The sequence below is a fragment of the Pogona vitticeps genome, chromosome 3, assembly GCF_051106095.1.
Source record: "Pogona vitticeps strain Pit_001003342236 chromosome 3, PviZW2.1, whole genome shotgun sequence".
Classification (NCBI taxonomy): Eukaryota; Metazoa; Chordata; class Lepidosauria; order Squamata; family Agamidae; genus Pogona; species Pogona vitticeps.
The window spans coordinates 94,501,001-94,645,179 of NC_135785.1; the positions used below are offsets into that span (position 1 = coordinate 94,501,001).

The window sequence follows — 144,179 nt, forward strand, 5'->3', positions numbered from 1 at the left end:
CAATTCCATCAACTGAAACACTACATAAAAGGAAACAGAAACTGGTGTCCAGATCCAGCATGGCAAATCCATGTTGTCAAATTACTTATCTTTCTTAACTCTTACCAGCTGGCCATAGGGGTGTGTAAAATAGGTGGCTGCCCAGAGTGCATAAGTGTCGGTATGTGTGCCACACTTGGCTGAGGGAGGTAAAAATCAATGTGACGGAGCCTTATTTTGAGGGTATATAACCAATCACTTAAAGCACTTCAAATACTTGGAATACTATGATATAAATAGTAAGAAAATAAAGCTGTAACGCGTTACAGGTCATGCAGCTGTGCATAAACAAATGTTCGCAAACTTCTGTGAACTGAAGCAACATTGTAAAGAAGAGTGGGCCAAAATTCCTCCACAACATTATGAGAGACTGATAAAGTCATAAAAAAACTATTACTTCAAGTTATGGCTGCTAAAGGTGGTTCTACAAGCTATTTAATCACAAGGTATACATAGTTTTTCATACATGGCTTCTCCATTTTGGCTATATTTTTGTTAATTAAATCATGACATGGTGTAGTATGTCCTCTGTTGTTGTTCATCTGAGATTGTTTTTAACCTAATTTTCAAACCTCCTAAGGATCAGATGATTTTCATTGTGTCCTGATATGTAAAATTACAGACTCCAAAGAGGGTGTGCTTTCTTTTTCAAATGGCTGCATGTCACTCTGCTTGATCCCAAGGCAAAGAAAAGATGCAGGCAAGATTTTTCACATGGAATCAATACATGCAATAAGTTTTGCCTGTGACTCTTGGCTTTGTGCACATATGCATGGGTCCTTGTCGGGGGCAACAGTAAAGCCCCAAGCATCACACCCAACTCAGGTCCCATACACTCTCTGACCACAGTGCAGGACAAATCAAAAATGTCCTTTTTGAACAGGGTGTGGTTTATTCTCAGGCCATCACATCCCTTTCTTTCAAATGCCTCCTCAAAACCAGCTTTTCCTAAATGACTTTTGGCATATCCTCTCAGAATCAGCCCTACTACTAGGAAAAGAGAACCTAGTGTGTGGATGTGTGACTGAAGAGCAGTGGTGTGTTGAAAAAAAAAAAAAGAGCCGTGTTTGCCATGAGGCCTGTTCTGTTTCCCCTACATTAGCCTGCTACCCCAAGCGCAGTGACAGATGCTGTCTTGCTGTCAGTGCTGAAAGAAGATTCAATTGCCAGTTCAGTTTTTGAAGTGGTAACCATGTTAGTCTGTGTAAGCATATCAACAAAACAAACCAAGAAGAAAAGGAAGAGGAAGACGTAGTAGTAGTAGTTATAGCACATTAAAGACTACTGTATTTTTCTGTGTAAAGTATAAGACCCCACAATCTATAAAACGACCCCCAATTTTGATTCTGGTGATCTGGTGATGTAGGCAGCAGTCAATGGGCAGCTGTGAGAGGCGGCCGAGCGTGGCTGCTCCTTCACCTCTGCCTCCTTCCATGTATAAGATCCTCAATTTTTCCTCTAATGATTTTAGGAAAAAGTGTTGTTTGGAAAAATATGGTAAGTGCTGTATTTTAATGTGAGCTTTCATAGAACAAGTCCACTTCAGACATAAGAGTTAGAATATAGTCACCACATGGCAATATATATGTTTGGTAGAGATAAGCTGCAAATTGTGTGAGTCATAGTGGCATTTCAACCTACCATGTTTCCCCAAAAATAAGACAAGGTCTTATATTAATTTTTGCTCCAAAAATTGCATTACAGCTTATTTTCAGGGGATGTTTTATTCTTTTCATGTACAACAATCTACATTTATTCAAATACAATCATGTCATCTTCTTCTGGTTGCTGCACAATGGTGAAGCCCGGGGTTTCACTTAAGTGGGGCTTATTTTTGGGGTAGGGTTTATATTACAAGCTTCCTGAAAAATCATACTAGGGCTTATTTTCAGGTTAGGTCTTTATTTCGGGAAAACAGGGTAGTGCTGACTTGACCTGTTTGATAATCAGTTGTTTTCTTTTGAAGCTTTGTTCTGTAAACATCAACAATGGTTAGCACCTAAAGGAACCATAGGCTATAGATAACAGAAACAACATGGCAGTATGTCAAGAATTACTAACTTTACCTTTGAAGCCTGTTCAGTAAAAGTTGGGAAAGAACCTAGGCTATGGAAAATAACAGCAGATAAACCCATATTTATTGCAGTATTTCACTTTCGATAATGGCTTAAGAACCCTTGGCTAATATTTAATCCATGCATGAGTGTTAAACATATGTACATATATAATCTCACCTGCCTCCTCTGGATTCTTGTCCTCTAATTTTTCTTCTCCAGAATAGCAACTTTCAAATCCTGTAAGGATGTCTGGGTAGACTGAAATAATTTGAAACATGTTTTTGTGTATTGCCTTCCTCATGTCTCATTTATATCTATTAATTCTTTTGAATAGAGATTGCCCTGTTTGTCCTATGTAGGGTGCAGAGAAGCATTATTGGTAAAATATGGTATAGATCACATTAGCAGAGGAACAAGTAAAACTGCCCTTGATGTATGTGATATTGATGTTCTATGTGATATTGTTGGAATGTCCTGTAATCATGTTGCCATAGTGAATATGCCAGCAGAGTTGGCATCTGGGTTTGTAGCAGGATACTGTATAGTCCTAGTCACTGTATCTGTGTTATATAAGTCAATGTGTGTCAAGAGATGCTTGAGATTATCTGTAAGCAAGTATACGCCTGCCATCAAGAGCTTGGAGAGTGCTGTATACTTGTCAAGGATGGTTGGAGATAATGTGAGATGTGAGTTTGTAGGCTGAAATTGACAGTAAGCAGTATTCAATTATTTTCTCTTCTGCATTTATCTTGCAGTAGATTGCTTCTGGATATTTGTTTTGACTGGTTAATTTGTTCATTAACCATTTTGGATGGGTATTGTTGTCTGAGAAATGCATTTTGTAGATCCTTGAGTTTGTAGTATCTATCTTGTGGGTTCAAGCAGATACAATTGTACCAGAGGGCTTGGATGTAAACAATAGATGTAGTGGTATGTTGAGCACAGAGGCTGGAGGCATGCAGGTAGGTATATCAATTAGTGGGTTTTTGATACGTGGCAGTTCAGTTGATTTTCAACATGGAAATGAGGAATGACATCAGTGTGATGTAATGGATGAACTGTCAGACTAGGACTAGGAGATCCAGGTTCAAATCCAGTTTCAAATCCTTGCTCATCCATAGAACTCACTGAGTGTAGTGGCCATGGTAAACCATTCCTTGAGTATCTCACATGCCTTGAAAATGTATTAAGCTAGTCATAAGACCGAAGGAACTTGATAGCCCATAACATACACACCTTGCTTTCACTTCAGACAGCAAAGTGTGCTTACTCTTAACCATTGCCATTTTTTTCCTGCTTTTACTTTTTTTTCTATTATTTCTTCACTATTTTAGAATGCAACTTCCCTGATGTAACATTTTAGTGCACAATAACACTGATATGATTATGGTGATTTGGAGATGGAAATGTGGAAGCACACAAATTATCTTATTGTTTTTGGAGGAATGTATGCAGATGTATGCTTCTGAAGGTGTACTAAGATGTGAGGCACCTAACGCAGTCCACATCCCATATATAGGTTTGATAAGGGTGCCTCAATTTGCTCACCTTTTAAGACCAAACTATTCTGATCTCAAGCTGTTTCAATGAATAACTGTGAAGAAAATTTAAAGAAGCATCAGGAGTAACTATATGTGTCTTATCTTCTTCCTTGGGCTACTAGGCTTGCGTGAAACATACGTTTATGAAATACAAATAGCTAACCTGGCTGGTCATTGCTGTCTTTTTCCAGCTAAAAAACATGTTAAAACATGTTTACTATTACCAACTGTAATAGCATTTGGAAGGCAGGAAATTTATTATTTTACACATTCTGTTTTCATGGCAGTTACTGAGAAACACTTTCAGGTGAGTTTTCGGATCATGCCATTGTCTTTCCTCATTGACATAGGAGGGCAGTCATCTTCAATTTCCCAGCATTTTATGTTTTTCTGTTGTTACTCTAGGTAGGGCTATAAACAAGTTAAAAAGATCAGTACTGCAATCCTTAGTGGCATACCCTGCAAGGGAACTTTTGGACACGCTTTTAAAAAATAAAGCCCAGAAAACAGATTATCAGAAATGATCAGACATAAATCACAGGTATTGGGCAATTTCATTTCCTTAAAAGCACAACTTAGCACTATCTCCACAAAAACACAACTCTGCACTAGAATAAATGTGTTGGTCTTTAAACTGCCACAGGTCTTTTTCCTGCATTGGATGCAACAAGAAAATAGGATTATGCCTTTGGAAACTAATACAATCTTGTTGCTTTTTAAAGTGAAAAATTTTAGGCTTTCTAAGGCTTGCTGTTAGGCCAAGCACTGCATATTAGCTGAAGAAACAAGCCCTGAATTTAGCTACTGAATTTTTATTACAAACCGTAAGTGCTCTGTAGCTATACCACCGCTGTATTTCTTTCCATGCCAGCTGCATGCCATGCTCCCTCTAGTGATTCTGAGCACATACTACAAACCATAAAATCTACTGAAATCTACTGAAGGAGAATTTTGAAAAACAAGGCCTTTATAGCTCTTTTCTCAAGTTTGGTGCAGACTGATCAAACACAGGTGGGAAGGAGCATTTTGCAAAGGAAGCTTCTGCATCTGGCCTGCATGCCATTAGTTTCCTATCGGTACTGGCCTTACTGTTCTGCTCCCAGGCAAGCTGGTCCCAAAGGCAGCTCTATGATCAGTGTGTTAAATCATGGATTGCTCGTATAAAGAGATAAGTTATTATGATATCTTTGTTTACTCCATTTATGTATCACATTTCTGTAAATACGGTCAACATGATTTATGATTAAACTACTAGAAACACAATTAAAGTAATCGGTACAAAGCAGAAAACAATAAGCATAAGAAAACAGTAGCAGCATTAAAAATGGCCTGAATAGATGAAAATCTAAAGTCTTCATGGATTAAAAGCAAGCAAGTAGGATGGTTAGGTCTTGATACAGATGAATTCCCATAATATGGGGATGACCACAGAAAAGGCCCTGATCTGGGCAGAGATCAGTTGTAGCCTCCTCTACCAAAGGTGGTACCTGAAACAGCTTCTTACTCTCATAGTGATGTAGTGCTCAGTAGAATTGCATAGATTTAGATACTGATATATTTTGGCTGTTTAATTATGCTGGCACTGTTTTCTTGTGTTTATTGTTTTAAGCTTTGTTATGTGGAATTCTACTATTTTCCCCATTTAAAATTCCTCCAGACTTTAAACTTAATGGATTGTTTTTGTGGAAATACTGAATGGGGCAGAAACTTCTATTGAATTTAATGTTCTACATAGATTTTGTGCCTGTCTTACTTCTAGTCTTAACTTTTATTAATTTATAGTCAAGGTTATTTTCCTCTGAAAAAGTATGCTGCAAAAATATTTAAATAGCTCATGAAAGAGAGACTATTTATCAGCCTTGGGGTAGCATTTACCCTTTGAGAGGGAATGAAAACAATCAGTGGACCTGGTGTTTTGCAGGCAATTTTTTTGTTTCAAAAGTTCCTGCTTTACCTTGACCCACTTTCCCTTGGATGATGATGACTACACCACCTATTACATCACCGCCATTGCCACCAACACGGGAAACTGGTTAAACTGGAAGCTATGGTATCAGTCTATAAAGTTAAGGAAGACTAAACTTTTGAGCCTTTTAATTAGTTCCATGAGACAATTAATAAGCACCATGGGACTGAGGCAGTTCTGGTTGCCCTGCTTGATGAACTGTTAAGGGAGGCTGATGAGGGGAGTGTAATCCTGTTGGTCCTCCCAGATCTCTCAGCAGCTTTTGATACTGTTGACCACAGTATCCTTCTGGATTGGCTAGCAAGGTTGGGGATTGGGGGGGCTAGCACTATGCTGGCTTCAGTCTTTCCTCAAGGGCTAACTTCGGATAGTACAGAGCGGGGAAGCTGTTTCATTCCTACAGGCACTACAGTGTGGAGTCCCACAGGAGTCGATCACCTCCCCAATGCTGTTTAACATCTATATGAGGCTGCTGTGGGAGGCCTCTCTCTCTTTTTCTTCTTCAGTAGGGGAAGCTGTGCAGACCCTGGAGCGCTACTTGGCTTCTGTTATGGATTGAATAAGGATGCATAGGCTGAGGTTGAATCCTGACGAGAAATCTTGTTGTTAGGAGGGGACCCTAATTGTCTGGGGGCTGTTTGGCCTGCTCTAGATGGGGTTACACTCCACCTGAAAGATCAGGTTCATAATTTGGATGTGCTTCTGGACCCAGCCCTCTTGATGGAGAAACAGATCTTGACTGTGGCCAGGTCTGATTTTTTTTCCACCTTAGGCAGATTGCACACCTGCAGCCCTACCTAGACAGGAAGTCCCTTATAACACTAGTTCACACATGGGTAGTCTCAAGGATTGCCAGCATGCTTCTGTGATAAATACAAGTACTGGTGTTGTCTTATGAAGCCCTGAATGGTTTGAAACCTTGCTGCCTAACCAAAAGCCTCTCTCTAAGATCAACTTCCCATGTTATTTGCACCACCTAGGCTTTGATGCTGCAAGTGGCCACCCCAAGGGAGGCTAAGAGGTCAATGACTAGGAACTGGGTCTATTCTGTGGTAGCCACCTCTTTGTGGAATGTTCTACCTGTAGAGGTGCACCAGGCTCCATCCCTCCTAATATTCAGAAATCATATACTGTAAAAGCATTGCTTTTCAGGGAGGCAATTGCCTGTGGCTTTGTCTTATTTATGGTTATTATATTTTGCAGTTTGCAGTTTGTCCATTGTTGCCATCTTGAGTTCTTAAGAGTGTTGTCCTCCTTTTATATTATTATATTTTATGGGTTGTGTGGGGGATAGTTGTCTTTTTATGTTTATTTTCACTCCTGGAAACCTCCCAGAGTAGTGGCTTCCCATTGGATGGTGCAGTACAGAAGTAAGTAAGTAAGTAAGTAAGTAAGTAAGTAAGTAAGTAAGTAAGTAAGTAAGTAAGTAAGTAAGTAAGTAAGTAAGTAAGTAAGTAAGTAAGTAAGTAAGTAAGTAAGTAAGTAAGTAAATGCCTCAGATATCAGCTGACTCATTGCAACAGAACAAAGTAGAGTAGGTTACAGCAGAGGTCCCCAACCTCCAGTCTGCGGCCCCGTGCCGGTCCGTTGCCTGAGCCAGACCGCGAAGACAGAAATCCCACCCCACTCCTCACATGCACTCACCCCCGCAAAGGCTGTTTGCGCCTGTGCTCTCTCTTGTGCACGTGTGCAAATGGCAGTATGGTGCTTGTGCGGGCACGCTTGTGCTCTTGTGTATGCGCAAACGGCGGTGCTGTCATTTGCACATGCACGCAACCATACACAAAAGCGCTGAGACCCCATTCACACATGCGCATGAGCGCAGGGGGTGCTCCGCCTTCCCCGGCTGATCCGCGGCGTGAAAAAGGTTGGGTTACAGTACCTAAAATACAGTCTGATATGATAAACCATGTGTTAATACATTTTAGTTTAGTTAGTATATTAGTTACCTAGAGAAAGAGACCATACACAGTTTCGGCCTTCCATTTATTTATTTTTTGGCCTAGAAAAGAAGAGCATTAAAATAAACCAGGGTCACAGAATTATTTTAAAAATGAGTTATTTGATAAGCCTCTAATAAAGATATTAGAAATATTAAGTAAAAACAGAATGACAATCTTATGTAACACCTGCATACAAATTTAACTGCCAGTTCCAATTACATAATATTGTTGTAAAATACAAACAAGTTGTAGTATTAATATTTTTAATTCCACTTTTGTTATTTATGAAAGATATTCTGGAAAAAGATCCAAAGGAACTCAGGGAAAATATTAAAACAGATTATATATGAGAAGGAAATTCTGAAGCCTCCATTTAGCTTTGAGAGAAATAACAGATGAACAAATTTATATAACCATTTCTGAGTACTTTATACCTTAAAACCCTGGAAAGGGTCAGCATAAGTTGGAATCAATCTGATAGCATGCAATTAATTCTTAGGTTAAGCCACATCACTATTCCATATCCACTATGCCTTCTTTCCTGGATTTGACTACTTGGGAATCAGTCCTAAATGTTTAGCATGAATTTTAACATTTTCCTTACCAAAAAAAAAAAAAGAATGTTAATGAAGACAGCTTTTATGTAACATGTGCAAAATATATAAAATGTAAGTACAAAGAAAGCTGTTGATTTTGTTATCCTAATCTAAAGGTGCAGCATATTCATTTTAACTCTTTTCACTGTGGTTTTTTTTCATTTTATGGGGAAAATGTTTCATTTTGTTTGTCAGCTATGCATAGGGACAGATTGCATGCATGTGTATCTTTTGTGTGGTAAATGGTTCCGCTGTTTTCTCACATAAAGGGACCAGGTGGTGATAACTGAAGTCTTTTGTTCAGATTGCGCCTTACAGATCTATTAGGAGGGGCCTAGAGGGGAAAAATATTGTGTGAAGAACACTGTAGAAGTTTCCCATAGTATTTATAAATTGAGATGGTTGTAGATGTCACAAGCATGTCTCCAACCTATACTATATTGTAGCAGATTTCAGCCTTTACAGCATCTGAACCCACCATTCGCTTTAATTTGCAACTTCAATCCTAGTTTTAATTTTGTAGAATATACACCTATCCTTGTCCATTATCTCACTCATTTTTAAACGAACGGTGAATGAAAAACTGGCCCTATCATTAGGCAAGAAGAGGTAGATGTAGGGCAACATGAAAGGGCCACAGATTGTTAAATGAATTGATTTTGTTACATATTTACCAGCAGGAATTGAGATTTTTTTTGGGGGAGGGTTAGTTCTCATAATAACTTCACTTTGGTTAGTAGGTAGGAGAATCATTCATTACTCTTACCAGTACAAAATTTCCATTTAGGTCCTAACTGGTAGAAATCTTTGTACAAAGCACACAGTGTACTGAGGGACCTCATTAAAGAATGGGGGAAATGTTCAGGCTGCTTCTGGCTGTATATGGGGAGGCAGGTGCTGGTGATTTGGTATTTTTTAATCACTGAGATTCTGGCACAAAAGGGTTCTTTCCCTACCTACGATGATAGTGAAGGCAGAACAATGTGCTTATACCTATGTGATTTTTCAGTTGATGAAACAGGAATTGTAGCATAGTGGAGCTCCTCCACCCAGCACTTGACCCAGTTTTCCTGCAAAGAGAGCCAAAATAAACCTGCACATTTTGTTAAATATTGTTAAATCAAATAAGCATGAGTGACTTCCTAGCTTCCTTAGATTTCAAATCTTAATCATTTATTTATATGCTTCTACTATCATTCCAAAACCATATTACCATTATTTATTAATGGTAACTTTGAGGATGGTAAGTTTGAGGATACTCAAACTTCACTGCCCCCAAAAGAGAGTAAAGTGCTCAAGGTGCTTAAAATGGTCTGCTAGCATTTTCACGAGATCTGCCATGGGCACAACCTGGGCTTTCTGCTCTCAATTGTTGCCCATTCTGCTGAAGAGCTCCAACAACTTATGAGCCGTTTTAGTAAGGCCTGCCAAGACTTTGGACTAACAATCAGCCTGAGGAAAACACAAATCATGGGCCAGGGTGTGGACTCACCTCCCTCTATTACCATCTCCACACAAGAATTGGAGGTTGTTAATGACTTTGTGTACCTTGGCTCAACCATCTCTGACACTCTCTCCCTAGATGTCAAGCTGGATAAGCGCATTGGCAAACCAGCTACCATGTTCTCAAGACTCACAAAGAGAGTATGGCTCAATAAGAAGCTGACAGCATACACCAAGATCCAGGTCTATTGAGCCTGTGTCCTGAGCACATTCCTGTACTGCAGTGAGTCCTGGACTCTGTGCACGGCAGAAAAGGAAGCTGAACATGTTCCATATGCATTGCCTATGACACATTTTTGGTATCACCTGGCAGGACAAAGTTCCAAACAGAGTACTCCTAGATTGAGCTGGAATTTTTGCATGTACTGTATACATTACTGAAACAGTGACATTTACGTTGGCTTGGGCATGTTGTGAGAATGGCTGATGGTTGGATTCCAAAAGGTCTCCTGTATGGAGAATTAAGTGCAAGGAAATCGCCCCAGAGGGAGACCACAGCTGCAATACAAGGATATCTGCAAGCGGGATTTGAAGGCCTTGGGAATGGACCTCAACAGATGGGAAACCCTGACATCGGAGCGTTCAGCCTGGAGGCAGGTGGTGCATCATGGCCTCTCCCAATTTGAAGAGAGCCTTGTCCAGCAGGCCGAGGCAAAGAGGCAGTCCCAAAAGCAGCAAAATCAGGGAGCTGGATGGGGTACAGTTTGTATTTGTCTTCAGTGTGGAATGGATTGTCACTCTCAAATTGGCCTTCTCAGCCACACTAGACGCTGTTTCAAGTCCTCCATACAGAGCATGTTACTATAGTCTCTCGAGACTGAAGGATGCCTAATCAAAATATAAGACATGGAACTCTTTTCAGCCTACTGTGTAATAAAGAATTATTCCTGCTCTGCATGGACCTTTGCACAGCAGACAGCGTTGTGGGTATACTCTTATATGAAACAAGAGGTTGGATTTGTCTGTGTAAGAGGGTTTCTCCGCTCTCTCTGAAAATGCTACAAAATGACACAGGAAAGGGAAAAAACTCTGGAAATTCTGTGGCTGCACTTTCTGTGGCCCTTCTGTTCAAAGAAGGCAGATCTTCAATCCAACCTGCATTATCACACTTTTGGGAAGAAACACAAATTTGCTACTCAGTGGAAACTCAGGAAAATGGAAGTACTAGCAAGGAAGGCCATTAAAACTTTCATCAGAAATATGTGAGCTGTAATCAAGGTTTTGAGCTGTAGCCCAGATTTCTGTTATGAAAACAAGAAAATACTATTGTCAGTGCAACAAATCAAAATCTCACTCACCCTCTGGCCCCCTTTTTCCTTCTCCCTTTCCTTCCCTCTTGTTTTTAACTGTATATTATGAAAAGACATAAAGAGAAAGACATTTTTTTAAATGAGGGTTGATATGAAATAATGCTGATGACAGCATCTAACCCATTTCAGATGCTGAAGTTTTAAGTAGGTGATAGATTTTTAAAAGGTGTGTCAAGTCTTTCTATAAATAGCTCTTCTTCATACATCCCCACACAATTTCTACGGTCAGCTGAGGCTGGCCACTTGATAGTGCCCTCCATATGTCACACAGAAATGCAGAAGTTATTTAGAAAGTTTCTCCTGCTGGCCACACCCTGGCTTAGGAACTTCCCTTGGAAATCTGCCAAATTTGTTTCTCTGATGCATTTTTATCTGGATATGTATTTAGGACATATAAATGAGATCAAATAAATTTCTTTGTATACAGACTATGAATATATATTTTAAGCGTCTACAATATACCATACGATACATTCCCATATTAGGGTGAAGATAGACATATATTCTGAACATCTAATGACATTCCAGAATCATCTCCTAACATTGATTTGAGTACAATGGAACATGTGGGGGTGGGGTTGTACTTGATGACCTCACACTCAGCCTTCTGGCTATTAAAGGTACTTTCTGAACGAAAGCTACATGGGCTTCTATGCAAGAAGGCACTAATGATCCCCTGTATGATTAATATGGTACTGTGGAAATTTGCCAGTCTTATATCACACATCTAGAAGCCCATATGTATGCTAGAGTGCAGAGACTGTACAGATAGCACCTTTGGACCTGTGAAGATTAGGAACAGGAGTGACACATGAGGTCCCCATCACCATTCTCATTTTCATGTTGATTTATTCAGAAATGTAAGTGAAGAAGACGCAAGGTAATTCTTTTTAGGAGAACAGCCTACCCATCAGGCAGAGTAAGGCAACTGCCTCAGGGAGCATATTGATGGGACCGGAATCATAAAAAGTAGGAAATTATTATTTATTTCTTATTATTGTATTTTTGCTGTCAAGCAGGGGAAGAAGTGTTTGTGTAATTTTCAGGGAAAGATAGAACTTGTGGGGTTCCCTGCCTCAGGTGCCAAAAATGACTTGGCTAGCTTTATGTACTATGTATCTTGGCTTAAAGAAGAGAGGGTGTTGAGTGCTCCACCTCAAGCAGTAAAATGTCTTATACTAATCCTTATTTTTAGGCTGACAATATATGAGTACTCAAATTTGCCCATCTGTCTTTATTTTATCCGTGATCATAGAATAAAATCCAAACATCTTTAAAAATTAGAAAACAACTCTGTTGTACATTGCATTGAATATAAATGATTTGTTTGCTAATTAAATAAGCTATCGCCACCTTCTGTGACAGAAATAGCATTCCTTTAATGGATGATAAATCCTATTTCTATATTCATTCCTGGGCAGTGCTGATGAATAAAGCTGTGAACATCGATACTGTAGCTGGTGTTCTTGATACTACAAACTTATTGGAAAAGCGAACAAGTCTATGACAAGTTGATACTCATTATGTAACTATTTAGAGGATCCTGAGTTCCACAAGCTTCGCAGAGAAGCCAAGTGTGCTTATAATGGATAGAAATCTTACAAGAAAAGGGAACCCAGTCTTGTGATTCAGTAGCAATAATGGGGTGGTTTATTTATACTTAATAATTTTAATGAATTGTTTATATTTCAGTAGTCTTATCCATAATATATTGGCTAAAATCCTGGTTGTCTTAATATAATGTATGCCTGCACAAAAGCGCTGGGTGTTATGTCCAGGGATTGAGGATTGCACAGTATAATTGTGCAATCGATCACACAGCTCCCATCACAACCATTGTGCGGCACACATTAAGAAGTGCTTCATGAATACCACTTCTGACATGCCATGATTTTTGAAACCAGCTGTGCACCTTCAGACATTGTACATGATTTTTATTTACCGTATTTTCTTAAAGGTGTACGATTATGGATATTACAGAATTATTATCTATTTGAGGAAGCTACTTGGATGAGTAGTGAAAAGTTTCAACCTAAAAAGAAAGAAGTCCAATTGCCATGACTCAACTTCCAGATACAGCATTATCTATTTACTTAATTATATGAAAGTCCTATTGACTTCAGTGTTTACTTTCAAACAAATATGTACAGAACTGCAATAACATATACTTTCTAGTGCAAGGGTCCCCACCCCCCGTCAGGTGCCAGTCCGTGGCCTTGGCAGGACCGGTCCACAGAAACAGATCTCCCACCCATCCCTGCATACATTCCCGCCACACGGACTCCCCCACACACGCATGGGTTGCCCACCAACACGAGCCCACCCCACTCACCCACAAGTGTGCCCCACATACCTGTGAATGTGGGGGTGCCCTGCCGCCCCCCACACAGACTCCCCCAACCAGTCCGCAGATTGGAAAAGGTTGGGGACCACTACTCTAGTGGATTGTGGATCAATTTGTGGAGAAAGAGGGTTCTTAAGCAGCAAAGAGCAACAAATATTTTGCTCTTTGCTGCTTAAGTCCTAACTGCAAGCCAGGTCTATACCTACATATCAACAGAGTTATTAAGAGAAAAGCCTCATGCTAACAGACAAGTTATCAGACACTAACAGATCAACTCTCATCCCATCACTTTTTCTTATATCTAACTGTTAACCCTTTAATTACCTATTGGCTGACATTAGACAAGAATCTGAGTAGCTACACATGTGCTGTTATAGAAATACAATTCATTCACTCCTATATTCACATATATGCATATTGGGTTGCATAATTATATATTCCAACACATACTATACAATTCCATCCCATTCTCTGAGTGAGACCTGAGGAGTATTTCCATATTCAGATGACTACAGTTTGTCAGTTCGTTGAACTGTTGGTAATTTAGACTATGGTTTGTCCAAATAAGCAGTTTTTAAATGGTGGCTTTGATCTTGATTTGTTTGGAAAACCTAGTTAAAACTGACCATAGTTCTCAGTCCAGCTGACATTATAACCATAGCCCATTTAAAACAATACAAAATGTTTCCAATCTGCTCCCTGAAACTGATTTGAAGGAGAGGGGCTGAACCTATCCTTGGCTTAGCATTTGTATATCAAATAGGCCAATGACTTCACTCTCTGCCCTTGCAACACAGGGGAACTGTGTTGGAATCCTCAACATGATGAGCAATATGTGAAAAGAACCACTAAATAAAATTCCTTTTTTTTTTTTGATCTGTAGACAGAATGACAATCTGCTTTTATAGTTCATAATTTCCCCAACATCTTCCTATTCTGTAGAGTTTGTGTTTGAGCACTTTAAACTGTCTCAAGGGGCCTCCAATATTATTACTGTATATATCTGAGTATAAAACCACATGTGGTTTTTGTATTGTTTTGTTTCTTTGCATTTTGCCTGATTTTTTTTGGTGTATGCACAAGTCATCATCAATGTTGACTATATAACAGGAAAGGAGGATTAAGACATTGCTTGACTAATGAGCTGCCTTGGTTTAGAGAATTTAAAAAAAAGTACAAAAAGGGAACAATATTTCATTATTTTGGTCCTGATTATGGCTCTACTACTGCATTCTCACAGAGACAGAGAGAGATCAAGTTTTTTTTTTAAATATCCAGATCAGCTTCATCAACAATTTCTTATGCTCATATGGTCAAAAAGCCTTGTGAAAGATCATAAAGGTTTTCCTTGAATATAGTTTCAAAATTATTCTTGTGGCTGGGGGATTCTTGGAGCTGTAGTTAAAAAAAATAGCGGGGGCTCTGCAAACAGGTTTTCTGGGAAATTACATAACAGAAATTACCTTGGGAAGCTTCTGAACAGAATCACACAGATCTAAAGCACTAAGATAGCCCCATCTCTCCCCCCCCCGTCACATGTATTTGGAAACACTGCTGTATAGGGATTAGATCCCCATTGTCTGTATTTAATTTGCTCATCCTCATTTCCCTAATAGTGGTCTTTGACTGGTATTTAAATATATTTATATGTTACCTGAAGCTCTGTGTAGGCAGGCATCTTTCTGAATACTGTACTGTTTATGTGAGCCTTTGTATGTCTACTGTGAAGTACCACTGGGTTCAGTTACCTTAGTCCCTGATGTGAGTATAGAACTGCAGCCTGAAGGAGAAGTAACAGAACACACTACTGTATTTAGTTAATGGAGGTTTCCACTCATTATTAAAAAGAAAAACCTCTTTTAATATTTTAATTCCTTACTATAACACCAGAACCACAGTAATCTAAGCACTCTAAAAAGCACATCCTTAACTCTCACTCCACCTATTACAGAATTAAAACTTTAGTCCATTAACTATGGAAATTAAGACTGGGGGAGCTCCGGCCTTCCAGATGTTTTAGACTTCGCTTCCCAGCAGCCCAAGACATCATGCCAAATGGTAAATAATTATGAGAGTTGTTGTCAAAACATCTTGTGAGCTAACGATTTACTAGTCCTGACTTGAATCGAATTAAGGCTTCTCCAATTTTTTAAACAAAGCCCTCTCCTTCTATACTATTTCACATTTATTCTAATGTTCCTACCCACCAAATACACAACACTGCTAGCAACTATTATCATACTCAAAGTATACACCACTTTCTTTTTGACAGAATTGCTTCATTCTCACTGCCCACCCCATTTGTTCTTTGGCAGTAAAACCAACCCTTCCCTATGTTTTCTTATGTAGTATCCTCCATAGCGCCATGCCAGAAAACATTGGTACAATGAATTATGTTTAAACAATCCATTGTGGAAATTTGAATAGAAGCCAGCCCAGCTCACCGTCCAGTGGTGTGACCTGCTTGCTTGTGAGAGTATCGCAGGTTTTTCCTCTCCGGTGCCTCTTTGCTCTCTTCACTGTGGGCTGCCTGCCTCCCTGCGTGCAGTCTTAACAAAGTAGTAAGAAGGCTAATTTTAGGGTACTTCATCATAGTGCCCTGGAAAGATATGGTGTCATTTCAAAATCAGTAGCATGTGGCATTTCTTTGAACTGCTGTTTTTCTGAGTGGAGGAAAAGAGTTGTGGTTACACTTTGATCTACTGAGCAAAATCTGGTGCTTCATGGGAATGCATTACATGGTAACATTCATTCATCCTGGAGAAAAACAGCCAAGAAATAGTTAGAGGAAGAAAAATATTTCGAACAAATGCCCCTAGGGCTTATCCAGTTCCTACAGTGGTTCAGTTTCAGAACTGCATCCATCATAAGCTCCTTGCCTTTGTAACTTATTATGGTAACTTACCCCCAATATCTCTTGTGTCCTTTTATCAAAATACTGTACATGTCTGCCTCTGAAATTTATTCCTCAGGTTTCAACATCAGGGCTTATTTGACCATGAGGTACAGCGGACAGCATGAAGATCTTAGAGGTATTTTGTGTCGTATTTAGTAAAGCCCCGAGTTTGTTTACCTCTTTTCTCCCACTTCTTTTCTCTGCCACATTTTGTAATTTATAAGACTGGAGGTAGAGTCTGTATTGTTTTAATTTTGTATGCAGTGCTATGCTTAAATTTTAGATACTTCGGCTAACAACACTTGGAAAAGATTTCTAGGTAGCTATGTTGGTCTGTTACAGCAAAAATAGCAGAGGGCCAAGCAGCATCTTAAAGACAAAGGCATTTTATTTGCCATAAGCTTTTGTGGATTGCAGTCCATTCCATTAGATTTCTTTCCAACATTGGCACCAACAATTGCTATTTATATGTGAGCCAATACTTATGTTGCGGTACAGATAATTCCACAATTATAATAATCATAATAATAGTTTATTTACGGTCCTTAGACCAGTCACATAAGTATAAAACCTTATAAAACCTTAAAATTTCTAACTTTCAATATTCCATTAGAACATGTTGGCATACATACAACTGGGAACTGCGATCTAATTGGTATTTAACTTCCGCAATTGAAGTATTGCTACACAGAACCTCGCAACCCGACAGGTGATCTGCACATCAACATCTGAGAGAAGGGACTCAAGCCTATTTCCCTCAGAATGTCCTGGGAATCTATTTATTAAGGGGGTTATAGTCTCTTTTCACACTGCTTCATACAATGGGCAGGTGAAGAACGTATGCTGTATGGTCTCGATCTCCCTCAGGTGGCAGGAGCATAACCTTTCAGCAAAATGAGTACAGTGGTGCCTCACAAGACGATTTAAATTCGTTCTGCAAAAATCATCATCTTGTGAAAAAAATTATCTTGCGAAGCATGGTCATAGAAAAAACCATCTTGTGAAGCACCATAGGGATCGCGAAAACCAATTGTCTTGCGGGTTTTTCGCCCCGTGAGGCAATCGTCTTGCGAGGCACCACTGTATTTTTATACTTCCCTTCTAGTACAGCAGAGGGGGGGGCCAAACACCTTGTCAAAGTAAAGGCTCTTCTAGTTCCTTTAATTTCCAAAGACGTTAAGTATTTGGCTGGGTCCATACAGTTTTTGATGTAAGTCCTTGCTGCCATGTTTTGAATGCTAGAGAGGTCTGTTTGATATTCATTGCCCTCTATTCTTTGTTTAACTATTTCTTTTGCCTGCTCTATTCCAGAAGATATGCCTGAGGTGAGAGGTCAATTTTCCCCAAGTAGCCCTGGACCGATTTAACCCACTTGGATTGATAGTTATCATGAAATATCAAGGAAAATAGGCCTTTTGGGTTTAACTGTCTTTTTAGCAACATATATATAGATTGGATCCTAATCCAAGCTTCTAATTCCACAATTGTGTTTGTACTGGTAACGGGTGACTAACCAATTGCTCTGTCCATCCAAGTCTGAAAAGGCTAGCCCTTACAGACTTGCAAGATGTTTTAGCGTACCTATAACTATATCGTTTTAACATTTGGGTATCAGGTTTATCTCATCTGACATTTTCATGTAAGCCTGACATTAATTCTGCTATAATTTTTGTAGTGTAAGATAACTGATGAGTATAGTTTCCTCTGCTTGCAATCAAATACACGTTGCTAACAATATTAAAATAATACATTTAAATTTAGTTAGGATTTTTTGTTGAAATGTGCACCTACTAATTGTATTTCATATCGTATATGTCCAGGGTGACCACATATGAATGGTCAAGGAAGGAAGGAATCTTCAGAAAATAAAGATCACACAAATGTGCATAAAATGTGCATATATTAGTTCATACAGATATATGAAAATTTAGAAATGATTTTTATAATCTAAACAGAAATACAGTACAAATGTCCTTTAACTGCAAAGACTCCTAGGAAAAGAGTTGATTAAGCTCAATTTGTCAGGTAAGAAGTCTGAAGCTTTTCTTCAGAAGCAATTGTAAAAACAAGGACATGAACAGTAATAAAAAAGTATTAACATAGTGTGTAATTTGCTGTGACAACTGCATGATTAAAACTGGCTGTTCTTATAATACAGTATCATACTTGTTGCTGTCCGTACTTTTTGCATATAATTTCCCTCCAACTACACAGTCTACACAAGCATACCCTCAACTAGACTGTAGCATTCTCCATTTATTAGATCTATGATTCTTGTTGTATTATGTAATGGTTTATGAATATTCATATTGCTGTGAGGTGGAGCCGAGAGAGATGCTATAAGAGGCGGAGTCAGAGAGTCAAGAGCAGTTTAAGTCAGAGAGAGACAGTTAGAGAAATGTAAGAGTCAGTGTGCAGAATGAAAGAGAGACAAAGTAATAGAGTGTGTAGTTTGGGAAATTTAGATGTGATTAGCTACTGAATATATTCATGAATCTCTGTAATCAATAAACCAAAGTTTTATTTAAAAGAACTTGAAGTGTGGACCTGAATCTTTCTGAAATAATGGTGATTTAGAGATCACCTGGTGGCAGCAAGTGTAAAAGAAGAGAGTGTTTGCCTTTGTGTGCTCTGAGGCTTGAAGGTCAAGCAAAGGGGCACGAAGGTGGACGTCACATAGACATATTGCAATTTACTTAAAATTCCAGATAACTCTTCTGCATCTGATGAAGTGAGCTACGGTCCACATAGGCTCATGTTTATATTTATTTATTTATTTATTTATTTATTCATTCATTCATTCATTCATTCATTCATTCATTTATTTACTGAATGTATACCCCACCCATTTAGTCGACTGACTACTCTGGGCGGCTAACAACATATAGTATAAACAATTTAAAATGTAGAAACAAAGTTATACATGTTATAATAACATGATTAATATTTAAGAAACCATTACATGGTTTATTGCTTTTGAGTAGATTTCACACTTCAGGACTATTCACCACAATCATTTTTTCCTTGGATGCCGGTACACAGGTTAGATTTCCTGAATTCCTAAATTGTTGCAGCTGACAGGGTTAACGTCTAACAGAGAGAATGTTGGTTGTGGCGAACATAGGCTTATGATTGTTCTGAGAGGTCTCGAACAGTATAGGGTCTCAGAGACAATGTTCAGACCTTCTGATCTGACACTGGGAAACTAGTTTGGATGTAATACAATTTCACTATTCATAGCTTCCACAGCTAAAGCCACAATAGCTGAGATTACAACCAATCTTTGGTGGGAGAGGAACAATGCAAATATGAAATAAATGTTTGACTATATATTACTAAATATATTGGCTGAAATCCTGTTTGTGTACATTCCATTTAAGACTAATGGTGATGTTGTAGGCTATGGCAATTTTTTGGAAATTAAAGATTTATTCCTCCTGTCACCAGCCTTCATGGATTCTTGATGATGAAAGGGATTATTTGTGATGTGTGGAGGCAAGGGGATAAAAAGAGAAATGTTTCATTTCCAAAACATTGCCACAGAACGTTCATGAACAGGATTTCAGTTCCTGACTGTTCAGGATCCTAGAGCAGTGGTTCTTAACGTGGGCGATAATGCCCCCCAGGGGGCGATTTCATTTTTCAGGGGGGCGGTAGAACGAAAAGGGGCGGTGTGGGGGCGCTGGAGCAGAAGGGGGGCGGTAGGGGGGCGCTGGAGCAAGCCAAACCTGTAAAGATGGCTGCAGCCTTTTTACAATGTGCATGAATATATATTTTCCTCCAATCTTAATTTAGTTTCAGAGTTTTCGTCTTGAAATTTTTAGTTTCTGCATTGCGGTTTGTTTTTATGCCCTTTTTATATTTCTTTTTGCGTCTTAAAATTTGCTTGCAACTAAATCATTAAATGTTACTTTTGGGGGGCATTTCATTTTCTTGGAATTGAATTTTGTTTTCAGGGGTCATTGGATTTAAGTGTCTTAAATAAATAAATAAATAAATAAATAAATAAATAAATAAATAAATAAATAAATAAATAAATAAATAAATAAGATATCATCACCATGGGGAGGGGGGGGCGATGATAACTTCCTCAATGGCTCAAGGGGGCGTTTCTTTCAAAAAGGTTAAGAACCACTGTCCTAGAGGCATTCATAACCATTTGGAATCAATACCGTATTTGCCATGTATAAGACGAACCAATGTATAAGACGACCCCACTTTTTCAAACCCAAATAAGAAAATTTGGGCTGTGGAAGTGGAGGGGGAAAGCATCGATCAAAGGGCCGCAGGATCAAATGGCTGCAATTCTGCAGCACTTTGATCCCTTTCCCCCTTACTTCCATGTATAAGACAACCCTCAATTTTTAGTCTAAAGATTTTAGATGAAAGTATCACACAGAAAACTACGGTACTCCTTTTTGCCATTATACCATTTGCTGTTAAAACACTGGCTGAAATCCTGCTGCACAACTTTGCATTACATAAAGACAACATTATTAGTGATGGCCATTCTGTGGCTATTTCGGGACAGTAAAAAGCTTATTTAAAAAACTCACTCCCTCCACAGGTTTCATGGATGCCTGGGGATTGCCTTCATCCTAGGGCAGACTTCACAAACTGCAGAATGGGAAGCAGAACTATTTAAAGCTGGAAAATTGCAACCACTTTTCATAGGATCTAGGCTCCATCTTTACAGAAGACATGCAGTTTAGAATGCATAAAATGGATCTTTAGTCTTCAAAGACAGAGAACATGGTATTGCATAAAATACTTTAGTGGAGGTACTTTCCCTCTTTGAAGAAAAAATATGTTGTCACTTTTCTACTGTAAAATATCTGTACTAAAAATGTGTACCTGGAAGTTACCATGGTAATTTTTATTATCTGCTTCAGGTTACTTAAAAGTGACGTAGTCCACCTATGGTCTATGACTCCCACAAAGTACAGTACATCACTACCTCTTCTTATACAACAACGTATATATTTTTCTCCTTTTGGATCAGAAAAAGTGGGGAAAGTCCAAACAGTACCAGAACATATAGCTCTCTCTCTCTCTCTCTCTCTCTCTCTGTGTGTCCTCAATAACAAGTAAAGAGTTAGTAAACAAAACTTTGATTGTGTAGATTTCAACCAAGCTGATATAGTACAGTATTCTTTTATACTGACAAGATCAGTGTTGGATAGATATGTTAAAAATTGCACTGGAACAAAGGTAATTTAAATTATTAAGATCTTTTAAAATTACTAGGGGGGCACCTTGTATTTCAATGTTTGTCAGATTTTATTGTTATGATACTAATTAAGGAGCAGGGCAGTGGCCCTCTTATACCCTTTGGGCAATGTCTGTTTCTCATTCTCCTAACATGAAATGGAAAATCTTCTTACTCTACAAAATGTTGTTTGTCATAGCCAATTACACAACTGTAAGCCTGAAAAACACTTAGGAACACAAGCTGGATTTTTGTTTTTTTTGGTTCCAAGTGAGACATGGAGCAAAGTGGCTGCTGGTATGCTTCAGAGCCAAGTTGAAGATATTTTGACATGCAAAACCATGAGTGGTTTGCGACCTCCCTACCAAGCAGATCGCCTCTCCCTCAGATCTACGACCCATCCTGTTCACACCTCCCAATCCCTGATATTGTAAGTAGCCACCCTGAGGGTGGCCGAAAGTCAACCTCTAGGAACTGGGCCTTCTCCATGGTGGCTAACCTATCATTGAACTAATTACCAGTAGAGGTGTGTCAGCCCCCACACCTTGTGTTTAGAAGGCAAATAAAGATAATGTTCCTTAGTCAGGCTTTCTAGAATCTTACCCCTATTTATTATTTGATTTTTAAAAATCTTTTATTGGTTAATTTGATGTTACTGTTGTTGTCTTGGGATCTCTGTTTGTCTGTTTGTGATGAAGGTGAGATATAATGATGGAGGTCCCCCCATTTTTTTTGATGGTTATATACACATAAACACATTCTGTTGTACGCTGCCCAGAGCAGTGGCTTGCCACTAGGTGGGCGGAATAAACATTTAACAAATAAATAAATAACCCCACATGCATTAGTCAGCTAATTGACCTACATGTTTTTGACATACAGTACATCCAATACTTTAGCTTTATAATTAACAAGCTTTCGTATCAATATTTCTTTCTTCAAAGTTTTCTTTTGGACTTTGATACTCAAAATCCTAAATATTTCAGAGAATTGTAGAATGTTCTGCTATTTCGGTCCTTTATATTTTGGTGCAATTCTGTAAATTTCTAATCTCTAATTTTCAGTGCTGGCAAGCATTATACAGCTTTTCAACGAGTTGATCAACTGATTCAGACCTTTTTGATTGCTTAAAAATATGTGCCTTCACATTAAAAAGAGAATATTTAGTTAGTTATTTTTAATACTGCTTTAAAAACAACTGTAGGTGTTAAAACAGGTATTTCTTTTTCTTCCTTACCTCAGGAAGCACTGCCTTTGAAAGCTGATGCCTTTTGTGACATTCTACCTGGGCCAGCTTGACGAAGCAGCCACCTGAGGCAGCAAATTTGGGATACATCATGAAAGACAGAAAACTTTTAACAATTTATTATGATTGTCATTCTGCTTCCAGGAAGTGAAGAAAGACTGTGAGATTTTTGTCTCGTGTCAAAATACCTTCACAAGTACTAGACATACCTTGACTTTGGAAAGGGAACCCTTTTTGCTGCTTGGGTTCATTGGCAAAATGCCCTGGGCTTGCTCTGCATGACAGATGTGCATTCCCTCAAAACAAACACAGAAAATGAGCGCCGTTCCTCAGAAACTAGCTTCCGTTTATATATAAATCTATCCAATAGTTAATTCACTGATGTTCCAAGAGGTGAATGAACTGGAGGACAGCCTGGTATAAAACCACTACCTAGACTGGGCACTTCTGAAAAAAAAATTGAAACCAAACCACATTTCCTTATAATCTGAAACGCCTCTGCCCAACCCAAGCGTGCTTACTCTGAAACAAGGCTGGGAATTATGTTCCGGCGTGTGTTAATTTGGGACTTCTCCAGGACATGTTTTTAATATTTATTTATTTATTTGATTTGTATCCCGCCCATCTGATCCAATATGCACCAGGGCGGCGGAAACAGCAGGAAGGAGGAATTCCTAATGTCCCCCCCCTCCCGCCCCTTCCCCCTGAACAACACAGAGACGTTTGGTCCGAATTGCCTAACCACGTGGCAGTGAATCCCTAGACGCCGACCTGCCCCCCTGCCCCCCCCCATTCGCCCGCTGCCAAAGAACTCGGGGCAGCTCCTCGCGCCCCCTTCCCGTCATCGGCTCGAGAGAGGCCCGGGCGCAAAAGGGTGAGGCGCTTGCGCGGTGCGAGGAGGAAGCCGGCGCTTCTGGGCCTGGTTCTCGGTGGCTCGCCCACTTAGGGCTGTCTCACGCCTGGGCCCTGCCTGGGAGGGGAGGCGGCGGCGGCGGCGGCGGCAGTTGCAGGCTCGCCAGCTTTCTCTTTCTCGGAGGAAGCGCCAGTGAACCATTCCACCTTCCTTGTGGTTTTCCCGAAGGGACGCGCTTCGGAGAGAGGAAAGGAGGAGGAGGAGGAGGACGACAGCGGTGGCTTTGGGTGGGTAGAGGGGCGGTCGGGCGGTCGGTGGGGAGATGCGGACTCAGCATGGGAGTCGAGGCCTGGCAGGGCGCGAAGAGGCGGTTTGCTGCCGGAGGAAGGGAGCTGGGGCTCAGGAGGGCCGCAGGCAGGTGGCTGGCTTCGCCCGAGGTGTCTCTCCCCCCCCCCCCCGTCCTCTTGCTTCGCCAGGCGAGAGCCCGCTGCTGGCCTTCTGGAAGCCCCTGGGAGTGTGTGGAGGGGTGAGGGTGGGAGTGGGGGGAGTGGACGGGAAGCACTTGCGGAGCCAGCCCCGTTGGGCGAGGTGGGACTTTTTTTTTTTCTGACAGCCCGTCATGGCCCTATGGAGGAAGCGAGCTCCTCGCCCAGGATGGCTGAGTTCTTGAGACCCATCGAAAAAGAAAATGCCAAGCTTATAGGGCCTTTAGGCAGAAGAGTGATGAGAGGGCCAAAGGAAGTGCAAGTAATTGGGTGTGTGTGTGTAGGGGGGGAAGAGGACAGTAAGATGCCGATTACAGACTTGAGCCAGTGTTTTAAAATGTTATCTTATTAAGAAATAATGATGGGAGTTTGCTACCACAGAGCGTGATGCCATAGCCACAGACTTAGTCAGCTTTAAAAAGGGACATGGCTAATTTGTGGAAGGTAAGGATGGTTTTGCCCAAGATACTGTACTTTGCTGCCTGAAGCGTTCTCTTAAGTTAAGCCTAATGGTGTCTTATGCCAGCCAAGTTGTTTTGGCAGAAGGAGCAGAAAAACGTTCAGATTCCTCTCCCTAGCAGTAAAAAAGAAACCACAATTTATTTATTTATTTATTTGATTGATTGATTGATTGATTGATTGATTGATTGATTGATTTTCCCCCGCCCCTCTAGACAACGTCTACTCGGGGCGGCTTACATAGGTTAAAACACATTAAAATAAACACATATAATACAATTATTACAATTAATTCTAACCAGCACGTTTCCAAGATGGCAAGACTCAAAAAGAAGAAAAAAAGAAAAGAAAAAAAATCACTTAATTGACTGGGGGGAAGGCCTGTTTAAATAACCACATTTTTAATTGGCTTTTGAAAATATCCAGTGAGGGTGCCAGCCGAATTTCAGTAGGGAGGGAGTTCCACAGCCGAGGGGCGACCGCCGAGAAGGCCCGGTTTCTAGTTTTTTCCTTCCGGGCCTCCCTCGGCGTCAGTCCCCTCAGCCGTTCCCGCTGGCTATGTTGGGTGACTTGGGTAGATCTGAGCAGGAGAAGGCCATCTGCCAAATATTGAGGTCCCAAACCGTTTAGGGCTTTATATGTAATCATTAACACTTTGAAGTCGATGCGGAAACAAATAGGCAACCACTGCAGTGCAGCCAGAGTGGGGGAGATGTGCTGCTATGTTCTCACCCCACTGAGAAGCCTGGCTGCTGCATTCTGGACCATCTGAAGTTTCCGCATCAACCTCAAAGGCAGCCCCATGTAGAGTGAAATAACTCAGATAAAAAAAAATTGCTGCCCTGTTTTGTAACACTCAACATCTGTTGCTTGAAATGGTCACCTTTCCTTAATAAAGATGTCAATGGCTGGGGAACAGCAACAGGAGAGAGATGTTGTCCTATGGTCTGGTTGTGGGCTTCCCACAGGGATTTAGTTAGAATATTTGGAAATTGGATGCTGTAGTAGATACACCTTGATCTGCATTGTAATTGTTATGCCATGGTATCCAGTTATCCTTTCACTTGTTGGCCCGATCACTGGAAGGCAGGAGGAAGTTTATTTCTTATGAAAATAGAGTAGAATACAAGCTGCTTGTTCTAATGCATCCAGCATTAGGAACGGAGGTTGACTTGTCTTTTTTTTTTTAATGGAAACTGGTAACTGAGAGAAGGAGCATAAAGCATAAATAAGAGTGCCAATAGTTAGTGCCCTGTTCAGATAGCTCAGCGGTTTAGGTTTCTAACTGCAGAGCCAGAGGTTGGAAGATCAATTCTCCACTGTGATTCTTGTGAGATAGAGCCAACCTGTGTGGCCTCGGGCAAGCTGCACAGTCCCAGGGTAACTCCAGAAGAACCAGAATAGTACACCACTTCTGAGTATTCTCTACCTGGAAAGCAACAAGAGTTGCCACAAGTCAGAATTGCTTTGACGACACATGGTTATTATTAGAGATGGGAGTATTTGTATATGAATACGTATGTCCCCCCCACAGGTGGAAATAACGAGGGTCTGTCCCCGTAGCTGTCCACTCACCATTTCATCACTGACGCGAGCTCGATGGAGCCTTCCTATTGCGCTGTTGTCCGCAATGGATTAGCCACTCTATGACCTGGCAGAAAGGCTTGTCATCCTGCCTCCTGCCAGGAGTGGCTAATCTGTTGCAGACAATGATGCGATAGGAAGGCTCCGTTGAGCTCATGTCAGCGGCGAAATGGTGAGTGGACAGTCATGGGGCCGGACCCTCATTATTTCCTACTGTGAAGGATTATTCGTATACGAATACCCCCATCTCTATTATTATTATTATTATTATTATTATTATTATTGTTGTTGTTGTTGTTGTTGTTGTTGTTATCTGAAGGCTGCAGGATTCTTAGTTTCACAATATTTAGAAGTACATTATGTGGGACATACTTGCAAATAAATTGCTACTGTGCACTACAGTGTTCTGCATCTTTCTTGATTGCATCCCATCAATCTGATGACAGGGAGGAGAACAGGTTACTGCAAGGTGCTGGGATCTTGACTTCAACATTGCTCTGTTTACTCGTCATTGCACTGTATTTCCATTGGAATGCTTCTTCTGAAAATGGCTTTTAGCCAAAATGTAAAAAGTTGTGCTGTGAACCAGGTAGTCCAACTGGTTACTCACTAAGCTCCATTGTGTTCAGCAGGTCTCACTCACATCACGTAGGGGTGCATCAGATTGCAAGAGTGCTTGTTCCCTAATCTGGTGCTCTTCTTTCCATAAGAGTTCCTGTTAATACATAATAAACCAGAACTGTAGAGATATCAGGTCAAAACATTTATTCTCTTTCCTCTTTTCAGCCAATAATAGATGTAATATATAAATTGGCTCTCAGGTATATTTTTGTAGAGCATATTGTGCCACAGCAAAATTAAAAACTTGTTGAAGGATTAATTTGTTGTATTGTTTTTTCTGAGCTCTGTTGTATTTTGAGAAATGATACTTTGAGTGTTTTACAGAATAGCATGTTAATGCTAACTGTCCTTAATATTACTATTAAATTTGTTTAATCCCAGGAGCATATGTTACATTGTAGCTGATGTAGAAGTAACATAGTGCTTGCTCATTGAGCTCGCAGTCTAAGCAGCATCTCTTTTTATGCTGTTAACAATACTAAAATATTGCTGCATTTAAAGCAGTGTAAAGTTTAGAATAAGTGCGTGATGTTACAGTGGCCATATATATATGGATGATGAGAACATATATGATTGATATGCACACTAGCTTTTTGATCCTGTGCCATTTAAACCAAAGGGCACTGTTACTGATGAGCAGATGGGTTTTCTAATATGGAGTGACAACATAATGAATAATGTCATCTGATCCTTTTTTACATGGCTGAGAGAAAGGGAGTGTGGATTGCCCAAGAGGAAGCTTGTTTGTTCAGCACATGATGATGTGGTGGTTTAGAGATGTTAAAATGTTGTTGGATTAATGAAGGTAGTAATAAATGAGGTATGTTCTGGAATGAGGAGCAGTGCATGTAAAATAAAGGACATAATCATAAAAAAAAGTGTTTGATTTTGTTGTTTTCATCCCTGAGTGGACAATCATTAATAGGCAATGGCAGTAGTTTATGTAGGTTTATTCCCTATGTCACTTTTAGTCATAAATGTAACTTAAACATAAGGCTTGCAGTTGTATTCAGTATTAGTGTACATTTAAAAAAAGAAGAAACTCAGTTTAATTGTTGTTTGACAACTGTTGGTATGGGTACATCTTTGGATATCGGTTTTTAGGCAAATGGAGATTCAGAATTTGTTAATATTTATCCTGAGTTAGTATATTGCTCTGCTATGTTTAAGTGACATAGCAAAAGTGACTCATGCCATCTGTGCTTCTGGAAAGCTCCAGGTTTATACAGTAGATCTTTTCAGTGTGACCAAAAGCAAAAACATATGTCTGAATGAAACAAACCCATCATCAGCCATAATTTCTTCCAACATTTATATTTATAAAAATAATTTTGTAAAACAAACCAGGTTATATGTTTTATAATTAATTAATTTATCTTATTTTATTTATTTATTTGATTTATATCAATAATGTGCATAATGCAATAATGTGCATAAATAATAGAAATTTGTCCAGGATTTTTTTTCAGTGAGGCTTATTCTTGAAGAAGAGTGTAAAAGATTGTAACTTTATAATGCAGTCCTGTGTCTCTGCTTGGAATTAAGTCTCATTGTGTTCAGTGGGCCTTACTTCCAGTTAAATGGGCAGTCACCAATAATTTTATTGTAGGACTTTGGTAGAAAACACAACATCTTCTGTCATAAGTTGCCAAACTGTAAATCTTGATGTTGAATTTTTTAAAGTTATCTTTCAGGTACCTAGAAAATTACTGATGACATATTCCTGTTGCTATAAGTATGTGATAGCTTACAGTGTGTTTATGTAGGTTCTTGTCATCACATTTTAGCCAAAACCTCTTTCTAGGTGCCCTCTTTTAAAAATGGAAAGGAAAAGTGTCCCCTTTTTACACTTCCCTTGCTTTGTTCTTGTTTGTCCTGTGTTGCTCGCTAAGTGAACTTTGTGCCTTGCCTAGTCACTATGTTGAAAAAGTGCAGTGGCATTGAGAATGATCACTAAGAAAAAGTCGAAAGCAAAAAGGTGTGTGATGTCTTAGGGGAAAAAATGACTGAGTCTGCAGAGTTCTGTATGGCTCTTCCATTGCATTGCAGATAGGACTGAATGGTTCATTTCTTTAGTTAAGGTATTTTTCTGAAGATCACTAATAGTGATTATGATATTAAAGTAACTATGCTATTTCAGTTAGATTGTATTTTTAAAATTGCTAATTTAGATGATGTTCTAATAGAAATGTTAATGGATTATTTGCTGGGGATTGGAAGAACTTGATTTTCATAACTTTTATTTATTTATGTTCTTATATAACAGGTTTGAATTTCCAGCCATTGGCATGAATACATGAAGACGACTACACAACAAGTATGTTCCAACTCAAGGGAGGCCCTTCTTGAGTATTTCCTAGATGTGATCTGATATAGCCACTGTTTCCTTTTGCATTCTGAGGCTACAATTCCGTGAATACTTAGCTAGAAGTAAGTCTTTCTGAATTCAGTGAAACTTATTAAGTAAACATGCTGAGTATTGTGCTGAAAACTACATGGAGATACAGCGATAGGGATGTGTAAAAAGTACTATCTATGTTGTTCCCTAAATCTGAGAAAATTTACTTGTTATGTTGGTAGTATCTTCTGTTAGAAGAAATGAAATGTGTAGTTAACCTGCTGCATTTCATTAGATAGATGTTTTTAAACTAGGGATACTGTTTACTTTTGAAGACAGGAGGGCCTGGCTTGCTCTGGGCCATGGGGTCACAAAGAGTCAGACATGACTTAATGATCCACCTGGAGTAGGAATTGGCAATGCCACTCCAGTATCTTTGCCAAGAAAACCCCATGATCAGAAACAAAAGGCTAAAAGATATGACACTGGAGGATGGGCCCCTCAGGTTGGAAGGTGTCCAACATGCTACTGAGGAAGAGCGGAGGACAAAGGCAAGTAACTCCAGAGCTAATGAAGTGGTTGGGCCAAAGCCGAAAGGACGCGCCTGGAAGTGAAAGGAAAGTCCAATGCTGCAAAGAAAAATACTGCATAGGAATCTGGAATGTAAGATCTATGAACCTTGGGAAGCTGGAGGTGGTCAAACAGGAGATGGCAAGAATAAACATTGACATCCTGGGCGTCAGTGAACTAAAATGGACAGGAATGGGTGAATTTAATTCAGATGATTATCATATCTACTATTGGCAAGAATCCCATAGAAGGAATGGAGTAGCCCTCATAGTAACAAAAAGTGGGAAAAGCTATAATGGAATATAATCTCAAAACTGATAGAATTATGTCAATATGAATCAAAGGTAGACCTTTCAACATCACAGTAATCAAAGTTTATGCACCAACCACCAATGCTGAGGAGAACAATTTTATGAAGATTTACAAAACCTTCTAGAACTGACACCAAAGAAAGGTGTTCTTCTCATTATAGCGGATTGGAATGCTAAAGTAGGGAGTCAAGAGATAAAAGGAACAACAGGTAAGTTTGGTCTTGGATTTTAAAACGAAGCAGGGCAACGGCTAATACAGTTTTGTCAAGAGAACAAGCTGGTCGTTACAAACACTCTTTTCCAACAACACAAGAGGCGACTCTACACATGAAAATCACCAGATGGGCAATACCAAAATCAGATTGATTATATTCAGATGGAGAAGCTCTATACAGTCAGCAAAAACAAGACCTGGAGCTGATTGTGGCTCTGATCATCAGCTTCTCATAGCAAAATTCAAGGTTAAATTGAAGAGAGTAGAAAAAACCACTGGGCTAGTCAGGTATAATCTAAACCAGATCCCTTATGAATCCACAGTGGAAGTGAAGAACAGATTTAAGGAACTAGATTTGGTGGACAAGAGTGCCTGAAGAACTCTGGATGGAGGCTCGTAACATTGTAACTGTACTGGAGGCAGCAATAAAAACCATCCCAAAGAAAAGGAAATGCAAGAAAGTAAAGTGGCTGTCCAACGAGGCCTTAGAAATAGCAGAGAAGAGAAGGGAAACAAAATGCAAGGGAGATAAGGAAAGTCACAGAAAATTGAATGCGGACTTCCAAAGCATAGCAAGGAGAGACAAGAGGGCCTTCGTAAATGAACAGTGCAAAGATATGGGGGAAAATAATAGAAAGGGAAAAACCAGAGATATGTTCCAAGAAAATAGGAGCTATTAAAGGAACCTTTTGTCCAAAGATGGATATGATAAAGGGAAAAAAATCGGAGGGACCTCACAGAAGCAGAAGACATCAAGAAGAGGTGGCAAGAATACACAAAGGACTTATACCAGAAAGATTTGGCTATCCTGGACAACCCAGGTAATGAGGCTGCTGACCTGGAGCCAGACATCCTGGAGAGTAAAGTCAAGTGGGCCTTAGAAAGCTTGGCTAACAACAAGGCCAGTGGAGGTGATGGCATTCCAGTGGAACTATATAAAATCTTAAAAGATGACACTGTTAAGGTGCTACATTCAATATGCCAGAAAGTTTGGAAAACGCAGCAGTGGCCACAGGACTGGAAAATACCTGTCTACATCCCAATCCTAAAGAAGGGCAGTGCCAAGGAATGCTTCAGCTACCGTACAATTGCACTCATTTCACATGCTAGCAAGGTTATGCTCAAAATCCTCCGAGGTAGGCTTCAGCAGTATGTGGATTGAGAACTCCCAGAAGTACAAGCTGGATTCCGAAGGGACAGAGGAACTAGAGACCAAATTGCTAAAATGCGCTGGATTATGGAGAAAGCCAGAGAGTTCCAGAAAAACATCTACTTCTGATTCATTGACTATGCAAAAGCCTTTGACTGTGTGGACCACAACAAACTATGGCAAGTCCTTTAAAAAATGGGAGTGTCTGATCACCTTATCTGTCTCCTGAGAAACCTACACGTGGGACAGGAAGCAACAGTTAGAATTGGATATGGAACAACTGATTTGTTCAAAATTGGGAAAGGAATACAACAAGACTGTATATTGTCTCTCTGCTTATTCAACTTATATGCAGAATACATCATGCGAAAGGCTGCACTGGAGGAATTTAGATTGCCAGAAGAAATATCAACAACCTCCGATATGCAGATGATACCACTCTGATGGCAGAAAGTGAGGAGGAATTAAGAAACCTTGTACTGAGGTTGAAAGAGGAGAGTGCAAAAAAAAAAAACAAAAACACAACACAACGGTTTGATGGTCAACATCAGAAAAACTAAGATCATGGCCACTGGTCCCATCACCTCCTGGGAAATTGAAGGGGAAGATATGGAGGTAGTGACAGATTTTACTTTCTTGGACTCCATGATCAATGCAGATGGTGACTGCAGCCACGAAATGAAAAGATGCCTGCTTCTTGGGAGGATAGCGATGACAAACCTTGATAGCATCTAAAAAAGCAGAGACATCACCTTGCCAACAAAGGTCCGCATAGTCAAAGCTATGGTTTTTCCTGTCGTCATGTATGGAAGTGAGAGCTGGACCATAAAGAAGGCTGACCACTGAAGAATTGATGCTTTTGAATTGTGGTGTTGGAGGGGGCTCCTGAGAGTCCCCTGGACTGCAAGGAAAACAACCAATCAATTCTAAAAGAAATCAACCCTGAGTGCTCACTGGAAGGACAGATCCAGTACTTTGGCCATCTCATGAGAAGAGAAGACTCCTTGGAAAAGAGCCTGATGTTGGGAAAGTGTGAAGGCAAGAGGAGAAGGGGATGACAGAGGATGAGATGGCTGGACAGTGTCATCGAAGCACCAATATGAATTTGACACAACTCCGGGAGGCAGTGGAAGATAGGAGGGCCTGGCGTGCTCTGGTCCATGGAGTCACAAAGAGTCGGACACAACTAAACGACTAAACAACAACAACAACAACAACAACAACAACAACAACAACATGCATAAATAGCACCTCATGTCTTTCTAGTATATGACAAAGTAATTTCCTGCCTTCCTAGAATGTTATCTTAAATGTTGTGGGAGCATGAAATGTGTTCTGGAATTAGGATGAATATGTGTACTGAAATACTGGAAAGTCTTTGAAGCCATTGTTTTGATTCTGCCTGGTTTAAAAAAATTGTAATGGTTCTCCTATGTGCATAGCTGTTTAAAAATTGTGTGTGTCTGTGTGTGTGCGCGCGTACATACACATACAAACATGCAGTGTTTGAGTTCTTTAACATTTTATAAATGCAATTAGAAGCCATAGATATTTGTTCAGGAAGGTATTGTTGAGTGGATTTGACCTAGGTTGAATAAAAATCAATGATTTAAAAAATCATTGAAATCACAATTTAAATCACAATTTAAATTTTTAAAAATCGAATTTTTAATAATTAAATTGTGATTTCAATCAATTTGATTTAAAAGAAATCCATCCTGATTTAACATGATTTAGGACATAAAATATGTTTTCCTATAATGTCTTGTAAGTGCAAATTGAATTTAATAATACAGTAGTTTATAAAACTGATGATTGTTTGAATTTTCAAAGAAATCCAGTCAGCTCTTATTTTTTTATTAAGAACAGTTAACTCATTTCATATTTCAATAATTTTAATAAAAGTGAAAGTAACATTAAATAAAAGTGATGCTCTTTTCATTAATGTGGGTTGTTAAAGGGCAGATTGGAATTGTTACATATGGATGACAGTCAATTATGACTGGCCCATGATGGCTGATTCCTGCCTTCTACCTTGTGTACAAAAGATTGTATTTTAGTTATACTTATGTGTAAAGCTATCCCATAGATTTTAATACTAATTGCTTTTAATTAGGCACTGCTTCCCATAATCCTAATTTTTTCTGTGTATCACTTTGTATCTGTTTTGCAAGGTGTAATGATCTTTGCCATATGAATATGAGGTTAAGTGTATATGACTTAGTAGGTGTGTTTATCACACACACATATGGGATTCATCCTTTTGGAATCCAAGTCAATGGGTGACACACCCGGTTTCCCTAGTTCCTATTGAGAAACAGGGCACAAACAGCAGGACAGATAATCAAGTAGTTCCTCTCTAGTGGGCCTGTGTTGGGGATGTGTCTGTGTCTGAATTTCTTTGCTTTGGGGTGGCATAGGTTTAGCATACCTCTTGTTTTAAACCAAAAGTTTTTCTTTTTTGGGAGTTCCCCTGCTTTCTGAAACTTTGGAACATAACTGTTTGGAAAAGAATGTCTGTCTTTATTGAACAACATACAATAAGAATTTTTTCTAAGACACTGTATACATTACAGTAAATAAAAGCCAGTCAAGAATAACAAGACCGCTGACTCATTGTACAAAACAGTAACACATCCCGTCTGGATTTCTAAAGAAGCCATACCCAGTCACAGAGGAGGATAACTTGTTAAGCCCATCTCTGCAAGACACAGGTCTTGCATACTACAAGATTTCATTGATCAAAATCCCCTTCCCCACATGTTGGTGTGCTGTTCACTGTGTTCTACCAGGAAACAAATTCTGTGATGTGATGTGCCTATGGATAATCCTAAATGTAATCCTAATTAGAGATGGGAGTATTCATATACGAATACCCCCACACAGCTGGATGTAACAAGGGTCTAGCACCGACTCACACGTGCGCTGCTGCCGCTGCCATCACCAGCTCTGCTCCCATTCCAATCAGTTCAGAGCTCATGGTTGGCTGTCCGCTCATCAGCCTGGCAAGGAGACTCATCTTCCCTCCTTCTGCCAGGAGTGGATAGTGGACTGCGAGCTCCAGAGCAATTGGAAGGGAGAGTGGAGCTGACGGCAGCACCAGATGCATGAGTGGACCCTCATTATGTGCACCTGTGCAGGGGGATTCATATCCATATATGAATACCCCCACCTCTAATCCTAACCATACCTTTCACCTCATAATTGCTACCATACATCGTTGGCTTGGTTAAAGATATCAGTAGAGACCTGAAGCTCTCTCTCTATACAGTGGTGCCTCGCATAACGATTTTAATTGGTTAAAAAAACAACAACGTTATGTGAAACATCGTTATGCGAAACACCATTTTCCATAGGAATGCATTGGAAACCGGTTAATCCGTTCCAATAGGCACGGATTGCCGTTCTTAAGCGAAAAAACCTATAGGAAACATCATTAAACGATACAATGTTTCCTCCATTGGAATGTATTGAAGCTGACTCAATACATTTCAATGGCTTTGCGAAGTCAATTTTTGCAAAATTAAGTGTGTCATAAAAGGGTCAAAAATGGTTTTAAATGCTTGGATTAGCTTCTGCACCCTCTAAAACGGATGCAAAAGTTAATTTGGCTTTGATCTGACTTTTCGTTAATTTATGGTGAATTTTTTCCCCCAACTTTGACAGCTGTCAAAATCTGACAGCTCCATTATTTCCTATGGGGGAAGAAAAAATTCACAAAAAATTAACGAAGACTCAGCAACTGTTCTAAATGCTTGGGTTCGTTAGAGGACCCCCTAAGTCATGTGCAAACCTGATTTGGCTTTGATCTGAACTTTCGTTAATTTATGGTGAATTGTTTTCTCCCCCATAGGAAAGCATGGAGCTGTCAGATTTTGACAGGTCCACTGGTTGCTATGGGCCGAAAACATAAATTCACCATAAATTAACGAAAAGTCAGATCAAAGCCAAATCAGGTTTGCACATGACTTAGGGGGTACTCTAACGAATCCAAGCATTTAGAACCGTTTTTGACCCTTCTAAGACACTTTTTAAATTGAAAAAAGAAACATCGTTAAGTGAAGCAGGGGACTTAAAATCACATTCGTTATGCGAAGCATGCTCCCAAACTTCGCTAAGCGAAAATCGCCCATAGGAAACATCGTTATACGGTGCATATTATTTTCTAAAAAAACCACATCGTTATGCGAATTCATTGCTAAATGAGGCAATCGTTAAGCGAGGCACCACTGTATATGGTCTTTATTGCACACTGTATGTCTGCAATCTAAGGAGTAACTGCAAACACAGTTATGGTATGAAATGTGTTTTTAGTTGGTGGATGTGCTGACACATACAGAATCACATATTTCTGAGATATTCAAGGTATATTTGAATCAATCATAACAACAAGCTGAAAGTTGCATTTTCTAGTATAATTATTGAATCTTTTTTTTAAATAACTGAATCTCATCCCTCTGACAGTGATATTGGAAGAATACCTTTGAATACTGAAGCTGACAAATCATTGAGAGTGCTGGCACCATGTTATGTTGGGGAAATGCCTCTTTTGGACAGCTTGGTTTGGGAGGCATTGATGAAGAAGTTGTTCTGGAACCCAGAAGATGCAACTTTTTCCTAAACAAAAAAATTCGGGATGTGGGCTGCGGACTAAGGCACACTGTATTTGTTCTGGATGATGGGACTGTATATACGTGTGGGTGCAACGACTTAGGACAGTTAGGACATGAAAAATCCAGGAAAAGACCAGGTAAGATTAAAAAACAGTGCCTAGTAGATACAGTACTGTATCATTCTCTGCGTGGATAACAGCTTTGCATGCTTGAATGCATATAGCCCATCAGATACATCAGAGTAATTTATTTATTTATTTATTTTATTATTTATTTATTTTTTTTATTTATATCCCGCCTATCTGGTCAGTTAATTCAAAATAGCTTTATTTTATTTATATATATATTTTTCTGAAACTTTCTTTTGAAAAAAAGTATGCTTAGGATTTCAGTGTTTACAAAATAGTGTATTTGCAAATTCTTATCTGGGGTCTGTCTGTTCTGAAACTTTAATAATTTCACATGAATCTTTTGTTAAGTAGGCCATGTTCTGGACATTTTTCTGAAAATTGATTTGAATCATAAGTTGTGAGCTGTGTTATCAACACATTTAATACATATGAAACTCCGATACAAAGGATTCCTAATTTTTTAAAAACTGATGCTTTCTCTTCAAAACACACATGTATAGTAGTCTATCAGCTGCAGTGAGTTTAAGGGGGAAATTGATATATATTAATGCATATTGACACTTGTAACTGAATTGATAGTATGGTCATTTTCTGTTGTCTTAACGATTCATAAGTACAAAATGCATGTTATTTTCAGACATGCTGGAATATGCAAAATGACAGAAGCAGAGTAAGAAAAAAAATCTGTTATAGGGCTACTCTGTAAAAAAACATGGTAACATGAATTTATTGATCGTATTTCCTTAAATAAGAATGGTTCATATCAGTTTATTAGAATACCAAAGTGTTTTTAAAACTAGTGGACATTCAAGAAGATAAGCAGCCCTGTTTCCTTCCGGCATCTATTAGTTCAGTTTGTGAATGAAACCCTCTTAGATAAAATTAGTCTAGAGTTGCAAATAAGCTGCTCTATTTTATAATAGCTTGGAATTATTATTTTATAATATCTCAGATCATGGCTTTCTTTTTAAAACTATTTGCTTCCTGGATAATATTGTATATACTGTCCAGAACATAAATATAGGTTTGTTTTTGGTATCTGTGAGACCATATGTTAATGAGAATGATTTTATTTTACTTGCTCTCATCAGAAATCTACCCATGTCACTTGTGCGAGCCAAGAGGTGAGGCTGAGGAGCCTAACACCGAGGGAGGCCCAGAAGGAAAAGACAAGAATTTGGGCCTTCTCGGCGGTGGCTCCTCGCCTCTGGAACAACATACCTCCTGAGATTTGCATGGCTCCCTCGCTGGGTATTTTTAAGAATCAATTAAAAACCTGGATGTTTTGGCAGGCCTTCCCATCAGATAATTCCTGACGCCCTTTTCTTCCCTCTCCTATTGCTTCTTCCATCTTGTTCAGTGCTCTAGTTATGTAAAAATTGTTTTTATATATGTTTATTGTATTATTTTGTGTTGTTAGCCGCCTAGAGTGGTCCTGATCCGACCAGATAGGTGGGATAATAAATAAATAGATAGATAGATAGATAGATAGATAGATAGATAGATAGATAGATAGATAGATAGATAGATAGATAGATAGATAGATAGATAGATAGATAGATAGATAGATAGATAGATAGATAGAAATAGCAGGCTTTCAGTACACATATATGCTTGAGCCCAAGTATTTTCTGTTTAAGCTCGGGCAGATGTAGCAGTTATATTGCAGTGAAGATATCAGAAATAATATAAAGAGAGGTATCTAGAAGTAGGTTTATTGCCAACACCTTGGCTGCCAGCTAAATGTCATAGGATACAAATAGGTATGAATCAGGAGATTTGTGGTTAGGAACTCCCATTCTTGTTTTAACTAATGGCAGCTGTGGGAGTCCTCATATCTAATTGGGAATATTGTACTGGGGATCAAGTTAATTCATGCCCTGTGGCTGTTTCACACAAGAATGAAAATGTACAGCTATTTTAAATTTGATCCGTAGTTAGAGGGACAAATAAACAGTCTCTGTTAGATACAGATCAGTAACAAACTGGTTCCTTGGATTCTAACTTGCAGTATTTGTCTCTGATTTAACACAAAGGAGACTTGACATGCTGGTGAGTACAGTACATTGTTTCTGCTGTGTATGGTGTTTTGAAAATGTTTTAGCAGATGAAGTATCAAATACTACTACTTTTTTCATTTGATTACAGAACAGGTGGGTGCCCTGGATGCTCAAAATATTGTAGCCGTTTCATGCGGAGAAGCCCACACGTTAGCATTAAATGACAAGGGTCAAGTCTATGCATGGGGGTTTGCTGCAGATGGACAGCTTGGCTTACCTGGAACTGAAGAATATACCAGAGTGCCCAGGTATAACTAAATTTAAAAATCTCATCTTTTAAAAAATATTCATTTAAAATGTGTCACCTGAGCTGCACACATTTGAAATGTCAGGTCTGATTCCTACAAAATACTATACACTTACATATCCTTGTAACTTGCTGTAATCTATTATAGCGACTAGGGTTGAGCTCAGACATCCTCATTCAGCCTTCACTTATCACTCAAGACAATTCTCTATCTCTGTCTTAGCCCTAAACTACGGGGAATGTATCTTATAGAACTGATGTAACAGTTACATAGTTAAAGTATATTATATATTGTGAATATTTGTGAAGTACAGTGGTACCTTGGTTTAGGAACGCGTCAGTTAACGTGATTTTCGGTTTACGAATGAAAATCCATTGAAAATAGTGCCTCAGTTTATGATTTTATTTGCAATATGAATCAAGTTTCCCCAGTTTGCCATGTTTTAAAAGTTGATGTGTGATGTTTTAAAAGTTGAAGTTGGATGTTTGAAAGGTTATTGCTTGATTAATTATGTTCCTGTACAGTATTTATGCCTTTAAAGTGCACTTTATAAAGAGATTTGAACAGATAAAAGACTTTTTAAAAACTTTTTTCTGACCTCCAGAATGGATTAATTGGTTTTCATTGCGTTCCTGTGGGAAACCGCATTTGGGTTTATGAATTTTTTGCAATACAAAACATCCCAAAGAACACATTAAATCCATAAACCGAGGTACCACTGTACTGCAAATTGTATTTGAAATTATATCAATACTAATAACTGGATAACTCAGTGAGATGAAGCATCTGGCTGTGGATCTGGGTCAGTAGTTTAATTCCCAACTATTCTTTGAAGGGAAAAAAGCCATCTTGTATGGCCTCTGAATGCTCTTTGTCTAGAAAAACCTGAAAAGTCTTGTCATAGGTCAGAATTGACTTAACTTACTTTACTTTTATTAGATTTTTACCCCACCCCCCTAGACAAAGTCTACTTGTGTAATTATTAATTAAATATTACATATTATTGTTGTTTAAAAATAATGTTCTTATAGCCTGAAAATTGCAGTGCTGTTTCAAAATTTCAGTGTAATATTGATGGAAACTTCTTGAATTCATGCACATTTTAACAGCTCTAAGAGAGAAAGTGGTTACATTTGCAATATGATCTGTTCTTGTAAATTTTGGTTGTATAAGTAACGTGTTTTTCATCATGCAACCTTGATACTCATAGTTTTCATTGCAGTACCTGAGTCACTGTAGCTCTTGTTTTTAGCTTAAATATTGTGTTTTAATAAAGTAAGCTGCTTTAGGTCCATTCTTAGGAGAAAGGTGGGATAAACAATTTTTAAAAAATAAAATAAAAATGATGATAATGGCTAGAATCATTGGGATGATTCAGATGTATATAAATTAAATTGCACAATTCACTGTTCATGAACTTTGGTTAGCTAACAAGGTTCAGGTCGCATTACTTGGTGTGTGCCTGCCTGTTGAGCAGTCAAGGGTATCCTTGAAGGTGGTTCGGTGCTTCATTAATTAGTGGCAGTTCACAGACCTGAGGTACACAATTTAACATCTGTATGCGTAAATCACCATCAGTATTCTGGTCAATGTGTTTGAATTTATGGGCAGCAGGCTTTTTCCTCAGCAATTCTGTCTGCTTCTATTGTTCAGAGTAATTTAAAAAGTGGATTGAGGATTTAATAATGTGATCTGGTTTACTAAATCCCAGTATCCAGATCAAAAGTGTGCAAATTTCTATATTATAGTCAGTGCCTGCTTTAGTGAGACTTTTCATCACTTTAAACTTGGAGCAACTTCAAAGTGAATTTACAATACAGCACAGAATTGGAGCAGAAGACTCCTGTTTGGGTAATTTATAGATGGAAATCTTATTATTTGTAACAAGTAACTCTTTAAGGATCACATTTTTTCCCTATTTGGACAAAACATCTTTGATTAGATGTTGTAGAGTAGCTTTTACATTTAAATCAGTCAAAGTATGAACAGTTTCTTTAATCTTCTTGTACTGTAACCACAGTGGACAGTCAAGAAAAATATGGCTTCTTCCTATTTGTACAGCTTGGGAGCGTCACACATTCTGTAAGAGAAGAATTGAGTGTCCTTTTGAGAAGAAAGGTGGGGTAAAATATTTTAAATAAATAATAAATAAAATAAGCATCCAATGACCAGCATATCTTATTGACACACTAATTGCTATACTGTTACACAAGTAACATACATACATACATATTGGAGAACTGTAGTTTCTTATTTTGACTGAACTAGCTATTGTCTTTATGCATGTAAGATACATTTCTGAATTTTTCCTTCAGAAGAACTTTTTGTATGCTTTGTAGTATTTTGTGCAGAAATCTTATGAAATATCTTATTTTTCCCACAGAAACATCAAAAGCTTGTCTGACATCCAAATAGTCCAGGTTGCCTGTGGTTACTACCATTCACTTGCACTTTCCAAAGGTATTCCATCTCTATTGGCCATTGGTGTTTTCTGTTTAAAATCTGTGTAATTTTAAAATGTTTCTTTGTTAAAGAAACAAACTACAAGGCTACATCCTGTAAAACATAGTATCTGAAAGACTAGCTTGTACTAAGGGAATGAAAGTTGTACATTAAGAGTATTTGTTTTTTGTTTTCTTTTTCTCTTTCATTGTGTTTTTAATCTTTACTTTTGTATTTTTGTTGACACTTTTTTACTACTTCTACATTACTTCAATCACTTTGCTGTTACCTACATGATGGATACTCTAGATCACATGTGTCAAACTCAAGGCCTGTGGGCCAAATCCGGCCCGCCAGGCCTTTTATGTGGCTCTTGCAATGTTGCCTGCTACTGTGCACTATACTGTCCACCCATAATGCTCTGCAAGGATGCTGGGAATCTGCCCAGCAGGACTTCTAATCCCAGCATTCCAAGCAGCAAAGAGTCAGAAACTGCAGCCACTTGGGTGGTGTACAGCACCTTGGAAAATGTTGTCCTCGCTGTTGCCCAATCCTGTTCTTACAGCTCCCAACGAGGACTGTTTGATGGTGTTGCCATCTTAACTCAGCCTGCTTTCCAAGTGTTTAGGAAATGAAGCAGTCAGGAAAGTGACAAAAATAGTCTTAAATCCCAGTCTCTACTCAACGACAGGAGAATAATAAAAAGATTATAGGTAATTTTTCCTTATGAATTATAGAGGAGGGCTTAGATTCCACAGTGACACAGGGAGCCACCTTGCAGCCCTCTCACTCTTGGCAAGCCCCCTCTTGTTCTGCTGAGATCACTCTGTGACCCTGGGAGGGAAGCGCACAGGTGAGGGGAATGGGGATGTGTCCCCCTACCAAATTCCCCTAAATTTCTGCTCCCCCCTCCACCAGCATGTGGCACCTAGAAAGACGGGTGGGGGAGCAGCCAGGATAAATTGCCTTCTGCTTTGAAGATAAGCGCAGACAATAGTGGATTTCAGACCTCACTTGGCTTTCGCAGTATAAAGTGTTTTGCCGCTCGGCTTTTGGTAGGGAGAAGAATCACACATGGCCGCACATGTGCACACACATAACTCGGCAAAGCAAGGAGGGGGCTGAAATCTGCAGCTGGCCTCTGGCAGAAGCTGGACCCTGTAGGTGGGTGGCAACATTAAACACGGAGGCCCTTTCTCCTTCCCACGGCTGCTGGCCCTTCTTTGAGGGTGTTCAGTGCAGAGAAACAAGAAAAACCTTTCTCTCCCTCCATGGAGAACCAGTAATAATCGAATGAGGAGGATTATATTTAATATGATAAAGAGCAGGTACATTTATATAGTCTTACAGATACAACCGCAAGAGCAACCATAATGCCGATGAGGCCCAAGATGAAATTGAGTTTGACACCTCTGCTCTAGATTGTAGCCTAATATACTTCTTCTCTCAATGGAACTGGGAGGGGGCAATCCCTTCTCCCTACTGTATTCCCCTTACGTACTCCAAGAAATGTTGTGGAGGACTAGGAAACCTTCCAAAACTTGTTTCTGAAGAATAGGGCTAAAATGGGAAAAGGAAGAAAATTCTTCCTCCACTGAGTAGTGTGGGCAGCATATAAATTGAATAAATGAATAAATAAATAAATAAAATAAAATGTGACATTGGAGATAAGCCTTAAAATGTAAATTCATGTTCTGAAAAATATTCCAAATAGTACAGTGGTGCCTGGCTTAACAGGTGCCCCATTTAACGACGAAATCGCATAGTGATGAAGATTTTGCGATCGCATTGCGATGTTCCCTATAGGGAAAATTCGCTTTGCGATGATCGGTACCCTGTTTCGCTTACCGATCATCGCAAAGCGATGATTTTTAAACAGCTGATTGGTGGTTCAAAAATGGCTGCCGGGTAAAAAAAATGGCCGCCCGCTGTTTTCTGGGACGGATTCCTCGCTTACCGGGCAGCGAAAATGGCCGCCGTATGGAGGATTTTCGCTTAAAGGTGAGTTTGAAGCCCATAGGAACACATTGAAGGGGGTTCAATGCATTCCTATGGGCTTTTTAATATCGCATAGTGATGAAATCGCTTTGCAGCGATTTTTGCTGCATGGATTATCGTCGCTATGCGAGGCACCACTGTAATTGTGATTAGCTGAGTGATAAGGTTGATGTGAAACTCTTGATATGCATGTACGCCTGTGCAGGAATTATGAGGAAGAAAGGGAAATGATGACTTGCTTGTAGGACTACAAGTTACTTATTTTATTATGGCATTAAATTAATACAGCAGCGTACAGTGTTTTTGTGTTGAATTTTTACAATACTTCATGCCGAAATTTGGTTACCCCATTTGAATTTTGTGGCCCAACCAAATAGACTCATTTGGTTATTAGAATGTAAATATTCTTAAAATTGCTGTTCATCTTAAATGTATACCTTTTGTTTTTCTTTTACAGGAAGTGAAATTTTTTCCTGGGGGCAGAACAAACATGGTCAACTAGGTCTAGGTTATGAATTTAAAAAGCAGACATCTCCACAGTTGATCAAGTCTTTATTAGGGATACCCTTTGGACAGGTTGCAGCAGGCAGAGCACATAGCTTTGTATTGACTCTTTCTGGAGCTGTTTTTGGCTGGGGGCGTAACAAATTTGGTCAACTTGGCCTTAATGATGAAAATGGTAAGCTTTCAGAATTTAACTTTGACAATTTTCCTCTTTAATTTTTATGATAAAAACACTTTGGTTGGGTTTTTTTTAAAACCCCAAACCAAAAATTTTAAATCTCTTTGCTCAATGATGTCCAGATCGTTTATAACCTGAATCACAGAAAATTGCTAAATTAAGCCATTGGTCTAATTTTAGTCAGCTTCATGACTTTGAAATACTATGTACGCTTTCATTGGGTGCAGTAGTGAAGCTTTTATAATAATGAATGACCTGTCATATTTGTTATACTGCATATTTGTTCTGTCCATCTGAAATTGTAAGCGTTGAGGTGGAACAAGATTTGCACATAAAACTAGTTTTTAAGAAAGGAGATTTCAGTGAAACTTTAGGAAGAACTTCCTAATAATGAGAGATCTTTGATGGTGGAATCAACTGCCTTGAAGGGTGGTGGACACTGTCACTGAAGATTTTTAAGCAGAGGTTGGATTGTCACTGGTGCTTTAACTATGGATTTCTTGCACTAGCAATGGGCTAGAGTCATTGACCCTTGGCATCCATTCCAACTCTACAGTTCTGTGATTTTATGAATTTGTGATTTTAATTCTTTATGTAATTTGTTACAAATATATCTACTAAATTATATTTTTCAGATAGATATGTTCCCAATCTTCTAAAGTCACTAAGATCCCAGAAAATTGTTTACATCTGCTGCGGAGAAGATCATACAGCAGCTCTTACAAAGGTACAACACAAGGAAAACTGTGTTTTGCACTCTGATTAGCTTATTGTTGAAACAGACTATGGTTTGTGTTGAAATACCCTGTTTCCCTGAAAATAAGACCTAACCTGAAAATAAACTCTAGTATGATTTTTCAGGATGCTCATAATATAAGCCCTACCCAAAGAATAAGCCCCAGTGAAGTGAAACCCCACCCTCCACCATTGTGCAGTAACCAGAAGATGACATGACTACGTCTGAATAAATGTAGATTGTTGTACAAGAAAAAAATAAAACATCCCCTGAAAATAAGCCCTAATGCGTTTTTTGGAGCAAAAATTAATATAAGACCCTGTCTAATTTGGGGGGAAACACGGTAGGCTATTTTTTAATGCTTTTGGTTTTAGGGTTTGATTGTAGCAGATGGAATAGACTATTGATTATTGCAAGCTTTGTACATTTAGCTTGCTTGCTTTGGTACTTCAGGGTTTAGCCGCCTGTAATATTAGCCCTCCTTCATGGATTGCTGCCTTGTTGTGGCAAAGGGGCTTGAATAATTCAGAGAAGCTATGGGCTATGCCGTGCAGGGACACCTAAGACGGACAGGCTGTAGTGAAGAGTTCTGACTAAAAACGATCCACCTGGAGCAGGAACTGGCAAGCCACTCCAGTATCTTTGCCAAGAAAACCCCATGATCAGAAACAAAAGGCTAAAAGATATGACGCTGGAAGTTGAGCCCCTGAGGTCGGAAAGCATCCAACATGGTACTGAGGAAGAGTGGAGGACAAGTACAAGTACCACCAGTACTAATGAAGAGGTTGGGCCAAAGCTGAAAGGATGCTCAGTTGCGGATGTGCCTGGAAGTAAAAGGAAAGTCCAATGCTGCAAAGAAAAATACTGCATAGGAACCTAGAATGTAAGATCTATGAACCTTGGTAAGTTGGATGTGGTCAAATAGGTGATGGCAAGAATAAACATTGACATCCTGGGTGTCAGTGAGCTAAAATGGATGGGAATGGGCGAATTCAATTCAGACGATTATCATATCTACTATTGTGGGCAAGAATCATTTAGAAGAAATGGAGTAGCCCTCATAGTCAACAAAAGAGTGGGAAAAGCTGTACTGGGATACAATCTCAAAAATGATAGAATGATGTCAATACAAATCCAAGGCAGACCTTTCAACATCACAGTAATCCAAGTTTATGCACCAGCTACCAATGCTGAAGACGCTGAAATTTACCAATTCTATGAAGACTTACAACACCTTCTAGAACTGACACCAAAGAAAGATGTTCTTGTCATTATAGGGGATTGGAATGCTAAAGTAGGGAGTCAAGAGATAAAAGGAACAACAGGTAAGTTTGGCCTTGGAGTTCAAAATGAACCAGGGCAAAGGTTAATAGAGTGTTGTCAAGAGAACAAGCTGGTTGTCACAAACACTCTTTTCCAACAACACAAGAGGCGACTACTCTACACATGGACATCACCAGATGGGCAATACCGAAACCAGATTGGTTATATTCTCTGCAGCCAAAGATGGAGAAGCTCTGTACAGTCTGGAAAAACAAGACCTGGAGCTGATTGTGGCTCTGATCATCAGCTTCTTATAGCAAAACTCAAGCTTAAACTGAAGAAAGTAGGAAAAACCACTGGGCTAGTCAGGTATAATCTAAACCAGATCCCTTATGAATCCACAGTGGAAGTGAAGAACAGATTTAAGGAACTAGATTTGGTGGGTAGAGTGCCTGAAGAACAGGCTGGAGACTCGTAACATTGTACAGGAGGCAGCAACAAAACAATTCCATAGAAAAGGAAATTCCAGAAAGCAAAGTGGCTGTCCAACGAGGCCTTACAAATAGCAGAGAAGAGAAGTGAAAGAAATGCAAGGAAGATAGGGAAAGTTACAGAAAATTGAATACAGACTTCCAAAAAAATAGCAAGGAGAGACAAGAGGGCCTTCTTAAATGAACAGTGCAAAGATATGGGGGAAAATAATAGAAAGGGAAAAATCAGATCTGTTCCAAGAAAATAGGAGCTATTAAAGGAATCTTTTGTGCAAAGATGGATATGATAAAGGACAAAAACGGTAGGGACCTCACAGAAGCAGAAGACATCAAGAAGAGGTGGCAAGAATACACAGAGGAATTCTACCAAAAAGATCTGGATGTCCCGGACAACCCAGATAGTGTGGTTGTTGACCTTGAGCCAGTGGGCCTTAGAAAGCATGGCAAACAAGGTCAGTGGAGGCAACAGCATTCCAGTTGAACTATTTAAAATCTTAAAAGATGACACTGTTAAGGTGCTACATTCAATATGCCAGCAAGTTTGGAAAACGCAGCAGTGGCCACAGGACTGGAAAAGATCAGTCTACATCCCAATCCCAAAGAAGGGCAGTGCCAAGGAATGCTTCAGCTACTGTACAATTGCACTCATTTCACACGCTAGCAAGGTTATGCTCAAAATCCTACAAGGTCTGAAGCTCAACATAAAAAATACTAAGGAAAAAATACTAAGCCACTCGTCCCATCACCTCCTGGCAAATAGAAACGGAGGATATGGAGGTAGTGACAGTTTTTATTTTTTTGGGCTCCATGATCACTGCAGATGGTGACAGCATCCACAAAATTAAAAGAAAGACGCCTGCTTCTTGGGAGGAAAGTTATGACAAACCTAGACAGCATCATAAAAAGTAGAGACATCACCTTGCCAACAAAGGTCCGCATACTCAAAGCTATGTTTTACCAGTAGCGATGTATGGGAGTGAGAGCTGGACCATAAAGAAGGCTGACCGCCGAAGTATTGACACTTTTGAATTGTGGTGCTGGACGAGACTCTTGAGAGTCTCCTGGACTGCAAGGAGATCAAACTTATCAATTCTGAAGGAAATCAACCCTGAGTGTTCACTGGAAGCACAGATCCTGAAGCTGAGGCTCCAATACTTTGGCCATCTCATGAGAAGAGAAGACTCCTTGGAAAAGAGCCTGATGTTGAGAAAGTGTGAAGGCAAGAGGAGAAGGGGACGACAGAGGATGAGATGGTTGGACATTGTCACCGAAGCCACCAACATGAATTTGACCCAACTCTGGGAGACAGTGGAAGACAGGAGGGCCTGGCGTTCTCTGGTCCATGGGGTCACGAAGAGTCGGACACGACTTAATGACTAAACAACAACAACAACATTAGGGCTGCTGCTGAAAGAAAGCCAACTCTCGAGTCATAATGCTGAAAGCAACTATCTTTATGTCATCCAGGTTAGCTCTTCAGGGATATACTTCATTTCTGCTGTCATTGTTCCTCAGTTTCTTGCTCTCTCTAATCCACCTATAGGATATATTTTTAGGCATGTTAACATCAGGGTCATGGCTTCAGGCCTTATGTTGTGCAGCTACCTGATTTGACCAGTTTTTAACCGTTTTGGCTGTTCCATTTCTTCCCCTGTTGGTGAAGCAGCAGGTGAAATTCCACCTGAGGCACATAACTCAGGGAGTGGTCTTCATGCTATATATACATCACTTATTAGCTGGGTTTATTTTATCCTTCACTTCTCCATATACCTATAAATATGAGTTAGGTTTTTTTTAAAAAATACCATTTAGTTCCTTTTTTTGCATATGCTGTAATTTTGCGATTTTGAAGTTAGAGTCGGTTACTTGAACAGTTTCTGATTACAAATTCTTGAAGTCATTGTTGCAATTTTTAAAAATGGATATAGTAATCTTACTTTAGATCAGGGCAGAGCAACTCAGCATCTCTTGCTATTTAGCTTGGTTTTACTGGTAACTTAAAGTAGTTTTTGGTTTTGGTGTTGCTACTTACTTGCTTTATGTTTTGAATAAATATCCAGTTCTCTTAAGACTACTTGATGACTGCAAAGTTTTCTTGATTGTTGAAACTCTTTTTAATATATCTGCACAAAAGATATATTTTTGGTTTTATTTTCACATAGTGGAGATACTTTGTTCTCCCTTCGTGATAAATATTTCTAAAGATTAATATCATCCTTTAAACATTTGATTTTGTTTTGTTATACATGTAGGCCATATATTTAGTAATGCAGTCTTCAGTTGTAAATGACTATTTGCATACCTACAAAGTATTAGAGTAATTTAAAAGTTGCATTCTAATTTCAAATATTTTTTAGGAAGGTGGGGTGTTTACTTTTGGAGCTGGAGGCTATGGGCAATTAGGTCATAACTCTACTGCTCATGAAATAAACCCGAGAAAAGTTTTTGAACTCATGGGGAACATTGTCACACAAATTGCCTGTGGAAGGTAAGACTGAGCTTAGAATGGAACTGGAAAATGAAATTATTTCATTGAGTTTTTGACAACTTTGATCTAACTTTATTTTGAGGCTGTTATGAAATCATTTTTGGAGAATATGGCCAAACTGCTCTGAGTGTGTACATGATCGTTGGCTTGTTTGTATGACCTTTCTCAAGGCTGGGAAGTAGCACAAAAGTGCTGTGTGCTTTCTCCCCAGTGTTGGTTGCTGTATGTATCATGTGCATTTAAGGTGGGAAGGCTGCATTAAAACTCCCCGGTAAGCAGTTGGTGGTTTCAGATTTGACCGGTATATGGGATATCTGAATTAAATCTGGACTTTAGAAAATGAAAATCCCATGTGGTCAAAGCATGGATGTAGAGTGGACAAGTTCCTATAGTGGTCAATAAATCAAATCTTCTGTCCTCCAAAGGGGGGAATTTTCCTTACAGTGTATTCTCGAAGGCTTTCACGGCCGGGATCTGATAGTTGTTGTGGGTTTCTCGGGCTCTTTGGCCATGTTCTGAAGGTTGTTCTTCCTGACGTTTCGCCAGTCTCTGTGGCCAGCATCTTCAGAGGAAGATGCCGGCCACAGAGACTGGTGAAACGTCAGGAAGAACAACCTTCAGAACATGGCCAAAGAGCCCGAAAAACCCACAGCAACCATTTCTTTACAGTGTTTAGTTTGGAACAGTCTGCCCCCAGAGATCTGTCTGGCTCCCTTGCTGGGTGTTTTTAAGAGCAGACTTAAGACCTGGCTCTTTAGGCAGGCTTTCCTTCCTGTCATAACTTGATTTTTTTTCATTTTCCCCATCTTTAACTATGTTACTGTGACGTGTCCCCTGTGACCCCAACCTGATTCCCTCAACTGCAGGGCTCACACAGTTTACTTTGCTGCCACCGGTGGATTTCTTTTACCCATGCTGTAAAGATTTCATTCAGACATTTGCTGCCAACAGAACCTTGTTTATTTAAGGTTGTCAGGGAAAATCAGAATTTCAGATGTTCTTTATTCATTTCATGTTCATATAATCAAGTCAATATACATTCAATCACCACCAGTATTATGTGTTCACTTTAATCAGTTTATTATTATTATTACCTCTTTACTTTCCTGACTCTCTCTGTGCAATCACTTCTCTCCTTCTCTCTTAACTCCCTCTGCCTAACTCTCTGACTCACTGATCCCGCTCCTCCAGTCTTCTCATAGGCTCATGCAAATGAGGTTCTGCTATGAGTGACAGGAGTGATGTAAGGCATTCATCACAATTACTATTGTTTTTTTTTAATTTTATTATATTGTTTTTATTCCATTTTTTATAATTAGCCGCCCAGAGTAGACTTCAGTTTAGATGGGCGGGGTATAAATTTAATAAATAAATAAATAGTGCTGTCCCTGCTTCAGAAAACAGTTCTTTTGGGGGTTAGTTTTTGTTTAAATAATAGTGTACTTGAATATTGGCTCTAAAAGAGAAGAGAACTGAAAGTTTGAGCACCTTTTCTAGCATAAAAGAAAAACAAAAATTGTCCAATTCTGAACAAATTGCCTATTAAACGTTGTCAGTTCCAAAGCTGTTGTTTAACATTTATTTCAAAATACCTGTTTAATTACAATTTTAATTGCTATCTGTGCTCTTTATTGTGATTCTGATTATAGCTGCTAGTTCAGAATAAAGTCATTTGACCATTCAAATACGTTTCCATTGTTAGGAAAGGTAAGAGGGAGTATGGCTGGTGGGGTTAGAAATAGCACACTGCACTCCACAGCATATTATTTGCGCTCTGTCTTTGTCTTTCTGTGTTCATTTATACCTGTAGTGAAGTAAATGTTGGCATCTAGTTAGCTCCATCCATTTACAACAGACAAAGATGCATGGCTGAACTATGAGCTGTAAGCTTTCCAGTGGAAGTTTGATGCTTTAGTGGAAACTCGAATATATCCAATCACACTAAAGCTCTGAAATATTTTTTCCATAATAGGCTGAGTTTCTGTTTTTGCATATGTAAATTAAAATAATGGTATAGTATAGAACAGGCCACTGAAAGGCCCAGATAGGCCTCTTGAAGAATTTCTTTAGCAGACATAATGTAGTCACAGCAGCTTATTCTTTCTAAAATCTTGCTAGTGGCCCTAATGATATGTCATGCTAGAGAAATGGCTGCAGTAATTTAGACAACACAATAACTCAGTGGGCCCAAGGGATGACTTAATTGCATTGGCATTAAGGCAGCTCAATAAGCACAACAGCCTTCAGTCCCATAGGACAGCCAAATCTGTGTTTCGAGGTCATGTAATTTTCTGTTTATAATTCCATCATAATAGAACACTGTAACTTTGGGGTCTTTTCTTCCAACTTGTTATTTTGGTTTCTTGGCTTGGAAAGAGAAATTATGCTTAGTTGCTTTAGAAGCTTGTATCAAGCTTCTGTCAAACACCCAATGATGTTTGATAGAAGCTAGCTGAGGTCTAGGTTGAAGCATTACCTCCTACCGTGCTGGTGCTTTTGAGATAGCTGCTACTACTTCTATTTCTTTGTTTTGGAGATAAACAAGTTTTGGATCATTAGTTTAAAGTAACAAATAAATGATAGCACATACAATTTGAATGTTGATAGGTCTATAATAAACTTCTCTATCGTTTTTTTAAAATATCTGTTCTCTTTGGCCTAGGCAGCACACATCTGCATTTGTACCTTCAACTGGAAGAATTTATTCTTTTGGTCTTGGAGGTAATGGGCAGCTAGGAATGGGATCAACCAGTAATAGAAAAAGCCCTTTCCCAGTGAAAGGAAATTGGCTTCCTTATAATGGCCAGAGTCTATTAACTTCAGGTAAGTGTAGATCTGCTTTAATATTTATGAGGGGTGTTCTTAATGGATTAAAGATGTGGTAATAATAAGTTAAGGATTGGACTTGTTTGTAGCATATGTGTGCCTCACCAGATCGTATGCGTCCCATAACAAAAATGAATTGCACAATATAGAAAGTGAATCTAATTTATCTGTAGGTCTTAGTGAGAGTACTGAGTAGTGATTGTAAGTATAAGTCCAAACAGAAATGTATGGTTTCTGCAGTTAAACATATGTTCACGCATGGGCTTATAAGAGTTAGCGGATGCTTTTGCAGAATGAACATTTTCAGATTCATGAATTTAATTACCTGAGTCCAGTTTTAGTCTATATTAGTGTCAGCCCATTGAATTAATGACAATTATGTATATTTGGGCCAATATCTAAACAAAGAAGGATTTCTGATACTTGGTTCAAGTTATCCTCCAGATTCTAACATGACCTTGTTTTAATTATAGATGGTGAAGAATATTATTGTGTAAAGAGGATTTTCTCGGGTGGAGACCAGAGCTTTTCTCATTATGTTAATCCACAGGTATTTTATCTCAATTTAAAAATTCATAAATTGACTTCTTTGTTCATTTAGACTTAAATCTTATATAGTGGTGGCCCACATAGCGACAATCCGTGCAGCAAAAATCGTCGCTATACGGATTCGTCGCTATGCGAAATTAAAAAGCCCATAGGAATGCATTAAAACGCATTTAATGCATTCCTATGGGCTTAAAACTTACCTTTTAAGTGAAAATCCTCCATACGGCTGCCATTTTAGCTGCCCAGTAAGCGAGGAATCTGTCCCTGTTTTACCTGGCAGCCGTTTTGGAACCGCCAATCAGCTAGGGGAAATCATCGCTATGCGAAAATCGGTAAGCGAAACAGCTTACTGATCGTCGCAAAGCGATTTCCCCCCTTAGGAAACATCGTTATGCGATCGCAAAAGCGATCGCAAATTCTTCATCGCTATGTGGATTTGTCGTTAAATGGGCCGCCCGTTATGTGAGGCACCACTGTAATAGGAATGTCGATGTAGTACTAGGGCTGATTTCAATTTCCTTGATCGCTTTGTAGCCATTTTCTAGCCATTTGCTATAGAATTACAACTGATGTATCTGCTAAATATTATTTAACATTTAAAAACCTTGCTGGGCTTCTTTAGAATCTGATGCTAAAACATTTGTTATTCAGGAAATGTAAAAGTGATTTGATATGTTTGCTCACTAAGCCAAAGCTTTAGAACATTTTAATGTTTAGAGTTCAATCAGCATCTCATTTGCTTTGTATTACAATATATTTTTGGCCTCAGAACGCAAATCGTGTCTTCTAGAGGCCTGTTGGGTTTGCTTAATATACCCAGTGTTGCCCATCCTAGGCCTCTTTTATGCTTTCAAATATCTCTTGTTGAAATAGGAAGTTATCAGGTTGTCCACAGTTTAATATTTAGGAGGATGTTTCTTCTGAAATACCTTATCCAGCAAGAGAGATATATGTGGAGTTGATATCTGTATAAATGAACTTAATGGGTTAATCTTGGGTAAGTAGTTATCTACAGGGAAGCATGATTGCAACTGGATGTACTCTGGGTTTCAATTAACCTATACTTGAATAAAAGTATTTTGAAATAGATGTTATGTAAACTATGCTAAACAGTATAAAAATCATGCACATTTCATAGTTAGCCTGGGAGAAAAATGGGTAATTCAGAAGTTGCACGACTTGGAGAATAAAAATTGAATAATGCATGAAATCTCAAGATGTAACAAGTGTTATGTATAAGATTTTAAGGAAAACCAACCCTGTTTATGTGTATGTGTAATTTGTCATTTATACATAGGATTTGGTACCACCAGATGATTTCAGATACCCTAATGCTGCACGACAAATCTGGACTGTGAATGACAGCTTCATTCAGAGATTGCTGAACTGCTCATCTTCAGGAGCAGGGAGACTTCCTGTAGAGATAGCAAAGTAAGAATTCTGACTTTGGGGCAGACCTATAGTCAGTACAGTGATATACTTACTACTTCTTTACTGAATTCTATTGAATTCTGCATGTATATTAGATCCTGTTAACTCAGGGACACAATGGGCTGAATTGAAGTGCCTCCTTTCTAAAATATAGGTGTCGATGCTGTAATAAACCTTCTATAAACCAGAGTCTTAATATTCTTGTTTATATTCAGAATATCAGGTGCTTTGTATTGCAAGTACCTGATATAGAGAGGTAAGCGTTACTTTTGCACAAGCTCAGTTATATATGATTCTCCTTGGCAGGTCACAATGGACTTATAAGCAACGCCTTAGACCCATGCATGCAAGGGAATCAAGAGTTTTCCTTCTGGCCTCTGTGACATAACTAAGCTTGCAACTAGGCATGTGACAGCTTCCCTGAACCAAGGAAGCAAAGAATCACGACAGTAGGCTAGCAGCATATGTGGACTTGCATGATTGTCTCCTTATTCTTTGCGAGTCTAACAAATTCTAAAGAAAGAAATTGTCTGCTTGCAGAATTTGCAATGCAGTGAAACTCTTAAAAATTTTCAACGGTACTCGATGATTTATCAACTTACAGGATTTGTCTGCTTATAGATTGTTATGTATGGCATCCACTTTCTAGGTTGAATCTTTTAAAAATGTGCTTTTGTGTATGTACTTGTGAGGAGTATTACTGCTGAATGTAAATAAGTCAGGTCTTGGGTTTTGCAGGCTAGTGGTGTACAGAATATGAGAGGCCAAGAGTTTTATTTTTCACTTCATGTCATCCCCAGAGTAACTGTTTTAAGACCAAGTCTAGAGTGTACATATCATGATGACATTGTGTGCCGGGGTGATTGAGGTGGGCTTCTAGGCCTAATTTAGGCAACCAGTTGGTGGTGAGATGATGCATAATCTTCTGATAACTTGCACTAATGTTGTAGAATGTGATTAAGCAAGCTGTTGCCATTTATGCACATTCTGCTGGCTGAATGGTGTATGTTTTGATTGATTGACCACACAGCTTAAATGTGTAAAGTTTTATCAAAGGCCTTTTTAATGTGGTAAATATATATTACAATGCAACAGGTCTCATTAGCAAAGGAATGGAATGCTACCAGTTATTATTAAAAGTCTTCAAAACATACCGTATTTAATACATCTTTCCTTTTTTTGAAAAAAAATTCTTTTTTTTCTAGTGAAATAGATGGAACATTCTCTTCATCTGGATGTCTGAATGGAAGTTTTTTGGCCATCAGGTCAGTGGGTAATATGTCATACTTTAAACTCCCTGCTACATAAATTTGTGAAAATTCTGGAAGTAATGAAAAAGTGTGTGTTAAGTGTGTATAAGCAATGGAAACAAAATATGACTTGATTGTCTTTCTGTCCATAGCAATGATGATCACTACAGAACTAGTGCCAGATTCTCAGGGGTTGATATGAATGCTGCTCGACTTCTGTTTCACAAGCTTATACAGCCAGAGCATCCTCATATATCTCAACAGGTATGTCCTGAAAAATCTTCTTGAGACTAGTCTCAGTTCCTTTATCACATATATGGTATATTTTGTTAAAAAGTTGGTGTAGTTAGAGTTGTAGTGCCAAAATGGATGTATTTGATGTTAGGAAAATACAGTGGTGCCTCGCTTAATGGGCGCCCCGTTTAACAATGAAATTGCATACCAAAGAACTTTTTATGATTGCTTTTGCGATCGCATTGCGATGTTTTAAATGGGTAAAAATCGCTTTGCGATGATTGTTTTGCTTACCGATTATCGCAAAGCAATGATTTTCTAAGCTGATCGGCGGCTCCAAAATGGCTGCCAGGTAAAAATAATGGCTGCCCACTGTGTTTTTGCACGGATTCCTCGCTTACCGGGCAGCGAAAATGGCTGCCGTATGGAGGATTTTCGCTTTAAGGTGAGTTTTAAGCCAATAGGAACACATTGAAGGGGTTTCAGTGCATTCCTATGGGCTTTTTAAAATAACATAGTGACAAAATCACTTTGCAGCGATTTTTGCTGCACCGATTAACATCGCTATGCGAGGTACCACTGTTTATAAATTACTATAGCAGCTCTTATCAGCTTGACATTTTTTTGTCTGATAAAAGCATATTTTTATTTAATATTTTAGTCCTGTGTTTGGGATGACAGTAAACCATGGGTTTATTTTGTTGAATTCTGAATAGTTCATAAATCATAGTCAACCTACAAAAATAGCTGCAGGTTGTGACCAAATAAACCAGCCGATAACCATAGTTTGGCATTGACTTGTGAATCGCAGTTTACTTTAAGTGCTGGTTATAAGTACTGTATTTTTCTGTGTATAAGATGCTACTTTTTCCTAAAATAGACTAAAAATTGAGGGTCATCTTATACACGGAAGTAAGCTGAGGAGAAAACCGTATGGTTGCGAAATTGCTCATGTCTCTGCAAACAGGCTTCCTCCAATCATAAGCCTTATGTAAGCTGATGCGGAGGAGAGCGTGTAGGCTGGCGATGGCAAACCTATGGCACGCATGCCACAGCTGGCATGCAGAGCCCTCTCTGTGGACATGCGAGCCATGCTGATACTGCTGCCCATGCCAGCCTGTTCAAACTGGAGGGCGTCTCATACATAGGGGAATTATATGTCTGAACTTGGATTCAGTTTTGTTGTGTCAATTCATTCTTATCTGGCTGTAGGAATAATTGCCATCATTATTATCATCATCATCATAGTAATAATGTACCATTAAGTTGATTCTGATGTATGGTGCCTTTCCAGAATTTTCTAGATACAGAGTACTCAGAAGTGGCTTACCTTTCCCTTCTGCTGGAGGTGCCTTGGGAGTGTGCAGCTTGCCCCAAACTACACAGGATAGCTGTTCTCCTGGGAAGCACAGTGGGGAGTTGTACTCCCAACCTCTGGCGCCGTAGCTAACTCACTGAGCTATAGACTGGCTTAAACTAGCAACAGTAGGAAATTTTAGCAGGTTCCCCTGGGCTGCTGGCCCTCCCTCCGCTGTGAATTTGGTGAATCCAGGAAAAACCCTTTTAATCAAGGGTATATGTTGGGTTTTTAAATAGCTTGTTTTAAACAGTTTTCTTCTGCGTAGACACCATATTTCGGTAGCAAACTGATATGAAGCCATTTAAAGCAGGCAGAATCCTTGCTATAAATGTTCATTGCCCTGATTTGCTGCTGAAAGTAGGCTGTATGATTTACCAGGGATTTGGGGGTGCAAAAAAGGTGCTGGGAGCCTGCATTTGGTCCACTGGCTGCATATTGCCTACTTTGGGCTATAGAGCTGCGTGAGGTGAAAAGAGAAGGAACAGGGAATGAAGCCAGACATGTTGCTGAGATTTTCTCTTTGGTACCTTTGCAGATCTCTCCTTATTCTGTCTAGGAACAGGGACTTTTTCTGTCTAGAATGATTTCAATACGAATCCAAAGCAGACCTTTCAACATCACAGTAATCCAAGTTTATGCACCAGCCACCAGTGCTGAAGATGCTGAAATTGACCAATTCTATGAAGACTTAAACACCTTCTAGAACTGACACCAAAGAAAGATGTTCTTGGAATTGGATTGCTAAAATAGGTAGTCAAGATATCAAAGGAACAACTGGTAAGTTTGGCCTTGGAGTTCAAAATGAACCAGGGCAAAGGTTAATAGAGTGTTGTCAAGAGAACAAGCTGGTCATCACAAATACTTTTTTCCAACAACACAAGAGGCGACTCTACACATGGACATCACCAAATGGGCAGTACCGAAACCAGATTGATTATATTCTCTGCAGCCAAAGATGGAGAAGCTCTATACAGTCAGCAAAAACAAGATCTGGAACTGATTGTGGCTCTGATCATCAGCTTCTTATAGCAAAACTCAAGCTTAAACTGAAGAAAGTAGGAAAAACCACTGGGCTAGTCAGGTATAATCTAAACCAAATCCCTTATGAATATATACAGTGGAAGTGAAGAACAGATTTAAGGAACTAGATTTGGTGGACAGAGTGCCTGAAGAACTCTGGATGGAGGCTCGTAACATTGTACAGGAGGCAGCAACAAAAACTATCCCAAAGAAAAGGAAATGCAAGAAAGGAAAGTGGCTGTCCAATGAGACCTTAGAAATAGCAGATAAGAGAAGGTAAACAGAATGCAAAGGAGATAGGGAAAGTTACAGAAAATTGAATGCGGACTTCCAAAGCATAGCAAGGAGAGACAAGAGGGCCATCTTGCAAAGATGGATATGATAAAGGACAAAAATGGTAGGGACCTAACAGAAGCAGAAGACATGAAGAAGAGGTGGCAAGAATACACAGAGAAATTATACCAGAAAGATCTGGATGTCCCGGACAACCCAGATAGCGTGGCTGTTGACCTTGAGCCAGACATTTTGGAGAGTGAAGGCAAGTGGGCCTTAGAAAGCATGGCTAACAAAAAGACCAGTGGAGGTGGTGGCATTCCAGTCAAACTCAGCATAAAAAAACTAAAATCATTGCCTCTAGTTCGATCACCTCCTGACAAATAGAAGGGGAAGATATGGAGGTAGTGACAGATTTTACTTTCTTTGGCTCCATGATCCCTGCAGATGGTGACAGCAGCCATGAAATTAAAGGATACCTGCTTCTTGGGAGGAAAGTGATGACAAACCTGGACAGCATCTTAAAAAGCAGAGACATCGCCTTGCCAACAAAGGTCCGCATAGTCAAAGCTATGGTTTTTCCAGTAGCGATGTATGGAGGTGAGAGCTGGACCATAAAGAAGGCTGAGCACCGAAGAATTGATGCTTTTGAATTATGGTGCTGGAGGAGACTCTTGCGAGTCCCCTGGACTGCAAGGAGTTCAAACTTATCTGTTCTGAAGGAAATCAACTCTGAGTGCTCACTGGAAGGATAGATCCTGAAGCTGAGGCTCCAATACTTTGGCCATCTCATGAGAAGAGAAGACTCCCTGGAAAAGACCCTGATGTTGGGAAAGTGTGATGGCAAGAGGAGAAGGGGATGACAGAAGACGAGATGGTTGGACAGTGTCACCGAAGCTATCAACATGAATTTGACCCACTTCCAGGAGGCAGTGGAAGACAGGAGGGCCTGGCGTTCTCTGGTCCATGGGGTCACGAAGAGTCGGACACGACTTAACGACTAAACAACAACAAAAAGCAGTGTAACTTAATGCAGCTGACAAGTCTCAGGACAGTCTTGATCACATGCCTGTCATCTGTCTCGCCATGGAACTGAGATGCATCCTATCATCTCATCAGTTAGTGGCAAATAACTGTAGAAGATTACACAAATCTCACGCAAATACCAATAGGATTCTTGACAGTATCTTTCAGAAAACATGCTGGGCAGAATCCTCTTCATTGGTTCCTCTTGTGCAACACTCAATTATGCAGTTGGTTTGATTTTTCCAATCTTGCACAAGATGATATTAAGCAATACTTGCAGAAGCTTGGAAACTGTCCACCTCCTGGAGCTGCAGAGCATTGCACAAGTGTAAAGAACAAAGAGGATTCTACCACTTATACTTGAGAACTGAAATTAATGCCCCTAATGGCATTGTCCTTTATCATTATTTGAACTAGCTATGTAAAAAAGATTTCTGTGTGATCATTATTATTACAAATTTCTTACTGTGTTCAGTGTTATTTGAAGGGCTATGCATTTTTTTTATAAATAAAGGTTATGTTCAAATTGGTTTTATAGGTTTGTTCAGATACAAAGTTATTTTGATTTAAATCTAGAATCTGTCTTGTACCACATTCCTAGGTGGCAGCTAGTTTGGAGAAGAACCTTATTCCTAAACTGACTAGTTCCCTGCCTGATGTTGAAGCCCTAAGGCTGTTTCTAACCTTGCCAGAATGTCCTCTAATGAGTGATGCAAACAACTACATGACACTTGCTATTCCATTTGCAACGGCTATTGTGAATCTAGATAAAGCTCCACTGAAAGTACTTGGTAAGGTTTGTTTTGCTTAATTTTATTTTAATTATTTCCATATTAACCTATTACAAAGATGCAACAGCTTGTAAACCTATGCATATATTATCTCTCAAACTGTTAGCAAATTGTATTTATTACAGTAATAAAGGGAAGTATTTTTGCATGCATATCTTGTCATAGCTGAGAGCTAACAACCAGGTATAAAACTGTCATGTTCATCATTTTTGTTTTAGCTTGTTTTAAGTCTTAAACCACTCAAGTTCATAATTAATATTTACATTACTTAACGTATTCTGAGCTGCAGAGCTCTTTGTCAGTGTTTGAGGGATTCCACCCTAAAAAGCAGGGATTTTGCTTCCTTCTCTTCCTAACAGCATGCTACTTCATAACCAAGCTGGAGAGAAGATTTCATTGTGAAATTTTGTCTGTACATGTTCTGTAAAAGAGAATTTTTTCTTTGTTTCCTGATCAAAGAACTAGATGACCTTTTCTGCTCATATTGAAGCTATATGAACTTAGAGTGGCTAACAGGATGTTCTATGCTTTTTTAGTGCAAACAGCTGATGAACTGAAGCATAGACGCTATTGTCAGCATGCAATATGGTGTGAATTAATTTCCTCACAAACAGTGGAATTTTCCGTACTTTCCTTTCTCACCCATTCTGCGTAGGACACGAAATCTGTCTTGAAGGGCTGTTCCACCCTCAGTGTGTATTTTGAATGTAATGCTAGCAGTGGGGAGAATCCATTCTACTAGTAGTGTTAGTTCTACTGATTGAAGGACACCATTGGGTTTCACTCATTGGACAGAATCCTGTTACTCAACGTATGGTGTAATGTTACACTGTAATAAATGTGCTAGGTGTTCTGCCCCAGCAACATGGACTGCACAATTCAATTATTCAGTCAGTTACGTGGTTTCCGTTTCACCTGATTACACAATGCACTGACAGAAGTAATGCCAACAGGACTTTGGCCGTTATATGCAAGCCTAATTATCGTCTTTTTCCATGTATAAAATGACACTTTTTCCTAAAATAAAATTTGAGGGTCGTAGTTTAGGCCGTTAGGACCAGTCTTGTGTTAGAGAAGAATAGGGAGATAAGGAACAAGATAAGAACTTGAGTAACATGATTATTCATAAGCAAATATAAATGTTATCAAAGCACAGTTAATTGAATGAATAACCATCCATGATTAACTTTATATGATTTACTTATGAACACTTGAATAAACATTGTTTTAATGAATAATACTGATTTAAGAGTAATATTTGATGTAGTGAGGAGCGACTCCTCTGGTGGCAGCAGGAAAGGGTTGAAAAATAAATGTCACACCCGAAAGTGAACCTAGGTTGGGTGGAAGAACACAGGGCAACTAAGGGTGTGTGATAGTTGTTTTATACTCGGAAGAGTGGGAGAGGGATCAAAGTTTTACCCTCCAGGTTTTGCAAAGAAAATGGAGGGGGAAAGCGGTTTCTGCTTTCCTCCTACATTTTCATTGCAAAAAGCAGCTTTCCTCCTCCAGGTTTTGCAAAGGAAATGGAGGGAGAAAGCAATTTCTACTTTCCCCCTACATTTTCATTGTTAAATGTTTGCAATGAAATGTAAGGGGAAAGCTGAAATCGCTTTCCCCCTCCATTTTCTTTGCAAAACCTGGAGAGGGAAAGCTGCTTTTTGCAACGAAAAATGAAAATGTAGGGGGAAAGCAGAAATCGCTTTCCCCCTCCATTTTCTTTGCAAAACCTGGAGGGGGAAAGTTGCTTTTTGCAAAGAAAGAAATTTTGATTTAGAAATGTAGGGGATGTTTTATATATGAGGGCGTCTTATACATGGAAAAATACGGTATGCTGTGCAGTACTTTCGCCTGCTACTAAATGCTAAATTTGTCACACATTCCTTTTTATCTCTTAGAAAACTGGTGGTCTGCATTGGAGCCTCCCTTATTCCTCAAAATAGTGGAACTTTACAAAGATGTTGTAGTCCACCTTCTGAAACTGTACAAGATGGGTCTCCCTACTTCAGAGCAAAGAATCTTTAGCAGCTGTCTACACACATCCCTCAAGGTTTTGGAAATTTTGCATAGGGTATGTCTTGATAGTTGTATCCTTATTTCTAAGTTATAATAAACATGATAGATACAGTGAATCTTTAAATAAATTCACTTAAATTGACTGTCTGCATGGAGGTTTACCATTATGGTTTATCTGTAAGGCATTCTGACTGTACCATTAGAATTTATTTGACATCTAAGCATGTGCCACTGGATAAATCATTTCCTTGTGTTATCTTGAAGATGAATGAAAGAGCTTACTTGAGATTTAATATAGCGTCAGAACCAAGACCTAACTCAATGCGCTATGTAGCCATGCTCATGATCAAACCACAAAGAGAAGGTTTCTGCTACAAAAGACAAAAGAACAAAGCTAAAGCAAGTGAGGATTCTTTTTTGTTTACTATGATTCTAAATCTAGATGTCTTAGGAACTGATAGCTAAAACAGTATTTAAAATATTAGAAAGTTAACGGTATGCCACAAGAATCCCATTCTTAATATAGCAGCCTTGTTCGCATGTTGCTAATAATGGCAAGTAATTTTAAGTATCAAGTTGGCGATAATGGATCTTGGAGTAAAATCCAGGGTCGTTTCTGAAACAATTTGTTCGTCTCTGCAACAGTACAATATTGTCCTAGAAATGATTAATTTCAAAGGCAATCTCTTACTATTATTTAACTATAAATAACTAATAAGGTATCTGTTCCTGAAGGGAGTGGGAGAATTCTTTTGAATACTGTTGTTTTCAAACCAGTAATGGGCATATCTCCATAATCTTCTCTTAAATATCAGGAGAGATGTTTGCTTTCCAGTTCCATAACAGGAATAGTTCTCCATAGGCATCCTTCTGTCTCGAGAGACTATGGTGACATGCTCTGAATCGAGGAATGTCCTCTCCAGAGCATGAAGCCCGGGTAAGGTAGTATGGAGGATAAGCTGTTACCCATGCAGCAGATCCCCCCTCTCCACATTGCTGAAATGGTCCAATGGAAAGGCAAGAGCCAATACAACTGGTTCCAGCAATGTCGCAGGAGTTGGCAGAACGACATGAGCTGCCTTCGGGACTCCAGCTCCGGATTTTGCCTCTAGGTTAACTCCTGAAGCCTTTTCCATGAGTGGATATAGCCACAAGGCAGTGGAGGTTTGAAATCGGAGTTTTCCTTCTCCTAGATGGGCTGCCTTCCATGGCTGATGAGCCCCACCTACCCGGCCTGCTCTTTAATAGTGTGGAAGTATGATCTGACCCTTAAAATTTTCCTGCCTCCCAGGATTATGCAAATCTAATTGGCTTTCCTATTTACCATATTAAGGCCAGAGATAGAATTTGAGAATTTTGCGCGCCGTTAGGCACGCAGTCCTGGAACACGCTCTTTTAAAGTCCCACCCTCAGCCCAGCTTCCTAGGGAAAAGGGTCCAGGGTCCTGGGACACGCTCTTTTAAAGCAGAAAACCCCACCCCCTAGGCCCCACCCCCAGGCCATGTGGTGAGGAGACAAAAAGAAACCCCAGAAAAAAAAACTCAGCAAAACATCCATGCAAACATACCTGGCCTTCACCCTCAGCCCAGCTTCCTAGGGAATAGTTATGCACGTATGATACAACCGAGTGTACAGTTATATACAAGTCCAATTAACTTTCTTCATTATTACGTTTCTGCTCTTTACTATCAAAATATTCAGAGGATACTTTGATTGTAAAGAGTAGGTAGTGTGAACTCAGTTCTGGATAGTTCTTAACTTTTAAATTGAATCTACTGACAGTACATTTTGGGGGTGGATTACAGTCTTGCAAGTAAAGTCATAAAAATTAGATAAATGTTTTAGTACTTACCATTTTATCAGGTGTGAAATCGCTTTGAAGCTCTGAAGACTTGTTAAAATGTGCAAAATACACATATGTATAAATAAATAAATAAATATTAATGTGGTGAAGTGAAAAGTAGAGTATTTGTAGTGAAAAAATCACATTTTGTTTAATATTTAGGTTAATGAAAGAGGTGGGCAAATCATACAGTATGATAAGTTCTACATACATGAAATACAGGATTTGATAGACATAGGAAACGACTACGTCAATTGGAACCACCATCAGACTTATGGAATGGTAAATATCCCTGCTTATTGTTCTTACTATATTTTTACATATGTGGTACACAGATACTGTATGTTTTCATGTGGTATAACAGTTTCTGCATTTATGTTTTGCTTGATACAGAATTTTCAAGTCTAAAATAAGTTTGTGGACACATTAACACCATGTGTTGGGAGAAGAATGTAAAATTATCCTGGCATGCTAGTTGTTTATGTGTAGGGATCTCCCCCCCCCCCCGCCAACCCAAGTGTATATATGCAGTTACAGAATCCATTTCTGAAATCTGAAATGATAAGTGCAGAATAGTCTTATACTTGACAAGTTGTCTGTTCAGAGTGGTTCTTAATTTTCCTGTCAGTTCTTGTCTTGGGGGGGATGAACCTTTCTCAAACATTGCATAATTTGTCAAGTCTCTGTACAAAAAAACCCAGTCTTTGATTAACATTGGAGAGAAAAATAAATGTTTTTAGGTAGCATAGTATATGATAGTTGAAATAGTGTAAGGCTTGGTTTGGGTGAAATGAGAAACTGGTAAACTTCAAACCATGGTTATAAGTTTCCAAACTTGGCCTGTGAGAGAAAAAAGTGCTTGACAACAAAGGCTCATTAATAATAATAATTGTTTTCTGTCAAATCATTTCTAATTTATGGCGACCCTTTTCAGGATTTTCTCAGTAGACAGTACAGTACTCAAAAGTAGTTTACCATTCCCTTTGGGGGTGGGCACCCAGGGACTACGCAGCTTGGCCAAGGCTACACAGGCTGACTCTTTTGGGATGCACAGTGGAGAATTCAATTCCCAGCCTCTGAGACTAACTCATTGAGCTATCCAGCCGAGGCTCGTTGCTCGCTTTTAATATAACAAATCATGGTTGTATCCAACTGGCCTACTGACTTATAAGTGTTACCGCTGTGGCATAATACAGGACAGCATCCAACAACTTTGCCTTGCATTACTAGCCAGATCCATCTCTTTTGAACCTATTGACATTTTTGTAAGTCATATAGCACACGCAGCAAGGTCCAGAAAATGATGGGAGTTTGTTTATATTTGTGCAAAGAGGTGCAAGCAGCACTTCAGTCCTGGCTTCTGCAAAAGCTCATTAAGAAAGTTGAAAAAACATTTTCATAACAGGGTTGCTACTTTCTGGAAAGTCAGGGAAATTGGTCTGAAATCAGGGAAAGTCAGGGAAATTGTGATTAAAATATATTCAAGCAGTGGATTTTGACCTGCTGCTGCAAGAGCATGATCTGTTCTTGTGGCAATAGAGAAGTAGCAGAATACAAGTAAAACTTAATGATGCGCTTTCCCAGCTCCACTTTTTTCTCAGCTCCACCCCCAGCAACCAGCCCAATGTGTTTGTTGAGCTCTGTCCCTACATGCTTTTCAAGGTCTGCCTATAGCTTTTGCAAAGCAAGGCTTGTTTAAACATTTAGCAAGATACAAACTTTAAACACCTTTTAAACATCTTTTTCATCCCTGTCTGTTAGTACTGCATTTAATTTATATATAAAGATAAGCAAGTTTTGGGTCATGCTTGTGTATAGAATGAATATGTTTGTCTCCTGCTAAACCCACCCAGCACAAAGTTCCAGATGAGTTTTGCGGCTGTTGGATTTCACAGTCAACTAGCACTTTCTACTCTGCACCATGCAAAGTAAATTTTCTAACTTGATTATTACAATTTCAAAACTATGTTTAATAATGTGGCTTCAGATAAACCATTTTAGATAGAATGTTTATATAATTTTTAGTGTACCTCTAAAACAGTAACAAAAATGTTGTGTCATTTGTTAGCATTCAGAGTTTACTTGAATTGAAGTTTGTATCTTGGTGTAAATTTTGTGCAGTTGTGAAACTGATGTCGCTGCAGTTAATGTTGAAAGAAGCTGATATTAAATCTCTTGCTTTGACAAATATTTTTTGCAGCTGAGACTTGCGTAGTTGTAGAGTGGAACATTTCATTAAGATTTGCAACATGACCCATTCATTTTTTAACTTGTGATTATATCTAAATGGTGATCAAGGAAATTGACAAATGTTGGTCAGGCAAAGTCAGGGAAATGAAAAATAAAATTTCAGTGTTAACCCTGCATAATTGGGTGGGGGTATAGAGGTAGGTTCTCTTTTATATATTATTCTGTAGAAAGCACCTGCAATGCTTTCTTACTGTGTTTACTTCCCCCCAAAGTACAAGGGGTAGGGAAATACATCTGTGAAGATTCTCAGTCATCCAGGTGAGGTTATCTGGAAGTTGAGTCATGGCAACTGGACTTCTTTCTTATTAGGCTGCAATGTTTCGTTGCTCATCCAAGTGGCTTCTGCAGTCTGAGGAGAGTTGGTAGGAGCCTGTTCAGACCAGGGGGAAGTGAAACCAAAATGGAGGATACCGTATTTTTCACACCATAAGACGCACTTTCCCCCCACAAAACGGGGGTGGAAAGTCTGTGCGTCTTATGGAGCGAAGAAAACAGATTATATTTTCCTGTTTTCTCCTAAAAAATTGGTGCGTCTTATGGAAAGGTGCGTCTTATGGAGCGAAAAATACGGTATATCAAGAATCTCCTACCAACTCTCCTTAGACTGAAGAAGCTACTTGGATGAGTAGTGAAACATTTCAACCTAATATGAAAGAAATCCAGTTGCCATGACTCATCTTCCAGATAAAGAGGTGGGAAAGAGAAATTATTCTCATGTCTTCTCTCTATTCTTCCTCTCCAGTTGCTGCTGGAGAAAAGAAGTAGTTTCTTTTCCTTCTATTGAGGTTTGTTTGTGGGTCCAGCAGTCGGTCACTGCCAGTATGTTAGGTAAAACCTATCACTTGTGGGATGGAAGCTACGTCAACTTTCTTCCATGTTCTCTTTGGGGGAGAAAAGAAGTGTAATTACTCGCATGAGTTGAGCTTCTGCAGAAAGTTTCATCTCTGCCTTATACTTCTACTGCTTATAAAAATTAGTTATTTAAAATATTTTTACTTTACTTTTCTCCTAAAAAAAGAGCCAAAGGTGGCTTAAGCATTTTAAATTCAGGTAGTATTATTGAAAACAGTTGAATTTCACTTGCATTATAGATGAAAATGTTGGAGGGATTTTGGTTAATTACCTTTTTAGTTCACAGAGCATAAAGTACAAAAACTAACAGCTGCAGCACTGGGGAAATGTTAAAGGAGAAAAGCTAAAATCTCATCTTCCATTCAGCCCCTTTGTTCACACAGCAACTAGCATATAAAAATCACTCCACAAGTAACTTAAGTAGAATTTTTAAAATTTACAGTTGATCTTTAGTTACCATCAGAAGAATAAAAGGATAAAAATGGAGGGGTGAATCGCTTAGCCATTTGAAAGAGAGAGAAATCCATGTGATTGCATGGTCTGAAGGTTAGGAAGCAAAGAAAAACGTGTCTGCTCTGATCAAAAGTCAGAAGGGGAGAGCAAAACAACAGGAAGAAGGAGTTAAGGCTTGTCTCAAGCTTGCTAAAAAGGACTTTGCTAGTTGGTTAGTTACAAAAGACAGCCACTTTAGTTTCTGTAAGAACTCCCTCTTCCCACTGAAACCCAGCTGCAGGCTGCATACAAGATTGTTATTTCTCTAACAGAAAATCATGCCAGGTTCAAGCAAAGGTACATTTCTCGTAACTATTTTTTAAAAAAAAATGATAAGAGTGTCTGGAAATATGAAAGATTTACTGGGTTTTAGGGCATCTGTGGCTAGGAAATACCAATATTTTGATTTTTTGCTGTGTTTTCCTCTTGGTACAAAACACCAACTTGAGGTCCTGCGTAAGGTCAAAACATATTCTTGGCTTATACTGAACATAGCACATTAGCAGTAGGATTGATCTTGAAAACAAAGAAGGATGTTCAAAACTATTCAAGAAGGCTGCAGGAAGCAAAATGTCTGGATTTTTAAATTACAGTAATAAAAATACTTCTGCAAATTCAGTCTCCCCTCATATTATGCAAAGAGATTATTTTATGAGGAGACGCCTGTGTTTACATTTACATCATTCTAGTTACACCATTCTAATTAGTCTAATTCTTGTTTGTGCCCTTTCCATTCAGCAACAGTAGTTCTGTCAAATCACCTTCTCACACTAGTAATTTAAACCACTCATTAAGTACCACATCTGTTTTTAAATCAGAAGTGTCACTCTTCGCTGCTCATGTATCTCAAGTCAGAAGTTTGAAATATTTTTGTAATGGCTTGGAGTGAACCCAAAGGTCAGCTAAGTTAAAAAGGAGCTGTGCTTAGGGATACTGATTTTGATAAATACAGTCTGATGTTCAGCTGCTCAAGGAGTGAAAGAAGACAATTCATACTTCTACAATCATGGCCAAAAATATTGGCACCCTTTCAATTCTGTCAGAAAATGCAGCCCTTTTCTCAGAAAATTGTTGCAGTTGCAAATGTTTTGGTACTCACATGTTCATTCCTTTGGTTTGCGTTGGAACAACACACACACACAAAACCAGAAGAAAAGTAAAATCTGATACAATCCCACAGAGAAACTCAAAAATGCACTGGCCAAAATTATTGGCACCCTGCCTAAAATGTAAGAAATAATTGCTTTTCAAGCATGTGATGCTCCTTTAATTTATATTTAGACACACCTGTTGCAAGTAAGAGATGTGGGCAGTATAGTAATCACACTTGCAACCAGTTAAGATGGAGAAAAGTTGACTCAGCCTCTGTATTGTGTGTGACTCAGCATGGAGAAAACAATGAAGTGTCAAGAGTTGTCTGTGGATTTGAGAGCAAAATTTTTGGAAAAACATTGACAATCTCAAGGCTACAAGTCCATCTCCAGAGATCTTAATGTTTAGCAAAGTTACTAAAAAATTATAACGAAGGGTTGTTCAAATGGTGGATATAGAGTTTGGAAGATATAGAATTTCCAAACAAATTCAAGCTGATCTGCAGACACAGGGTACAACAGTGTCAGCTCGCACTATCTGTCGCCATCTGAATGAAAAGGGGGCTATAGAAGGAGACCCAGGAGGACACCACTGCTGACACAAAGGCATAAAAAAGCAAGACTGGAGTATGCCCAGTGCTGCAAAAACACCCAGAACAGTTTTTAAAAAGCAGAAAATAGCACCTTACCTCCCTGCAAACAAACACACGCTCACTCCAAAGCAGAAGCCAGACAGTCCCAAGCCTCCTTTGATCACACTCAGAAAGAGCTACAAAGAAGCAGCCTCGTTGCCACCTACAGTTAGAAATTTGAATTTCCCGCCTTTTCCCCCTGCCTTTTTCTGTTCCTAAGTGGAACAGTCGCAAGTAGAAGCAAAATTTTGCAACCGGAGTTGGTTGTAACTCAAAATTATCGTAAATAGGGATGTTCATAAGTCGAGGCGCCACTGTATTTTTTAAATTTTCTGTTTACCCACAGTAATCTTCTAGGGTGGATTGGGATAGGTTTTGGAATAAACGACCTAAATAATAGATACAGTATTAAGTATATTAAAGCTGGAGAATTATTTGCTTTGGGGCCAGACTCGTTTGTTGAATAACGCAGTATTACAAATGCTTCAGCTTGTGTCTCTGTTGTCATTTGAACTCTTCATCTGCCAGTTTTTCTAAACCAAGGGCATCATTATCACTGTAACTGATCAAAAGAAAGAGCTAAGGCATAGTCCTTTTATTTTGTTCTGCTCACTTGTTTCTGAGGTGTGGCAAAGGGTTATGAGTAGGGTTTGAGGGAACAAACTATTAAATGCAAGAGTCCTGTGCAGCTGAACTGTAGCTGAGCACATATCTTCAGTTAGGCACAGCTACCTTCTGCATGCCTGAGGCAGGGGAAATATGCCTGAGATGACTCGCTTGGGAAGTGTAGAGATTCCAACAAGGTATACACAGATTATTTATAAAGTTAATGTTATTTATTCATTTGATTTATATATCCTGACTTTCTCCCATGAATAGGATTGAAGGTTAGGCATGGCTGTAGTGGAAGCCCCATTTGTCTATTAGCCTTGGGTCTAGATATGGGTACAGAAGCACCATGTGTGTTCCAAAATTCACTTGTGCATATAATAGTCTCCACTCAATGCCCTGTATGCACAGGGTTCACATTTTTAAAAAGAAAAGAAAACAAAATGGACAAACACTTTTATTTTTTTCTTACTCTAGTGTTAGTTTCTGCATATATATATTCTTCACCTAACAGTGCTTTTTCCTCTCTTGGTTACTGCTGCCTTTTGTGCACTGCTATGAGTAGGATATCAGCCATGGATTAAATGAGGTAAGAAATTATATGACTTTCGCAGTAAAGTTCTGCAAATCAGACACAAAGATGTTGACCTGTAGGTATCATTCTAATATGTATTTGTGGTGGATATAGCCATTAGATCAAATGGCACAGATATTTCATGTAGATAGGTACACCTAAGCCTTCAAAAAAACACAACGACACCCAAATATCTTTATGAGCTGAATATTCTATAATACATCTATTTGTCAAGCAAAGATTCCAGAACTGTATCTGTGGAAGCAAGAAATTTAAAATTAAATCCTTTGCATTTATCCACAAATATTCCACTAATTTTGCAGTTTCACAAACACATCCATATTGCGTTAATGAACAGATTTTTCTCTCATTCTTTCCAGCCAAGCGATGTGCCAGTTACAATTTGCACCTATCCATTTGTGTTTGATGCACAGGCAAAGACAACCCTCTTGCAAACAGATGCAGTATTACAGATGCAGGTAAACTGATTGTTTTAAGATTTTTTTTAAAAAAAACTGATGTAGAGCAAGTATATGTATTCCTGATTGAGACATTTAAAAATTCAATATATTCAAAATTCAAAGGATGCTCCATAAGTTGTAATTTTTCCACAAGGAGAGAACTTAGGCAAATGGTGATATATAGCATAGTGTACTGTGTACAGTTGTCCTCAGGTCTCATTTCAGTTGTAGGCAGTAAGTCATGGAAACTGCTGGTCTTTTGGAAAATGCCCTTTTCTTTGTTACTGTTGATTGTCAGGCATAGCAATTTTGTATTTTTGGACATTAGTCGCCAAGGGTTTGCAGGAATTCTTCCAACTAGAATTCTTAGGACTACAGCCAAAAACTCAAAAGTCCACTTATATCTAAGATGTTTTTAATCTTTTAGAGCTAAGAAATAAAGACTTTGTCTAGGGCAGGGGTCATCAACCCCCAGTCTGCGGCCTGGTGCTGGTCTGTGCGCTTGCTGGAACTGGGCTGTGGATATGGATCGCTGCCCCCCCCACACACGGTGAGTGCGACATGCCCAGTGCGCTTGTGCGGGGGTGCCCTCGCCCTCTTGCGCATGGAGCTCGCTCCCCCAGCCAGCCCTCCCAAAAGGTGGGGAACCGCTGGTCTAGGGCACTGGTTCTTAACCTTGGGTTACTCAGGAGTTTTGGACTGCAACTCCCAGAAGCCTTCACCACCAACTATGCTGGCTGGGGTTTCTGGGAGTTGCAGTTCGAAAGCATCTGAGTAACAAAGGTTAAGAACCACTGGTCTAGGGCATGAAGAGTCTTCATGGAAATAGAGGAAGTGATTGGGAGGGGTTAAACTTCGTGGGAACTGCAAGGCATTACAGATCTGCTAGCCTACCTGTCATTATGCTCTGTACAGAAAGCCTCTTATGAAACTACCAGAGCCCAATGCTTTGCAACCTCTGTAGAGTTCGGCCCCTACCAGCCACTTATCTTTGAGAAGACTCTTCCTATTCAATATGGAGTCTTTATTGCTCACTTATGAGAGATTAAAAACACCTGAGAAGACTTTTTATTTTGACTAAACTCTTGAGACTTCTGGATGGTATTTTGTATCTACCAGTGATAACAAAGACAAGTAATAGAGTTAGATTAATAGCTCCATGCTATTTGCTATGGCAAATAAGAATTGCTTTTAGGATGGGAGGACATGGAAGCAATGGTCATTTTTGCCTTTTTGGAGACATTATTTAGCATAGCAGTGCATCAGTAGGTGGGTTCTGTGGTGCTCCCGACCCTCTTAGGGATCGCAGGGCACTCAGTCAGAGAGTTCTACAGCTCTTGTGTACCACCTTTACGCTGGGTCGAGTCCCTAGATCCCAGCAATACGTAGCATAAGTCCTTTAAACAAGTCTGACCTAAAAAGAACACTTTGCACTTGCTTAGAAACTTAGCAAGTACAGGCACCTGGGCTTTGTGATTCCTTAGAACTCACAACAGCTCAGGGAGGTAGGACTCTTCAGTGATAGCAATTCTGTGGCCCTCTTCACTACTGGAATTAGCCAGACCTTGCTGTTCAAGAGACCAGTCCTCAATAAGGATTTTTTAAGAATTAATTTTTATTAGAAAAACAAAGTTTCATAGAAATTCAGTTTATATTGCAAAAGCAGTAGCATTCAAGAACATATTCAAAGATTATTGCAGTTAAATAAAATAATTATTTCCCAGCTAAAATAATAAACTTCTAAAAGCTAACCTAGGGTAGGCTATGGAAGGCTAGCCCCCCTTTTTCTTTCTCCTTCACTGACATACTCCCCCTCTCTCTCAAGCTACATGCTCATACCATCATCAGAACAGAAATCCATCATCAGGAATCATTGAACACACTAGAACACAAGTGAGCACAGAACACATAATCTACGTATCTTCCATTTTCTACTTTCCTAGCTCCTCCCTTCTTCATGGCCCATCTGGCTGTTAACCAATTAAATTTAAGAGGTTGTATCACCTTTCCCCACCCATTATTCCCATGAGAGAGTCCAGGTGTTGTTTATGTCTTCTGTAACAAGTTTGGAATGTTAAGTCTTCCAGGCCCCTTGGTTTGGCCTTCAAGCTATCTCATTCCTGGCTGTAACTGTCTGCAGAAAAACATTCTCATGGTGCTAAGAAAACACATTCAAAAGTCCTTCAAATCATCTCTACACAGAACCATTCTGACTCCATTTTATATTTCTCTGACTACATATCCCATCATCATGACACGTTTCTAACCATATATCCCATGAACATAACAAATTCATACAGCTTTCTTTGAACCAGTAACTTTTGTGAGCTATAGGCGGGGTATAAATACAATAAATAAATAAAAATAAAATAAATAATCTGCAAGGCTGCACATATGTTTGATTTATGGGGAAGCTGTGTGTGTGTCTGCAGTAACTTAAGTCACAGTCAGTGTTTGCTTTTGCTTGAAGCACCTGTGTTGATTACCAGGGACTAGGAACTTTAAAGGAGCTGTAGTGTTAATCTAATGATTATCAAATGGTGTGCTGTGGAGAAGGCCTGAAGTATGCCTTGATAAATATAGCTTTGTGGAGAAATATGCAGCATGGATTCCTGCCTCTTCTATCAGTATGATAGCAACATCTCAAGAGAGGGATGAGAATTCCCTAGGTTCCCTGTAGCTGACAGGTGTGGGGTGAACTCTGAAACATCACTGACCAGTTGGGCAGAAGAGAAAGCTTGAGGCCCGTAAGCAGTATTCACTGGGCTATTTTGTGATTGCAAGGACTGTGTCTGACCAATGTTGATTGAGAAAACCTGTTTCCCTGCTATGACAATTTGTGAAATGCTGCATTAGCGCAATTTTCAGTCAGGAATATTGCTAAAAATAAACTAATCTAATAATAATTGTAATTGTAATCTTGACCATGCATCCACTACTAATGACTGCTTTGCTACCACTAAAGTATTTACTTGTTTTTTTCCCAGGTGGCTGTTGACCAGGCTCACAGACAGAATTTCTCATCTCTTTTTCTCCCAGTATATGAATCTGTCAATCCATGTCTGATCTTAATAGTGCGCCGAGAAAATATTGTTGGGGATGCCATGGAAGTCCTAAGAAAAACGAAAAATGTTGATTACAAGAAACCTCTCAAGGTACAACATATTTGCATGTTTCTCTTTTGTATCAGTCCAAGGACCCTGGAGTTGTTCCTCTCCAGCCCTTGTAAATATTTGTATTGTACCAAATGCTATAGGTTCAGGCAGAGAAATGGGACTTTTAAGCGGAAACACAGTTGACAAGAAAAATGCTTAGGAGTCTGTTTCCTCCAGCAATTCAAAAATACAGCTCCGTGAGATGGGTTTTAGTGTCAGAATAATGGCCAACTCCAGGTCCATGACAGATGAGTTGTATAATGCATTTGTTTTTGCAAATACATGTTTTCTGTATGGTATATTGCCTCTTTATGTAAGCATATAAGCATTAGTTAAATACAATTTAAAAATATAATTTGTGAATTGACCCTTTGTTATACCTCGTAATTCTCATTCTGTTATCCAGATAACAAATACTACTTCTGTCTAATGTGGGTTTTTTGTATGTAGTTTGCTAACTGCATTGCCAATGTTAGGTTATTTTTGTAGGGGAAGAAGCTGTGGATGCAGGTGGAGTTCGCAAAGAATTTTTTCTACTTATCATGAGAGAGCTCTTAGATCCCAAATATGGAATGTTTAGGTATAATGAAGAATCCAGGCTAATCTGGTTCTCAGATAAGGTATGTTTGTTGGGGCTGGTGCCAGTAATAGTAGTATGTGAAATCTGGGAGGGTTCGAAAGAAGTGTTTTATACTATAGATATATTGTTTCTCTTGGCTTCACAATTACCTTTTGTAATTAAGTTAAAACCAACACTGGTAACATTATTAACATAAGAATGAAATATTGGATCAGCCTGTAACAATTAACATTTAAAGGCTGAAACAAGTAAAAAAGTGCCATATTTTTCCATGTATAAGACACTACTTTTTCCTAAAATTGTTAGACTAAAAATTGAGGGTCGTCTTATACATGGAAGTAAGCTGAGGAGAGAACAAAACAGCCCGTACCTTGCCTCTGCAAACAAGCCTCCTTCAGTCACGAGGCTTTTGTTGTTGTTGTTTAGTCTTTAAGTCATGTCCGACTTCGTGACCCCATGGACCAGAGCACACCAGGCCCTCCTATCTCCCACTGCCTCCCAGAATTTGCTCAAATTCATGTTGGTACCTCTGATGACACTGTCCAAACATTTCATCCTCTGTCATCCCCTTCTCCTCTTGCCTTCACACTTTCCCAACATCAGGGTCTTTTCTAGGGAGTCTTCTCTTCTCATGAGACAGCCAAAGTATTGGAGCCTCAGCTTCAGGATCCATCCTTCCAGTTAGCACTCAGAGTTGATTTCCTTCAGAATGGATAGGTTTGTTCTCTTCGCAGTCCAGGGAATTCTCAAGAGCCTCCTCCAGCACCACAGTTCAAAAGTATCAATTCTTCGGCGACCTTATATCTTACGGTTTTTTTATGTTGAATTTCAGACCATTTTTTGCGCTCTCCTCTTTCACCCTCATTAAGAGGTTCTTTAAGTCCTCCTCAATTTCTGTCATCAGAGTGGTAGCATCTGCATATCTGAGGTTATTGATATTTCTTCTGGCAATCTTAATTCCGGTCCTGCCTTTTGCATTATGTATTCTGCATATAAGTTAAATAAGCATGGAGACAAAATACAGCCTTGTCGTACTTCTTTCCCAATTTTGAACCAGTCAGTTCTAACTGTTGCTTCCTGTCCCACGTATAGATTTCTCAGGAGATAGATAAGGTGGTCAGACACTCCCATTTATTTAAGAACTTGTCATAGTTTGTTGTGGTCAACACAGTCAAAGGTTTTTGCGTAGTCCGTGAAGCAGAAGTAGATGTCTTTCTGGAACTCTCTGGCTTTCTCCAGAATCCAGCGCAAGTTAGCAATTTGGTCTCAAGTTCCTCTGCCCCTTTGAAATCCTTATACTTCTGGGAGTTCTCAGTCCACATATTGCTGAAGCCTACCTTGTAGGATTTTGAGCATAACCTTGCTAGCATGTGAAATGAGTGGAATTGTACGATCATTGGAGCATTCCTTGGCACTGTCCTTTTTGGGGATTGGAATGTGGACTGGTCTTTTTCAGTCCTCTGGCCACTGCTGAGTTTTCCAAACTTGCTGGCATATTCAGTGTAGCAACTTAACAGTGTCATCTTTTAAGATTTTAAATAGTTCCACTGGAATGCCATCACCTCCACTGGCCTTGTTAGCCATGCTTTCTAAAGTTCACTTGACTTCACTCTCCAGGAAGTTTGGTTCAAGGTCAGCAACCACACTATCTGAGTTGTCCCCGACATCCAGATCTTAGCTGCCTCCAATCAAGAAGCTTAGCTTCATACAGTCAGGAGACTTAGCTTCCTGCAATTATGAGCCTTATGTAACTGACATCAGCTGATGCTGAACAAACCAATTCCAACAGGGACTCCTAACGTCTGAGTGTTCAGAGCCCAGAGGCTAAATAAAGTTAAAGTGTGATGCATAATATGACAGTACTGGTATATAAATTTTACCTAATTACTAAATAAAATGTATTCTTTTTCATGTTTAAAATATTGATTTCTTAATTTAGGATTAGAAAGGGGGGCATGTCTTATACATGAAAAAATATGGTATTTCATCTAATTCTAAAAACAAAACAATGTCACAGAGGGCATCAGTTATGCCTCCTTGGAGAGATATTTCCACAGCTAAAGTCAGAGAGTATCACTTATGCCTCCTTGGGGAGATATTTCTACAGCTGAAGTAATGTTTCGTTATTTGTTTAATTTTTATACTTTCCATCTCTTCGTTTATTTCATTTTATACTGCCCATCTGTTATGTTATGCTATGCTGTTATATTTAATAGATTTTGAATTTCCTGCCTGCCTGCCAGCCTGCTTACCTACCTACCTATAGACCTTGCTTCTATGTGTTTAGTGTTCATATAAGTATAGTTAGTTATGAGCCATCAAGTTGGAACTGACTTATAGCAACCCAATAGGGCTTTAAATAAGATATTTAAGGAACCATTTTACTGTTCCCATACGTCCAATGAGCTTCCATAGCTTAGTAGGGATTTGAACCCTGTCCTCCTGAGTCCTGGTTTATAACTCTAGCCCCTACACCAGTGGTCCCCAACCTTGGGCCTCCAGATGTTCTTGGACTACAACTCCCAGAAGCCTTCACCACCACCTCTACTGGCCAGGATTTCTGGGAGTTGAAGTCCAAGAACATCTGGAGGCCCAAGGTTGGGGACCACTGCCCTACACCACACTAGGCATAACAGCTGAAGTACTGCAACAGAAAGAACCTTTCCCTGGCCTCAGAAAATAATGTGTCTTGGAGACAGAGTTCCAAGGCTAATTTTAAAACATAAGCATGTTTGTGTACGTTAAGGTGGTGGTCCATCAGCTGTCTTGATCTGAAGCTGATTTGGGGTTTTAAAGGATAGAATCAACATCTTAAGTTGTGCTCTAAAGCAAAGCAAAGCAAAGCGTGCTGCTTACAGTATATACCGCCCCATAGTACTTCAAGCACTCTCTGGGCGGTTCACAAGTTAATTATGCAGACTACACATTGCCCCCCCCCCCCCAGCAAGCTGGGTACTCCTTTTACTGATCTCAGAAGGATAGAAGGCTGAGTCAATCTTGAGCCGGCTACCTGGGATTGAACCCCAGGTCATGGGCACAGTTTTGGCTGCAGTACAGCAGTTTAACCACTGCGCCACAAGGCTCTAGAGTGGATCATCAGCCTGTTTTGTTTTTAGACTTTTGAAATATGTTTTATACATTTGCTCTTAGTTAATAACTTAGTTGCCAAGTTTTGTGCTGATTGAAATTTTCTAGTTGTTTTCAAAGGCAGCTCCAAATGTAATGCATTGTAATTGGATATTACAGGATTATGGGGGCCAAGATGGTGCAATGCCTATCTGGTGAAAGGTGCACACAAAGAATTTAGGGTTTGATGGATAAGATTAGTTGTAACTCCACTCCCAGGATATAAACCTGATCCTTAAGAAGGAATATAACTGTCTCTAATTTTTGACATAAAAGGTGTCTCATTCCCCGTTTTTCCTTCCCAAAACTAGGATGCGCAAGGTCAGGCAAGATATTTTTACGTTGCCAGATCCAGCTCATAAGACCCTATCCTCCAGATTGGGGGTATGCATGGATAGTAAGAGTGTATTAGCTTGCAAAAATGGTAAATACTTACTTGAGATCTAACAGGCTTAAATGAGGCTTATAAAAACGAATGTATTATAGTTGTGCACATACTATGGTGCAGTTTTAAATGATTAATTTCTGCTCTTTAAATGATTAATTTCTGCTCTTTCATGTTAATTAAATGATTGGTTTAATTTCATTAATTAAATGATTAATTTCTGCTCTTTCATGTTCACAGACATTTGAAGACAGTGACTTGTTTCATCTGATTGGTGTTGTCTGTGGTCTAGCAATATATAATTTTACTATTGTAGAACTTCACTTTCCTTTGGCCTTGTATAAGAAGCTTTTGAATAAGAAACCTTCTCTAGAAGACCTCAAGGAGCTAATGCCTAGTGTTGGCAGGTGAGCATATTGGAGTGCTATACAGGCGTACCTTGGTTTACGTACGCCTCGGTTTATGTAATTTTTGTTTTACGAGCTGAAACCTGTAAGACATAATGCCTCAGTTTACATTTTTTACTGGGATTTTTCACTGTACGAAAAGGACACATCGTGCCTGGAGGTTTCTAGCGCTGCCCCCATTGCTACAGCAATCCACGCTCCGGTTTACGTAATTTCCTCATTACATAGCGTCCTGGATGATGGATTAATTTCGTAAACCGAGGTACTGCTGTACTAAGTTTCTTTCATTAGTATAAAGAAATGAAGACAAAATACACAGGAAATTAATATGAAAAAATGTTAAGTACACAGCTTGGGTATTCACTTTTTAAAAAAAAAACTAAGGATATTTTTGATTGTTCACTTAGCAGGTATGAAACAAATACAAATGTTAAATAAATTATTACACTCTGGGTGTCCAAACAGTAAAATTATAATTAATATAATTAATATACCCCTGATGTACTTCTTAAAAAGAGAACTCTGGCCTGACTGAATTCATGAACCTTGGTCTGGGCTGTATCTTTTCAGACTTATATTACTCAATGCTCTTCCTTGTAAAACATTCCATAAAAATGGCAGTATTGGAAAAGTGTTGTAGCGTAGTACAGTATTCTGATACACTGTTCTTCCTTTATGAAAATATATATATATTGACATAAATAGAGTATTCTCTCTCTTTCTCTCTCTCTCTCTCATGATTATGCATGTGGAGTGCCCATAAACACTGAAATGTGGAGCGTAGAGCCAAGTTTACCAAATGAGAATGTCATCTTAAGCTTAGGCCATTTTCCTACAAAATGGCTGACTCATGGATTTGCTTGAAGTTGCATCAGCATGAGAGCAACGTGGTATGCTATTCTCATGTAGCAGTGCCCCCCAGAAGATGGCTGCAGTGATTCACAAAAGTTTTTTTTTGCACTCGTATATAGATCTGGTTCTCATTCTGTTTCCACATTAAGTAAATGTGCACTGTATGATTTACTCCAAATAACTTGACATCTGTTCCTTCTCTCCTGTTTTGACTGGAATGTTCTGTTCACGTTAACTCTGCTTCTTCCTCATTGAAGTATTTTTTTTCTCAGGGCCCTGTTAGCCTGTATTAGCAGTTTACTGGCATGCTACATAAATAGTTTATGGGGGGCAGGGGAACTGTATGATTTACTTCTCAAGTTAAATTCTGAAACATTCTCAAATGTTATCGTGGGAACTCAGAATAAAACAGTATTTACTTTTTATTGTAAAGCCAAATCAAACATTAGTAGATTTTTGGCAGGAGGATCGGCACTCCAGACTGATATTTTCTTCCAGACTCCAATTGTTGCTAATCTAAGCTACATTACTATGGAAGGATATCAGGCTATTTCAGTTCTGTAAAATCAGTGCTGATTTTAGTTTGAATTGAAATATGTTTAACATTTAATTTTCAGGAGTATGCAGCAATTACTGGACTATCCAGAAGATGATATAGAGGATACCTTCTGCCTCAACTTTACTGTAAGCTTGAGATAGTTCATTATACCCTTTTAAATGCAAATGTTAGCACTGTATATATATTGGTGATTCTTTTTTCTGAAGACAGTATGCTTTGAACATGTGACATACCTTCCTAATCTATTTTGCATTATGGATTCTCTTCTGCAGCAAAAAGTAAAATATACTCTCATGTTCTAAACAGATCACTGTTGAAAACTTTGGTACCACTGAGGTTAAAGAACTAATTCCTAATGGCACAGACATTCCTGTTGTCAAACAAAATAGGTACGTTTCAGCAGATGTTGACTGAGTTCTTGGCTTAATTTCATTCATTTAGCAAGGGACTCTTCATATTTAATTCAAAATTGAACTGAAAAGTAGTTTCTGATGGGGCGAAGAATTCCACCTCACTTCACATTAACTGCAGTTCATTTCAAGGCATTTGCTTAGAGTTTTGCAGAAACATTGTGACTTTAAAATGGTAAATTGCAAAATATGTTAAGAAATTAGTTCTCTCTTCATGTATTGTCCTTGGTATGTGATGCCTAACTTGCATTGAGGCAACAGATCCACAGTAGGATGTGTTAATGCTGATTAACTAACCACATATCCCAGCATCTCTGTTCAGTTAACTGAGAGCATGGGTGTTTAGCCTGCTATTTGATCCATTGCATGGATAGGCTGGTTTGCTTCTAAAGAAACAAAGGGCTTCTCCATTTTGGTGTGGGTAGGATAGCATGTTATTGATTCATTTTCAGTGTGTGTAATTGCTGGAAACAAACCAAAAATGAGTCTTCCCCTTTCAATTTGGCATGATCCAGAAGTGGCTTAAGAAGTGAGCCCCTTCAAGATAGTACTGGCAAATTAAACATGTTCCCAGCTCTGTGGAGGGGCTGAGGAAGTGATTTTTTTTAGTATATTAGGGCAATACATACAGTATATCACAGAAGTGAGTAACCCTCTGATATTTCATAAACATTTTAGTATATCTTTTCATGTGACAACACTGAAGAAATTACACTTGACTACAATGTAAAGCAGTGAGTATACAGTATAAATGTGCTGTCCCCTCAAAATAACGCAACACATGGTCATTAATGTCTAAACCGCTGGCAACAAAAGTGAGTACACCCCTAAGTGAAAATGTCCAAATTGGGCCCAAGTAACCGTTTTCCCTCCCTGGTGTCATGAGACCCGTTAGTCTCAGGTATGAAGGGGAGCAGGTGTTATCGCTCTTTCTCTCAGATTTGTCACTGGAAGTTCCACATGGCACCTCATGAGGTTCCACTCAGAACAGGCCTCGCCATGATTGAACAAAGAAGTTGAATGCCCATGCTCAGTGTCATATCCAGAGGTCGGCTTTGGAAAATAGACGTATGAGTGCTGCCAGCATTGCTGCAGAGGTTGAAGGCATGGGGGGGGGGGGTCAGCCTGTCCATGCTCAGACCATATGCCACACACTGCATCAAATTGGTCTCTAGGGCTGTCATCCTAGAAGGAAGCCTCTTCTAAAGATGATTCACAAGTAAGCCCACATACAGTTTGCTACAGACAAGCAAACAAAGGACATGGATATCTGGAACCATGTCCTGTGGTTCAATGAGACCAAGATAAACTTACTTGGTTCAGATGGTGTCAAGTGTGTGTGGCGGCAACCAGGTGAGTACAAAGACAAGTGTGTCATGCCTACAGTCAAGCATGGTGGGAGTGTCATGGTCTGGGGGTGCGTGAGTGCTGCTGGCACTGGGGAGCTACAGTTCATTGAGGAAACCATGAATGTCAACATGTACTGTGACAAACTGAAGCAAAGCATGATCACCTCCCTTTGGAGACTGGGCCACAGGGCAGTATTCCAACATGATAACAAACCCAAACACACCTCCAGACTGACCACTGCCTTGCTAAAGAAGCTGAGGGTAAAGGTATTGGACTGGCCAAGCATGTCTTTAGACCTAAACCATATTCAGCATCTGTGGGGCATCCTGAAACGGAAGGTGGAGGTGTGCAAGGTCTCTAACATCCACCAGCTCTGTGATGTCATCATGGAGGAGTGGAAGAGGACTCCAGTGGCAAACTGTGAAGCTCTGGTGAACTCTTTGCCCAAGAGGATTAAGGCAGTGCTAGAAAGTAATGGTGGCCACACAAAATATTGACACTTTGTGCCCAATTTGGACATTGTCACTTAAGGATGTATTCACTTTTGTTGCCAGCGGTTTAGACATCAATGGCCGTGTGTTGCGTTATTTTGAGGGGACAACACATTTATACTGTCATACAAGCTGTATACTCACTGCTTTACACTGTAGCCAAGTGTCATTTCTTCAGTGTTGTCACATGAAAAGATACACTAAAATATTTATGAGATGTGAGGGGGTGTACTCACTTCTGTGATATACTGTATGTCCCCCATCACTTTTAAAAAAAGATAGATGAAAAACTTCCTCCAGGAAGTGGGAGACGACAGAAGGGGGCAATGAGGGGAATTTTTGTTTGCTTTTCTCTTTAAGGTCCAGTCAGGAACCTGCCTGACTCTTGGCTGGATCTTTAAGAGAAAAGCAAACAAGAATCCCCCTCAAGTAAGCCAGAAAAAAAATAAACCTTGTTAGAAATTAGTCAGGTTACTGGGTTCATGCATTATGATAATCGAACCAGAGACAAAATGGAAGGTATGTGGGGTTTTTTAGCTGCTCCCACTTGCAGTTGGTGCAGTCAAGCAGCATGCATCAGCACACTACCATTCAAACAAGCCAGAATTATATTCAAATTCTGATGTCCAAATTGTCTACCTGAACCACTACTTTGTGGCATGATCCTCTCATAAGAAAAATCATTGCTGTGCTTGTATGTAGAATGTGTTGCTTTATTATAATTAACCATGACTGTATACAGAGAAGCACTGCCAAGGCTAAATTGCTATTTTTTTCCTAGAGAAATTGTGGTTGAACATTCTCAATTTTTGTTTTGAAAATATGGTGCCTTTTCTTTTTTCATTTGATTTTTAGGCAAGAGTTTGTGGATGCCTATGTGGACTACATCTTCAATAAATCAGTGGCTTCTCTCTATGATGCATTCCATGCAGGCTTTCACAAAGTGTGCGGAGGTAAAGTTCTTCAGCTCTTCCAGCCAAATGAACTGCAAGCAATGGTGATTGGGAACACAAACTATGATTGGAAAGAATTAGAAAAGGTATGTGGTTTTTCTGGAATTAGCAGCTGTTGTATATACACTTGTAAGAAAAAGACAAATAAGTAGTTGTAGATCAGATCCAGCTTGAACTCTTCACTAGAAGCTAAAATGACTAAACTGAAGGCATATTACAAGAAGACTAAGGATATGATACGATAAACCTTTATTTGCATTAGGCAGTAACTCAGGGGAAATAGACAAAATCAACATTAATGAGGAAGTACAAAGTCATGAGAAATAATGCATATTATCCAGAGAATGTAGTAAGGGGAATTTAACATTATAAAGCAACAGTAAGTCTCAAAATTTCAGTTAAGTAGTTTGTCACCGCCTCAGTGAGGGGAGCATAGCCAGGGAGAAGATCAGGGAAGTGATCCGAAAAGGGAATCAGCCAGTGATCTAAAAAGAGTTTGTGATGGGAGTGGTGTGCTGGGCATTTAAATAGAATATGGCCTAAGATGTCAGTCAGCAAATGACAGAAAAGACAAAGTCTTTTGTCTTTAAGGATTTTGGAAAAGCGGTCAAACTGCATGGCCGACAGGAAGATGCTAAACCAAGCTAGCATGAAAGCTCTCTGCTGCTTAGGTTTAGAGAAGACTAAGGACAGAATCTTTTGGAAGTCATTAAATTATAGTTACTGGATGGCACATAATACACACGTAGACTAGTAAAACCTCTGCTTTACTCTTCTCTTTAGAATACTCAGTACAAAGGAGAATACTGGGCAGACCACCCGACAATTAAAATCTTCTGGGAGGTTTTCCATGAATTACCACTGGAGAAGAAGAAACAGTTTTTGTGTAAGTACAAAACTTGTCATAGAAATAACAAAAATGGGGTTTTGTCAGTTTATCGGCAATTTTATACATGACACCACGATGGAGAAATTCTTGAGGTCAAGGGCTGCTTTTATGTCTTCAGGGTCCTCTGGGGGGCTGCCCTTCCAGATAAAATGAAGTAGCTAGAAATAGGTTACTTACAATGGTCCTGTCTGTGTAGTGCAGGATGTGTTTTTAAACTACATATACATTTTACATGTATTGGGTCTTGACAGTTATATAAGTGTGTAGTGAGATGGGTGTGACTACACAGTAGGGGAAAATATTATTGTTGATGTAGTTGCACCCTGAGACAGTTTGTAATCTCTGCTGCAAGGATTGCTTCAGTTTTGAAACTTGGTATTTTAGACTGGCTCTAAATTGTGTCTGAAATACAAGCCAAAGGGGAAATTTGCATGTTTATTTATATACTGAAGACTTTCAGCTAGATCCAGATACTTACTTGAATGCATGGCATTTAAATAAGGACTAATTTGTCTCACTGGTTACATGGATCTGAATTCAACAGTCTGGATCGATCCAGAGATTTATATGAAATATCTATAACTAGAAAAGTGCACGTTCTCCTTCCTATCTAGGATGAAGTGCAGCTGACCCTCACTCCCCGGGGCCGGGTGGGCCACTAACTGGGCATTACACGTTGCTGGGGTCTTTCTTTGGTGGTGGGACACCAATCTGGGCAGTCAAAATAGTTAACTACCTAGGGAGGCTGGGCCAGCCCAGCTGGGGTCCTGCCTGGATTGGCATGCCACCTCAGTGACATGCAGAGCTTAGTTAGTGGTCCAGCCAGCACAGGGGATGGGAATCCAAACCACCTGTGGTGTCGCATTTTATCCTAGATATGAAGGATGAAGTGCCCATCTCTAAAATGTAAAATGCGTGTGAAAAGATTGGTTGCAGCTGTTCAGTTGATACATGACAGCACTAGAAAGCATCCTACAGCTGCTGTGATTGATTGGAATGATTCATTTATTATTGAAGCTAGAAAACATTTGCTCTCCCCATGAAATTTCCCTTGAAATGTATGTTTCTTTAACGTGGTTCTCTATGAATCCACACTGATGGGTTAAACGGCGCCTGCGCTGGTTCCTCTCGGAATTTTCCAGAGCTATGAGGGAAAAGATACAATGTTTGAGTTGCCCTGCACTGCGCAAGTGCAGCCCGCCAAAAATCCCCAGTTCCATTTATCCACCCGCGGAGTTGGAACCTCTCGGTTGGAGCTCTTGAGATTTCATTCTCCTATCGCTGTTTTCGGATTTTTTGGACCTGACCTGGCTTGTCTTTCGTCTCTCCGTCTCTCCGTTGCCCTGAATTCGGACCGGCTGACCTTCCTTTGCCTCTGGCGTGCTCATTACAAGTACTTTCGCTTTCCCGCTTGATCCTAATTGAGGCCTATTACCTCCTGTTGAGGCGCCACGCGCCAGCAGGATTCTTTCAATTACTGACTTTCTCTGCCGTTTGTTAACTGTTTGGCCTATGTCAGCGAAAAAGGGACCTTTTCGCCGCTGTTCTGCTTGTTCCGGGAAGCTCCCCTTCCAGGATCATCATTCACTCTGTCTTTTCTGTCTGGGTGAGACGCATTCGCCCACCACTTGCAAGCATTGCAAGGAATTCACCAAGGCGACCCTGAAATCTCGTCAGCAACGCCTCAACTGTTTTCTGTGGAATTGCACTCTGTCAGCTTCACAACCGTCAGATATGGAATCTGTCCAGTCGGTCTCCACTGTTCGTTCGGAGGTGACTTTGGTCTCCTCTTCCCCTCCTTCGACATCTAAGGAGGTGTCCAAGAAGCCTTCCAAGGGGAAATCCAAGAAATTGCCTGCCGGAAAAAAGTCTTCGTCTGATGTGCCTTCTTCTTCAACCTCGGCACCAACGAAGAAGGGACCGTCCAAGGCTGCGCCGAAGGCTAAGGCGAAGACCAAGGAGATTACCCTGGTCGTACCACCTGTATCGGCGTCGGTGCCTTCTCCATTCCTTGAGGAGTCTTCTCGGGACCGGGATTCGGTCTCCAACTTGGGCGCCCCCATTCCACCTCGCCAACCACCACCGGTGGATTTGGGCAAGTCGCCTACGGTTAACCAGCTCGACAAGCTCGTTGCCGGCGCCGAGAGCATACCGCTCAGCCCGATACTTACCGGGCGAACAACCCGATCTCCTTCACTCCTCTCGGAGTCGGGTCGTTCTACATCTCCTCCCCCTCCACGGGGTCGACCTACCAAGCCATTTGAAGAACCAGTCCCTCGGCGCCCAGCTTCTCATTCCGCCGCCGACGAACCATCGGCGAAGAAGCACCGTCACCGACGAAGGCACCGTCGAGGCCACCGACGCCGAAGGGGCTCCTCGCCGTCCGACTCAGATTACAGTCGGGGTCGGAAGAGGTCCCACCGGAGACGGCGAAGAAAGGATTCTTCTACCGAGTCCTCTTCGACCTCAAGGGAAAGGAGACATAGGAGAAAGAGATCTAAGTACTCCTATTCGTCATCCTCTCGGTCACATTCTCCGCATCGAAGCCCATCCCCGAGTAGACCATCGGATACGGGCTCCGGCAAACCTACGGCGCCGAAGGATGCCCCGACTGCACCACCTGTCTTGCCGCCTCCACAACCTGCAGAGGAGTGTCCTCCGGCCCCGAAAAAGACGCCTTCGGGGCCGGAAGTACCTCGTCCTCCATCCTCCCCATACCATTCGGAGGAGGAGCATCCCGGAGAGGAATCTTCCGATGCGGAAGACGACACCGAGTCGGAGGTGTCCTTAGAAGTCCCAATCCCTGGGGAACCTTTGCCTCCAGAGGCAGCTAACTTAAAACCATCCTCTCCTTCGGAAGATTTCTCTTCCTACACTCAAATGGTTGGCCGTATGGCTCAAGCTTTAAAGCTGGTGATTGAGCAGTCCCCAAGAAGAGAAGAGAATCTCATCTTCGGGGATATCGAGGCTGAAAGGACACATCCAGTCAGTTTGTCCTTCATACCTGAACTGATGGACCTTATTAAAGAATTCTGGGAGCATCCTGCCAATGCTACCTCGATTTCGAAAAGAACCGAGAATCTCTATAGGATTCATGGCGACAATACCTCTTTCCTAGTCATGCACCCTGCACCCAACTCTTTAATAGTAGAGTCTAGTTCTACTAAGACTCCTACAAAAGGTCACCCTACCCCAACCAACAAGGAGGGAAGGAAGCTCGAGATTTTGGCACGTCGCATGTATTCTATGACCACGTTCACCCTACGTGCAGTGAATTATCTAGTGGCTATGGGTGCCTACCAAAAACAACTTTGGTCCAGGGTTCTTCCAGCCCTTCAAATGGCTCCAGACGATATTAGACAGCTCTGTCTGGATACTCATGCGGAAGCTCTCACAGTATCTAAATACCAACGGCTAGCCGCCCACCATGTAGCAGAGGCCACGTCCAAGAATTTTGCCTCCCTTATCACTCTGAGAAGGCATGCTTGGCTGCGCTCAGCCAACATTGTTGAGGACATTAAGACTAGAGTAGAAAACCTGCCTTTTGATGCCACAGGCCTCTTCAGCCAAAATACTGATGAGAACCTGGAAAACTTACATAAAAGTAAGAAAACGGCTAAATCATACTCGGTGCAAACTGCACCTAGACAATCCAAACCTCAGTGGCGTCCAAAGTACACCACCCAGTCTTACCAACAGCCTTCCACCAGTACTTACCGTCCTTACGGGGGCAATTCTTCCCAACGCCCTCCTCAGGCTTCTTCCTCTTCATCTGCTGCTTTCAGATCCCAACCGTCTCGTAAGAGGCAGTCTTTCAAAACACCTGGAAGAAAACAAAAGCAGTACCTTTGACTCCCTGACTATTCCGCTGCCAACCTCCCACACCACCCGCCTCTCTCCTTACCTTCACAACTGGACTCTCATCACCAATGACATCTGGGTTCTCAACATTATCACCTCCGGTTACCGCCTGGAGTTTATAAGGTTGCCTCCTCTAGGACAGGTCAACCCTACATCATTCGATCCGATCCTAGAGGAGGAAATCCTGACTCTCCTTCAGAAAGGGGCTATCCAGAAGGTACCATCAGAGGATGTCCTCGACGGTTTTTACTCCTGATACTTTCTGGTTCCAAAGAAGGACGGGGGCCTTCGTCCCATCCTCGATCTGAGAAGCCTCAACAAGTTTCTCAAGGCACGCAAGTTCAAGATGGTGACCTTAGAGTCCATCATTCATCTTCTGAGGCAAGGAGACTGGTTTGTGGTCCTGGATCTAAAAGACGCATATTTCCATGTCACCATACACAGGAGCCACAGGAAATATCTGCGTCTACTTTTCAACAACACCATCTATCAATTTGTGGCCTTACCTTTTGGCCTTTCCACAGCACCCAGGACCTTCACCAAGTGCATGGCTCCGGTGGCAGCATACCTGCGTCTTCAGGGGATCCAGGTGTTCCCCTACATCGACGACTGGCTGATTGTCTCGACGTCCAGACATCAGGCCTTAAAGGACACTCAGTATGTTCTCCAGACGTTACAATCACTAGGTCTCACAGTCAATCACGAGAAGTCCAGGCTGAATCCCTCTCAGGTGGTGGACTACATCGGAGCGAGGTTAGACTCAGTACACGCTCGGATGTTCATGCCTCCAGAACGCATCCAAAAGCTAGTAAGAGCCATAAGAAGGTTCAGGCCAAGGGCAAGAGTAAAAGCAAGTCTTGCACAACATCTGCTAGGCCTCATGGCTTCTACAACGGCGACCCTGTCCCATGCTCGCCTCAAGATGCGTTCACTTCAAATTTGGATGCTGTCCCTCTTCAATCTACTCCTCGACAGTCCAAACAAGCTTCTCACTGTCACCCTGGAGTTGGCACAGCAGCTGCAATGGTGGACTTTCCGACCTCACCTCTTGGTGGGGCGCCCCTTCCGTCCGGTTCATCTGACAACTCAGGTCACTACAGACGCGAGTCCACTCGGATGGGGCGCCCATTGCGAGGGTCATCAGATCAACGCTCTGTGGTCCCCTCAGGAGAAAAACTTGCACATAAACCATCTGGAGCTGTTAGCCATCATAAAGGCCTTGAAGTCCTTCCTACCTCTCGTGAGAGGCAGGGCGATTCAGCTCGTCACAGACAACACCACAGCGATGTTCTACGTGAACAAGCAGGGGGGAACAAGGTCAAAGTCCCTTCTGTTTCTGTCAATACATCTTTGGGAGTGGTGCTACCAGGAGCACATTTACCCGGTAGCCATCCACATAGCCACCACGGACAACATCGTTGCGGACGAGCTCAGTCGTCGTTCCACTCAAAATCACGAATGGGAGCTGGACTCAGAGATCTTTCAAGAACTCTGCCACAGGTGGGGAACTCCGACAACCGACATGTTCGCCAAGAACTCCAACAAGAAGTGTCTCCGCTACGCGTCCAGGGCAGGACGGGGCCCGGGATCGTTGGGAGATGCTTTCATGATCCCTTGGCACAAGGGCCTTCTATACATGTTTCCTCCCATTCCATTGGTTCAGAGGTCAGTAGTCAGAGCCCTCCAGCTGCAAGCAGAAGCAATCTTGATTGCACCTTGGTGGCCCAGACAACCTTGGTTCTCTCTACTTCTGCAGACAGCAATCGACAAGGTGAAGCTTCCCCTCGTCCCACACCTAATAACTCAGGACTCGGGGTCGATCTTCCACCCAGACCTGGACTCCTTCCAATTGACAGCGTGGAGGATATCCCATCAATAATGGAAGTTCTTGACAAGGCAAGAAAGCCTTCTACCATGCGGCTCTATCAACACAAGTGGCAAGGTTTTCTCAAATTCACTACAGAGCGGGGTTTACAAGCATCTCCCGTCTCTTTATCTACATTGCTACTGTATCTCAGACACCTGTTTGATCTTGGTTTAACCAAGTCTACCTTAAAGGTGTACACCTCAGCCATTGTAACTTTCCAACCAAAGGGGTCTCAATCCTCCAGATGGTTTTCCCATCCGACGGTGAAAGCTTTCTTTAGAGGTCTGTCCAACATGAGACCCCCTGTGAGACGGCCATTACCTCAGTGGTCTTTACAGACCGTACTGCACTCACTGGTTCGTCCCCCCTTTGAGCCAATGGCTACCTGTGACCTGAAGTTTTTATCCCTGAAAACTTTGTTCCTTGTGGCAATCACTTCTGCCCGTAGGGCTAGTGAATTGGCGGCTCTCCGGGCTGATTCCCCTTACCTCCAATTTTTCAAGGACAAGGTGGTATTATACCCAGATGTTTCTTTCCTCCCCAAGGTGGTGTCGGACTTTCATGTCAACCAACCTCTGTTGCTACCTACTCTTTTTTCTGAACCCTCTTCGGATATTGAGCGCACGCTCCACTGTTTGGACGTTCGTCGTGCATTATCCTTTTATATCTCAAGGACCAAGGACTTCAGGAAAGTCCAGAGACTGTTCTTGTGTTATTATGGCCAACGTAAAGGGACTGCTGCTTCGACGTCGACCCTGTCCAGATGGTTGGTTTCCACCATTTCGTTGGCCTATGAGTTGCAGCACAAACCTCTCCCTGAAAACCTGCGTGCTCATTCTACACGAGCTGTTGCCACGTCCACGGCCCTGCTGCGAGGGGTAGACATCCCCAACATATGTAGAGCAGCTACCTGGTCCAGTGTATCGACCTTCATCAAACACTATAGACTGGACCTCAGGGCCAAGAATGAGACCAGATTCGGGAGGGCTATCCTTACATCACTGCTGCAGTGACGGCCCACCATCCTGTAAGTAGCTTGGTAGTCACCCATCAGTGTGGATTCATAGAGAACCACGTTAAAGAAGAACAGGTTACTTACCTGTAAACATGGTTCTTTAAGTGGATTCTCTATGAATACACACGACCCGCCCAACCTCCCCACGTGTCCGTCACTGCTGATTGAGTTCCAACTCTCTCTATGTGCGGGCACATGGAACTGGGGATTTTTGCCGGGCTGCACTTGCGCAGTGCAGGGCAACTCAAACATTGTATCTTTTCCCTCATAGCTCTGGAAAATTCCGAGAGGAACCAGCGCAGGCGCTGTTTAACCCATCAGTGTGTATTCATAGAGAATCCACTTAAAGAACCATGTTTACAGGTAAGTAACCTGTTCTTTCTCACTAATGCATCAGTCCCTGGACACATCTACATTTCCTGATTTCTATTTTGACCCTACATTCTCTGCTGAGGTAATCTGTAGCATTTGTGCAAAGTAATTAAGAGCAAAACATTTACCAAACATTTAACAGGCCTATCTTGTTTTTCTACCAAATGGCTAATTGCCCTAATAGTTTTAGGTATCATTTTCTTTTAAAGCTGTAGAATAACGGTAAACAAAAAGCAAAACGAATCTGAAAAACACATTTTTATTAATGTCATAATTACATGTATTTGTTTATGGTGTGTATTTGATCTGATAGCCTAAATTGATCTTTCCTAATTCTTTTTTTTAAATAGTATTTTTGACAGGCAGTGATCGTATTCCTATACTTGGAATGAAGAGTCTTAGTCTTGTAATCCAGCCAACAGGAGGTGGAGATGAGTATCTTCCAGTAGCTCATACATGTTTTAATCTTCTTGATCTTCCAAAATACACAGATAAAGAAACTCTCAAATCAAAGCTAATTCAGGCTATTGATCACTATGAAGGCTTCAATTTAGTATAACTTGTGGAAGCTTGGAACGCTGAAGCTATTTAATGTGGGAACATTTAATTTTTTGCATCTATCTTGCAGTGTTACATTCAATAAAAAGCCTAGCAGTGGAGGTGATATAAGAAGCTGTTCATAAATATGTTCAGTGATCTGGTTCTTTAATGGCTGCCTAAAACCCTTACACTGATTGTCTTGATACAAATTCTGAAGCCACATTTTGTGATATTAACAAACAAAAGAGTAACTTGGGGGGGGGGGAAGTTTCTCTGAATTTTTGTAGTTCACAAGTTGCAAATGACTTGCTATGTGTGGAAAGATGTGCTTAATTTTTTTTCAGTCACTGCATCTGTCACTTATAGATCTTTGCTTTGTAAATAATCTTTTTGTAATACTGTATTCCCCAGTAGCAGTAGATACTCCTATCTACTTGCAAGTGAATTGGGACTTACTTCATAAAAACAAACCAAGAGAGGGGAAAAATCCACCACAGCATCTCAGCTGATGTTGGAGATCTGCATCTATTTTTTTAAAATGAGGATCTAATGATGAATAATAAAACTAGAAGTAGTTTGTACAAAGTTCCTTTCACGCTAAAGCAGATACAGCTTTTATTAACATAAAGATCAAAACACTATCAAATATTATTTGTCTGATAACCCATGTTCATATGAACTACCGATTTTCAAAATACCATTACTACTGGATCCTATGATTTAATCCTGGAACTCAATCCTTGATAACCGTGTAATTAATCTCATTTATGCCTCATACCTCAGTCTGCAATTGTTAATTGCATCTTCACTGTTTGCCTTTAACTTCAGCAGAGCTGAGATGTCCATCATTCTCATTCCCAAATGTTGTAAGACCAGTTTTGAAGATCTGGTTCAATTTTCACTTTTTCAGACAATTTCTAAATGCCCTCTTTTAAAAATACTTTTTTGAACTTCAGTCATCTGAAACAATCACATTGAATTTGTGGGGAATTGGAGGTGGGGTGGAGCCTCATGTTCCTGAATGTTTACATGTTATTGATAGTATGTGACTTCCAGCTGTGAAATAAATATTTATTTTTTTTAGATTTATAAACTGCAGTGAAAATTCAAGCGTAAAATAAAAATTATTGAATGAACGTTTTGGGCTTTGTGTATGCCTACAGAGCTCTTCCTTTTGACAAATTTGATTCTATGCACAAATTGCCATAGAAAACTGTTATTTAAACCTGCGGTCCCCAACCTTTTTCAGTCCATGGACCGGCTGGGGAAGGCGGGACACCCCACGCTCATGTGCATGTGTGAATGAGCGTGCTTGCACGCATACACTCGTGCACATGCGTGAACGGCACCACGGTGCTTGTGTGGGCGCGCTCACGCTTGTTCACATGCATGAACGGCAGCGCTGCCATTCGCACATGCACACAAGAGCACCCGCATAAGCACTGCGCCATTTGCGCATGCGCATGAGCAGGTGCAAACAGCCTTTGCGGGGATGAGTGTGTGTGTGGGGGTGTCTGTCTTTGTGGCCTGGTCGGGCTCAGGCTGTGGACCGGCACCAGGCCATGGACTGGGGGTTGACAACCTGATTTAAACCACACTTTTGGGAAGATTACTTTTGAGGTTCAGATTGGCTAGTATACTGTGTTCTTTATCTGTGCTAGCCTCAAGACCCCTTGTTCATGCTACACTATATGTTGACATACCTGTTAAGACTAATGTGGGTTCTCTAGTCCTCATGGCTCATTTCCTGAAACAGTGTCTTTTTTGAAGGGAAACTGAGGCTTATGTCCGTATTTCCATTTTTGAGTGTCTACTTTTGAAACTCTTGGTTCTTGCTTACATATACATCCTATATGTGAGATGCATTTTTCCTGTTCAGATATATCAGTCTCCACATGGAGGCTGGTCCCCTTGAGTATGTTCTTAGCAGCTGGGGGGATAAAGACAGAACAGGGTCTCAAGTCATAATATCTGGAAAAAAATCATATCCCCATTTAATAGTCATGTGTAGTCCAGTGGTGGAAGACTGTGCTTTCAACCATTTCAAGAAAACCCAGAATCAAAAGGTGATAGTTATGAAGCTTCCAATGTACATTATTTTTACAGAAAATTTTCACAGCCAAATATTATTTAAACACTACTCTATGCGGTGAATATTTAAATATAAACATTTAAGTATTTCTTGCATATAAAAGCTAGTACAGTGGTGCCTCAACTTACGAACATCTCTACTTATGACCATTTTGAGTTACGACCAGCTCCGGTTGCAAAATTTTGCTTTGACTTGCGACCGGAGCTTCCACTTACGAACAGAAAAAGGCAGGGGGGAAAGGCAGGAAATTCAAATTTCTAACTGTAGGTGGTGATGAAGCTACTTCTTTGTAGCTCTTTCGCACCAGCAGTTAAGAGAGTGTGCATCAGAGGCTTAGGACTGCCTCGCTTCTGCTTCTGAGTGTGTGTGTGTGTGTGTGCGTGCGCGCGCAGGGAGGCTTCGGGATGCCTGGTAAGGTTGCCATTTTCTGCTTTTTAAAAGTGTTCTGGGTGTTTTTGCAGCATGGTTTTGGGCTGGGGGGTTATGTTCTTGTGTTGTGATTGGTCTTGGGGGGGTTTGCTGGTTGGTTCCCCCCATTTCCAATGGGGTTTTTTGTTGCTTTTGGTTTTCCATTTCTGATGGGTCTTGGGGGCTTGTTTTTTGGCTGACCCCCAATTTATTTATGTATTTATTGTATGCCACCCACTCTACCCAAAGGTCTCTGGGCAGCTTACAACTATTAAAATACAATTAAAATACAATAAAAGATAAAATGATTAAAATACAATTAAAATAGATACTCTAAAAATTGCCATCAGGACCCACAGTTGATGTTATTTCAATTAAAAGCCTTCTGGAACAGGTTTTGACCTGGCGCCGAAATGTCATCAGTGTCGGCGCCAGACGAATCTCAGTTGGGAGGGCATTCCATAGTCTGGGGGCAGCTGCCGAAAAGGCCCTTTGTCTACAAGCCATCCCTCTTACCTCCTTAAGGGATGGCTCTTTCAAAAGGGCCCCCTGGCTAGATCTTAACTGCTGGGTAGGCTCATATGGAAGGAGGCAGTCCTTCAGGTATCCAGGGCCCAAGCCGTTTAGGGCTTTATATGTCAAAGCAAGCACTTTGAATTGGGCCCGGGCAGCAACTGGTAACCAATGTGACTTAAACAGAATTGTCTTGATGTGTTCCCTAGTGGCCCCACCACTCAGCAGCTGTGCAGCTCAATTCTGAACCAGTTGCAGTTGCCGGTCCATCTTCAAAGGCAGCTGCATGTAGAGCACATTGCAATAAATAATCTATACAAGATGTTACCAGTGCGTGTGTAACTGTCATGAGACTCCGCTCATCCAGGTAGGGCTGTAGCTGGTACAATTTCCGCAGCTGAAGGAAGGTGCCCCTGGCCACCGAGTCCACCTGGGCTTCTAGAGTTAGACTGGGGTCCAGGAGCACCCCCAGGCTGCGGACTCTGTCACTTAGGGGGAGTGTAACCCCATTCAGGGCAGGGTAATGGCCCTCCAACCTGTCAGGTGAACCACCCACTAACAGCACTTCCATCTTGTCTGGATTGAGTTTCAATTTATTAACCCTCATCCAGGCCATTATCTGGTCCAGACATGAGTTCAGTACAGAAACAGCCTCACCTGGATTGGTGGAAAACGAGAGGTAGAGCTGACTGTCATAAGCATATTGCTGACTCCTCAGCCCAAACCTCCTGATGACCTCTCCCAGTGGTTTAATGTAGATGTTAAACAGCATGGGGGACAGTATCGAGCCCTGAGGAACCCCGTGACATAAATACCATAGGACAGAGCAACTGTCCCCCAGCACCACCCTCTGGACACGGTCAACCAGGAAGGAGCGGAACCACCATAAAACAGTGTGCCGAACTCCCAACCTATCCAGCCTATCCAGATGGACACCATGATTGATGGTGTCGAAAGCCATTGAAAGGTCCAAGAGTATCAACAGGGTCACATTCCCCCTGTCTCTCCCCTGGCAGAGGTCATTGTACAGGGTGACCAAGACAGTCTCCATACTGAAACCCGATTGAAATGGATCTAAAAAATCCATTTCATCCAGCAGCGCCTGGAGTTGCCTGGCCACAGTCCACTCCAACACTTTGGCCGAATAAGGGAGGTTCGCCACCGGTCATTAGTTAACCACCAGTCTTGGGTCCAGGTTAGCCTTTTAAAGGAGTGGATGAATTATCGCCTCTTTCAAGGTGGTAGGGACCACTCCCTCTCTCAAAGAGGCGTTCACGGCCTCCTGAACCCAAGTGCGAACCCCCCTGGCAGATCTTCCAATTAGTCAAGATGGGCAATGGTCAAGCGGAGTGGTGGTAGAACGGACAGATCCAAGCACCCTGTCCACATCCTCAGGTCTCAACGACTGAAACTCATCCATTATGTGATCTAAGCACAGCACACTGGGCACATCCTCTGATTTTGCAGTAATGGTGGATTCCAACCCACTGAATCTAAGCCATTTTTCCCTCAAAATGAATGGCAAACTCATCACAGCGAGCTGATGAGCAGTCCAGAACCACCCAAAACAGCTCTGCTGGATGACATTCTGAGGAAGCAATACGACTGGAGAAATATTGCCGTTTTGCCACAAAATACAGTGGGGTCTTGACTTGAGAACTTAATCCGTATTGGAAGGCGGTTCTCAAGTCAAAAAGTTCTCAGGTCAAATCTGCATTTCCCATAGGAATGCATTGAAAACCATTTGATCCGTATCTGCTCTTTTCCGTCCATAGAAACTAATGGGAAGCTGCTATTCCGCCTTCGACCACTAGAGGGGGATATTTTGTTTCTTTTTTTTCTTAGGTCAAGAAAGGTTCAGGGAAGGCAGGGAAAAGACAGTCCAGGCAGGACAGTACCAGGCAGTCTGAAGACTGTCTCCCAATCCACTCTCTAAACGCTGGGAGGAGTGAGGAAGCAGACAGGCACCCTTTTCACTGGCCAACAGTTAACTGAAAGTTCACATTTTGCACTCTCCCTGCCTCCCGCGTGGTTTTTTTTGTTCTTAACTCAAATCTAAGTATGTAAGTCAAGTCAATATTTTCCTATGAGAGTGGTTCTTAAGTCAAAATGTTCTTAACTCGAGCCGTTCTTAAGTCAAGACCCCACTGTAGGCCCGATAATAGGCTCTAAGTCATGTTTGATCGGACTTCCAGCGGGACTTCCTCCACTTGCGCTGCAGCTGTCTCCCCTCTCGCTTCATCGCCCGCAGTTCAGAAGTATACCAAGGAGCTGTCTGGGCTCGGCGTGCAGGGAGAGAGTGCTTAGGCACAATCATGTCTTAATAGATCCCCCACCCTTGCAGAGGGAAGAAGCTAATAGACTAAACTTGACCAGGAAGTGGTCTGACCATGACAATGGGGTCACAACCAGCCCCTCCATGTCCAAACCACCATCTTCCAGTCCTGTTGAGAAAACCAGGTCCAAGGTATGGCCCTTCTCATGTCGGGCCGATGACACATTGAGACAGCCCCATGGTTTTCATGCCAGCCATGAAGTCTTGAACCTCTCTAGTCAAGGAAACCTTGGCATGGATGTTGAGGTCCCCCAGCACCAACAGCCTGGGAGTCCTCAACACCAGGTCCAAGACTACCTCCGTCAGCTCAGGCAGGGAGACTGCTGGTACGCAGCAGGGTGGGCAGTACACCAACAGAACCACCAAAATGTCTTGTAAGCCCAACACGCAATGCAGGCCGTCAATACCGCCTCTCAAAGGGATAGGAAGCCTAGTCAAGGAGATAGAACTCCTATCGACTATAGCAACTACTCCTCCCCGATCCTCCGAGCGACACTGATGCAGGACCGAGTACCCAGGTGGACACAGCTGGGAGGGGGGACCACCACCCTCCTCTCCCACCCAGGTCTCAGTAATGCATGCCAGGTCAGCACCCTCATCCAGAATTACATCATGGATGAGGGCAGTCTTATTTTGTACTGACCTGGCGCTCATCATCAGCACTGTGTGGCTCAAGGGTTTGCTGATATGGTCACCTGATACCATCTGGTTGGGGGTAGGACTAGAAGAGGGGATAGATGTAAGATATCTAACCTCTCTTCTTCTACGTGGGCATGTTCTAACCCCACCGCCATTCCTTCCCCTACCCAGCACCACCTCAATGGCTGCCTCCTCCAACACCCTACCCCCTTCCTGTTCTGTCAGATCCACTGTGGGTCTCTATGCAAGCTGATGGCAATTAATAATGATTAAAAACAACAAACCCTTCTAAAGCCCCTTCTCCCCTCTGAGCCAGTTGGTTGGTGTTGAGGATAGGGTGGGGCAGCCTGAAGCAGCAGCAAGGGCCCAGTCCTGCAAGGCCATTTCCGATGGGTCTTGGGGTTTTGGTTGCTTTTTGGGTCCCCCCCCCCATTTCCAATGGGTCTTGCATGCTGCTCTTTCTTTTTCCTGTTTTCTTTGCATTTCTGACCTGCCTTCTTTGTTCTCTGCATTTCCAGTCTGCTGTTTGTTGTCTGTGCATTTTCAATGGGTCTTGCACGCTTCAGTGCTCCCCCCCTTCAGCCAGAAGGGATTGATCGCATTTCCAGTGAGTCTTGCAGTGTTTTTTTTTTTAATTTTCCTTCAGTTGAAACGGATTGTATTTCAGTGCATTCCTATGAGAAATGGTGCTTTGACGTACGACTATTTCAAGTTACATCCATCTTCTTGAACGGATTATGGTCATAAGTTGAAGCACCACTGTACAGCACAGAATGATTCTGGCTAAGTCTGTATATTGGACCTCATCTGATAAGACTTGTGTTACTTTGTCACATTCAGGTGTTCAGAAAAGGGTTAACACAGTCCTGTAGGTAGAATTTCTCCCTATGATTTGGGGCTCCCAAAAACCAGTTGCCTGATCCTGTGGAGTGTCTCCATATATAACAAACTGTCCTTCACATGACAGGTAGTGAACAGGGGTAGAACTCACCCTGCTCATACTTTAGATTGATCCTTTTCAGGACTGGGGTAACTGCTTGAAGTATGAACCTGTTATTTTGTCTTAAAATTGTATAATTCAAATGCCTCAAGATGGAATAATGCCCATGACACCAGTGGATGTCTTTGGAACACTTAGTTTCTCAACACCAGCTCAAGGATAGGTAGAGGTCTGTACATATATGTGTACCCTAACGTATATGGGTTCACTTAGAGGTGGATGGGTTATGAGTGTTACTATCAAGATACATTATCCAGTAGTGTACTGGGTTGTACCTATAGGAAACGGTAGCAAAATGGCACAAATAAGCATGCTGATCTTTAGTTAATTTGGAGAATCCTGCAGCTGCTCCAAACTGAATGAAAATGTTAAATCATGTCATGGCTCTCTTATGTTTGTTTTCACTTTTGATGCAATGACTCAACTAAGCATTTAATTGGAGCAGATGCTTTTATTAAATCTGCAACTTACTGAAAGAAAAAACATAATTATTTTCAGTATCAACACCTCAGTCAGGTATTTTCTCATGAACTAACTTGTAGTGAGCCCCACACTCCCAGCAACGATGCACCTTTCCTTTAAACAGCCAGAACCAATTAATGTAAGTTGTATCTTCATCACCTGTAGAAGAAGAAGAAGAAAATTAATTCGAGTGATCTAGAAACCTCATTTTTTATCACTGCCAGGCAATTTATATAAAGGTCAACTATAACTGGAAAAAATATGGCTAGGACAATAGAAGACTTTTTACTGCCTTTGAAGCTGGGCTTTTTCAAAGCTGAGGTGAGACATGGAAGCTGGTTTTGCATGTTCCTACATCATTTACAGTGCTTACTTCCATGCATTCTTTCCAGTGAAAGTGACCTAGCTCTCAAGGATGCTGTGTCTGTGCACACACTCTTAATAAGGTTGGGTGTGGAAGCAGACAAAGTTACTGAACATTGCTGGAAGCAAGAGGAGGATGTTTTGCTGTGATGCGGCTGTCTTGTGCCTCAAACAGTTACATTTAATAATTTGAAATTGGATTAGATGATGTGTGATGCAGCAAAAACAAATTAATTCTGATACTTACAGATACAACCCACAAATCTCATTTCCTCAGTAGATGGAACAAGGTGAGGATCTTCTTTTGTTCCTGCATATTTCTTGGGTGCATAACAACTGTATGGATCCTGTATGCAGAACCAAGAACAATGTTAGCTAGACACAAAATCAAAGGGGCTGAACAACATATAAAATTACTAGAAAAAATGCCATATTCCCAGTGGCTGAAAGTCCTATTACCTAGTATGTAGGCACATCTGAACCAATGGTGGAATTATTGATTCACCACATCAACTGACTTAATGGGCCTATTCTAATACGACTTACAATAAACAACAGGATTTTAGCCACTACGTTATCAAAGACGGATTCTTAAGAAGAGGTGTAGAGTGGAAGAATTTGGGAATGCTGAATTACTGTTGGCAGAGTCAGATTAAGACATCCTGAAGCCCTAAACTGTGCTAAAATTTCAGAATCCCCAAAACATTAATGTTTTGTGGGAAATTTATTTTCAGTTACTTCATTATTTAAAGGTCTAAGCAGTATATTGGCTTGCACACAAATCTGCGTAGGCCAGATTTGCACAGGAAACTTTCCTTGAGATAAATTCTCATCTTAGTTCCTGGAAAGACTCTCCCTGTTTTTAAAATTAGATTAGGATAAAGTTAAGACTAGCAGCATCTGCAAGCAAACAATGTTTAGAATTGCTGTAGATTAGCGAGCAGATTCTATGGATGATTAAAGGAACTAAAAACATAAGCCTGTTTTCTGATATTCTTATATTGAGTAATGTCTTTGATGTCTACATGCTGCTGGTATCTGCTTACTGTTGCTGCTTTGACAAGACACTGAACCTAGCTGATTTAAACTAACATTTTGATACTGATTTGCTTTTTCTCTGAGTGATATCTGTACTTATCTGGATTACACTGTAAAGAGCTGATTAGACAAACATGGATATATGGTTAATGGTTACAAAATAACCATTTAATGGATTTTGGGAAACTTGAATCACAGTATGTTACCTTACTAATGTGGAAACAATACACTCTGAAATACAGAAGAGACAGCCAGGGTGGCTGTGGGTAAGCTGTACAATCCTAGGATGCCCGCAGAAGAAGGGAATGGTAAACCACTTGAGTATTCTATACCTACAAAACCCTAAAGAATTTGCTTGAAAGCACACCAACTGCATTAGTTACTTGATTGGATAAAAATCAATTAATTTGAAACAAAACTTTTTAAAATACTTATTTTAATCAGCTTTTTTAATTGATGTTTTTTGTTTAAAACTCCTACATGATGATAATTTTGTGTTACTGGTCAATAATGCATACATGGAATAATAATTACAAATCTCAATTTTGTATTATAAAATGTGTTCATATAATTTGAAAAAGCCATTTTTACACAGGTCCTGAATTGGAGCTTTAACTTTATGGAGTTCTACAGGGCCCTGTATAGATAATTTAGGTTAAATTGTCTCTCTCCTCTAGTACTAAGAATTTCACTTTAAAACCTGCAATTCTCAAACTAGCTTTCTGTCTCTAAATACAGAACTGTCAATAGAAATATATGGAGAGGGGAAGTAACATGCTTGATTAGCACTATCTGCTAGCTCTTGCTGAAGTTTTTTCTTGAAATTTTTTTCTCCTGACATAATACAATGCTGGAATTTTTGGAAACCCAATTAACATCTCCAAGTTCATTCTCAACAGCCTTCTTAAGACATGTTCATTCTTTTAGAGGGGCAACCCTAGTTATTCTTCCTCTGGAACTTTCAGTAGACAAAGTTAAATTCTTCTCTTTGCCTCTCTCTGGATGTTATCAATGACGTTATCAAAGAATAAAGGATTCTAGGAGATGGAGTCAATTTGGGCAAGAAGATTATGAAAAATATCTACTAAAGCTGAAGCAAGCAAGAGTGCTATTATGTGTGTGCATGGGGGATAATAATTAAATCAAATTAATTATTTAATCAAATTGATTTATAATTCTATATATTGATTAACTGCATGCTCTTCCTGCCAGTCAGTCACTCTGAGTATAATTCTGGAAAAGCAGCATACAAGTCAACATGATATTGATAATATTCCTTTAAAGCAGTAACAGTTCAACTAAATGTAGTTTCAGTACACCACTAACATGCACTTAGTTGGGTGACAGCTCTAGTACTCAGTTACCAAGTTCTATTTTGGAAGAAAGAGGATGTAAGCTATTGACCTCTCCTGCCTGCTTACTAAAGTGAGCTAGCAAAAGCAGCCTCAGAACTTTATCACAGCAACAATGCCAGTCTCCATTCTTTCCCAGATAGCTGATCCATGTTGCTTATAAGAAAGCATTCCGTTGCTAAATTTATTTCAGATCTGCATATTCTAAATATGTTGCTCAGCCTTTTGACTAAGTTGGTGCATAAGGTTCGTAGTCACTTAGACATACTTCTCCTCTCTTATCAGCTTCCAAAATTTTCCGTTCAAGTCCAGTAGCTTGCTCTTCATCAGTAGGGATAGCTGGAAAAAGGGGAAAAATAAAATTGATACAGTAGGGGTTAAATAAAATGACATACTCAGCTTACATTTGCAAAGCCTGATCTTCCTCTCACAATGTGATTTCCTCCAACATGAGCCTGGACAATTACAAATTAAGACAGAACCAAGAACAATGGTTCATGCCATGGGCCATGCTGGAATTCAATATATGGAGCTGAGCTGTGCTTTGACAAAGAGAGGTCTTTCAGTACTTTAGCATGCACTTCAAAATGAAAAACTGAAAAAAGACTTGAAATTGGTAAAGACAGATTGACAAGAAGCAAAAATAAAAATGATAAAAATAGGGTCAGTATCCTTAATGCATCTTTCCAGAAATTATCACTTACACAGAAAGAGAACTATTACAATAATTAGGGTAAATCATAATCATCTGTGGAACTGAAAGAACTAGAAAAGTAAAAAAAAAAATCAACACAGAACAATGACCATAAGAGGGTAGAGGTAGACACAGTAGTGGAAGAACAGAGGAACAACATATGGAACAACCTAGAAATTACAAGCTGACAAAACAGCAAACATCAGAGGGAAAAAAATGGTAAACCATATTAGCCAGAACACAGAAAGACAAAGTCTCCCCTATTTGCACCAGTTACAAAGTAAACCAGTAAAAGATCTACTCAGTCATGCAAATGTAGTCATCAGAACAATCCCAACCAACACGCTAAAGGAAATAAAACTAGCTCATGTATAGCACAGCTATCATAATAACCTTGGAACTTGGTTACAAGCTAAAGAAGAAAGAAAGAAACAGAGAGAGAGAAAAAACACTCCTGGCACTCCAAAATGGAAAATTTGGCTGGAAAGAAAAACAAATTACATGCAGACATTAGCAACTTAAACACCTGAAAGATTCAAAACTTAAAAATGAAAAAGTAAAATAAACCATACAACATGTATAACTTAGAAAGGAAAACAATAGTTAAAATGATAGAAGAATTAAAACAGTGCATAACTACAGCAAAGAAAATTGAAAGATATGACAGATAATTGAAACAATAGAGAAAACAAGTAATTTTGAAATAAGCAATGATTGTTCTATACATCACTAGGAGAATATACAGAGCAAAAGAAATTAGGCCCATGTAAAGATGATACTCTAAAATTCTGGAAAGAAATGTGGGAAAGCCCACAAAAACACCTCATAGATTAAAGACATTTGTAAAGAATCTCAAGAAAAAATATAAATGATAATGTAATACCAACTGAAATGGTAAGACGTAAAGACTGTGAAAAAGTGGAATGCACCTGGTCCAGATGAGCTGTATGGATTTTGGTTAAAGCATTTAACAAGTCTCCATAAACGTATAGAAGTGCAACTTAATCACTTACTCCAAAATTCTACAACTGAAGATTGGATGATAACAGGCCACATATTTCTAATAATAAAAAGATCATCGAAAGGGCAATGAACCCAATAATTACCAACCACTTACATGTCTTACAACAATGTTCAAGCTTCTCACAGGAGTACTAGCAAGATCAATATATAATAACCTAACTGAAAACTCCCTATATCCAACTGAACAGAATGGGAACTTTAAAAAGAAGCACAAAAGATCAGATGCTTATTGGTAAAATGATATTGAAGAATGCTAAAAGACAAAAAACAAACCTTAACATGGCCTGGATAGGCTACAAAAAGGCATTTGACTCATTGCCACACAGCTGGATTAACACCTGCCTAAAATGTTTGGGACTAGTAAAAATATTCAGAAGTTCCTCAAGAAAAACATGGAAAGCTGTCTTAATGTCCCATGGTGAAGAAATTCAGAAAGTCAGCCTCAAAAGAGGAACGTTTCAAGGGGATTCATTGTCACCACTGCTGTTTAACATCTCACTAATTCACATGTCAATACAGTGGTGCCTCGTTTTACGACTGCCCCACATTATGACAAATCTGCTTTACAACTATCTTTTTGCGATCGCAAAATGATGGTCTAAATGGGGGAATTTCGCTTTGCGATGATCGGTTCCGTGCTTCAGGAACCGATTCTTCGCAAAATGACGATTTTTCAACAGCTGATCAGCGGTTTCAAAATGGCCGCCGGGTAATAAAATGGCTCCCCGCTGTGTTTAGGGACGGATTCCTCACTATACAGGCAGCGAAAATGGCTGCCGTATGGAGGATCTTCGCTGGACAGTGAGTTTTAAGCCCATTGGAACACATAGAAAGGTTTTCAATATGTTTCAATTGGCTTTTTATTTTCGCTTTACGATGTTTTCGCTTAACAGTGATTTGACTGGAACGGATTATTGTCGTTAAGCGAGGCACCACTGTAATCTTAAATAAAACTGGATTGGACTACCATATTTCAGAACAAGCAGGGAAAATCAATCATCTGTTATATGTAAGATCCAAGGAATTAGTGGTAACAACAAAAGTCAACTCTGCCAAAAAAAAGATGAAACTGTGTCACACCTCATATGTGAATGTCCAAAGACTGCACAGGTTACAAAATTAGACATGATAGAGTGGCAAAATTAGTGCACTGGTCATTATGCCAAAAATATAATTTGCCAGCCTCCAAAAACCCATGGGAACATCAGATAGAGAAGGTGTCAGAAAATGAGGAAGATCCAAACTAATAGACATAGCACTTCAGACATAGTTGTAATAGAACCAAGAAATGTCTGAATCATTGACATTAATTGCATGCCAGAGCTGAAAATGAAGAATTGGAAACACCAAAAAAATCAGAGACCTGGCAATCAAAAGATTTCACTTGTGGATGAAACACACTTCAGTGGTCCCCATAGTCATCAGGGAATTGGAAACAATATCAAGAAATTTCAGACAGCACTATAAGCAGTTGCAGATCTCAGAAATCACATCAGAGCTACAAAAAATAGAAATATTAGCAACAGCATACATACTGCGCTAATATTTAACAGATACTTAGGTAACTGGTTAAAACATGCATTAATACCAATCAATGTTTTTATAGTTTTGGTTGACTGTGCCTGATAATTTTTAATAATAATCTGTGCAATCTTTGGAAATTCACAGATGAGGTGACACAATTTCATCTTTTTCTTGGCATTTACCATTAGCACTAATTCCTTGAACTTTAGCTTCCATAATATAAACATACCTAACCTAACATTAGTTTGGAGTGCTTGTTCTTCGTGCATTAGTTTTTATGCAAAAAATATAACTTACAAGCCTCCAAAAACCCATGGGAACAACGGGTAGAGAAGGTGTCAGAAAATGAAGAAGTCAAGATCTTGTGGGATTTCCGGACCCAAACTGATATGAACCTTGAACATAATGCACCAGACACAGTAATAAATCAAGAAATGTCTGGATAATTGACACTGCAATTCCAGGAGATGCCAAAGTTGAAGATAAATTGGTATGCGAAACAGGGTACCGATCATCGCAAGCGATTTTTCCCATTAAAAACATCGCAACACAATCACAAAAACGATCACAAAAAGTTCGTCGCTATGCAGATTCGTCATTAAACGGGGCGCCCGTTAAGCGAGGCGCCACTGTATTAAGAACAGCATATATACGTCTACATTTAACACTTTTTGGTTAAAACTTGTGTCTGTTATAATACCAGTCAATGTTTTTATAATTTTGATTGACTGTGGCTGGTATTTTTTAATAATAATAATGTGTGCCATCAAATAAGTGATGGTGACCCTTTTCAGGGTTTTCTAGACAGAGTATTCAACAAGTCCCAGGATGCCCCCTTCTTCTGGGGGCATCCTGGGATTGTGTGGCTTGCCAAAGGTCACACATTTAGCTTTTCTGGGATGCAAAGTGAGGAACTGAATTCACAACCTCTGGCTCCACGGCCAAATGCCGAACTGCAAGGATTGGAGCTTTGGCTTCAAATTCAATTCCAAGAAATCAGTAGATCTTTGTTGTTTCAAAACAGGTGTGGGATTTATTGGTGTATTAAACAAGTGTCTAAAACATGATTATGCCAACAGGTCCAGAAGAGGCTTCCATTTGTTAAATAGAAACAGGTTTCTATAACTGTTGTCCCACAGTCCTGGGAGATCAGCGGGGACCCAGTCCTTACGGTGTGCCTTGTCATACCATCCAGCAGGGGCACGGTCTCATCCAGGTCGTCATCCCACAGGATCCACCCATCAGTGTCTCGGTTCTCCTAGGGTCCTCGCTGTAACTCCTCTTCATCTCCCTTACTCTCCATTCCAATCTTTCTTTTCTTTCTCTTGCTACTTGTTCCTTTTCCTTTCTCAATCTCCTTCTCCACCCCCTCACCTCTGCTTCTCCCCAATAAGAGAGTCTAGGGGGAATCTCCACTCTTCTCCTATAATCTGCCTCCTCTTTTGGCACTCTTTTTTCCCCATAATCCAGTCCAAATATCCTGCATCCATACCCATTCCCAACCGGGCAGTAACTGGTCTTTTCTCCTGTCTTCCTCCCTGTCCCTGCTTCAAACTCCACCCTTTTTCTCTCACTTCCCGCCTTTTCTCCATGAACCTCCCCTATCATCACTTTCTGTATGTCTTCTGTCAGCTCTTCTATCACTGTCTCCTGCTGAGATCTCACTGTAGGTTTTGGTGCGGATTTGGGGTCCACTTCCTTAGTTTTGTTGTTGAGGAGGGACAGCTCTCCAGCGAGTGGGGTGTCCCTCTCGCCCTCTGTCTCACACTAACTCAATATCCAGCCAGCAAAGAAATAGGAGAACAGCAAAAGAGGAAAAAAAACAGATCTCTTCCAGAAGATCTGAGAAATGAAAGGGAAATTTAAACTCATATTATGGATGCTGAAAAATCAACAGGGGAACATACTATCTGACTGGAATAAAACACGTTTTAATTGCCAAAAGGAGAGACATTCAACAGTACAGTCAACTACAGAACCATTGCATTATTTTCTGATTCAAGATAAGTGATGCTCAAGGTACTGCAACAAACTTTTACCCTATGTGGAGTTAGAAATTAAGAATTACACTGGACATTGGACCATGCCAAATAACTTCAGAATATCAGTCTGCTTTATAGACTACAGCCTTTGACTGAGTGGAACTTAAGATATTGATTGTTTTAAAAGATATGGGTGAGCCGCAACACTTGACTGTCCTGACACTCAACCTGACAAGAAGGTATAGCTAGGATAGAGTATGGAGAAACAGAATAGTTCCCCGCTGGTAAAAATGTCAGACAAGGCTATTTTTATCTCTGTACCTGGTCAATCTATAAGCAGAAAATAAATGGAAAACTAGATTCAGATCGAAGAGTGAAAATTGGTGGAAGAAACATGAATAATTTAAGATATTTAGATGATACCATACTGCAGACAGAAAGCAGTAATACTGTAACTTGAAATGACTCCTGGTGAAAGAAGGAGGACTGCAGTTGAACATTAAGACCAAAATCATGACTTCAAAAGCACTAGGTAACTTTAATGTTGAAACTGAAATTGTTAAAGATTTGTATACCTTCGTTCAGTTATCAATCCAAATAGAAACCACAGCCAAGAAATTAGAAGGAGACTGACACTTAGAAAGACAACAATGAAGGAACTATAAAGATTATCAATTGTTAGGACATGTCATCAGAGACCAAGACTAGTCACATTATTGCATTTCCAGTTACTATGCATGGTTTTTGAAAGCTGGACTGTGGAGAAATCTGACAGGAAAAAAATTCTTTCAAAGTATGGTGCTGAAGGAGACTCTAGAGATACCATAGACTGTCTGAAAAACAAGTAGATTCTAGAACCAGAAAGAACCATGACAATTTTCATCAGCAAAAGTCCTAAAATAAATTCTAATTATGCCAAATAGAAAGCCTGATCTTAATATAGCCATCTGTCACCTCCTACCAAAATTATTTCCATTCTTAACATTCTCTCATCAGTTGAAAGGTAGTATACTTTTGATGCTGCCAAGTGTGAAACCTGCTTTTAAAAGCAACTGGTATTTACACCTGCTGCGGTCTCTAAGGCCTCTTACTTATTCTAAAGCTAGTTTTACAACAGCTAAGGGCCTACTCAACTATTGTGTCTAAAAAAGGAGGGAGTGGAAATTCAATCAAAACTTAAATAAAACATATATTACTGTACATAAAAAGCAACAGAGAAATTGCAACAGAGAAATGGGCACTCCCAAGCCAACTACACCAGAGCACAAGTTGCTGTCCTCTGAAGATGCCGGCCACAGAGACTGGCGAAACGTCAGGAAGAACAACCTTCAGAACACGGCCAAAGAGCCTGAAAAACCCAGAACAACCAAATTGCAAGCTGTGTTTACAAATCGTGAAAAGACAATCAAATGAAAATGCAAAGCACATGACAGAAGCTAATGAAAAGTGCCATGATGTGAAAAGAGACAGATTATTCATCATCCTACAACCTGTTTCTGATAAACAAAAAAGTTCTACACCTAGGAAAAAGAAATAAAACAGTTATAAGATTGGGGATAGTTGGCTCCATAACAGTATATGTAAGAAGGATCTTGGAATTATTGTTGAATATGAGCCAACAGTGCAATGTGGTTGCAAAAGAGGCAAATGCTATTTTAGGCTGCATTAACAGAAGTGTAGTCTCTAAATCCCATAAAGTACTAGTTCCACTCTATTCAGCCTCATTTAGAGTACTGTGGTTAGGCCTCATCTAGAGTACTGAGTCCAATTCTGGGCACTAGTTTAAAATGAATGTCAACAAACAGGAACAAGTTTAGAGATGGGCAACAAAGATGATCAGCAATTTGGAAGCCAAGTCCTATGACGAAAGACTGAAAGAGCTGAGCATGTTTAGCTTTGAGAAAGGACTGAGGGGAGAGATAATAACAGTCTTCTAATACTTGAAAACTTGAATACCAATACTTTAATACGGAGGAGGGGTAGGATCAGTTCTCAGTCATCCCACAGTGCAAGACACCTAAGAATAGGTTACATTTATAGAAACCCAGATTTCAGTACAATATCAGGCAAAACCTCCTATTAGAGCAGTATGAGAAAGAAACCAATCAGATGGTGAATGCTCCAAAATTGGAGACATTCAAGAGAAAACTGGATAACCATCAGACTTATTTTGATTTGGATTTCTGCACTAAACAGGGGGTTGGACTCAATGGTTTTATAAGCCTTTTCCACTCCATTATTCTTTGATTTTCTGCAGTTAAATTAGGGGTGCCCAAGTAAGCATGAATTTTGTGCAAGATTCTGGCAAAATTACTTGGTAATGAAGCTTCAGCTTCAAGACATAGTGGAGCACATGTATTTTACTGGAGGAGTCTATTTTAGGGATTAGTAGGCTCATTCCCCCCCCTTCCCTTTATTTAATCCAAGAAACAAATTAGTCTGACAAGGAAGAAGCTGTTCTATGCAGGTGGCTTCTCTCCCCTAGCCCAGCCTTTCCTGCTTCTGTAATCAATCTGATTGGGGGGAGGGCAATATTACTGCGTTGGTCTCATCATAAATGGATTCCACAAAAGAACTGGAAGTATGAATGCTCTTCTAGGATATCTGGATTCTTGCCTATGTCTTTAGAGCCTACACAAGAGAAGAACTCTTTCCCTCTTCAGAGTACAGACCGAAACGAAAGGAGGCAGGAAGTTGCCAGCCGCCTTTCTCTCCGTTGAGGGCATCGAAGGAAATGCCAAGGTCGAATACAAAGTTTTTATTCCCGTTTTTATTCTCGATCCCTTTCTCTTCCGCCTCGGGCTGAAACGCTGAGCGAAGCGGCGGCACGGAGGGTGGGTGGCTGGACCAGGCTCTCCCCTAGGAGAATATTCTCAAGCTCGCCTTTATAACCGCCGAAATCGTTTGACAACTCGTCGAAATTGTCGCAACGGCCCTTAAAAAACATCCTCAGAGGCCCTGCCAGGGTGACTGCAAGCAGGGCAACACCAGAGGGGAAAAGGTGAACATGGCGGGCGCTGCCCAACCCGCCCTTTCTTGTGACGTCATCTCAGGTCACTAAAAGGGGGGGAAGCGGCCCTCCTACTTATTTTAAGCCCCATTTATTAACAGTTGCTTCCTAAATTATAAACAGACACTAAAAATAAGGGGGCGCCTCCCCCTGTAAAATTTCCACCCCCTTATCCTGCTTTTCAAGCCGCCGTCGCTTCCACCCTCCGAGGTTCAAAGCTGGGCCTCGGTGAGGGCCGAAGCCACCTCCCCGCGGGTTGTGTCATAGCAACCTACCGGTGCAGAGCCGCCGCCGCCTTCCGCTTCTCCCTGCAGAAGGTTGGGCGGCGGTTGGTAGGCCGCCGCGAGAAGGCCGAACCACCACCCGCACGAGAGAACGTCCTCCCCTCCCCTCTTCCTCCTGTCCTTTCCCCCCCCCCAGTACCCACCGCTGGAGCTCATGGTCCGGACAGCCAAGGGCCCCGCAGCCCGTCCTGAGACGCGGGGCACTGCCCGCTGCAAAGCGCCAGCCAACAGCCTCAGCCTGCCCGCCATGCTGGGTGCAAGGTCGCGTTTCTCCCTCAGCGGTTGCCGAAGACCTCTCCGGGCTGTCCCTCCTCCCGCTTCCGAGGGGAGGGGCGAAGATGTTTCCTGCCCTCTGACGAGCTCAGGGTCCTAGCGCCGGCGCCGTTTAAGCGAAGGATGCCCCCTAAAAGGAGGCACTTTACAATCCCGGTCAGCCCTAATGAGTCGAGAAACTAAAGATACCCGTATGCAAATATGTCTTGGTAAAACCGTAACATCACTGGGGGTGTGGTGCTTGAATCTAGACTCAAATCTCGTCTAGAGCTTAGCAAGAGACGTTTAGACCAGTGGTTATTTTTCCGCACAACCTACTGTATATGTTGCTGTGAGGATGATACTGGAGGCTGGGTAGCCCATGTGCTATGTATATACACAGCTTGGATGTTTTTTTTTAGAAAAGCCATGGAATACTAAAAATTTAAGAAGCGCATCCCAGAAGAATAAAAAGATGCACAAATGTCCCTATCGCGTACTGGAACAACAAAAGACAGTTATTTCAAGCCTTGGAGCTAGGGTTGAATGTGCAGGTCACCACTAGCGAACCCTCCATCATTCAGATTTTAAGGTCCTTTACACATTTTCCTGAAAGATTCATTGGACTCAGTGGTGCGCTATAACAAAGAATGGGGGTAGCCAGAATATGTGGTAATTGTTGTTGTTTAGTAGTTAAGTCATGTCGGACTCTTCGTGACCCCATGGACCAGAGCATGCCAGGCCCTCCTGTCTTCCACTGCCTCCTGGGGTTAAATTGGGGTTAAGTTGGGTTAAATTCATGTTGGTCGCTTCGATGACACTGTTCAACCATCTCAACCTCTGTCATCCCTTTCTCCTCTTGCCTTCACATTTTCCCAACAGCAGGGTCTTTTCCAGGGAGTCTTCTCTTCTCATCAGATGGGCAAAATATTGGAGCCTCAGCTTCAGGATCTGTCCTTTCAGTGAGCACTCAGGGTTGATTTCTTTCAAAATGAATAGGTGGTAATTACATCTCCCAAAACTGAGGGATGCTCTCTTGAAACCTATCTAGGAAGCATGTTAACAGATGAGAACTGAACAGCACCTTAGATCAAGGTTTTCTGAATCCATGTGAGGAATGCAGTTAATCACTGTAAGTTTTTTCACTCCAATTTTTATTGCACTTTAACATAATACATGGTTTGATTGTTTTAATATTGCCATTTTCTGTGGTTTTCATCAAACTGTTTGTATATAGCAAGCTGTGAGATATCTGTAATTGTCTCCTGGGAGGTGGAGCGAATATGAGTAACACCATCACATCAGCCCTTCCCGCCAGAACTGGGCCATCCACTTACTACTTGTGGGGTATGCAGCCATAGTCATTCGCACCACACCTATCATGGAAGTAGCTCGGCCAGGGCTTCCCCACCTCTCTGCACTGCTGAATGGGGAGACTTGTCATCCCACCTCCCAACCAGATTTGTCAGCAGTGCAGGGAATCCCTGGCCAGCCTACTTCCACAATTGGCACAGCAAACGAGGACTGCATGTGCCACACCATGTGGATACAGTGGATGGCCCAGTTCTGGGGGTAAGGGCCCATTGGCTTGGCTACCTGTGGTACCTCGACTTACAAACTTAATCCATATTGGAACAGTGTTCACAAGTTGAAAAGTTTGTAGGTCGAGGCACTATTTCCCATAGGAATGCATTGAAAACCGATTAATGCGTTCCGAGGGAAGAAAGAAATACCTAAAAATTAAAAATAAAACACTGCTAATCTTTAGAGAGAGATGGTAAAAGGCGGAGCCTGAGAGGAGGAGTTAAGTCAGTTGAGTCAGAGTGGATGTTAGGAATCAGAGAGAGAAGGAGGGGTCTGAGGAGTGATTAGTCTGAGTGAGAAGTGTGGTAATTAATATGTAGATTAATATTGATGAAACTTGAAGAATGTGCTTACCTCTGGCTAGTGTGGGCGGCATATAAATTGAATAAATAAATAAATAAATAAATAAATTTTTCCAGAAAATAACTGTAATCAATAAACCTGTTATATTAAAAAGTCAGGACTGAATGTGAATGGATCTTCATCTTTTCTAAGTAAAGTATGTTGATTAGGAGATCAACTGGTGGCAGCATGTCAAGAGGTATTTTGGTTTGCCTTTGTGAGGTCTGTGTTTCAGGAGACAAATGGGGGTCACGAGGTCAAACACCACAATTGGTATCCAGTGCTGGGATACAAAGTAATCCAGTAAAGCCAGAGTTTAAAAGTGAATTTTTTTGAGTCGTGGGTACCATTTTAGTTAGAGGTCTGTGGGGAAGCTCCAGCCAACCTAGCGGTTCTAAAGCATGCAAATGCAAGTAGATAAATAGGGACCACTTCGGTGAGAAGGTAACAGCGTTCCATGTCTAAGTCGCACTGGCCATGTGACCACGGAAGATTGTCTTCCGACAAACGCTGGCTCTACGGCTTGGAAACGGGGATGAGCACCACCCCCTAGAGTCGAACACGACTGGACAAAAATTGTCAAGGGGAACCTTTACCTTTACCTGTGGGGAAGAAGTGGGTGACCTGTTAGAACTTTTGTGAAAAGCTTAGTGATGGGGCTTCTGATCCCAGATCTGGGGGGAACTAAAGATAGGGAATAACTCTGAAGGAAAAATTGCTTTTATTTACCTCAAGATTTGAGAGACCAGTGGCTAGCTTAATATCCAAGGCTCTGAGAGTTAAGGGAGTGGTTGTAGATAAAAGTGGAAGCCAGAGGTCAGAGCGGATTGTCATGGTTTAGGTTATTGAAGCTAGAATGTAATTTCTAAATGGGATTTGTAGTCATGGAATTGTGTAAAAGGAATCCATCTTAGTCTCTGCGTTATGTAACTAGATGCTTCAAGAAGCTGTTTACTCTTAGAGCTAGTTGGACGTTTCCATGTAACAAGCTTTGAGACGATAAGGGCCAAAGGCACAACATCCAGAAGAATGTCAACAACACCTGCACATCCCATGAGAAAAGGAGGTGGAGAGAGATGAGACAGTCCTTCGTCCTGATTGGCTTACATCAGTGGAGAGTGAAGAAAAGGTGGTTCCAGCATGTGAAGAAAAATGGCAGGATGGTGACAGAGGACTTTTTAGATCTTTATAGATTGTTGGATTTTACCTTGGATTTTAGATTTTTGAATGGACTTTGGAGTTTCCATTGCTATTGCTAGGATGTAGTTCACAGCAAAAGATAGAGGAAGGGAGGCTCAGCCTTACCCACCTTTCCAGCTATTAGAGTTTTCTTATTTTATTTTTATAGCTGGGATTTGCTATGTTTCTAACTACCTTAGTTTATGGAAATGTATTTGAATGCTATGCTTTGCAACAAACTGAATATCTCTAATCCTTTATTTTTCTAATAAAACAATAATTCTTAAAAACTTATGTTTGGTCTCTTGAGCAGGTAACCTGCTTAATCTACTTTTCTTTTTTAGACCACAGGTATGCTACTGAGTCCATTTAATTATCTGAGTTTTGCTGGTCTTGGCAGACTCTAAGACTCATGGTTTTATCTTTGGTTTTCTCAGTTAATTGCTAATTGGGAAAAGACTTGGGAAAAAGGGTATCAGTGAGACGGCCTGGCCGTAATAAGGAGTCATTACAGCTTTTATAGGGGTACGCTGAACCCAATACCCTCTCTGTTCCAGCCTCAGCATTCTCTTAGGAGGGCTGAGTGCTTACACAGATCTGAGGTGATAGAAAAACCCAAGCAGAGGCTTGAGAAATAAAATTATTTTGGTGTCTGAGAGCAGACATAGCTCAAACATAGACACAGTAACTTAAGGTTGTTAGCTGGAAAACAGCCAGAAAGAGCTGGAGGGAAGTGCAACAATAGTTACTGGGATTAACAGCAAAAAGACAGGTCCTTTTTAAAATCAGTACAAACACTCAAGACTAATTATCTCAGAAGTAAATATGCCCCCCAAATGTAGCCAAAAGGAGAGTAGTGAGGCAGAGAGTTTACCTCAAGAAATGGAGGGAAATGGAGACACTTTAACTCCAATGGAACAGGAGGAAATTGATGAGGGTGCCTCAGAGAGACAAAAGGAATTAAGCTCCCAAGAGTTTGAAAAATGGAAACTGGAACAGGAGTACAGACTCAGAGAGAACGCTCAGGAACGACAGCTCAAGGAATTAGAAATTAGAGAAAAAGCCAGAGCTGAGGAGAAAGCTAAGGAGCAAGTGCTCAAGGAATTAGGGATGAGAGAAAAATCTGAACAAGAGGCCAGACAAAGAGAAATGGAATTTGAAATACAGATGAAACAATTAGAATTAGCTTCTCAAAATAACACCAATAACAGTGCTAGTGAGGGAAATCTCTCAAAAATTGACCTAAAGAAATTTCCCCAATATAGGAAAGGAGATTGCCCTGAATCCTTCTTCATTTCATTGGAGAGAGCGTGTTGGGACTTTGATATCAAGGATGATGAAAGGATGATAATTCTGAGATCACAAATAAGTGGAAATTTAGCTGAACTGTATTCGCAGATGCCTCTAGAGCAAGCTAGAGATTTTGAAGCCTATAGAAAAATTGAATATTCATGATTTGGCATAAATGCAGAACACCTGAGGAGAAAATGCCGTTCCCTTGGGGAATGGAAAGGCCTGAAGAATCTTATTCTCAGTTAGGGGCTAAACTTACTCACTGTTTGGACAAATGGATGGAACACGAAAATGTCACTTCTCTAGAACAAATGAAAAACGTGATTGGGTTAGAACAATTTTATTCTATTTTGCCTGGAGAATTGCGTTATTTAAAGACAAAAATCCCAGAAATTTAATAGAAGCAGGTGAAAATGCGGATTCTATAAGTGAGATACGAAACCCCAGGTTCTCTGAGGTAAAATTTACCAGGCAAAACTGGGACAACAATAAGAGACCATTCAATAAAATTTACTTCAGAAACACAAGTAATTAACGGCTTGACAGTCCCATTCCTGTGTTAATGCTGCATTGTTACTTTGATGAATATCTGTATGCTCCCCTAGTCATCACTTTTGTCATGGTGGGAATATGTATAAATATGCAGGACATGTACTGTATTTTTCTGTGAACAAAATGATACCCTGCTTCCCCGAAAATAAGCCCTAATATGATTTTTCAGGATGGTCATAATATAAGCCCTACCACAAAAATAAGCCCCAGTTAAGAGAAACCCCACCTTCCACCATTGCGCAGCAACCAGAAGATGACATGACTATATCTGAATAAATGTAGGTTGTTGTCCATGAAAAAAATAAAACAACCCCCCAAAATAGGCCCTAATGTATTTTTTGGAGGAACTATTAATATATTTTTGGGGAAACACGGTACTTTTGTCTAAAATCTTTAGACAAAAAATTGAGCGTTGTCTTATACACGGAAGTAAGCTGAGAAGACAAACAAGTGGAGGGGAAATCAGGAATCAAAGCGATCCTGCAGCACTTTGATCCCTGCTTTCTCCTCCTTTTGCTAAGGTTTAGCAAGTGGAGGGCGAAAGCAGGGATCAAAGTTATCGTGCAGTGCTTTGATCCCTGCTTTCCCCTCCTTTTGCTAAGGCTTAGCAAGTAGAGGGGGGAAAGTAGGGATCAAAGCTCTGCAGGATCCCTTTGATCCCTGCTTTCCCATCCTTTTGCTAAGTCCCATGGGGCTTAGCAAAAGGAGGGGGGAAGGATCAAAGCAATCCCACGGTTGCAGAAGAGGGAAAGAGATCAAAGTAATTGTGCAGCTGCTGGATTGCTTTGATCGCTTTCCCCCTCCTTTTGCTAAGCCCCACTGGGGCTTAGCACAAAGGGAGAAAGCAAAGATCAAAGCGATCCTGGAGCGCTTTGATCCCTTTCCCCCTCCACTTGTTAAGTCCCAGTTAGATTTCTTAATTTTGGGTTAGAAAAGGGGAGTCTTATACATGGAGGCGTCTTATACACAGAAAAAATATGGTATTTACAGTCTGGTGTCTGAAGCTGATTCTGCTTCATGAATTCTCAAACTAGATTAAATATATAAGTCTTGAAAATGCCTCAATATTTTGTCCTTCTTTCCCCTCCCACTCATTTTTACCAACAGTTAGCAGTTTGGTTTCAGATAGATGCACAGTTTAAAATTAAATGATACATTTTCCTCTATTATTTCTATACAGGGAAAAATCAGGGTGGCAAAAGCTGAGTGTAACTTAACATTCTCTCACCCTAGTTTTATCTGGGCTTCCTAATCGTAGTGCTCTGAGAGAAGAATGCTGAAGTAATATTTCTGGATGGATCACTGTTCTGTTACTTTTTCTTCAAAAGGCAAAAACGCTAGAAGTGTTCTGGACCCAGTGCAGATATATAACACTGGTATGTTTTAGTACAGAAATACTGGATGTTCAAGTCCTTTAGCTAGTTTATGTTCCAATGTATGGTGTATTCTTGTTTTCCAGTTTCTGAGACTTTGTTGCCAACTTCGGGGAGGATAAAATGTATTTTTATATGTTATAACTCTAGTTTTCTACACTTACCTTCTAATTTTTTCAAGGGATATATCTATGATACTTTTCATACAACCTGACCTACCCATCCCATCAAAGGAAATAAAAACAAGCAGATCATTCCCCCTCTAAATGTAAACACTCCTATATAAAATTCTGTTCTTACCCCTACTGAAAATTTATGGATATCTTATCTATGATCAGCTGCAGCCTATATTTTCCTTACACGAAAATGAAGTAAAATAATGAAGTATGTCCTTTTCTATTTTTTAACTTGTCCCCCCCCCCAAAAAAAAAACACCTTTCAAACTGTTCTGGCACAGAACTCCTTGCACATCTCCTTCCAAGACTTGGAAAGCTCAGTTTCCTCTAAAGGGGCAACTATTTTTTTCAAAATTAGTCTCGTTCTGCCAGGGAACAACTTACTGGTAGTTGTGTTTTTAAAATCAACATTTAAAGATGTGCAGCACAACTCTTTGTACTTATTTGCCTGAAATCTGGCAGGTGTAAAATTCCTCCAAAGATATTACTATGCCTACAAATTCTATCCTGCTCCAACACAAAGATTTTATAGCTGTTTACTAATTTCCACTGACACTCAGTGGAATATATAAAGCTTTGGTTGTGTGAGTTGAAATTGGAACTCACACCCAAACAGAACTGGAGAGCCTCCAAATTAATCTAAATCAAACCAAACTGGGATCTAAATCTTATTTTATGGTCATCCCGTTAATAATGGGATTTTATTTTTTTACTCATATTTATTAATCATTTCTCTGCAAATTGTACTTTGACATTTATAGTAGGATAAACAAATACAGAGCTATTAATGTTAAAAAGGGAAGGAGTTAGAATTCATATGCAGGAATTGAAGAGGGATGGTAAAGGGCTCATAGGACAACTGTGGCCCTTAACACAGTTAAAACTACAATTTGGCTACGGACATCTGCACTTCTTTTAACAGTTTTTTTTCAAGTAATTTAAAAACATTTCATAGAAGCTTTGTCTATGCTGCTAACACTAAAGTTCTAGGCTATAGAGCTATCCTAATTCTAGGTAGGATTTTGAACTATGAAGATATTTCCCATCCATTAGAACCCATAAAAAAGAAATGGGGAACTTCTGACCTATCAAATGTTTCTGATGGCAGATCTCTAAAACCTTATCACTGAATGCGGCTTCTATGAATTGAAATCTAAAATACCAGAAGAACCAAGGTTCCACACTTCTACCTTAAATGGATAGGGAAATGTAGAAGTATGTTTTTCATAAATCATATTCTACTTTGTATCTATAAATAAAACAGGAAATTTCAGGAGAGGAGTGAGAAGCTTTGCACACAGATTCTTAACAGCAACCAAAAAGTTAAATGACAATTTAATAGACTTTAAAACAGACAGTACAAGTATAAAACACTGGTTTTTGTATTTCAAAAGTTGCAGGAAGAGAGCCAGGTCATTTTAAAACAGTCTTCTACAAAACATATGCCAATTGGTTACATAAAAGACACTATATACAATATAAAAGCAGAAAATAATCCAAACTGTAAAAATAATTTAAAAACAAAATATTTCCATTTAAAATATCTCCTATAGCACAAATACATTTTGACATGCAAGCAAAGCTAACATACTGCATTCTTTACTATAGTCCAGAAAAATCTGCTATTTAAAACCTGGACCATAAGAAAACATGCCAACATTTTTTGAGTTTTACACAAAAGGCCATTCTTATCAGTTTATTATGCTGTGAACAGATTATTAGATTGCTTAAAAGGACAGCTACTATACATTTCAAAATAGAATAAATATTAAAGCAATGCACATAAATGATCAGTAACTTGCAGAGCTCTTTTAGAACAGTTGAGAAGTGGTTTCAAGAACTGATGCAGGAACTTACTATTTAACAGGCAGGTAAGAAATAAATGTGAACATGGAAATAATCTGCAGCTGGAAACACTTGCAACATCAATTTTAAAAGGCAGCCTTGGAACAGTGTTGTGATCAATTTCAGCAGCTGCATTTTCTATAACACTGTACCAACTAGTGGTATTAGGTTCTTCAAACAGAGGTAAATCCACAAGCAGCATATTTTTAAATTATGGCAAAATTGAATATTCTGTATGAGGTTGGAAGTAAGTAGCTCTTTATACATGTCTGTGTAAGTTACTGGAAAATAGAGAAACATCTTTGTCATTGGGGAGAGACTACTTATTCTGAATATTATATACAGATCTTTAGTACATTTACAATTTCTCGTGTTGGCAGCGTACACAAAGAATTTTATACATTTTTTCTTACATTGACTTCCTGCACGAAATTCCCATTTTTTCTCAAACCAAACCAATTTTCACAATTTCTTATTTAATACTTCCCTGCAACCAATTAGGCACAGTTACATAACCATAGGAAGTTGTATTTCTTTATTTTTAATCTATCATTTTCTATTTATCTAAGTCATGGATTTTCACGCGCTCACTATGATGACTAATAAACTTTTAATATGCTTACATGCAAGTATGCTCAACAAGAGTAACTTTTTTTCAAAATAGCTGCCATATTAATTTTGGGGGAAATACCAGTGTTTAACAACAGATTATGCAGTAACCAAGCTAGAAGAGACATTAGCAAGCTTTAAATAAAACAAACTGTTACAAAGCAATAGAGGCAAGAAAAATACCATTCTTTGGTCTAGATTAGCTGTTCCCTTTATATTATATTAACATTCCAATGGCTTTTTCAAACAGTTCAAAAATAAAATAAGTTGAAATTTGTTAAGCAAAAATACTGTATATATACACACACAAATCACACAGATTAACTTAACAAAAGTGAATGCTGTGACAGTAAAAAGATACTTAGTACCTTCATCAAAATTCAGAACAAATAAAGATTAGTGTTGAATGTGCCTTTACAGAATTTTGATTGGAAAAGTTAGAAAACTATGCATGTAAATCTATTCTAGCTGCTTACAAACATTACATCTTTATGTTTTCCTTGTTCTAAATTCAGTACACATTCAATCTGACATGCTTAAAACTTCTAATGCTGGTGGGAAAGTTCCTGAAACCAGTCAGTAATTACAGTTTGTCTGCCGAATGGTCAAATCCTGCAGACTCATTTACAGGAACTGACACATCCACAGAGTCTTGAATTCCATCTTCCCCAAATCCATTCTCATCTTCCCTATCAGGTGCATCTTCTTCTATGCCGTTATATAATTCTTCAATTTCACTCTCATCTTCTATGTCTAAACTTGGACTATGACAGGACCCACTATCGCTACTACTTCCACAAGAGCTGGAGGATATGACATCATCTTCTGAGTCCGAGAATACTTCAGCACCATGGAATATATACCGATTTGGTGGTACAAACAAGTATTGGGTACCTGAAATATGTTTGATCAGCAAGAGTAGTTATTTTGGGATTATTAATTGAAGTTCTATATAAAAATCTCTGACACATGGAACTGTTCTGAATTGCCTTATTTTGTATGCTGCTGTTTCTTAGGCAATGATATATTTGTATGTGAATCTACTGTTTCAGAAGGACTTGTGAAAGGAAAGCAGGGTTTTTAAAAGGTGCAGGATCTACAGCAGATTTTATCTCTCCTTTTCTTCCTTCTTTGCTCCATCCAAAAAGCCCTATAGCAATTTTATAAGACAATGTTAAACTTACACATTTTAATTTCATATGTTGTGGACAAACACAATCTTTTTTTAAAGTGGTTTTAGCAGTGCATGCTATCTGTGTTATTCTAGATTGAGTAATCAATATATCTCAAACACTGGCCCAACAAAACATTATTTGTGGCTAGATTTTACAATTTTCAGATAAGAGATCATTTTAAAACTGCATAACTGCAGTTTTTGTGGTTTAATTACAAAGTCTTTCTATAATTCACTTATTTCCCTTTATTTCTAGCTGTTGCTTCTCCAAAAGATATATATGAATTAGAAATGGTATCAAATGGTGCTAATTACTGTATCAAAGAAATATGGCTAGAGCTCATTGTCTAAAAGCTTCATGATTTAAATTGCTAATCAGAAAGATGCAATTTAATCATGTGATTTTTCCCCCTCCAAAAATGTGCTACTGCTTGTTATAACATTAATATAAATTTTTCATAGTTTCCTTACCCAGACTGACTCCATAATAATCCTTACTGATACTTCTATTGTATGAGAGTAAGAAAGTGTCAACTTTATCTATTCAAAAGTTGCAAAGGAACAGCAGCTAGGGTTCTCCATCTAAAGCATGGGTTACCAATCTGTGGGTTGGGACCTCCAAGAGGGTTGCAAAGTATTTTCTGGGGGGTCACCATGGTTTTTGGAGAAGAGAGATATGTCACCTACCCAGTTCCCTTCTGCACAAACTCTGCCCCCTCCCTTGCTTGTACTCCCTAAGCCAAACTCTCTTCACTCCCTGCTGTGGGGCTCCTGGGCACTTGGCTGTGTGCTCTCCTTTTCCAGCAGTGTCTTCTCTTTGGTTCGGGTGGCTAGCTGGCAGGGGTGGGGGACCATGATGGGAAGGAGTGGGAGGCACAGCCCAGCCTTAGCCCCTTTGAGCAAGCCTAGCTTTGCCAGGGGTTGAGAGGCAAGGAGGCACTGGCAAGGGAAATAAATGGTGGTGGAGAAAAAGGCTGCTGCCACCACGACCGTTGAATCAATTTTTCCCTTTCTCACCTCACTTGTGTGCTGCCACTGCCATCTTACTGATGACAGCTGAAGGGGAGGAGCTACTGCTTGAAGGATGGACAAAACGTGTGAGAGTTCCCTTCCTGAGAAAAAACTTGCCCTCCTACAGAAAATCCAATTTTAACCCACCCTGATTACTCAACCACCCAGAGGTACTGGGTGTAACCTCTCTTTCTTCTTTGTGGCCTCTGTGAACGCACACAAATGGTTGACTAGCAAGCTCACTTACCGGAAGGAGGGCTGTCACAGAAACAATGATGTCAGCACAGCCGTTCCAAAACCTGCTTCCTTCTTGGCCCTGACATCAAGACGATAATGTGTCACATAATGTGGCCGCTTGACAGATGTCAGGGACTTCAACGCCACGCAACCACGCCATAGACGTAGTCATAGCTCTCGTAGAGTGCTTCTTCAGAACTTCTGGTGGAATCTTGCCTGCCAAGTCATAAGCTAAAGTGATAGAGACAAGCCACCTCAAGACTGTCTGTGAGGAGGCAGGAGAACCCTTTTGTGGGCCATGGAAGCACACAAAAAATCTGGGGTAAGTGTGGAATTCCTTAGTCCTGGAAATGTAAAATGCTAAGGTACAACAAATGTTGAGGGAGTGCAGCATGTGCTCAACATCAGAAGAGGGATTAGAAAATAATGTTGGAAGAATTAGAGGTTGATTAACATGGAGATCAGAAATCACTCTGGGAAGAAAAGACACATCTCGATATAAGACAACTTTGTTGGGATAAAATTGAATGTAAGGAGCTCAAAGGGTGGCCAGCTCGCTTGCTCGACACACAGAAGTTATAGCCACAAGCAACAAAGTCTTGATAGAAAGAAGTCTGAGATGCATTGAGGCCATGGGCTCAAACGGTGGACGAGTGAGTGCATGGAGAACAACCTGGAGAGACCACTGTGGAAGAGGAGGTCGTGTAGGTGGGTGCATGTTCCGCAAACCTCTCAGAAATCTCTTCAAAGTAGGATGAGGGAATAAATGAGAGGCCTCCGACCCCTCAGGCTGATAGGAAACTATAGCAGAAATATAAACTTTCAATACTGAATGAGCCAAACCTTGGTCAAACAGATAATGAAGGAATTGGAGAAGGGTGTCCAAAGAGACAGGAACCATGGTTAATTTCCGTGATGCCGCAAACTTGATGAAAGCGTTCCATTTATATGAATACAGTAATTGCGTAGAAGGCTTCCTAGCCCTATTTAAGACTTCAGCCACATTGGGGGGATTCTCCATGCAGAGAGGTGTAGCGTCGAGGTCGGGATGACAAATCCAACCTTCGTCCTGGGTCAGAAGGGACGGTTGACAAGGTAACCTCAGGAAGTCAATAGTCATGGCTCTGAGAATGGTGAACCACGGTTGTTGAGGCCACCATGGTGCTACTAGAATGGCATTGGAGTTCAGCTGACGGAGCCTCACTATTGTTTGCTGGGTGAGTGGAACCCAGTCCACCATGAAAGCGTCACCTAGAGCAATGGTTCTTAACCTGGGCGATATCGCCCCCCCAGGAGGTGATTTCATTTTTTGGTGGGGGCGATGGAATGAAAAGGGGCAATGTGGGAGCAAAGGAACAGAATGGGGTGATGGGGGACAATGGCGCCGCCATGCCGCTACCATCGGGGAAGTTATCATCGCCCCCCTCCCTGTGCCGCCACCACAGCGCCACCAGATCCAGAGCAGCTGGTGCTGGCAACAGATGTGGTGGCGCCGGCACTGCCATTGAGGAAGTTATCATTGCCCTCCTCCCCACAGCAGCACTGCGCTGCCACTCCCGGGGAGCGGGGCGATGATAACTTCCTCAATGGCTCAAGGGGTGTTTCTTTCAAAAAGATTAAGAACCACTGACCTAGAGGGTCCTCTCCTCTTCCTGTCCATGAGCAGTACTTGTTGTATTTGGAGTTGACCTGGGTGGCAAAGACGTCGAGACCTGGCGTCCCCCACAAACTGCAGAGAATAGAGAAGACGGTGTTGTTCAGGGCCCACTCATGGGTTTGGGTGGTAAGACAGCTCAGACAGTTGGCGACCTCATTGTTCTCTGTAGTTACGTGCTGATCATAACACCATACCCATAGCTGAACTGCTAAATATAGAAGATTTTAAGAATGGGTGCCACCCTGTTTGATGATATAATACAGAGTGGTCATATTGTCCATGATGACTTGGACCCCGCAACCAGTTATGAGAAGATGGAAAGCTCGAAAGGATTTGATGACTGCAAGCAACTCCAAGTGATTGCTGTGCAACAGTCTCTCTGAACTTGACCACAAAGCGTGGATCTCTCAATGACCGCAATGTGCACCCCATCCTGCCTGACTGGCGTCTGTTGTGACCTGTATTGTGAGCTGGAGAGGCCTGAATGGGCAGCCCACCAGGAGGTGAGGGGTGAAAGTCCACCAGGTAAGTTGTCACCAGTGGACACTTGGAAGGACGGTCTAGCAGAGGGTCGAACTGGGATAGTTACTGTAAGGACCGCATCTTCAGTCTCGCATGTTGCAGTACTGATATAGCTGAAGCCATCAGACCTAGCAGCTGTGACTGTGGTGCAATGCGAAAAGGGGCGAATGGCTTGCCTTGAGTATTCTTTCTGGAGGTGTAAACACCCTGGCTACGATAGAATTGAGATGTGCCCCAATATAATCCATGGTCTGAGATGGCTTGAGACGCGATTTTTTTTTTTGTAGTTGACTTGCAGGCCGAGATCTGCCGGAGTCTAGGATGAAGGTAGTGTCCCTTCGGGCTGCAGTGTGTGATCGTGCTACTATCAACCAGTCATCTATATATGGAAATATTCTGATGTTGCGTAGATGAAGACAGGCAGCGACTGGAGCCAGACACTTTGTGAAGGTCCTCAGAGCGGTGGACAGGTCAAAGGGAAAGGGACAAAATTGGTAAGCAATGCCCATGAAGAGAAAACGGAGATATCTGAAATGGTGTTCGTGAATTGAAATATGAAAATATGTGTCTTGGAGATCTATGACTACGAACCAGTCGCCTGGTTGAAGCAGAGAGATAATTGATTCGAGAGTAACCATGTGAAAATGTCTCAGATGAATGAGACATTCATCTGAGACATTTTAGCAGTCGCAGGTCTAAGATGGGATGGAGACCTCCATCCTTTTTGGGAACCGTGAAATAATGTGATTAAAAACCGTTGAGGATATCTTTGGCAGGAACCTTCTGGACAGCATGTTTACAAAGAAGGAGGGTGACCTCGTCCTCTAGAGCAGGTGAGTATGTTGTGGGTCTGATATGACCAAGAGGAGGAAGCTCCTTGAATTCTAATAGGTAACCGAAATGTATGATGGCGAGTACCCACGTGTCCTTGGTGATAGCGGACCATTTGTTGAAAAAGGGAGCCAGCCGGGGATGATGGGGATAGTCCAAGAGAGGAGTCAAATATTTTTTTCTTGTAGGGCGACGGAAACCTTGTCTGCATTGAGCAGGGGCATCGGACCGGAAAGGAGAAGCAGAAGAGGAAGGCTTAGAAAAGTTGGATCTCTCAGGAATCTGAGCTGGAAGTTTGTAAGGGTGATAGGGGTGCTGGTATGACTGATGGAAAGTGAAAGGCTTACGCCATTGATTGTGTTGGTATCTGGGCTGCTGAGTGGAGTAAGAGTGGGCAGTCTTGCGGATTTTATGTAAGTTTTCCATCACCTCGTCAGTCTTATCGTTGAAGAGGCCCATGCCATCAAAGGGCAAATTCGCTATACAGGACCTAGCATCATAAGTGATCCCCGCAGACCACAACCATGCATGCTGTCTAAGGGCAATGGCAGAAGCCAAAGATTTTGAAGCAGCGTCAGCCGTATGGCGAGATGCCGGATGGTGTTGTTTAGCCAAAGTAGTGGCCTCAAGATGGGTGATGAGAGCACTGGTTCAGGAGCTGCTTGAGGGACAGGAAGGATTTTGTTCCATAGCTGCCTGTGATAAGCCCCCCTTGCAGCTTGATAGTTTGACACCCTCATAACGAAAGAAGCCAGAGAACATAGACAATGGCCCAGTACATCTCGTTTCCTTCCCTCCTTGTTAGTAGGAATGACTGAGGACCAATTGCCTGATCGGGACTGATTTGACTGCACAATAATGGAATTTGGTAGAGGATGTTTGACTAGAAATGCTGTATCAGTGCCATGAGTGCGGTAATAATTCTCCACACATCTCAACATCTGTAAGGACATTGATGGTTTGTCCCAAGATTCCTTAATGAGGTCCAGCATGGCTGGGATGAAAGCCAAACTCAATGGAGGAGATTTTTCTTGATTAATGTCATCAAAGATGAGGCCATGCTTGGGAGGAGATGGCTGTTCAATGTCCAGTTCCAACAATTTGGCCATGAGTAGGATGAGCTGTGCGTAAGAAGTAAAGTCCTCAGATGGAGATGGAAAATCTGCAACATCAGAATCTGGGGTTGTTTGATGGGGCCTCCCTGGATGACTCAGAGGGAGGATAATGTTCAGAAACTGTCGATAACGAGATTCTCCCGAGATGGAAAGAGTTGGAGAGGTAGAGCGCTGACGACCTCGAGAAACAGAAACAAGAAGGCTTAGTGCTGGGACCTGACGGTTGGAGCGGAATCCAGATAGAGAGACAGACTGGCATGAGGTCGAAGCTGATGGTACCGTAGAAGAGCGTTGCTGTTTAGATGGAACAGGCTCGTGTTGAGCGGACTTGTGTCGAGACAGAATAGGGTCACAGCGCGGTACTTCAGCGCTAGACAAATGGTGTTTGGAAGATTTCTTAGATGTTGGCACCATTGGAGCGGGCTTGTAACTAGCTCGGTGTCAACTCTGAAGAGGAGGTGGCGGCGGCGAGGATTCGGATGGGGCATAACTTTTAGAATATGTATTTTAGTTGCATTTTAATTATTTTGCCCTTTTATTTTGCCTTTTTATTGTATTTTAAATGCTGTAAGCCGCCCAGAGACCTTCAGGTAGTGTGGGCGGCATATAAGTTAAATAAATAAATAAATAAAAATAAGCGTACTGAACGCATTTAGGACACTCATACTCTGGAACAAACCTTGGGTCATATTGGTTGAATCAGTATAGGTGGTTATCACCATGTTGATCAATGTCATAAAGAGGCTCTCCATATTGAGGAAAAGCATGGTGTCAAGAAGGACACAGAAAAAAGATTACATCCCGATACTGCGGGGATGGAGAGATGTGACACCGCTTTGCTGTCCTCTTCCTCGGAGAGGGTTGCGAAACCGATGCCTCTGAATTCAACAGATGGATCACAGTCACCCGCCTGATAGAAACAGGGCTAGAATGGGCCGAGGCCAGGCTGGATATATCAGCCTCAGAGCGGCCGTGACTTGGTGACAAGCTCGGTATGGAGACTGTAGCTTGAGTAGGAAGACTCAATTCCCCTGCTTCAGAAATGGAGCCTTGGTCTGAGATGTCCCTTGACGATTCCTCCGGGATGGGAGATGGGAGGGAGACATGGACAACTGGCGGCTCACAAGGCTGATGAGGTTTAGGAGCCAGCTTTGTTTTCTTTTGTTTGACTCTGTCCTTATCCTTTTGCTTTTTACCAGATTGAGTCTTTGTCGACACCAAAGAAGACTTCGTCATCGAGGTCGACGTTGATACCTGATTTAGGCTTGGAAGCCTTGGCAGAAGACCTCCAACACGATGGAAGACTCAGATCGAGATGGTGGCAATGGGGTAAGTTCCATTGGGGGGCTGGTTGGCAGACTGGAAGGTGCCAAAGATTTTTCCCACAAGTGGGACCTTAGTCTTTGAAGCTGGAGTTTTTAAGCCGGTTTTGTTAATTTTTTACACTCTGGACAAATGTGTGTTTGGTGACTCTCACTCAGACAGAACGACCAATGATTGTGGCCGTCCGTAAAAGGTATTTTATTGGCACATGTCGTGCAGCACTTGAATGGGCCTAAGGAGGCCATACAAAAAGGGTGGGAAGGGAAGGGGAGAGATAAAGAAATTACTCACAGGGAACATCCATAAATAAAAAACTTGATTAAATTTGTAATCCAATAGCTCTAGGAGTCACAGAGAAGCCCGATTTCAGTGGCAGTTAAAAGGAACTGAGGTATTACGGACAGGCGGAGCATGCGTGTCACAGGACAACCTCCTATTAGTCAACGTCTTTTTAAGCTCTAGAATATTCCAAGGAGTCCTGCACAGATGCATTAAAACCCATTTGTGTGCATTCACACAGGCCACGAAGAACCAGGCCATTACAGTGTATACTTTTGAAATACAAATGTACAGCTGTTCATGTGTTAAGAAACAAAACATGGCTGGCTAGCTCTGCCTATTTTCAGAACAGCAGCAAAACAAATATACTACAGACAATGGTTGGATTTTCATCTAATGAGAAATCATAGTTTAGTCCTACATGGATGAGGCTCAATAAACTTGAGGCAAAAATCTGTTTGGAAAACATGCTCTGTAGTTAATTCAATTTGGGTTTTATCAGATTGTGTTCATATAACTAACCCCTGCATATGTTTTAGTTTAGTTTGCTGATTCTGTCAGAGGAATCCTTTCATTTACACTGAATAGAAATGGGCAAGAACCTCGGTTCGTACACACGGCACCACAGATGCCATACATTCCCTTCACCTGCCTCCCTAACTGTCTCCCCACTCACATACTCCTCTCCTTTTTAGCAGTTTGACAAGTCTCTCACAGGAGTATAGGCTTCCCTGGCCTGGCTCTTTGGCTAATCTCCCACTCAAACGAAGGCGGACAGACAAACCTGTACTCCTGTCAGGGACTGGTGCAACAGCTGAAGAGAAGGAGAGGAATGTGCCCCAACAGCTGAGTGGATAACTGGCCTGAGAGATGAGGGAAGGGAACATGTGGCACCTGTGGTGCTGTGATTATGAACCTTCGAACCGAGGTTCATGCCCATCTCTAATCCTGAATTTCCAATCCTATGGGATTGGGACAAGTGCCAACACCTTTTACTGATCCTGGTGTCCACCTTTTTGCCATTAAAGATCATGGTATTTTAATAAAATATTGTTCGCTACTAACCGAAGCTTTCAAGACAGACCTGTTAATGTTTAATAATTTGAAATTATTTTGAACCATAGAACCATAAAATGAACAATAGTATTACAAATTAGTTAGAACTTACCATCAAGACGCTTGCTGATCTGCTCTTTTGGACATTTGTTAACCCAACATTTTCTCAGTGCTTCAACAGATGTTTTTTCACTTTTATCTTTATTTTCTCCTTGGTTAGATCCATGTTCCTTCACATGTTCTGGGTCTTCTAACTGGCCAGGAAGACTGTCAGTGTTTTCTAAACAGTTTTGTACCTCATGTGACTTTTCCTCCATACAGTACTCTTTAGATTCCAAGGCAACTTCTGAATCTCCTACTTTAAATTCGGAAGAATGCTCTGAACGTACTACCTGAGAATCTTGTGGGATAATTCTCTCAGGTGAACTAGAATATTCAGAAACGTTTAGCGGAGTAGGTGGTAACTCAACTGAATGTATTTCAAATTCTTTGAGTGGTCGTGGAGGTTTCTCTGCAATTTCTGAAAGTTTGACTGAACTGTTACAAAGTTTTGCATATGCACCACCTAATCTATGACACAACTCATTGATAATAACATCACAGTCACCAAGAAGCTCCACATCGAAGTGTAGATGAGGCAAGGGTTCCCTATTAATTAAAATCTGAGGCACTTCATGTGGGATGGAACCTGTATGTTCAAGAAAATAATAATACAAATCAGTACAAATTATCAGTACAAATAAAAAATCATAAATAAAGTGGATAAGCAAATTTATGTACTTGTTTAACTTTACTATCTCAAGGGACCATGAATTCTGATTTCTGCATTATTATGATCTATTAATAGTAAACTAAATATGTACATCAATTGCTTCTACAATGTTTTCAGGCACTGAACAGCATAGAAGTAGATTTTAAAGTAAAACAAAGATTCTCCCCAATATCCTTCCCAAAATAGGACCAAGTAGCACTTACTTGGAATTAATGCTACCGGTCTTACTTTAAGTGAAGACCCAATAACAATAAGAAGATCAACCTCATCTTTGTCATATTTCATGGCCCTATGAAACTGCTCGGGCAGATTTTCACCAAAGAACACTATTTCTGGCTTTATGATGGCAAGTGGTTCATCAGGTGGACATCTGGGACATCTAGGAACAACCTGCAAGTAAAAATTTTGGTTAAATTTGGTCTTCATTTTTATAGAACAATCCAAGCAAGAAGATGGATAAAAGAATTTTTGTCACCCCATTAGCTCTCTCACAATGATTTCCAACCTTGAGTCCCCACATGTTCTTGGACTACAATGCCCAGAAATCCTGCCCAGCACAGCTAGTGGTGAAGGTTTCTGGAAATTTTACTCCAGAAAAATCTGGGGACCCAAGGTTGGAAATCATGGCTCTAGTAGATTAACTATGAAGGTCAATTTTCTAAAACAGACTTGTTGTAAGAAGACAGAATTACTACATCTAATTTCAGTTGGTGCAACGCTAAAGTAAGTTGCAACTCGAGTAATTTCATTTGAATCAACTAAATTTACACAGAAGTTGACTCACAAAAATCCTTACTATTCAATGGGCCTACTTTAGTACAACTTATTATGTTAAGCAACAGGTTTTCAGGTATCATGCTAGATCATCCTGTGATCTATCCCAACAACAAGCAGCACAGCTATTGCTGCTTACCAGTATCAGCTTTTGTAGAGAATTACTTCATGAATATCTTTTGTCTCTAACATGCCGAAGCAGATTATGAGACAAAGAATGAAAATAAATATATATTTTAATAAATTAACATATTTTAAAAAGAATAACTGTAGATCAGGAGTCAAAGAACAGATCATGTAATTCTAATAATACCCTTTTATAAAAGCAGTCAGATCACAAGGATGTAGTTTACAAGTTAGTTGTGATGGAAAGAAACCTTCTATGACCAGAATGAAAATGTAAGATGGTTGTATCCTTCCTTCACCAGTCTGCTCAGTAGAATGTTCACTGGCCTGTTAAGAGGCTAGTAGCCTGCGTTTCCATGCTGACTAAAGAAAAGCTGACTTCCCCCTTCATCAGTATGCTGATGACACTCAGCTCTACATCTCCTTTTTTCCATCAACAGTGGATGCCATTACATTCCTTGAGCACTGCCTGGGGGCTGTTTTACAATGGATGCAGGAGAATGGACTGAGGCTGAGCCCGTACAAGACGGAGGTCTTGAGAGTGGGCGCCCCTGTCATCAGTGATTTGGAAAGCTCCCTCTCTTTTGGGGGAGCAACTCTCACCACAAAGAGTGTGGTCCACAGCCTGGGATCCACCGCCATGGAATCCAGGTAACGTCTATGGTCTGCACAGCCCATTTACATCTTTGGCGGATTGCCGAGCTGCATTCCTATCTTGATCTTGAGATTGGACTACTGCAATGCACTCTACGTGGTGCTTCCCTTCAGATTGATGCAGAAACTTCAAATGGTCCAGAACACAGCAACCAGATTATAGTGGTGCCTTGATTTACAAATTTAATCCATTTTGGAAGATGGTCGTAACTTGAAGTAGCCGTAAGTCGAAGCACCATTTCCCATAGGAATGCACTGTAATGCAATTAATCCATTCTGGCTGAAGAAGAAAATCACCTCCCCGCCCCCAAAATATCACTGCAAGACCCATTGGAAACACAATTAATCCCTTCCAGCCGGGGGGGGGGGAGAGAAGAAAAGCAATCAAGCATGCAAGACCCATTGCAAAAGCAAAGAAAACAAAGCAAAATGTAAGTGGATCATGCAAGACCCATCAGAAATGGGGGGAAACCCCAAAAGCAAACAACCCCCCAGGACCCATTGGAAATGGGGAAAAACCGCAAAAAGCAAGGAAACTCCCCAAGACCCATCAGAAATGGGGAAAAAAACTCCAAAAAGCAACCAACCCCCCAAGACTCATCGGAAATGGGGGGGACCAAAAAAACAAGCAAACCCCCCAAGACCTATCACAGCACAGAAACATAACCCCCCCCAACCCACCCAGAACAGTTTTTAAAAAGCAGAAAGCAGCACTTTACCTTACCAGGCAGCCCGAAGCCTCCTCCAATCGCACTCTCTCTAACTGCTGGGACGAAAGAGCTACAAAGCAGCAGCCTCTTTGCCACCAACAGTTAGCAATTTGAATTTTCTGCCTTTTTGTGTTCATAACTGGAAGCTCCAGCCGCAAGTCGAAGCAAAATTTTGCGGCCAGAGCTGGTCGTAACTCGGGACGTTCATAAGTTGAGGTACCACTGTACTAACTGGGGTGAAAAAATATATTTCTCTGACTCTGGATGCCTTACACTGGTTACCCATTAGAGCCTGCATCAACTTCAAGGTATTAATAATCACATATATAGCCCTAAATGGTTTAGGACCTAGATACCGGTCAGAGCGCAGCTGTTTTACATGAGAGTCCTTCAGATGTTTGAAGAGTACTATTTTGTCCTCTGTAAACCATATTTACCAACTGCATGGAATTTCTTCAATCCTTCCTCAGAGTATTTGTTTCCTATACCTATGAACATTTTCACTGCCTTTTTCTAATCCCATACCAATTAGTCTACATCAGGGTTGTCCAACCTGCGGCCCATGGGCTGCATGTGGCCCAGATCGGCTCGTAATGTGGCCCAGTGCAATTTTTTATTTAAAAAGAAATTCCAAAGTTTCAAGTTACACTGCCGGCGCTTGCAGCTGAAATGCAGCTGGGGCACATCACAACAGTAGGGGGGAGAGAGGGAAGGAAGGAAGGAGCGGGAGGGGAGGGGAGAGGGGGGCTGCGTGACTGCATTGCACCGTCCCCATCAATAGGTGCACCCCCTCCCGGCCCCATAAAGCCGCCAGAGTCGAAGCTGGCAGCCTCTGCTATCTAAGATTGCAGCTGCCAGTAAGCGTACTCGGAGCGGGGCTGCGGAGGATGGCTAGGGCTGACCCCCATGCGGCCCAAACCAAATTTATGTGTGGCCCAAATCAAATTTTCATCTTCTAATGTGGCCCAGGGCAGGTGAAAGGTTGAACACCCCTGGTCTACATCCTTCTTAAAGAACTGTAACCATACCATGACCTATTGCACAGGACTACGGAAAAAGCAAATAACTACTGGTACTTTGGACTGGGGCTCAATTGTCATTTTGAGCCTAACTGAAAGTATGGTGGAATACAAATTATTAAATTTACTTGTTCATGGACAGCTGGTTCTGTAAAAGATAATAAGCTGTGCACTCCTGAATTCTTACCACACATATCACAAACCTACACTAAATTCCAAGATATCAAGGTAAAAGAAAAACATTATCCAAAAACAATTCAGTAAAAATCAAGTTCTGCAAAGATATTTTGTTCATTAGAGGTGAAACTGTATAAAATGTTTATTTGAAAAGTCCACAAAACTCAATGGCCAGAATCTTGTTTGTCTAGCTGTAATGTAATGTTACATCTGCATAAATGTGCCAAGTGTTCCACCCACACAATAAGGACTGAGCAATTGGGTGTGCCATTCCAGTTTCAACCAGTTATGCAATGCATCTATAGAAGTGCTTATTATTATTATTATTATTATTATTATTATTATTATTATTATTATTATTATTATTATTATTATTATTATTATTATTATTATTATTATTATTATTATTATTATTATTTATTTAATTTATATCCCGCCTATCTAGTCGTGGTGGACTACTCTAGTGGATAGTGCTTCTGCCTTAGCACAATGAGCACTAACACTTGTGGAATGCTGAGCTACAAAAGCATAGTTACTGAACAGGATTGCAGTCAGTAATTTTTATCCCCTACATAAATGTGTGCTTATTACTTAATATTTTTTTATAGTTTTTGATTTTTTTGATCCCTACTTTATCCTAAAAGTTTAATACTCTTACCTGATTAAAAATATCTGCTCGAACAACTTCACAATCAACTTTGTATTTACAAATGAGGCAAGAAGCAGTTGCAAATGAACCTAAAACATACAGATCAGAGAACAAAGATACATTGGTATATACATACGTTAGATCGTTACCCAAATGCTATCTTGTGCAACCCTGAAAGCTAATGCATTTTATTTCTGTAGCTTTTGTGGCCTCTAGTGCAGCAGTCCCCAACCTTTTTGGGACCACTGACCAGTTGGGCGGGCAGACTCCATGGGAGAGGTGTATGAGTGCAACACGCTTGTGAGAGCGCAATGTGTGAAAGTGCGACACATCCACCATGTGTGTGGGCAGGGGGGTGGAGATCCATTACTGCAGCCCAGTTCCAGCAAGCCCACAGACCAGCACCAGGCTGTGGACTGGGGTTGGGAACCCCTGCTCTAGTGCATTTCTTTAGATGCATAAAGAGCACAACAGTCCACAAAAATTATGCCAAATGGAATGGTTAGTTTTTAAGATGTCACCAGATTAGATACAGGGGATTCGTATTCATCTCCCAGAGGAGACGAATACAAAGCTTGCTATCACAGCTGGCCGGCCTGATTAAGCCTTCCACAACTGGGCATCCACTTACATCTTACAGCATGGCATGTGCTGCCGTAATTTTTCTCCCTGTGCCAATTGCAGAAGTAGCCTGTCCAGGTCTTCCTTGTCTCATTGTGCTGCTGACCAATACGACGAGGGGGCAGGATGACCAATCTCTCTGCACAGCTGCTGACTGATCAGCAGCACAGGGAGGCAGGGAAGCCCCAGCCAGGCTACATCCACAACTGGAGGGGAGAGAAGAATGATGGCAGTGTACACCATGCTGTAAACTGCAAGTGGGCTCATGGCTGGGGTGGGGGAGGGTTTAATCAGGCTGGCCAGCTGTGATGGTGGGCTTCGTATTCGTCTTCCCTGGAAGAGAAATATGAATTCCCCTTCTCTACATCAAAGTCTGCAATGTTTTTGCTGCAATGAACTGTCCTGGCCATCCTATGTAAGTTTCTCAAGTGTTCTAATATTAATTTATGTAACTTAAAATTCACAACATATCTGGACATAAAACACATAAAATTGTGGTGATTTTCCAATACGCTTTTACTCAACTGATAAATCTTGTAATTAAATTTATTTAGCAATTGTATTCCATAATTTATTTTCCAAACATTATTTACCACATTTGCAGCATAGTATAAATCCAGACAAGGAGCTAAAAAGTAAACATTTTCTCAAAGTCATTATTTCTAGAAATGTAATCCTATATATTCTTACTTAGGTGAAGTCCTACAACAGAGCACATGTAGGACGTCCAAATCCTAAGCATCACATCTTTAGAGCTAAAACATTCTGATAATACCAAGCAGCCTTGATATATATGCTGAAACAGGCAAAACTCTAACCCCTTTGTCTCGTCCCAAACAAGACGTCTGTAAATTCTCCAATTACCCATCTGCCAACTGTTCTTTTCTCTTGAGAGTTTCCCAAATTTGGTATGAAGTACAGCAGTAACTAATAATGGCTGAAATCTTGTTCATAGGATACGTTAATCTGTGTTATTCCTTGTTAACAAAGTGCATCTGCCATGATTCTTGGACTCAGTTGCTGGCTTGACGCATGTGTATGCGTGCATGCCACTGAGAATTGTGGCACAGATCTGTTGTTTACCAGGGAGGAATAGACTGCAAGTTACAACTTGGCTTGCACTACAAACAGAATTTCAGGCAACATATTAGCGAGTGTGCCTTTTTCCTTGTTGCCCCGTCTCTTTAGGCATTACAGATAATTAGAAATGTGGTCTGGGGTATATGAATCTAAAAATAGAGCACAACTTAAAAGTCATTAAATATAAATGTGAAACGCTTATAAATCATTTCCACATTTTGCACTCACTAGCTACAACACTGGAATGTGGCAGTAGGTTTATTTTTTACTAAGCGGCTCCAACTTTTATCTCTGTAAGTCTAAAAATACCATAAACTTCTGTTTAAGTGAAACCGGAAAGCTCTGGAGCAGGGTGCTGAGATAAAATTCATCATTATGAAGCTGAAATAAAATGCTTTCTGAATGTTTGTATTTATTAGTTTCTATGTTTATAGTTAAATGTGTTCATATATTTATCAGGAATTTAGTAAATGAAATCATAAAACTTTGTAGGATTTGGTGTACACACTGTAATGCTCATAAGTGTATCTATTAAATATAGGGCAGAAGAAATTGTAAATTTAACTGACCATGACACTGGATTATCCTTTGAATTCCTGCAACTTGTTCCAATGTATCTATGTTCTGTGTATAATTACGAAGCAGTTTTTTTTCTTTATCCAGCAAAGCTATAAATTTATGACAGAGAGATGGTTGAAACTGTCCAGGATATATTTCCTGCAGAATAAACAAATGCATCTATGTAAATAAATTCTGCAACTATTTCATTTTGTTTTGACTAAAAACAGGTACATTTGTTATTTCTTTTAAGAATACACAACTTTTTGCTATCAAATTTAATGCAAAAACAAATCCAGTGTATAACGCAATCTTGTGTTTTTTTTTAAAACCTCAATATATCTCCAGTTGTTCTCAAGAGGCACACTCTCAGATGTAGCAGTTGCTGGGAATATAAGCAGGATAGTTCAACTCCTTGTGCCACATAGGCATCTGACTGGTCACTGCAGGCACAGAAAAGTTTGTTGCTGTTTTTTTTTATGTGCAGAAGACAGCTGCAATCTCACAAAACTCAGAATATATCCCACTGAACTCAATGGACTGCATATGACAGCAGAGTATCTCACTGAGCTGTGGAATTTTAATTTAAAAACCAGTTAAATATGCTTTTAAACTGTGTCAAACGTTTGACTTCAATAAGACATTACTATAACGCACCAACAACATAAATGAAGGAGATACTATGCAACAAAGAAATAACCAGTGAACTAATCACAGGGGTCACATTTTGATCATTTTTTTGTAATTTGCAATACATTTTCCATTCTGGAAACCTGGAATTTGATTTGGGCATTATGTTTGTGATATCTAAGCAGCATTCTCAGAATGCCCACTAATTATTGTAAGCCGCCCAGAGACCTCTGGGTAGAGTGGGCGGCATATAAATTAAATAATTAAATAATTAAATAAATACAAATAAATAAATAGATAAATAATGCTGAACTGGCAAGAGTAAATAAAATGTGATAGACAAAATTGTCATTTAGCAGTTTAAATTGTTATTTTGTGAATGGTTTCACAATTGAGTAAAAAAGTTAGAGTACCCAATGTAGTACATCAGAAATGAAGAATGTAAATCTCTCCAGAGATAATTGGATTTTCACCTCCACCAAATCCTGTCAGCACAGCTGCACGTGCAACATGATGGAAACTGCAGTTCAAGAACATCTGGAGGATCACATATTCTCCATTGCTGGATTACCTGCTGCAACTTAAATAAGGACTTTGCTTAGAACTTCTTAGAATGTAGTTTCCAAACCCCACAACTACTCATTACAAAAAAACACAATATGAATGAACAGAAATCTACTTCATATTCACTATCTTAAACCCAAAAAGAATCTGAAAAAAAATCTCAGGAGGAATTCTAAAGAAATTTAGAATTCAGCATGTGGTAACATTAGGGACAGGATCCCTATCACATGGTTCATAAGTAGAACAGAAAATTGTAGAAATGGCTGTAGCTATTTGGTAAGGTGTTAGTTGTGTGACAAGGACTTTATCAAACAGCCGCAACTGCTTCCCTGGCTTCTATTCTGCGTAGGGAGAATCAAATAGAATATTGGCTTATATTATTTATACTGAAGAATGTGTGTAATGAAAACCTTAAATGCAGTTAAGGCATCTCAGGTAGTTTGCCTATTTAATAACCACCACCACCACCATCATAGCACTGCAAAGCTTAATTCCTTTACAATAAATTTTATATCCCAGCTCTTCCAAATTCTGTAGACAAAAAAGAAATAAAGGTATTTCTAACTTGTAAAAATAAAAACCTGCATCAAAAAAGAAATCAGTTGAAAATGATATCCCCAAGATGCTTTTAAAAACCACCTCATTGTTCTAAAGTAACAGGGATGCTTTCTCCTCTACAGAGACTGAAATTTACTAAGGATGAAATAATCCTATATATATTCACTTAGAAAGAAGCCTTCACGGATGACAGCAGATTAAATATATAGGAGTGAGATTGCAAATGTGTTGTCTGGTAATTACACAGACAGAAACCTGATCGAGTATATGTAATTTATGTTTAGTGAGCAAAACACAAAATAATATGGCAAGTTAATTTTGCACAGTCAAAAAATCTGAACAGTTCTTCTAGTGGGCTAAAGTAGCTGAACGAGATGCTTCAAGGTGTGAGCTCATGATTTCAGCAAAGTGCCCTTAATGTAGTTTACAAAAACACTACTTCAACCCTATCTTACATTACCAGAACCTACCTTACAAATTTTTCTTTTAAAATATTATGGAACCTGAGCATACTAATTTTAACATGGATCGTAAGATGCAGAAATAAAACGGGTACATTTTCACAAGATGATCTATTGAGGAATAGATACAACTTTAAGGATTTATTTGTGTTGTATTTATTTCAGGCACTCTGATCTATATTCTAAGTTATGAATTAATTTTATGAAACAATGAATGCATTTTTAAAAGGAAAAAAACTTAATTCCACATTCTTCTCATTGGAAGATGCTTGAATGGTAAAATAGAAATATTTGTCCTGCACTCTGGCTACGACTGAATTCTACTGGCAGTTTTCCAAAATAGAAATAGAAGAAAAATAGCACCTTTGCAAATTTAAAAAATGGCCTTGGATCTTTCCTGAAGTATTCAATATCAAACATTGCTTGAGGATCAGGAAGATCTGGGAAATCCACAGCAAGGCGTGCATAGATACCATCTCTTGACCGGAAGTCAGGAATTCCACAAGACACAGACACCTGAAATGGATTTCATACTATAATGAATATCATTAGTGCATCCTATTGATAGTGCATTTGCTGAGATCAAGAAAGCATATATTAAAATTGAATATTTAGTCAAACTGAATTGCTTTTTTTAAAAACAAAACAAATATAGCTTTTTTCAAAACTATTTATGGATCAGTACATTAAAAAGGCTTCAAATGAGGAAATTTTGATTGGAGTCACAGCCAAGGGAAACCAAAGCACAGCGCAGCCACTTTGTAACACATTTTCAAAAAGGCAGGCATGTTGGTCTCTGAAGGATGTGTAACACTCCCACAAATTTGATTCCATAGGAAAATGGAATTGGAAAGGGATATTTGAGAGGCAAACAAGTGGGATATACTTATGAAAGCCTGTCTGTAGCTATGGTTTTGTGTTTTTTTAAAGCAGGCAATATCTGAAAATCTGTTTTGCAAATTACACCATGCAAGGCTGATGACATGACCAGTAGCTGTGATTTTTCAGAAATTAAACATTCCGAGTTCTCCCTCTGATGGTTTTAATTACAGTAATCATTTTCATTGTTGGGAAGCCACTGGGAGCTGTGGGCAGGATAGAGAAGTCTTTAATAAGCTAAAATCTCTGCCACTGGGATTACATTACCAGTGGCAGCGATTTTGGTAATTAAAAGACTCCCCCCCCCCATCCTGTGATTCCCCCAACTGCTTCTCAAAAATGAACATGGCTGTGATTATGCAAGAGTCTTGGGACCTTCAGAAGAGAAGTGAGAAAACGTTTAGTTTCAGAAAAATAGCCACTGCAGGTGGCATCATCAGCTTTACACGATGTAATACAACGGCCACAGGATTTCAGCCTGTGTGTATTTATCAGTTGGTTTCCACAACAGTCTTAAGTAGAATAAAAAGATGTATTTTTCCAGAAAATCTCAGGCTTGCTGCATAACCATTTCTTGAGAGCAAAACTAGCTGCTTCAACACTCTAAAAACAAATGTATTCGCATATATGTTTCAAATCAGCTGATCACTTATTGTCAGGATGTTTTATTACCAGTAATAATGTAATTGTCATATTCTGTATCTCATTTCAATTTGTTTCCTCCATTACATACATAGCATATACAGATTCGTGTACTTAATATTAAATTACATGTTGGAAGAAGTGGGCTATAATCCACAAATTCTCCCTCTACAATAACTCTGCTAAAAGTACTATAAGACTTTGGCTCTTTGCTTTATTTATGTTATGCATTCAAAACATATAAAACTTGTCTTTAGATACCTAATGTATATTTTCTCAATTCCATGAAAGAAGAAACAGGAATCTTTATCTATTAAAGGCAGTAGTTGTTGCAGCATAAGGTTCTGCTTGCGTTCTGCAAAAAACATTATCTATTAAATAAATATGCATCATGCGTTGCTGCCCATTTGTTTCCTAAAGTCAAGTCAGTAGTAATAACGTGACGCAGTGAAACTACCATGTCTATTTCCTACCCATCTTGAGAAAGTTGCTCTACAACACTTGAGCTAGAGAATCAGGAAGGTACTAATACCTCAAAAATGGAGTGCTTGAAATAAGGAACTAATGTTCCTTTATCATAGTGGTAGGAATATGTAGGGCACTCCTTGGTAGGAGTGCTCAAACCTCATGCTCAGCTGTTGGTGTTCAGCAGAACCTAGGAACAGGCTAACTGTACAACAAGGATGAGGAACCTGGGACCCTCCAGATACTGCTGGCCTTTAATACTTATTCACTCCAGCGTGGCATGATGAAAACATGAATAAACAACTGTTAGATGACAAGTTTCTCCACCTTGTCATGCAGAATTGCGACATAGGGTAAAAGTTCTGCATTTGCTACTTGTTCACTAAATTATATATGTATCCTAACTTGGACATATGTTTGGAAAGTCCAATATATATAAAAATTCTAGTAATTATGAAGTTAAGGCATAATGTAAGCATTATTTAGGGGCAATCTTCTTTTTGCAAGCTATACTGAAAGATTTGCCAGGAGTACTGCTGGCCCCCACAGCAGAACAATACAAAAAAAGTCAATTCACATGGTATACATATTACTCAGATTATATATTCTGTTAAACATTTAAATACATACCCCAGCTCCAGTCAAGACAATTATTTTTTTGCATTCATGTAGGAGTTTCACAGCATCCTCTAACGTATTAATATCTTTCCTCTTTTTTCTTTTAGGTGGTTCTGACAGAATATTAATAACGATTTGCCATAATGTCATATCATCCAGTTCAGGGGGAGGAACTGTTTCTGGTAACAAATCTTTCAGAATTGCACGGGGATCTGTGCCTATCATGAGATGCTGTTGGACAAAAGTATATGGACCTAGTGTAGAGAAACAAAGCAACTGTGAATTGGCTGATACAGTATGTTGAACTTGAATTAGAAAATTATGTGGTAACGACTATTGAGATTCATACTGTGCCACCTTGTCACATTTTCAAAAGTGTAAATGGCACACTAGTCTGAAAAATACACTGGGAAAAATCCTATTGCTTAATTTGTGCCGGCATAAATATGATCAGGGCACCAGAAGTAACTAACTAAAATTGATGTAAAACTTTCTATTCTGCCATTTCAGCTTCTGAGACTCCCTAGGGCTCTCTTTTGCCATGGCAAAGCTTTTGGGAGGCTGCAGCTGGGAGAAACCTTAAAAGTAAAAAATGGTCAATTCCAGTGACAGCAATCTAGCAGTGATTTTTTTTTTACTTTTAAAGTCTCACCCTCTGTGTCACATGGCTCTCAGTTTATTGACTAACTTTTAACTAACATCATAGATTTTACCAAGATGGAACCATTTAAACAGTCTATCATAACAGGATAAAATTTCCATTTACATCTATCAAACGGATAAATTACATTTAGCACTTTCTTTCAAATCCATGTATGTGAGGACAATCCTACCACACAGACAGAAAGTTGGTATCTGATGTCTGACATCTCCAGCTATTATGGTGAAAGCTATAAATTTAATTATGCCAAGTGAAGTAGCATCAGTACATGGCCAAAACAATCCACAGTGGCAGATTGCATTTTGTCTGGTTTATATTCAACCCTTAGGATGTGCTTCGTCCTGCTTTCATACATCTCTACTCATTACTGTATCATGTAACAATTTCTTACAACAGAGAATGATACATTGTAGAGGGACTGGTCTGCTCTATGAAGCCTATTCAACATTTTAGGTTGGTTTATAAATGTCACACAAAGCAAAGATTGTAATACAATGTAACTATATTGCCAGGATACCCCATATTCTGTACTTATTTCAAGATGAATTCATTCTTAGTATTAATCTACATCATGAAGTGAATTTATTTGTTTGTATGTATCTGTTACATTTATATCCACCTTTTAACTATGACCTCCACTTTATCCTCAGAACAACCTGTCAGGTAAGGTATGCTAAGAATGAATGACTGCCCAAGGTCAGCTAGTGAGATTCATGTGCAAATGAGAATTTGAAGCAAGTTCAACACTCTAATCCCAACACCATACTGGCTCTTTTAGAATTAAAGCATATTTAATTTAACCACAGATAAATAAACAGACAGCAAATTGATAAAAGACCTTTTCATGCAAGTTCCTGTTGATACTTACTGCCTATTTATATGACTATGGCTAAATACCAGCAATATTATCAGAAACTTAATATTATTCGGAAAACAAAGAAGGAGAAGTAGCAATGCATCTTTGCTTCCCAAATACCTTGTCTTTTGTGGGTACAAGCAGAAGGGTAGTGGATGGGTGTGATTTCCAGCATCAATCAGCCCTGGGGTAAAAAGTAAATCAGTTTTTCTTGCCCTTTACTAGCCTCCTTTCCAGTGGCACTCTTACTCATTTCATTTTATAAACTAAAGAGGTCTCTGCAACAAATCACAAAACCACCTGAAACGTCTAGTTCTGCTGTCAACTGCTAATCCTGGATTAAAAGTACAAAAGGCATCTGAACATGGTCTATAGCTCTATGCCAGTACATAGCTGGTCACACAGAATGATAAGAGCTGAGGCATTTTGCCACTCAGCTGAAGTACTACTCTTGACAGTTTACTAGCAAAGCTACACAGATATCTTGCTAACAGTTTACATTGCTTTATATGAGGAAGAGAAAATCATCACAGTTGTTTAGAGATGGCTTGACAATAATAAAAGGTCAAAGTGAGAGATAATCTATGTGACAATCCTGAAAAATGATCAAGTACATCACTCTCACAAGATTGACATTTAAATGTCTACCTATACGTGGCCGTGGAGTCCAGTCACTAGAGCTTGCATGAGAAGCTCTGTCATCTTCATCACTCTCACAAGAATGGAAGCCGTTTGCAATGATTTCATCACTAAAAAATATATTATCTGCAAAATAACATAAGCAGAGGGAAACAGTAATCAGATAAAAGTAGTATGATCACAGCAAATTATACCTCTGAGGAGCCATGTTACCACAGTCAACATACATCTGTAAATATTAGTGGCTTCAGAAGTAATATGGCTCATGTCAAAATTAATTCCTGTATTTTTAGGAGCTACACTAAAGACTAATTTATTTAGATTTTGGCAGGTGTGTCTTATGTTATATACGAACTACATCTGCCCAAATCACCTCTTTAATATAAGGCTACTAATTCCCTCTCCTTACAAGCAGTGCTGCTCTGTCTTTATAAGACTCTGCTCCTCACAAAGCAATTAGAAATAAACATGCCCCATATGAAGGAAGTCATCACCCTCTCATATAATAATTAACAGTATCACTCCCTATTGCATCTAGTGATTGAGTTTAGGGAAAAAAAACTATCCATGGCACAATTCTATACATGCTTATTCAAAAAGAAGTCATTCAGAGTTTAAGGACTCACGAAGTTTAACAACTCCTACATAAGTGAGCATAAGATTGCAGACTAAATCTAAATTACTATACACAGGATCATTTTAATAGAGGAAAATGTTAGTTGTTAACTTTATCTCCCAGACTCCAGAAACTCAAAGATACTTCATAGACAACAAACCAAATAAAGAAATAAAATACACCCTTTCAACAAATGCACATCTCCAAAGTCTGCTCCAACAGCTTTGGAGTGACTATTTTTTTCTTCACACTCACAAATCAATGATATGGATTTAGAGTCTAATTTCAATGAAACTCATAAAAATTTAGACTAATCCAGTTCACATTTATTTAGAAGTAAACATGATTAATCTACAAAACAGATTTGCTTGGATTACAACAGTGGCAAGAGTAAAAAGAAAACCACCCATTCACAACCAGTCATTTACACAAGTATGTGGGAGTAAAATAAATTGAACAAGGTGGAATTTCTATTGATCATGTATGTGCACACTGGAAACTGACTAGAAGTCCGGAGACACATTTTACTATCAGGCAAAGGCTCTTGCAAAGGGCTGTGATCCAAGGCATTTTTAACTCATGGGAAAGGGCATGAATAATGTGAATAAAAACAATTGTGCTGCACAAGTTAACCAACTTGGAACTCTCTCCCTCCCTATCGTTTTCTCCATGACAGGTGAACGAAAGAGAAAGGTACGAGTAACTTCTGACATTTAAATGGTCCCAAGCATTACTTTTTTTCAGACCTTCGGCAATTAGGTTGCAGAGAGTAGAATTGCCCACGCCCCCTCCAGGACGGGAGAACTAAGCGATGTCCAGCATGTACTGTATATAGACAGACGTCTACACTTCCCCCCTCCGCCCCCTCCCGTGAGACAGGCAGCGTCACTCTTGACAGATCTGCGAATCAAGAACCAAAACTCAAGGACCTCCACTCCGGCCCCCTCCTCCTCCTCCTCCTCCTCCTCCTCCCCACCCGCTCGCCCGCCCGCCTTCTCACCCGGGTGCGGAGCGGCGGTCTCGGCCCCCTCCGCCGCGCCGTTCGAACACTGCGCCGGGCCGCAGCCAATGGCCGTCTCCGCCGAGTCTCCAGCGGGCGCCGCCTCCGCGCCCACCCCTCGGCTCAGCCACCGCGGCGGCGGCGGCGGCGGCTGCAGCTGGTGCGGCGGCCCCTCTCGGGCCAGGCCCCACCGCCTCGCCCCACTCTCTGCGCAGTCCCAGCCTTCGCCGCCGCTTTGTCTCCCGGGTGCCGCTGAAACCTCTCCCGACTCCGCAGCGGCGGCGGCAACAACGGCGGCGGCGGCAGCAACCTCCTCCACCTTCCGGGCCTCTTCCTCCTCCTCCTCCTCTTCCTCCTCCTCGGCGGTGCTTCCTGCGGGAGGCGCCGTCTCTGCCTCTCCGGCGGCTCCTCTCGCGGTCTCACAGTCCGGCCCGGGGCTGTCAGTCGGGCCCCGGCGCGGCCGCTTGAGAGCTGGCTCTGGGCTCTCTGCGACCGGGGCCGCCACACTGCCGTTGCTGCTGCCGCGGCCGCCGCTGCGGGAC

At 40.4% G+C, this 144,179-nt stretch overlaps 5 protein-coding genes across 20 annotated transcripts in view; 2 read left to right on the forward strand and 3 right to left on the reverse strand.

Moving 5' to 3' along the window:
- The window catches only part of MYPN (myopalladin), a 108,839-nt gene extending 92,636 nt beyond the window's left edge, over window positions 1–16,203 (reverse strand). For all 3 annotated transcript variants that reach the window (XM_072995197.2, XM_072995195.2, XM_072995194.2), the window contains exon 1: window positions 15,744–16,203. In XM_072995197.2, coding sequence (XP_072851298.2) covers window positions 15,744–15,892 — 149 coding nt within the window. In that variant the 5' untranslated portion in view covers window positions 15,893–16,203. The remainder of the gene's footprint in view (window positions 1–15,743) is intronic.
- Window positions 16,204–23,442: 7,239 nt separating this feature from the next.
- On the forward strand, window positions 23,443–91,915 carry HERC4 (HECT and RLD domain containing E3 ubiquitin protein ligase 4). 12 transcript variants are annotated; one of them, XM_020809406.3, is made up of 26 exons: window positions 23,443–23,524; window positions 28,919–29,082; window positions 35,700–35,985; window positions 38,128–38,287; window positions 40,671–40,747; window positions 43,185–43,406; window positions 44,045–44,136; window positions 48,257–48,387; window positions 51,050–51,210; window positions 51,687–51,763; window positions 53,060–53,193; window positions 54,399–54,458; window positions 54,596–54,707; window positions 58,958–59,147; window positions 61,046–61,218; window positions 63,169–63,288; window positions 69,498–69,521; window positions 69,887–69,985; window positions 72,955–73,122; window positions 73,599–73,742; window positions 77,454–77,620; window positions 79,090–79,156; window positions 79,338–79,420; window positions 82,138–82,321; window positions 83,019–83,121; window positions 90,590–91,915. In XM_020809406.3, exons 3-26 carry the CDS (start codon window positions 35,760–35,762, stop codon window positions 90,796–90,798), a joined length of 3,183 nt encoding a protein of 1,060 aa, XP_020665065.1. In that variant the 5' UTR covers window positions 23,443–23,524; window positions 28,919–29,082; window positions 35,700–35,759; the 3' UTR covers window positions 90,799–91,915. The 12 variants fall into 12 exon arrangements, 10 of the variants coding, with proteins under 10 accessions (XP_020665065.1, XP_020665063.1, XP_072851292.1 ...); XR_013543816.1 differs by lacking the exon at window positions 23,443–23,524 and adding an exon at window positions 23,603–23,790 and having other exon boundaries at window positions 82,215–82,321; window positions 90,590–91,449; XM_020809404.3 differs by lacking the exon at window positions 23,443–23,524 and adding an exon at window positions 23,603–23,790.
- On the forward strand, window positions 87,062–90,723 carry LOC144588309 (uncharacterized). The gene is made up of 2 exons (XM_078390894.1): window positions 87,062–89,879; window positions 90,231–90,723. Exon 1 carries the CDS (start codon window positions 88,009–88,011, stop codon window positions 89,863–89,865), a length of 1,857 nt encoding a protein of 618 aa, XP_078247020.1. The 5' UTR covers window positions 87,062–88,008; the 3' UTR covers window positions 89,866–89,879; window positions 90,231–90,723.
- Window positions 91,916–98,197: 6,282 nt separating the features above from the next.
- Window positions 98,198–109,818, reverse strand: COX5B (cytochrome c oxidase subunit 5B). Its single transcript, XM_072995193.2, has 4 exons — window positions 109,642–109,818; window positions 101,250–101,320; window positions 98,839–98,938; window positions 98,198–98,387 (listed from the first exon to the last, which is right to left on the reverse strand). Exons 1-4 carry the CDS (start codon window positions 109,745–109,747, stop codon window positions 98,275–98,277), a joined length of 390 nt encoding a protein of 129 aa, XP_072851294.1. The 5' UTR covers window positions 109,748–109,818; the 3' UTR covers window positions 98,198–98,274.
- A 7,749-nt stretch (window positions 109,819–117,567) lies between these two features.
- Window positions 117,568–144,179, reverse strand: part of SIRT1 (sirtuin 1) — a 26,702-nt gene continuing 90 nt past the window's right edge. The window contains exons 1-9 of one of the 3 annotated variants that reach the window (XM_072995186.2): window positions 143,638–144,179; window positions 142,031–142,147; window positions 139,878–140,119; window positions 137,625–137,777; window positions 135,060–135,207; window positions 132,799–132,878; window positions 128,884–129,070; window positions 128,021–128,596; window positions 117,568–119,853 (exon numbers count right to left, since the gene is read on the reverse strand). The exon at window positions 143,638–144,179 is cut by the window's right edge and continues 90 nt beyond it. In XM_072995186.2, coding sequence (XP_072851287.2) covers window positions 119,744–119,853; window positions 128,021–128,596; window positions 128,884–129,070; window positions 132,799–132,878; window positions 135,060–135,207; window positions 137,625–137,777; window positions 139,878–140,119; window positions 142,031–142,147; window positions 143,638–144,179 — 2,155 coding nt within the window. In that variant the 3' untranslated portion in view covers window positions 117,568–119,743. Of the gene's footprint in view, window positions 119,854–128,020; window positions 128,597–128,883; window positions 129,071–132,798; window positions 132,879–135,059; window positions 135,208–137,624; window positions 137,778–139,043; window positions 139,127–139,877; window positions 140,120–142,030; window positions 142,148–143,637 lie in introns of those variants that run through there. The other 2 variants (XM_072995185.2, XM_072995187.2) reach the window with 2 other exon arrangements.

Excerpts from the sequence above, each read along its gene's own strand:
- COX5B (XM_072995193.2), bottom strand. The coding sequence starts at position 109,747 with ATGGCGGGCAGGCTGAGGCTGTTGGCTGGCGCTTTGCAGCGGGCAGTG. Across the intron at positions 101,321-109,641 it reads CCGGACCATGAGCTCCAGCG|CTATCCCTACTGATGAAGAG; the intron begins GTGGGTACTGGG and ends CCCTTTTTCCAG. Across the intron at positions 98,939-101,249 it reads AAGCTGATAAGAGAGGAGAA|GATCCATACAGTTGTTATGC; the intron begins GTATGTCTAAGT and ends TTCTGCATACAG.
- LOC144588309 (XM_078390894.1), top strand. The coding sequence starts at position 88,009 with ATGGTGGACTTTCCGACCTCACCTCTTGGTGGGGCGCCCCTTCCGTCC.
- HERC4 (XM_020809406.3), top strand. The coding sequence starts at position 35,760 with ATGTTATGTTGGGGAAATGCCTCTTTTGGACAGCTTGGTTTGGGAGGC. Across the intron at positions 73,123-73,598 it reads ATTACAAGAAACCTCTCAAG|GTTATTTTTGTAGGGGAAGA; the intron begins GTACAACATATT and ends TGCCAATGTTAG. Across the intron at positions 73,743-77,453 it reads TAATCTGGTTCTCAGATAAG|ACATTTGAAGACAGTGACTT; the intron begins GTATGTTTGTTG and ends TCATGTTCACAG.